Source organism: Ptiloglossa arizonensis, chromosome 7 (genome assembly GCF_051014685.1).
Source record: "Ptiloglossa arizonensis isolate GNS036 chromosome 7, iyPtiAriz1_principal, whole genome shotgun sequence".
NCBI lineage: Eukaryota > Metazoa > Arthropoda > Insecta > Hymenoptera > Colletidae > Ptiloglossa > Ptiloglossa arizonensis.
In genome coordinates, this window is record NC_135054.1 from 5,304,368 (window position 1) to 5,423,393 (window position 119,026).

At 32.8% G+C, this 119,026-nt stretch overlaps 4 protein-coding genes across 10 annotated transcripts; 2 read left to right on the plus strand and 2 right to left on the minus strand.

The window, feature by feature from the left end:
• Positions 1 to 5,449: 5,449 nt before the first annotated feature.
• LOC143149627 (putative aminopeptidase-2) lies at positions 5,450 to 27,315 on the plus strand. The gene is made up of 30 exons (XM_076317196.1): positions 5,450 to 5,625; positions 5,754 to 5,906; positions 6,396 to 6,867; positions 7,519 to 7,757; positions 8,487 to 8,854; positions 10,097 to 10,377; positions 10,594 to 10,781; positions 11,160 to 11,327; positions 11,646 to 11,798; positions 11,897 to 12,520; positions 12,992 to 13,150; positions 13,448 to 13,946; positions 14,413 to 14,642; positions 15,008 to 15,369; positions 15,450 to 15,727; positions 16,187 to 16,374; positions 17,161 to 17,328; positions 17,406 to 17,552; positions 17,624 to 17,702; positions 18,622 to 19,160; positions 19,249 to 19,407; positions 19,733 to 20,029; positions 21,260 to 21,443; positions 21,516 to 21,672; positions 22,547 to 22,809; positions 24,271 to 24,905; positions 25,687 to 25,854; positions 26,553 to 26,705; positions 26,828 to 26,906; positions 27,067 to 27,315. Exons 1-30 carry the CDS (start codon positions 5,465 to 5,467, stop codon positions 27,313 to 27,315), a joined length of 7,800 nt encoding a protein of 2,599 aa, XP_076173311.1. The 5' UTR covers positions 5,450 to 5,464.
• A 1,320-nt stretch (positions 27,316 to 28,635) lies between these two features.
• Positions 28,636 to 104,477, minus strand: Superdeath (Suppressor of ER stress-induced death). 3 transcript variants are annotated; one of them, XM_076315526.1, is made up of 16 exons: positions 53,380 to 53,397; positions 53,232 to 53,315; positions 46,790 to 47,156; positions 44,467 to 44,765; positions 41,541 to 41,699; positions 38,351 to 38,650; positions 37,468 to 37,651; positions 35,582 to 35,738; positions 35,389 to 35,470; positions 34,889 to 35,072; positions 34,605 to 34,812; positions 32,607 to 32,884; positions 32,029 to 32,228; positions 31,201 to 31,512; positions 30,782 to 30,863; positions 28,636 to 30,214 (listed from the first exon to the last, which is right to left on the minus strand). In XM_076315526.1, exons 3-16 carry the CDS (start codon positions 47,141 to 47,143, stop codon positions 30,065 to 30,067), a joined length of 2,949 nt encoding a protein of 982 aa, XP_076171641.1. In that variant the 5' UTR covers positions 47,144 to 47,156; positions 53,232 to 53,315; positions 53,380 to 53,397; the 3' UTR covers positions 28,636 to 30,064. The 3 variants fall into 3 exon arrangements, with proteins under 3 accessions (XP_076171641.1, XP_076171639.1, XP_076171640.1); XM_076315524.1 differs by lacking the exons at positions 53,232 to 53,315; positions 53,380 to 53,397 and adding an exon at positions 104,443 to 104,477; XM_076315525.1 differs by having other exon boundaries at positions 53,232 to 53,433.
• LOC143148823 (organic cation transporter protein) lies at positions 66,886 to 95,656 on the plus strand. 4 transcript variants are annotated; one of them, XM_076315527.1, is made up of 2 exons: positions 66,886 to 67,017; positions 88,257 to 95,656. In XM_076315527.1, the coding sequence occupies exon 2, from the start codon at positions 88,829 to 88,831 to the stop codon at positions 90,512 to 90,514; it is 1,686 nt and encodes a 561-aa protein (XP_076171642.1). In that variant the 5' UTR covers positions 66,886 to 67,017; positions 88,257 to 88,828; the 3' UTR covers positions 90,515 to 95,656. The 4 variants fall into 4 exon arrangements, with proteins under 4 accessions (XP_076171642.1, XP_076171643.1, XP_076171645.1 ...); XM_076315528.1 differs by lacking the exon at positions 66,886 to 67,017 and adding an exon at positions 80,348 to 80,736; XM_076315530.1 differs by lacking the exon at positions 66,886 to 67,017 and adding an exon at positions 86,279 to 86,426.
• A 7,121-nt stretch (positions 104,478 to 111,598) lies between the features above and the next one.
• Positions 111,599 to 117,839, minus strand: LOC143148975 (uncharacterized). 2 transcript variants are annotated; one of them, XR_012992654.1, is made up of 4 exons: positions 116,979 to 117,839; positions 116,412 to 116,820; positions 115,866 to 116,283; positions 111,599 to 115,483 (listed from the first exon to the last, which is right to left on the minus strand). XR_012992654.1 is itself a non-coding variant. In XM_076315849.1 (2 exons), exons 1-2 carry the CDS (start codon positions 117,471 to 117,473, stop codon positions 116,461 to 116,463), a joined length of 855 nt encoding a protein of 284 aa, XP_076171964.1. In that variant the 5' UTR covers positions 117,474 to 117,839; the 3' UTR covers positions 116,385 to 116,460. The 2 variants fall into 2 exon arrangements, 1 of the variants encoding a protein (XP_076171964.1); XM_076315849.1 differs by lacking the exons at positions 111,599 to 115,483; positions 115,866 to 116,283 and having other exon boundaries at positions 116,385 to 116,820.
• Between the last annotated feature and the right edge of the window lie 1,187 nt (positions 117,840 to 119,026).

Below are 119,026 nucleotides of genomic sequence, written 5' to 3' on the forward strand. Positions count from 1 at the left end.
CTCAAAAATTTGTAAACTCTTTTCATTACGTCTGACTATTGAGTAAGAATCAATTGTACTCAATGTGCCACCGAGTCAAAATAAGTTCATCTACAAACGTTTTCGAGTAGAACATAGTTTCGCTGAATGAGTGAAAATCAATTTTATTTAAAACGTGTAACATTCAAGCGCACGAATGATCAAACACCATTAGAATTACGGTTTAAAATAGTTTTATTTGAACGGGTAATTGTCCGAGGGAACACTCATCATAAAGTATAATTTGGGACCGTACAATACTTCACATGATAGACGATACTTCAGATTTAATTATCCACAAGGATGGATACGATTAGTAGAGTCGGTGTTCACTGTCTTAAGATTAGGATATTCTTATCTCTACTTAGGTAAAGACTGTATCATAATGTAAAAATACACTTAGAAAGAAAAGGAAAAGTCATTTTAGATAATGGTCGAATCTTGATAAGATAATCGTTGATACAAAACAAATATATATTCAATCTATAACAAAAGTGAACAACCCATCGACCGAATAAGTTCACAGAAGATAATGTTATAGCCGTCTTGATGATCAATGTATTGTCATTTATGTAGAAATCGTGCGACGATCAGCTTGAGTACTCGTGTCGAATAATTGTGTTGTATGGTGATCAGTGTTTCGTGTCCGTGAAATAATCGTGACACGCATTATTATACCGACACATAACTTTTACTTTTTAACGCAGCTACGTTTAGTAACAGTCGTCATTGATCGTCTACGAAGGAGAGTATGTGAAATTATGAAGATACACTGTTATAGATGATAAATTGAACTAAAACATACAAATTTCTTATAAACGTAAGTCTGTGTGTTATATTTAAAATTTCGCGAAAATTTCAATTTTCTCGCGAATTTCATAGTTCAAGTAACAGCAAACGTTCTATATTTACAAGTAACAATAAACGGTTAATAAATAACAACTAATTGTTAGTTGCATTCACTACTACTATGCAATATTCTTTGTAATAACAATGACCATAAAATACATGCCAGTTTGATGTATAACTGGTATCAATTGAATGTTTAGTAGAACTTGATATATTCAAAAATTATGTGCTAACATGTTGAATCGTTACCGTTTCGAAAAACTATTCATTTATTTAAATCTAAAATTCAATTATAATTCAATCTGAACATATCCATGCATTTGGACTCACTGCATTGTGTAGAATCATTTAAAAACCAATATCAATTTTTACATCGGAGAAGAAAATTTGATAATTGGAATGTGTTACTTGCGCTAATATCGTTTAGTGATTATTTTAATAATCTTTTTAATTCAACATAAAAATTTAATACTTTTTCTGGGACGATTGGAACTATTATGTCCTTGCGGAACAGCCACGAAAAATAGAAATAATCTTGTAACTGATAGCCAGAAGATGTTATCGTATACATCGATTCCAGCTATGGTTCCAATATCCATGTATTAGTATCCCATAGAAGTAAACGTGGCACAAATAATTTTTAAGGGATGGACTTTATTTTATAACGCATGGTAACTTGAAATACAGAAGTTGTAGGCGGAATACGGTATTTCCCAGATAACTGAAAAAATCTGAAAGTCCAATAACTATCCAAATAACTGAAAGTAGAGATTTCAGTTTCGTCCAAATGCAGTTTTCGTTTCAAAAGTCGACTTCTTTTTATCGAATTGTGATATAGTCACGCGTATACTATCCAAGAAGATGAATGAACGCAATACTCCGTTAGTGAACGAAATAGAGCATAACGAGCAAGTCTTGCATTACGTGCGCTCGATGACTGAAATTTGAAAGTGATTCCGGTGTGTCCATCGCTAAACCATTGGTGCGTCCACCATTACTATGAAATAAAATTTTATATAGCTTTCATTTCATCCTCGTTCGAATATTAGCAATGGGTTGATGATATTTTCCAGATGAAACAAAATTCAAATCCGATTTCATTGACACTATTTTTAATACATTTTACGAAAATAAAATTTATTTTCATAGCCAATGCATCGATATATCGTTATTTTAATAGCACAGAGTACAAGCATTTATTTAGAATGTGATGGAAAAAAGAGTTGTGTTTCGATTTTCATCGTTCTTCCATTGAGAAATGTGACATTGATTATTGTTCTTTTCCTAAACCAGAATTCTTTAGCCCTCAATTCGTTTGGAATTTCCTCGTTTCTTCCTCTTGTTAACTAGAGTTTTAGAGAAGATGGATTTTATTTTCTACTTACAACTACTCGAACCACAAAGGTCATGATAAAACGTATATGGTGAAATGCATATATAACAACATTCAATATGTAAATATTCATTATGTATCATCGATACGTGATAATCGAGTTGATTTAATTTGTTAATAATGAAACCGAATAACAAAGAATGCGTGCTGAACATAGAAACGTACTGATAACGATAGATTTAGATAAAAATAAACTTAAAGAGAGAGAGAATGTTCCCCACAATTGTTGTTACGTAATCTAGTTAAAAAAGCGACGACTACGAAAATTACTTTATTATGGGTAGAGTTCGGTTTGATAAGTTCACAAGATATTTTTCCAGTAGATTTAGCTGGATGACAAAAGTCATTTCTCTAAAAATCGTTTTGCTAAGAACAGTTACTCGTTTACTCAATTTTATAAAAGCATCAGGCAATACATACCCAAAGTATTAAAATATTAAAAATTCATCGCTAGAAATCCTAAAAAAAAAATTAGAGTTTTACGCAATCGTTAATGTACAAAATATAAACAATATTAGTCTCATTTTTCATAGTTTTTAGCGATACATATCGTTTTAGATACTCACTCCTCTTGTCATAAATTCCATTGGAAGTATTAAATAAGTATAAAGAAATGAGAAACATTATCATTTTTAAATAAACAAAATGTATTTGTACAGTTGACAACAAAAGAAAATTTTGCTATTATTCAATTGATCACCAATTGGTTATCAAAATGGACGGTCTTCACGTCTACTTCAGAAGCTTCTTTCGTCAAAGTGTTTTTCAAGTTATTTAAATTTCTATGAGAAATGTTGAAAGCTATTATATGTTCTCCACCTTAATTCCTGTTAGAATACACCTTCATTCTTGTTAGAAAAGTGCTAATACAAGTATGTACTTTCTATGAACCTGAGTCAAAGTCAATCAAACATATTTATTGAAATACGTAGTAAAATCTCTAACAATATGTCCTATGTTTCTCTTCCAAATTTAAAGGTAGGAGTTCCAATGAGACTTTGTCCAAACTGATAAAGCAAATATAGATCAAACGTGAAAAACAAATCATTTAAGTTGAAAATTAGCCCTCTGGTAATCCAGATGTGAATTTACTTAATTATAAAGTGCATTAATCATATTCAATAATATCATAATTTTTATTTTATTATTAACTGTGAAAATAAATTTTGATTAGTTGAAAATAATAATGCTTTTTATTTTTGTACAATAATACAATATACTTGTATTAGTAAAACTTATGACAGAACTAGATACATATATTGTTTATTTAGATTTTTTAATGATTCTGGTATAGCAGTTAAGGTAATAGATAAATGTTCAAACTTAAAACATACCGTTTATAAACATGAATCAGAATTCTATGAGGCAGGGATTAGAATAACACAGGGTTTGCATGATACAGTATTAAAAAGGTATAGGACTTGAATGATGTATACAAAAAATTGACTTGGAACGAAAATATTTATATAGAGTGTTGATACTATAAATACCATCTCCCATAACTTTCAACCAATACGGCCGTTCAATTTTTTCATGATTATTGTTTATAGTATAAAATACATAAATATCGAAAGTAGATGGATAACCGTTGAAAAAAAAATGTATTTAAATTAAATGAAAAAGTGTGTACATAATGCATCTTCATAGAAGAAACGTGTCACAACTCAAAAATATTCAATTATTGAATTATATCCATTATATAGACATTATATAGGATATTGTTAGATTATCAGCAGCCAAAGTGACACAAACATTATTAAAGAACTGCTTGCTAAATATAAAGTGCATAAATTACACGAAAAACTTGAATTAAAAATTTTACAGTACCTCGTTATCTCGAGGGTTATTAAGAAATTTTACATATATTGCCCTCTTGGGAAAACAACCAAGAGCGGAGAACAAATCGTTGTTAAGTAACCATTACGGATTTTAGAGTGAAAAAGAATAGACATAAGAGAAATAGGAGTAATCGAGTAAATTTTCTTCCTTTTATTTCAACGTTACGAATACAAAATTGTAATTAGGTATTTCGCATGATTTAGCAAACGGAGGGAATATTGATACACCATCATGAATACCTTCCGCATTGGTATTTCAATTACTGTTTTTATTCTACTCGTCGCTGGAAATCGAATTGCATATGGAAACGTCGATGATTCTGCAGGTAATTCAAACAAAAATACAAATATTAAAGTATAATAAACACATCTTCATTCGACTCCGATTCATTTCGACAAATTTCCAACAAGTGAATCGCGCTTCTCTCGCACCCTGTACTCTTGCACGCATTCATTCCCTTCCATTCTAATCTTTAACTTTTAGTCTAAGGTTTAAAGTCTTTTACACCTTATTTCGAACACCCTCGTCTACCCCAAACACTTCACATTTTCTCCCAACTATGCGCAAGACCATCTGTTCCCACGCATTACTACATAAACAATCAGAAATACTATGTTATTTGTCGTCTAACTGTGGCGATCGTTCCACAGATCGCCTGCAAAGGTAAATGTAGTAATTATGCACATATACCGTGGATCAACACTTGTGGTACAAATGGAGTCATGAAGATTCAGTGACTCAAAATAAAACGAAAGTATAAAATTCGTGCTGAGTCGAGCAATATACTCTACTTCACTGTAGGGATGTTGGCTTCTTTATTTACTTGATGGTTAGAGTGTATCGTTCTGCTTTCAGGATGGATCTTTTGTTCTGTCATCTTTCTATGATTCTGATGTCGAATTTATGTTTTAAAATATCCTTACAAGCTTCATTGTACAAAAAATGTAATGCGTTCATCCTCGGTATTATTATTTTACCCATTTTCTAGTCTTATTTTTTACATTTATAAAAGAAATGCATCCATCTCATTTCCATGTGCTACTATATTCTTCATCTACATAATTCTACCTTAAATATATTATAATTTATATATATTTATTTATATGTATCTATATTTTAATATTTGCACAAGATAACGAAAAGAGTCCTAGCATACTCGACTATCGACTGCCAACGACGATCATTCCCAACAGTTATAGCATAATACTTACACCAGTGTTGGAAAATGACTTCCAATTCGAAGGATATACATATATCAACGCTTTTGTACAAGAAGCAACCGATACTATAACGCTTCATCGTGGACGAATTAACATAACTGTAACGAGTGTCACAGCTGACGGAATTAAGAAACAAATTGTAGACATGAAATACAATAGTATTACGGAGAAAATTGAAATTAAACTGGAGAAGGTTCTAGAGAAAGGACTCAATATTTCCATCAATTTTGATTACGTGGCTTCACTCAGAGACGACATGATCGGATTTTATAAAAGTTCGTATATTGACTCTACGGGAAAAATTAGGTAAACGTTTTACATAGAATCATTTGTCTATTATTTTATTCCCTAACGCTCATCGTGGCATTAGTATTATATGTAAAATTTGTAAAAAATAAGTTGTACAAAAGCTTCACAATGAAGTATGGTTGCAGATGGCTTGCCTCCACGCAATTTCAAACAACGCACGCAAGGCATGCTTTTCCATGCTTTGACGAACCGAGCTTCAAGGCAATATTTAAAATCAGAATTTTTAGAGCAGAAGGATATACTTATCTTAGCAACATGCCACATAATAACATAAAAATGTAAGTATTTAATATCAATTGTTTATTATAAATTATTATATCAATAATTCGCAAGAATGTTAATCGACATATTATTATTAAAAAATTACACTTTGCGAATAGAATTATACAAAATAATAAGCTATTCTGGTACAATGAAAGAAGAGATAATTAGCAATCAAAATAAGTCAAATACGCAGATATCATTATTTCAATTGGATTAGATCTGGGTTATTTTGTAGCAAAATCTCTAGGAACGTTAAACTATTGAACGTTGAAATAATGATAAGCATTATTTGCTTACAAATTGATGATTGGAAAATTTTGAGTTATTACATATGAATACGTTCCTAACATTTTTTTTTTTCGAAATTCGAAAATATAATAAAGTTATAGAATATTTCCGAGTACATGTATCTCGAAATATGTAAATTCGATACTTGTAATAGAACAATAACCAAATAAAATGTATAATATATTTTTAGCTTAGTAATCTGCTTGTTGTTACAGCAACGTGGATGAGAACTGGGAGGAATTTAAAGAAAGTATTCCCATGTCGACTTATTTAGTTGCTTTTATAATTTCGGACTTTGCTTCTGTGGGAACGGACAGCTTCAAAGTTTGGGCCAGACCTAACGCCATCGATCAAGCTAAATATGCTTTGAGCATTGGTCTACAGGCTCTCGATCACCTATCTAAATTGTTCAAACAAGAGTATCAAATTTCCAAGATGGACATGGTGGCTGTACCTGATTTTTCAGCCGGTGCAATGGAGAATTGGGGCCTTATCACATATCGAGAAAGTAGATTGCTATACGATAAAACTGAATCGTCCGATGTTGCACAGCAAAGCATTGCATCGGTGATTGTTCACGAATTAACACACATGTGGTTTGGAAACCAAATTACACCTGAATGGTGGAGCTACTTATGGCTGAGCGAAGCATTCGCTAGATACTATCAATATTACGGCACTGCACAGGTAATAGTGATATTTATTTACTCCGTCGCGCTCATTCCCAAACAAATATAATATAAAACTAACTTCGTCATTTTTGGTAGCGTAAATTAAATTAGTACACGGATTAAATGAGGATTATTCATCGCTCGAATTATAATTTCAAATCATTTTTATTTTGAAAAATAAATTACATGAATATGTTCAGTTTCGAGGGATTGGTAATATTTTAAAAAGATAACATCCTGAAAATGAATTTTAAAGGTAGATTTCAAGGTTATTTTCACTTCAAATGGGACATAATATTTGTTTTCATACAATCTTGTAACTGCGTAAAAGAGGGATTTAATATGTATAATGATTCGATTTTAGAATGACATTAACTGTAAGTATTCATAACAACTGACAATCGCAAAAAGAATTGAATAAATACAGTAATAACCGTTTTCAAATAACAAACTCGGAACCGATGTTTCGTTTGAAAGCAAATTCCTTATCCCATAAACACGATAAATAATAGTAATGTCCAGTTGAAAGAATGAAATTAGACTGATTTACAAAATCGTGTTCACAATATAAAATTATTTTATCGAAACGGAATTTACAATTTTCTTTGATCTAAAAATCTTATGTACAAAATTGTACTCAGAACATTATGAGAAACTCATTTTCTAGATCGAAAAATCATGGAATATGGAGAAACAATTTCTCGTGGAACAATTTCAAACTGCTCTCGCTGTAGACGGTCTCGAATCTTCTCAGCCAATGACACGAAATGTTTCCAACTCGGCGCAAATAAGCGGAATAGGAGACACTATTACTTATAACAAAGGAGCAAGCATTGTACGAATGATGAACCTTGTTTTTGGGCAGGATGTTTTCGATACAGTATTACAAAATTACCTCAAAAACAAGTAATGACCAAATTCACTACAATACAGTTGTGCATTTTCTGTTTCCCAAAATGAAGTTGTTATTTAAATTTTAACATGGTTTTGAACATCATGGTAACCAAACTATCCAATTGCTTATTGATGAATTTTAACGTAATCGAGCAGTAACTATTTAATAACCACATACTTGTGATGTGGCAATAATTTTAAAAGAATATATTTTTGGAAGTAAATTTTTTGGCAGAATGTTTTTGCTAATAGTATTTGTACATAAAAAAATTGTTTACAAGTACATATGAATCCATTTCATTATAATTAACTTTCGAAACTAAGATTGCATACCGTATACGAGTGTATTATAGAAAGAAAGGAAGGTTACTCCTGGCAGGAATTGCGAATTGCATTGAGTCAGATGTTTTAGCCAGCCTTCGTAAGATCTACAATTAAACAAACGTGAATCGATGCTCTCCATATTATTCCCTTTACTTGGGATACTACGATACAAATCTTTCTTCTCAACCCAGGATCGATCTTACTTTCTCCCTGGAATACATCGTATCGATGCAATTCGACTTACGTAGAAAGTTTTCGAAACAATTAATTCCATAAATTGAGGACTTACTATACATTCTTCAAAAACTTACACGACAAACAAAATGGTGTCAATTTATAAACGGATAACTGCACAATATGAAAAAATAATTTAATGGATCTTTAGTACATAAACAATGTAATATGCGTCTACCGTAGCAAAGAAAATACCGTGGCGCGTCCAGAGAATTTGTGGGAGGAACTTCAAGCCGAAATCAATCGTCGAAACAAACAACTCATTTCATCTGTGGATAAAATTATGTCCACGTGGACGAAACAATCTGGATTTCCGGTTTTAGATGTTTCTATCCAGAAGGGTGTTGCTACCATACAACAGCAGCGTTTCCTTTTGAGAAACTTAAAATTCACACCAATAAATGGAACATGGTTGGTACCCATCACATGGGCCAGTAAAAGCAATCCAAACTTTGATACTGTAAATGTAAAGTATTGGCTGGACAAACAAAAATCCCAGTTTGAGTTGGGCACAGGTTCAGAATGGGTGATATTAAACGTCCAATCAGCTGGTGAGTAGGAGTACATAAATTACATATTGGCAACTAAATGATTTAAATGTTTACCAATTGGCAAAAATAGTCGGATTTCTAGGCATTCTAATTGTGTATAGGATTTCCATACTAGGATTTCTATTATAGGATTAGTATAGGAAGCCCGTTTAGAAAGATAATTAACTCAGAAAATTTACGAAATAAATGAAACTGAATCGATCGAGTTTTAATTTACTCTAGAAAGAAAAATATGGAACACAAAAGGCAGAAATTGATATAGCAACTGAGATCAATTTTTAAGTGATACCATCATTTAAATAAATTTAAATTTGATACAAATATATAATAGGAAAATATTAGAAAACTGTTGTAAACCATTTTTAGTATATCTCTTAATTTTAATCTTAGTAAAAAGTGTACCTTTCTACCTCATGTCACACTTGTAACAGTTTTCAAATTCTATTCTATTAAATTTAACGATTTACACTTCAACATGTAAACATTCTATTATAATTTAATGCCTGCGCAAAATGTAAGATATTTTCTTTATTTAAAATGATTGAATTAATTGATTTTCGCTCTACTAGTTTAGATTAATATACAATGGAGTAGAATGTGTACTACATTACACTAAAAAAGAATCATAAAATTTGGTGTAATGCAGATTATATGTGGCTGTCCATCCGTATAATATAGGTTCTCAAAACACATTCTAATGATTCGTGTTACTAAAAAAATAGTGATAAAAATGTGACATAATTACAAATATAAGATATAATTTATTAAAGTGTAATGCCTTGAGTGTTGCATTGTTTACATCAGCAAACAACATTTTATGGACCGTTCAGACCATCTTGATAAGATATGAAATATTTTAATATGTCGTATACTAAATAGCATGATAAAATATTTTTTATCTTTCGAGTGGTACCTAATTATCGTATATAGTGCGATTATTATAATTATATACCATAGGCCATCAATGAACTTTTTTCCAATAATAATGTTTGTAATCTTATGGATGTTTAAGTCGTATCTCATAAATGTATACAATGAATTGCAATAACGTGAACCATTCTTGACGGTCTGAATGGAAAGTCGTATGAAATTGTTCCGATACTCAACGTGTTAATGATAATTAGTACTATTGTAACGTAGCACTAATTAGTAATAAAAAGATTCTTTTACGAGATCAATATGCTATTAATAAAATTACAATTCTCAAATTATAGTTCTGTTAATCGCAATACTATTTTCTAGGTTTCTATCGAGTGAATTATGATAATGCTTCTTGGTATCATATTATCGACCTCTTACGTAGTAAAGATTATCAGGATATAAATGTACTTAATAGAGCTGCCTTGATCGATGATTTGTTGAATTTAGCAAGAGCAAGGTTGCTTCCTTATAAAATAGCATTGGATGGCTTGCAGTACATTAAACAGGAAACAAATTATTTGCCTTTTAAGTCCGCTTTTTCAGGACTCACACATCTTGATCAACGTTTGTCCGGACACGATGAATCTTACGAGCATTTGAAGGTATATTAAAATGATACGGATATAGCTATGCTTTTATATTATCGTTAAAAAAATAGGATATTATGCTGTATACATCGTGTCAAGTAAAAAAGTTTTTATTTTCTTTTTTATAAAGACATAAAGTAATTATCTTATTTGTGGAACCATATTGTATAAAATTGTAGAAAATAACTACAGAGTTTGATAACGTTAGTAATCAAGGGATAATTGTTACAGGAATATGTTCTAATACTTCTCAATGACAAGTACGAAGAAATCGGGTACCTGGACCGTCCGAATGACGACAGATTAACAGTATTATTGAGAAGTGAACTTAACAAATGGGCTTGCTATTACGGCCACAAAAGATGTATGGAGACTTTTACACAAATGTTCCAGCAATGGAGGGCAAACAAAACTTTAAGGTAAGAAAATGATAAAACTTACAGTGATATTCAATAAACGGCTATTAAAAAAAGAACCCACTCATATTCATTTTTTAAAAGAATTCGATTCACTTCAAATATTATTCTTGGCATAACAATCGTTTAAAACATTTTATAACTATATTATATGATCTTTAAAACTTAAAAATAATAATGCCAAGGAAAGTGATCTTTTAAAAATCATGTTCTTCCTTTGAATTTGAACAACAATCATTAACGTTATTTTTTTATATATTTTAAAGAAATAAATATTATTCACAGAGAACTTTATCGCCGAGAAAGTTTATTTTAACAGAGTATTACTACAACTGAACTTCCTTTATTTAACTATTAAACTATACGATGTTATTTTCGTAGAATTAAACCTAACCAACGAGCCGTAGCATACTGCACAGCTATTAAGCATGGAACAAAAGATGATTGGGAATTTTTATGGGACCAATACTTCAATTCTAACTATGCTACTGACCAATCAGTTATACTGCAAGCTCTTGGTTGCACTGAAGATAACAATATTCGGAAAAGGTAAGGATTCTCAATTTAAACTCAAAACGCGTAATGCGTTACAGTTATTCAATTTCATACCGTTATTCGAAGTAAATTATTTCAATAGCCTCTGAACGTTAATTATTATATCAATTTAACATTTATGGGTCTCTATGATATTCATATTATGTTGTGTTTCACAACATTCGTCTATCTTGTAGAATATTTCTGAAGCGGGCTCTCATAGAAACCGAAAACTATAAACTGAAATTATAATTCACACTCAGAAGCTGTTTAATTTGATTTCTGGATGAGCCATTTAAATTACGAATCACTATTACAATGTAATTGTTTCAGGTATCTGTCGTATGCACTGATGAGTTTCGAAGAAAGCAGAATTCGTAGCCAAGACAGTATTTCTGTATTTTCTGCGGTTTATGGTTCCAGTGTGTCTGGTGCAGAATTTGTGCTAGATTTCGTTGATCAATATCATACGAATATGACAAAATAGTACGTTTACGACATAAAAGAAAATACATTTTTTTTCCTCGCCGATCGAAAGTAAACATTTTCTATTCATTATTAATCCGTTTCTATGTATGTTTCAGTTACAAAGGAACGAATACAATTGTTAGTATCCTGTCATCAGCCTCGATACGTTTTTCAACGCAAAATTTGGTCGACAAATTTAAAAAATTAATCAAAACGCACGAAGTACCATTCGTGGATAGTTTAGATTCTCTGAAAAACTCGCTTGAAATAGCAGAATATGAATTGAAATGGTTCAAAGACTACAAGGATCCGATTATATCCGAGATAATCGATTTCAATAATAAACACAGTACACACGATGCTAAAAATTATCGCCTACCTACAAACATAATTCCAAACGCGTACGTAATCAATGTGACGCCGCATATTAATGAATCTGACAACTTTACATTTGATGGAGAAGTGAACATTTCTGCTGCAGTAGCAAACAAGACAAACAGTATTGTTCTACATTCGGCAGAGATAACAATTCATAATGTTGTCATTTCGGTAGGAAACGATACGTTCGAAATCGTGAAGAAAAATTTAACTGAAGAATATAATTTCTTCACAATCGAGCTTGCTCAAGAACTGCAAGTTGGAGCTACTGTAATTATTAAGATAAAATATACGGGTTATCTAAACGAAGAAATGCGTGGATTTTACAGGAGTTCATACGTGGACGTTAACGGTAAAACAAGGTGTGTTAAAAAGTAAATGTATTTATCTATTCGACAAAAAACACCTTTGTTAAGAATACTACCGATTACATATATAGTTGCACCGTTATCGTTTATACCGTACGATAAATGCGAGATTAGCTCACTTTTTCATTTTGACGCTGCACATATAAAAAGGAAAGAAAAGTGTTGGTAATTACAAAATAAATTAATAGAGAATTTATACACAGTGTTAGAGAGAATCCCGCCACCTTGCGATCATTTAGTTTCCGAAATTCATGCATTGAAAAATTAAAATGGTTCTGGGTACGTATATACCCTCTTTGTTTGATTCTCGCGTTCTGAATTTATTGTTCAAACGAATCCCATCGATAACGAGACAATCTGCATAAAGGTCATAAACGGGGTACTTTATGTTTTCAAAACAAGAAGAAGGACATTGCTTATGGAATACCACGGTGTTAATATCACGATTATTTTTCTGTTTGGCAGATGGTTAGCTTCCACTCATATGGAACCAGTGGCAGCTAGAAAAATGTTTCCTTGTTTCGACGAACCAGCACTGAAGGCAACGTTCAAAATGAGTGCCACAGTACCGAAAGGTTACAATGCCATTAGTAACATGCCAATTGAAAATTCAATTCCACACGAGTATGTAACTCTACTTTTTCGATATCTCTCCTTTTTAAACAGTATTTTCAACTGCATTGTTCGAACCGTGCATCGAATAACTTTTTGAAATTTTGGAATTCTATGCAAAACACGCTTTTCTCTATAGACAATAATAAACACTTCGGAATTGTCTAATAATAATTCATCGTCGATATTTACTGTATAAAACATCTTACTAGTAGTCAGCTTTTACATTAAATGATGTATAAACGACTTAATTGGTTATTCGTACGCAATTATTTATTAATTTCGTTCGATTTCAATATATAATTACAGTAGCGGAGAAACGACTATCACCTTTGAAAAAACACCTAAAATGTCCACATACCTAGTGGCTTTAGTGGTTTCCGATTTTACTCCCGTCATTGATGAAAAGTATAAAGTGTGGGCAAGACCGAATGCGATTTCTCAAGGGAAGTTTGCTTTATCTATTATGGGGAAATTAGTGAGCTATTACGAGGATACACTGAAGCTTCCGTATCAACTTCCGAAGCTCGACATGGTGGCGTTGCCTGATTTTGCATCGGGTGCAATGGAAAATTGGGGCCTGTTAACTTACAAAGAAAGAAACGTGTTATACGACGACTATGAATCGACCATTACAGTCAAACAGAGCATCGCTAATGTTATATCGCATGAAATCTCTCATCAGTGGTTCGGAAATCTTGTCAGTCCTCTGTGGTGGAAGTATATCTGGTTGAACGAAGGCTTCGCTAGGTATTATCAGTACTTTGGGACCGCTAATGTACGTATAGACAAACTTTTAACATATCAAGTAACCTATTTAAGTAATGAAAATCCCAAACAATTGAGCACTTCGAATAAGTTAAAAACTTATATGGAGATGTTACAAATACATGGTATTATCAAGAATAAATATACTCTGTTTATTCTTATACACAAAATGCTCACCTTTCCAACTTACGAAAAAGTGTCGATACAAGAACATTCTTGCAAAGATTATCGTTTTAAAAGTCATCGCTGTTTCTTTAAATAGAACTACATGTTTTCCTAATACGTACGTAAAAAAGAAATTAGAAACAAATTAAACAATATACATTTAAACGGGGCAGGAAATATTTAATATGATAAATGTAGTAAATCTAACGACACAACTTGAAAAAACGGATACAGTTTAACATATTGTGACCATGGAGTTCTTGATGTTTAACGAACATATAAGTAATTGCGGAACTAACGTTATAATTCAAGAATAAAATTTCAATCATCAGGTGATGAAGGATTGGTCTCTGGAGTCTCAATTTGTGGTGGATCAACTTCACTCGGCATTGGAGGCAGACAGTTTAGCATCCAGCCATGCTATGACCCATGATGTGTACAGTCCAACAGAAATTAGGGGAATGTTCGATACAATATCTTATGCTAAAGGCGCCAGTGTAATACGAATGTTGAGACAATTAATTGGTCCCGAAGTATTCCATAAGTCTCTTAAAAATTATCTAAACAGTCGGTAAGTCTTAAACAAAATTGACCTCATATTGTGTTTTAAACAAAATAGTTCTTAACTTTCGATATTGACATTAACTCACAGATTTATTGAGGTATCTCCCACTAGTAATTAATGGAAACAATTACTGGGTTTATTATTTTTAAATTTAAAGAGCAAAAATTAATACCACTATATTTCATTACTATACGAGGCAAATTATGTAAAGCGTTGTAAGATATATTCTTCGAATGTATTAAGATCTACTTTTAAAGAATTTCACTTTTCGGATATTGAATTCTTCGTCAATCGCATGAAACTAGAAATAGCATTTCACTGAATTTTTTAACTGTTCATTTCACACGAGTATGTGCGCTTTAATTTTGTAGACGATATGATGTAGCTCAACCTGAACACCTGTTCGATGCTTTCAAAGAAAACATCATTGATGAAGAAACTCGGAATTCGTTCCACGATATCATGAATACATGGACCACACAGCCTGGGTATCCTGTTGTTCACTTTAGCATTCGAAATCAGTTTTTGCATCTCAGACAAGAAAGATTTTTCATCGAACAAAAAACAGATACTTCCCCTGAACAGACTTGGTACGTTCCAATCACTTGGACATCTCTTGAGAATCCAAATTTCGGTAACACCACACAAAAGTATTGGTTCAAAAAGACGAACGATAGCATCGTTTTACCAGATAGCGAATCAAAGATTTTCATATTCAACGTGCAACAAACTGGTAAATAAAGAACTGAGGCTATGTTATTCGCGACGACGAGGTAAATATATCAAACCTGATACAATGAAAACTATTTCCAGGCTTCTATCGTACGAATTACGATGATAATTACTGGCGAGAGATTATACATTTCCTGAAGACAGAACGGTATAACAAAATTGGCGAGATCAACCGTGCTGCAATTATCGATGATTTGATGAATCTTGGTAGAGCGGGATACGTCAACTACGAAATCGTTTTATCTGCAACACAATATTTGACCAATGAAACTAGTTACCTCCCATGGCGTGCGTTCTTCAACGGTCTGACCTATCTGCGCAGACAGTTCCAAGGAAGGGAGGCATTTAACGCTTACAAAGTATTATATTATATATCACAGTAGTACCCAGATAACTGAAACAATTCCTCCCCAGATATTTGAAACGAAATCATTCCCACCACCGTTCAAAGCGATGCCACTCATATATGAATACTCTTACACTTATCAGTGTTTTCGCAAGAGTATTATTAATAGGTTGATAAAGTTTTCGCGATAAAAATAATTTTGAATACAATTTTATTGGGACTATTTGTAATTAAACATGGCTGACAGTTTTTCTGAAATTATTCGTACAAAAGTCCGAATATGATTGTTTGGTCTTATTTTAATCAATTGCTAATGCGAAGACACTATGACAAATTTAAATGTTCTTATTTTGTATTAGTGGTTTTGCATTTCGTTCCCGATATCCGGGAAGTACTCTATCGACTCGCTATAATGTACTTGACGTACATTGAATTCTAGAATCATAAAGGCTATTCTTGAATCACGTTACAGAGATATATAAACGCACTTGTGACACCAATATATAATTTGCTCAAATTTGAAGACCAAGAAAGGGATACACATGAAACAAAGTTATTGAGAACGTACGTTCGCAAATGGGCTTGCGAAATGGAAGTGTCTAATTGCGAGTCTGTTGCATCGTTATACTTTACAATGTCGCAAAACGGCAGTATATCAAAGTTAGTATTAAGCATTTTCCTTACAGAACAAAATTTCTGTAAATTGAAATACTCAAGCTTGAGAGAACGAGTACGCTGGTGTGTGCAAATAACAAAATTGTTGAAAAATGTTGATTCTAAAATTACGTTTTCTATACAGGGTGAGACGTAATTTATAGTATAAACAATTTAAAAAGACAAGATTCGTTTTTCTGTACGATGTTCATTTTTCGAGAAAATGGAAAATTTGTAGAATATGACTATAGTTGACGAAAATATTCGTTTGCAATTCGTTGTTTCTGTTTCTGTTTGTTCAAATTGACGATAACGAGATTGTAAGAATCTAAGAAACTAAATGTGCTTCTTAATAACATTTTCTTCTATACTACCAATGATCTGAAGTAACAGAGCTGGATATAAATTGTGTTCCAGTGGAAAAATAATACAATGTATTAAAGTGAAAGGAAATTTGTAACTTTGTATTACTTTACCAACATTCAAATTTTGCTAATTTTATTGTTCTTTTTTACCTTTTCTAATTTATGTGTTATTTTCATTGCAAAAACTTTCAAGTAAAGGCGTTACGTAAAGAACTTAAATGCTTATTACAGATTTAAGAATGGAACACAATTAAGTTACGTTAATTAAATTACGCAACACGTTGCAATTAAAATATCCACTTCTCAGTTTAAATTATACTTTACGACTAAAATACATTCAGGTTTATGAATGAAGAATTAATATCTCGAATATTTATGTGTATGCAAATAAAATTATAATACATGTCGGATTGAAATCTTTTCACAGACTTCCACCGAATTATCGCAGTGTATCTTATTGTACAGTTGCTAGAACGAATCCTCTTGAACACTGGAAAACTTTATGGAAACTTTATTTGCAAGCAAAAGTCACTACGGACAAATCAGTAATTCTTCAGTCCTTAGCTTGCACTACGGAAACATCTTATCTTAATATGTAAGTCTACTTCTATGAATTATCACAGATTCGTTTCTGTTCCTCACGAAATACATATTTATTTTACTTTATTAAAGACTGCTGGAAAAAGCTATTACGAAGGATTTCGACATACGATTCGAAGATAGCTCTAGTGTATTTTCCAACGTTATCGCAGCCAGCTTAGAGGGTGTTGATTACGTAATGGATTTCATTAAGAATAATTATGTCAAAATAATCAACTAGTAAGTAAAGTAAAGTTCTTTCTATTTTTGTAACGGTATTAAAGTATTATTTTATCGTGCAATTTCAACAGCTACAAAGATGTTTCGACAATCAAGACTATCCTAAACGCTCTTGGAAAAAGACTATCTACGGATGAACTTTACAAAAAGGTAATTAATAGTGTTTTATAGTATAATAATTTCGTATTCCATTTCACACTGGTACAATACTAACTTTAAAACGATTGCCCGAGTACAGTAAACCTTGTTAAGTTGAACTAATAAATAGGTATTGAGAAGGAGGGGGGAGGTACAATTGGAGAAGGGTGCTCAAATTTACACAAACAATAGTTAAGAAATTTGTATACTCTCGTAATCAGTTCATGATTTCTTAATAAGTAATATTTTTGATGCAAAGAAGAATATGAAAATATAAATTTGTTAATTTTTCTTACGACTGCCATTCTTTTGCAAGATACACTGTGCCTTTGTTTCAAACATTTTCTGATTTACAACAGAATGTCAATTATCGGAAGTAATAGTAATATGAGATTAATCTATAAGAAGATCAACACAGTTAAGTAAGAGTTAATCATTAACATTATATGTAACTGAATGTCATTTTAATGCAGTCTATAATGCATGTTCAGTGTCAAGGTTTTGTGGAATTCTAGGCTAAATATTTCGATATTACTATTACATATCTTTCTCGTTAAACAAAGTTTAAAAAGTACCCATTTTATTAACATACATAGCTTATTGGTACCGACATATACTTTCCCATTACGCCCAAAGACTTCTATTGTAAAATATTTTATAATCATAAATTTCTATGAACTGAAAATTGTGTTTAATTTATGCGAATTCACACAGAAGAACTAAAAATCTTTACATAAGTACACTGCATTCTTTGTTATTCTAAATACTTGCAAAATTGTACGTTATAGGCATTGTATAAGCTAAACAAATTCAAATACTACGTGAAGTGCCAAATAGTGAGACAGTAGAATGTAGCACGATAATCCCTGATTAAATTGGATATCATCACTGTGCTTTAAATATTTTTACTAGAAATTTCCTTTAATTGCAGTATATCGATTTGGTCACTTGGCTTGGCGAAAAAGACCTATCGTTTAAAAGCTCTTTAGAGAGTTACAAAAATCGTGCAGGTCACGAATTAAACTGGGCCGAAAGGTATATTCCGAAACTACACGAATGGATGGAAATTAATTATCCAGATCCGAATTATCGTTTACCACTACTGTATTCTCCGTGGAAATACAATATTTCGCTCGCTTCGTACTTCGAAGAGAAAAATTTCACTTTCAACGGTAATGTTCAAATAACGATGAATTGTCTAAGAAGCACATCCCGGATAGTCCTCAACAGTCACGAACTGAAAATTAATAAAGTGTCAGTCTACAAAAGCAATTCGAATTCGATTAAGGTTGAAGCATTAGGTATAAGCAACTTCGTGACAAACAAAGACACACAAACACTCATAATATTCATGGAAAAGATTGTAAAGAGTGGTGAGATAATTATCGACATTGAATTTACGGGATATCTGAACGACAGATTGCAAGGCTTTTATCGCAGTTATTATTTCAACAGCAATGGGAATATTCGGTTAGTAAAATATAAAGAATTATTTAAATATATATAATAACATCGAATAAATATGTATTTGTGATATTTGATGTTTGATGTTCTGCAGCTGGTTGGCCACGACTCAGTTTGAACCAATTTATGCTAGAAGTGCATTCCCGTGTTTCGATGAACCGTCTTTTAAAGCTACGTTTGAAATTAACATCGAGAGGCCTAAGGGATATATTGCACTTAGCAATATGCCCAGTGTCAAAGTATCACCATCGAAGTGAGTATGTTAAGCAATGCAATAAATTCCATTACCAGGTATTTTAGGTATTAGATAAGTATTGGCATTTGAAACACAGAGTATCATTAATTAAGCGGATAGTCTAGCCTCGGAGTTTCAAAAATCAATATTCCATGAACCTTAGATTGCTAGGAAATTCATAACTTGCATTATTTTAAAAAATATATTATTTATAAACTTTTAAAAATAGAATATTGAAATCCATAGTATTCAACATACATGTCCTTATGTTAATCTAACATCTGTATGTCCATCCTTTCGTATACTCTCTATAAACTTATAACCATTTTGATTATGACTTCAGTGATCCGTATCGTGAATGGACAACATTTAAGGAAACCGTAAAAATGTCATCATATTTAGTTGCGTTTGCTGTTTGTGACTTCCAAAGCGTTAGAAATTTAACGAATAATTCAGTAAATGTATGGGGAAGACCTGATATTGCGCCAAGAGGTGATTACGCACAAATTGCTGCCATGCGAATGCTCACTGAACTGTACTTAAGTACGGGCATTAAATACACTTTACCGAAACTGGACTTGATAGGAATCCCGGACTTTTCCATGGGTGCTATGGAAAACTGGGGTCTTGCCACATTTAGGTGAGTCACGTTGAATAACAAATTTAAACATGTTAATTACATTGACTTAAAATGTGAAAACTACTAAGCATTAAATTCAATGATTATTATAAATGAGAATGATACAGAATCGATGTCAGCCCCTAAATTATAATTTAATCTCAAACAGCATCGAATATATATATATATATATATATATACGTATGTTGATATCAAACAGAATCTGTACCCATTTCATACCATCACGAAATTATCGATACAGATTTGATACTTTTAAGAAACTATTAATGCCAACTTTACAATCCCTCGAAAGTACCATTTTGTATCCACCAAGTGATGTGTCTTCGAAAATGTTGTTTCGTACCGAGTAGATTTTATTTTTTAATTTTAATACATTTACAGTTTATCTATGCGTGTTTGTATATAACACTTTGGTACCAATTTTTAAAACAAACACTCCGTAATTTGACTATCAAAGAAAGTCAATTTAAAGTTAAATAAGAAAAAAAAATTAAACAAACAAAAATATGATACTATTACAAAGCACTTTAAGAAATATCCTAAATTTTAGCTCAGTTTGTTAAAGAAATATAAATTGAAATTAAAAACCGCTCCGTGTCGTTCAAAGGCGAATTTTTCTTAAAGAAGGAGACGATTCTAGTCATTTAGAAGTTGCAACGATTCTAGTCATTCAAAGGCTGTGCTGATTTCAATTAACGAATATTATTTCCTCGTTTTATCCTTCATTCTCTGTTCGAATAAGCTTAAGGGACAATCTGAGTAAGGTGGCTACAAGGCTACAATCTGTGGTGTACTTTGCACAGTAAGAAACCTTAATTTTGACGCTTTGCTATTAAGCGTTTCTTGTAAAGACTTTGTGCTAGAAAATCAGCCAATAAATTCTGATTTTTTTTAATATAAAATGTTGTATCTTTTCGTCCGAAAGGTTATCAATACCTGTGCTAGTAGAAAAACATTTTATAACTGTTGTGTCCCCTGACTATACGAAATGTTTACAATTACTGGGCGGAGTTGAGAAGTTAATCTCTGAAAGAAATTCCGAATCGTATTATGTCAGACGTTTTGTATCTTAAGTCTTGGGAATAAGTAAAAATTCAGCTCTCAATTATATTTGATATTCAATAACTTATTTTCAAATTATCGTACACTCTTCATATTTAAGGGCCTACGACTAAGATTTGTTACTATTTTTACCAATGTATTTAGTAAAATGTACAATTGTCTCCACAGAGAGTACGGGCTCTTTTACGACAAACTTCAATCAACGGCTAAAAGCGTCGATTATATAATCACTATAATAGCACACGAACTTGCTCACATGTGGTACGGAAATTTAGTTACTTGTAAATGGTGGGAATATATTTGGCTCAACGAAGGTTTCGCCGAATATATGCAATGGGAGATTTCTAATTCAGTAAGTTTCAATACAATATTCTTAATTTAAATGTTTTTAATATCCAATTGATTTTATACGAATCTGTTACAGTTCAACTATAGCCACGGTTTTAAAGATCTTTTCGTTGTTGACGAATTGCAAATTGCGATGCTGAACGATGACTACAATTCATCACATCCTATGAACTATCCGGTTAGCAAACCATCCGAAATAGTCAATGTGTTTGATAGTATTACGTATGGAAAATGTAAGTAGTTATTCAATTTGTGTGAGTATTTAAAGTTTGATATTATTGCATTCAAAGGAGTATGAGAACTGTATTCGATTACTCGGTACGTCAACATTACCAATCAAAAGTTAAAGTACGTCTAGTAAATGTCTAGATACATACAGTACGCGTCAGAGGAGATTACATTTGAAATTGTAGTAGGTCCTATTCATTTAAGGACCATCTCCTCAGACGAGTAAAAAATAAATATATACGTATGTGTGCATCTCGTTTCTATCTGAGAAAATTACCTTTGAACGAATGGGATCCCTTATATCGTCTTTGTACTTATTACTTTGTGAGCATATCGTGTATTATTTATATGTTACTGTCAAATCTTTTAAGCGTACCATCTGAATTAATTATATCCTTATTTTTGGACGTGTATGAAGAAGAAAAAAGAAAATATTCTAGAAACTTAGAAATGACATTGATTAAGAGACAGACTATATATACTATGTATATAGAATTAGGAAAATTACTCTATAGTATGGTTACCTACTACTACATCGTCGATGCAAACACATAGTTTTTAAAGGCTTTAATGACACGTATTTAATAGACAGCTGTCATGCTGGGGGACTTTTCTAAAGCCATGTATAGCGAAACGAAAAATCGTTGCTTAGAATTAAAACAATATAATATTATCAAACAATATATTATATATATATATATATATATCGCCTTTGTGTAGCTTTATCATATGCTAGTCATATTTATAAATTTGGTCTTCATGATCACAATTCCCTAAAGGTATAAGTGACAGCAAAAGTTTTATTATGTATACCTTATTTATTTACTTATATTCATCGACCTATTTTTTTTACATGTATGAAAATTAACCATTTCATAGCATCCAGTGTAATACGGATGATACATAATTCGTTGGAGGATGGGATTTTCACAATAGCGATGTACCAGTACCTGATTCAAAATCAATACAATAATACAACTCCAAAAGACCTTTGGGATGTTTTCGATCGCACGATCAAAGAAAAAAACGCTCTTGGAAACTGGAACATTTCTATGGAAACATTAATGAACAGTTGGACCAATGAAGCAGGATATCCGGTTGTATTTGCAACATTGAGCGACACTACAATAACACTATCTCAGGTATTATTTTGTCAAAATTACTTAAATGAAGTATTAGAACAATATACAAGGTGAACCGTATAAAATGGTCTAACATTTTTTCAAGAAATATTACGAAGAGAATTCTTCGTTGGCATTTTTTTATTCATTAGCGATAACCCGAGTAACAAAGGAGCATGCACATCAACTCTTTTAAATGGTATGGAATATCATATTTGTAATTTTAAAAAGTTCTTTTCAAAATGATAAGCATTTATTTAACATGTTTCTTCATATTTTATTTAATTTCTTCATGTTTATTCATATATTATTTGTCTTCATGTTAGTTACAAGATGCAAGGAGTAAAAATATCTATAGTTCATGTGCTAAACAATTGCACCTAGAGTTATAGCAGGTTTTATTCGAGCCATTTCTTTAGTCACGTACATGTATTAAAGAAACTATGATAACGTTAATAACTATTGAAAAACTAAGGAAAAACAATGTTTGTTACATTCGTTCTTTAAAATCGTCAAAGTCGTTTTCTATGCATTTCTTTTATTTTGAAATCCCAAGAAGATATCTAAACTTTCTATAATTACAACAAAATGTGTTTGCACCATTATGATAATGAATATTAAATTGCTTGAAAATGTTCTCATATGTATCGTCTATCCATGAGAAGGCACAGTTGTGTTTATATACCCCCTCTAGTTACAGTCCCATTAGTTATAATTCGCAGGAGTATTAGCGTAGCCCTCGAATGAAAATCGAAACAGAATGATTTCCTTCCTGTTTATATATTACCGTTGAGTCGGTGAAATTCTCTTAATGAAAAAAAAATTCAATTCAAAGTCTTTAATAATCATTAATGTTTTAAAACTCATTCATAGCTAAAAGAATTAATTTGTATTTATAAAAAAATAATATAAATCTATTTAAAAAGTCATTTCCATCTAAATAAACTCTGCATAACTTTCGTAATCGTAAACCATCATTCGAGCTTCACTTTCTTGATTAAAAACAAGTAATTACAACTCATGCTTGATTCTCTAATTAAATCCTACCTAATCTGTACGATTATTGCTTATTTGTTCTCAAGAATTATCAGTACGCATAATTAGGATTCACTTTAAAGCCGTCTATGTAGTTATATCTTATTGTAGTTAAATATTATCTTATTTAATATTTATTAAATCTAAATAAGGTCAAAAAGTAGAATATCGAATTCGTCATAAGAGTGATTGTACTACACAGCTACTATTGTAGAAATAGACACAGTAATGTAAACAACAGCAAAATTTATGGTATAATTTTCAGATATCATTTATATGTAATTATAAATTTATAATCATTTTCATTAAACGGATTGTAACAAGAACTTTTTATAGTGACTCATTAAACTTATATAAAGTTCTTCTGTATGTAGGGAGACCTATGTGAAGAATACTTATAACAATTGCATAAATTGCTTCTTTCAGAAACGTTTTTCACTATACCAGAAGAATGATCCCGCAAATGTTTACTTTTGGATACCAATTACAATAGCATCTGCCTCCAATTTGAATTTCATAACAACTAAGGCAAACATTTGGTTGGGACAAGAAAGTTTGAACATTTACCTTGACAAATCGAACGAATGGTTTCTCTTAAACGTTCAACAGAGTGGTTATTATCGTGTCAACTACGACACCATGTCATGGTTACGTCTGATTGAAGCATTACATCAGTCCAACTCTTACAGCTCCATCCATGTGACAAATCGTGCTCAAATCATTGATGATCTTTTGAATCTAGCTCGCGGAAAGTACGTGGATTATACCATTGCATTTAATGGTACGACGTACCTCTTCAATGAGATGTATTATCCGCCATGGAAAGCATTCTTCAATGGCATGAGTTTCATCTTACAGCGTTACGAAGGTCACGAAGATCGTGAACGACTTCGACAGTATATTTTATATATAACGTCTAAAATATATGGACAACTAGATTTTACGGATTTTCACTTCAATTCACAATGGACTCTATTAAGCAGAGAACTTATTTTGACTTGGACGTGCAAATTCGACGATACGAAATGTGTGGATACGTCTAAGAATTTGTTCACCACTTGGCGCCAAACTCTTAATAACAAGTAAAAATTTCCACCTTCTTATATTTTAGCACCATAATATCAAAGTAGTACCGCTATACTTTAATTTACGTTAGTTGGATGACATTCTGTGACATTATAACAAATGTTTGTATGGTAAACCAATATCAGCCAAATAGTATTTCATGATTTGTCCTTGTTAAAGAAATGTTAAGCTTCCACTTAAGAAAAGAAAGTATTGTCTTTTGGTAAATATTTTGAAACTTATTGCGATTAATACAGTAACATTAATACTTGGTTATATAATAATTTCATATTTGTTATTTCTTTAAATATTTTGCTTAAATTTTTTTTTTCTTACTATTTTCCTTTGAAAAAGTAATGAAAATACAACTGATTTATTTTATTAATCTACTGTAAAAAATTGACAAGAAAAGTTTTTCGAAGTTCATTAATATTCTTTTTTATTGAAATTGCATTTTCTTTTTGTATGATTAATACTTTATTCCTAAACAACATTAAATGCACTAATAAAACAAATATAAGCTACAAACCACTTTTTAATTTAAAAATGTAACTTTTTACATAATATTGAAGCTGGTAATTATGTGTTACGTGCACCATTTGAAACATGGTTTTGTTTCAAATACTTTTTAACGTATTCTAGCATTGATAAGGTTCTTAAATTTGATTTAAATATATTTAATGAGGTTCGTTAATGAAATTGCACCTCAGCGCAGTCCATTTAAAAACAATAGTACAAAACAGATACATATAGACGAAAGAAAGATAAAATCACTTTCGTGTATTGTTTAATCTTCAGAATTTCGCCAAACGCAAGACCAGCCGTTTACTGTACAGCCATGAGATATGGATCCAGTGAAGATTGGCGTTTCCTGTGGAATCAGTACCTGAAAACAGATTTTGCTTCAGAAAAAAAGATCATGTTAGATGCTCTTGGGTGTACAAAGGATAAGAATATGTTACAGACGTAAGTCTAAAAGATTATTCATACTATTTACGAACTGGAAAAATTATATTCCAAATCGAGACTTTCAAATATGGTATTATACAGAAAGACTCTTTGTGTAATTGTTAATTGTATAAATATCTAACCGTGACTTATTAAATAGCCATAAACTAATATCCTTGAAATCGTAAGATATGTAAGTTCTTCTAAGAAGATCTCTTTTTCTTCCTCTCTGAAATCGTCTCAAACGTATTGGACTACAGGGAATAGAGTGACTCACAAAAGTATTTGAACCCTTACCACAGAATACTTTCTTGAGTACAATATGTGCGATATATATGAAACTTTTTAAAATATTATTAACCTCGTAAGTAGATGCGACTACCAAGATTACACAAATGAAGCAAATCCGTAAATATATGTAAGAATTTTATACATGTATATAATACATGTGTATATATATTTATTATAAATATATATCATAAGTAGGAAAGAATATATATAATTTTATACATGTATTTATTAAATTTCAAAAAATTATATATCGAATAATAATAACAAAAAAAAACGTAAATCGTTGTAAATAAAAGACAAAAACTGTGTGTTCGATACTGTATAAACAACTTTCTTGATCTACTTCAATTAACAATTATAAAAACACTCTTCGTGAAAACTTGAAAACTTTGATTTCACTCTATTATTCTTTTGTTTCGTTGCAGGTACATTGAATATGCATTGAATCGTAATTACATTTCCAACATTCGAAAGCAGGATGTCAATGCGGCACTTTCTTCCATCTACAATGCTGGACAATTTGGACTAGAAGTGATGTTGGAGTTTTTATTAACAAATTATGAAAAAGTCTATGCATAGTAAGTGATCAAATAATAAAAGGAGAGTTGTTTTCAGTCAGAGAATGTGACGGAAGCATCATTACATATAGATACATATATATATATATATATATTTATTTATTTATTTATTTATCTTTCAGTTATGGTGAGTGGGAAAGTGTTGGAGCATTGTTCTCTAAGCTAGCATCTCGCATCTCCACTACAAAACAAATTAATCAGGTACTTTGACTGTATCATTATATTTTTTGAATCTTTAATATATCTATTCGCTGTCTTGATTCTTCAATGCATGAAGAGCTTCTTGTTTCAGAAATGTTAACGTGTTACTTTCAACTTTAATGCAGTGTTCACCGAGTAAAAAGTGTATTTTCTTTTGCAGCTCAAAGATTTTATAAAGACTAGAAAAGAAGACACCTCAAGTATTTCATCTGCGTTAACTTCCGCACTTGCAATCGCAGAAAAGAATTACGACTGGTACACGGACTCTCATAATCAAATTGATACTTGGTTGGATTGGCACTATAATAGATATATTAAGACCAGCGGAAGTGGTAGGCTCGTAGCAAATAACTTTAGTATAATTCTCATGATTATATTTTCACTAATCGTGTACACATTTAGTCGATAAACATTGCAAGTTGTAACTGCATAAAAAGGAGGAAACTGTATGTGACCAAAGCATACTTGTTGGAAATCAAACATTATATTATTGACACTGTCATAAAATAAAGCACATTTCTTCCTAGGCAAGCAAGATCTTTTCTACCCCTTCCCTTTCTCTTCCTCGTGTCTCCCCTTTTTCTCACTCTTTTGTATCTCCACCCCTAATTTCCAACTATCTTCAAATTCCCCATTAGTCTCGGTGTTCTTCTCCACGATTTCTCATTTCCTCTATATCCCTCATCCGTATACTTTACCGCCCCACAATATTTCCCAAGATTTTTCTTACTCTATCCCACCGATCCTCGTTCCAACTCTTTATAAAGTATATCTAACAAACACAAGTTCTCTCTCCTAGCCGTGTACTATATATTTTCTCTTCTTCTCATCCAATCAATGACAATATCATAGGTACCCTTGCGTTCTTAGATTCGTGTAGGCATATCACATTATATTTCTCTTTACTTACCCTAACCTACTCTTTTATTTTAACTCTATTCTTGTATCCACCTGTTCTCGTACTTATTTCTCCCTAGCATCTGCTTGTTACCTTACTTCCTCCCTCGTTCCTTCTCTCAACTTGCTCTCATTTCACCTATCATCGTGTACCTCGATGTACTCCCATCCAGACACAGTATCCAACTTAATCCATCTCTCTTCAACAAGTTCCATGTACTTCCTCTCCGTCCATTCTCAAACTTCCACCCCATATAACATTCTCCACCAAACTTTGAAACAATCTCATCTCTCTCATCCAATCATCACCAAACCCCCACTTACCTAGCACCTAGAATTCTCTCATAATCGCCGCTACTTTTGTCATTATCTCCGTCACAAGAGCCTCTTACTTGTCATTGTTCGTCAACTTATAATCCCAATTGTTAAGATAACCCAAAATCCGAATTTATAATATGGTCACCTAATATGTACTATTTCTTGAGCTGCCAGAAATATTGACGTCCAACTACTGTCATTTGCATAGAATTTTAACATTCTTTTCCAAAAATAAACTGTATATTTTTGTACGAATAAAAAATCATTTAATTAAAAATATGACAAAATAGAATTAAAGTGTGTATCATAAGTAATTTGTGAAACATTCTAAATTCAATTGTTAAAATTCAAACTTTCATAAATAAAGACCACTTGGATCTAAAATATCAGTCGTTTTCTAGCAATTGTTGTTAGTCTCTGAACTGTCACAAGTATAATATAGTTGAATCCGATTTTAACTAAGAATTTAAAAAGAAATAAACGCGTGGTACGTAATACAATAGAAACAGACATATAAAATTCGATACAACTTTATTATACGGAAACCGAAATACAATGTTATTATACAACTCCTTACAATCGTAGTTTCCTTTTAAAGGGAACGGTTTCACAATGTATGATTTCGTGTAGCAATAAACTTGTTCCCCAGACAAGAAAAATTGCCACAGAGCTGTTAGTTGACGCTTCTGCATTCTAACTTTTAGTAGTATATTAATTATGAAAAAATGGTTCATTATTTTCTTCTCCTATAGAAACTGGAAGATCGGAATTCCGAAGTTCTTAGAATATACGTTGTGCGTAATAAAAATCGAATATTAAATTAGGAGGTCTGCAATAAATACTGAATGAGCAACTTTTTTTTTCGCCCCCGTTATATATACCTTCTAATTGTGTAACAAACATTGAACAGACAATCGTTTGTGATCATTTCTAACCGACAATGCTATATTTGCGCTTTAAAATTTATTATCCGATGTATATTCCCTCAATACGCCTGTAAGAAGATTGCGTCTGGAATTATAGCGGGTCTTGTACGTTCAAGCGTGAAAAGTATATGTTTATATCTGTTCTGTATAGGTTTGAGATGGACCCTAAACCAATAGAACCCGCCATAACATCAGACTACTTTAGAATACAGAACACTACAGACCGAGATACAATTATCAAACGCCGGTGAACGTTTATTACCATTGAATCTTATAGAATTCTTTCAGACCCTCGTACAAAACAACAATTAAAAGCTATTTCATAGCACAAAATTAATTGAAAGAAATTAAACGATTATTTAGTACCGATCGCATTAAGAAGTAACTACACAAATACTTTTTCAATACATCGTTGAAGACATCCACACTACTGCAATAAGAGATCGATAAATTATAACAGAGAAACGTATTTTATTACACAAAATTGAACTAATTATAGAGAATAATAGATATTTCGAATTTTCTACATTATAAATATAAATTATACCGAGATTTTATCATTATACACGAAATGACCGCAGTTCGATGATCGACTGGGGACTCGCAGTAAAATCAACCCCCAATGATCCGCTACATCCGTATCAATCTTAAAATATTCGAATTGTAAGGTGCGTTTGGATATACATACATATATTGGCGGAAATCAATCAATCCTACCTATCTACTAAACATCTAAATATTTCATTGTACATATATTAATGTTCGACGTATATTTACAAAAAACTTACAAAAACACTTATACACTTTTGTAAACTTCGAGAATGTTCTCCTGCTTCCCGTAGTCTGCATTTTAAACCGAAATGAAAGTGCGAACTTGGCCGTACGAATTCAATATTCTCACAAAATCGAACAACACTCGTAAACGTTGCGACACAACGAGAACTCCAGTCTCGGAACAACTATAACCGCGCTTTCAAACGTTATAAATGTAAGCGTAAATCCATTTCCCTTTTATCATTACGCAGTGTTTCTTTTTAACCAATCGTGAATCGTAACGTGATTGCTGTTTACCCATCGTATGTTGGCTTCGGACTGTTCAATTGCTTGATGCACTGTTCTTGTCGCGCTGCTGAGTTCGTCTTTATGTTCGGTCGTAAAGTCCAGCAACTAAATCCGAAAAGAAATAGCATTAGTTTCGCACGGTCTAAACGTAATCCTTTCTTGTGAACATTTTTTCACTTTATTTGCAATAAATAGTATAAACTATATTTTATACAGGAAATTTTATATTTTATACAGAAATGTTTTATAAAAATGTACGCGAGTGAAGTCTAGACAGTGTATTGAACCCGGCTTTGCGGGCAATTGTGAAATATCGGAGTGTATTTAAATTTTTAATTGGCCATAGGAAAATTATTTCCGGCCACATGGACAGGAAATTGATCAAGGTCCCCGTATGTGAAGGATCGAGGTACACGAGATACCTCGAATTACAAACAATCTTTGACTTTAGCGTATTTGTCAGCAAATACTAAAGTCACATCTATTTCGTAATATGAACACTTTTCCGAAACTAATGAAAGTAATTGATGAGTACACAAATCATTAAAGAATATAAGCATTTGCTTCGATCCGAACCGAATATTCAAACTTAGAGTTTCCGTTTTACTTTGATTGTTTTAAAAATCTACAGTTAATTTCCGAACAGACTAGTATCTTTTGTTCCATACTTACATCTTTCAGCTCGTATTTAGTGTTTATACCCCTGGTGGCTGATTTTACTATGTTTTTGATAGTCAACAAGGACGATCCGAAACTGAAAAAGATAAACACCGTGAAAAGAAAAATTGATTATGACAGTAGGTTTTTTTTTTTATTAACCTATTCGTGCATAATTGCAGGAATATTATTGATTTAATTTATTTTTAATGACGGTTTGATTGTCATGTATGCTATGTAAATCAGAACTGTGTAACTTAGACTAGTCTCATTGTCAATAGCCAAAGCAACATTTCTACCATTGTGGAATAAACGCAACTGGCAAGCGTGGCCACTGGGCTGCCAATTATGCAGCTCTGATCTAAATGCTTAAAGTGTGTATTTGCATGCTCAAGGTAAATGAAAAATCGAATAAAGTTTATCGAAAGACTTACTATTCTTTGAGACGTGCCCATTTATTTCGGAAAAAGCTGAACGTCAACGAGTGACCGATATTGTTGCTGGAAACTGAGCTAAAGACTCGAGTAACATCCTGCTTCCTAATTCCAGAGTTCTCGGTGATTGTCCAATCTAAATAGCGACTTAAAAGCCACATATCTCTGGTGCAACCGAGCGCATTCAGAAGCAAATCCTTTTCGGAACCAACGTTCGTTTCCAGATATCTTTGCCAAGCAAAATCCCATTCGGTTTGTCCACCAACTCGAATGGCTGTACAATAAACGACTGTCTTCAAATTCGGTGAAATTCTACAAATAAAATAATACGTTTACAGCGTTGCACATTCCTTTCGATCTTGTATTGAAATATATTATTAGTGATCGTAGCATCGAAAGCATTATGATATTAATTTAAGAGATAAAATTGTATAGCAAGAAATCATACGACGTATGTCTATGATGTCAATGTTACAGACAGCAACTGGTCTGTATTAAAGAAAATATTTGGAATATTTACAGATGAAAAGTTCAAAGGATCGAGACAATCTACACTTGAAATGGAATTTCTAAGGTTAGAAAGAATCCTCTTTTCTAAAGAATAAGAACAGTTAAGGATTTTTCTATAATTTGGACGCTTAAGTGTTGTTGGTAACAGACTGTATCAACATGATGCCCCAACACAATCAACAGTATGGAAGCTTACAATCAGGGAATAAAAATATTTGGAAATCTTTTTAAGAAACGATATGTTTTCATTCTTCAACTATTAAAACACACTCTGAAAGTTTGGACAAGTGTCAGAAATGAACATAAGTCGAAACTCACGGGTTATTCTTGTTCGGATTTGGCGTGTTTCGCCAATTGTGAAATTGGTTCTTAGCATTTTGTACACAATCCTCGTGGCCAAACCTGCACGCCCAAGTTAGCACGTCGATGCGAGTAAAAACTGTTAATTGAGGATCTCCAGCGTTATCCTTGAAACCAACTTGCTTATACACGTTGTCAAGGAGTTTCAAAACGTATACCTAAAAAACTTTCCAGTTTGTAACCACAGATTGACTTGATCATTACTATATATATTTGCTAAAAAGACATTGCATCGATAAAAACAAATATTGGTCACTGTTTTTATCTTCTCTAAAGTTATAATATCACATAAAGAGAAAGACGATTTTCATATGTTAAATGAATTCTACCAACAATGAAGTCACGTCTCCTGTGTTATGTAGCCAATAAAACTGTTCAACATTTGTTTGATTTTGAGACCTTATTTGATATTACTAACAATGTCGTTGATACTTGTACGAATTAATTAAAAAGAACTAATTCCACCGAAGCTGAAAAGTACTTTATAAACGTTATTCTTTTTAACCAATGCAACTTGAAGAAATATATGTACTTACTCGGAACTTATCGTAACCTGGCATTTTGATCAACATATCATCCAGGTAATGCATGGCAGTGAAAGCAGCGTTCCAAGGTAAGTATTCAGTCTCGTGTGCTAAATATGATGTGACACCCAACGCAGTGGCGTAATTCAGTCTTCCAGCTCTCGCTAAATTCAACGCATCGTCGATCAACTGAGCCCGATTGATCGTTGAAATATCTCTGAAGGTTTCCTTGTTTAGTTGCTGGATTATCATTTGCCAGTTCTTTCTGTCATAGTTGACTCGATAAAATCCTAGAAAAACAGGACCAAGATGGACACGTAAATTTGGAAACGTCTAATATTCTCATATAAACGAAGTAGTTTAGAACTTTAACCGAGACAGTGCACAATGTGTTCGATAATAAAACGAAAATAACAAAATTACGTTCGAGACTTTATTTCCAAGTTGTTAGTGTCAGAAGTGAAGAACGTGTACTATTGTCAGCACTCGAACGTCAGGTAACTCACGAATAGGAACAGTGTCAGAGTCAAGAAGAATTTTGTACCTACTTACTCGTAGTCGACATAATAACTTACAATATTACGCGTTACTGTTATATTTATTTCCAAAATTACACAAGGAATCTAAGAACCATAAAACGTAAGATACCAGTATCATATTACTATCGTATTCTCCCACTTCAGCCAGAATATGACACTATACCTACATACGTGGTGCGTAGCATTTTGAAGCTTCCTCACGACGGAGACCAGAGGTGGACAAAATTTGTATCCACATAAAAATGTTGAGTAACGAATGAAAAATTAACAACTTTCCCCCGTTATTTGTTGAATGGAAATTAAAATTCAAATTATAGAATGAAATTTTTCGTAATGAACACATAAAAGTTTAGCTGCTGTCTTTGTCTGATAAAGTCGCTGTCCTGTGATGGCTGTCTCTTTAACTTTACGTGGTTTTCTGGTAACGTGGGCATTACGTGGAAGAGAAGGAACGGCTAGAAGAAGAATTAAACGCTCGAGGGACCCTAATTCAGAATCGTACTGTTCTAAAGTAAGTGCCAAGCGAACTGGCCCATTAAGGCCGTTTCTCTTCTAGTGAAAAATTCAGACTTTACCTTCTCTACTACAAAATCGCTACGAGCTTTAATTGCCTTTCGCCACATTGAGCGATGCGTTCAACATATAGGTAGAATCTCCATCGATTTCTAACCACCAATGAAACAATTTCGCCTGTCTCTTTTACTTTTACATTTACTTTCTCGTTACCACTTAACCCAGACAGCCTTCTACCTGCGTGCGTTTGGTGATCAATATCGATATTTGACAGTGTAGAAGTAAACACACCTTACGAATACATATATAAGTATATTTCACCGCACAGACTGAACATTGTTTCCATGCTGTTTTTAAAATTACAAATAGATCGACTTTCCTTCATATTTGAGATAAAGGCTACTTGTCTACCAGTTTGCGTTCCTTGTCTAAAGCAAGGAATTGGTATCGAAAAGCGGAAAGCTGCCATGGCTTTGGCAAGCCAATTAGATTGGCATTTACTATATATAGATGACTAGGCCCTGCCTTCGTCATGAACAAGCTGACGTTCACGCGCCAGCAATAGTATAGTCTTTCACTTTCCATTCCGATGCCTCTTACGCCTATCATTTATAATCTTTATGTTATATTGACTCGTAGTGTCACCTCTTTAAATTCTATTTACTTTACGCTCTTATTATCAAATTAAAAATTCATATTGTAAAATTATTAAACAGACTAGGGCAACAGAAAAACGAAAATCAGATCATTTGAAACACTTGTGTCTTTCAGTGCTAATGTTTAGTTCAGTTTGCTGACAATCCCAAACTGGTAAATACAATGGTTGAATACGTCTTACAATTTCAAAATAAGCGATTCTTAGACTCATCCTTTTTGTTTGTTTAATTAGTACTACACACCTTGTAAATCTGCTATAAACGTTCTTGCACGCATTGTGCACAAGTCAAGGAACTCTTACCGGTTTCTTGAACGTTGAAGATTACCCATTGCGTGGGACTTAGATTTAAATTTGACAGTGTAATCGATTTAGTGGCCTTCATCCATTCAGAAGGCTGAGTTTTATTGAAATCCAATTGACCTTCGGTTGTATACGTAATTGGTATCCACCACAGAGGCTCGGTCTCGGACGTGGTTTTTATAGTACCATTACGAAGTAGAAAACGATCCTGAAATGAAAGTATGACGGATCAACATAAAGGAAAGGTATTCTGACGCAACGCGAATTTCTCGCTTTCAACAAACCTGCATTAACGTTACTGAACCGTTTTCATAATTTCGAGTGACCGTCACAACTGGGAAACCAGTCTGTAGCGTCCAGGTATCCATAATTTCTTTTATCGTTACCGCTGAATCCAGTACGTTATCCTTATGCGCCTGCTTCGTCAGAGCATCCCATAAATCATTTTGCTCGGCACTCTGATACGCCCTGTTACAAAGTTACGAATCACAATAAGTAACAGGAAACAAACGCTGACATAAAGATCGAAGAAAACTCCCGAATTTAACTTTACATTTCCAACAAATATCGTTCTCAAACGTTAATAAATATAATTAAATAAATAGTATATAAATAAATAAATGTATATTTTAGACACTATAAATTGTAAAAGTTGACATTAACTAAAATTAATTGTTACCGTAATCACTTTGACGCTATGTATAACGCTATTATTATTCACGCTTACTTTATAAGATACTACTTTATGTATTACAAGTGAGTGTGTCGATCGTTGAGTACTCACTTTCCGTTCAAATAATTCGTCAAACCCTGTTTGAAGACATCGGTAGTGAGGAAATGGTCCATCATTCTTATTATCGAAGCACCTATTTACACAGAAATATAATTATGTTGCACATAATATTGTGATATATAATAATATACCAATCACAAAAATCGTACTTTTGTTAATACTTGATGATGATCGTGTACTATACCTTTTTCGTATGAGATTCTGTCGAAGATTTCGCTAATCTCATCAGGATGACCGACTTGAATCGAGATTGGATGCGAAGATTCCAACGCGTCCAATCCCAGAACGGACTGCAGATCATGAACAACAAATTGTTCCAAAACCTTCCAAGTTGGTTCTACCTAAAAAATTAAAACAGAAGATTACGAAGGAAAGGAATATGGCCATTTCTACTATTCATCCGAAAAGACTGTCTTTTAGATAACATACATACATCTGTACATACGAAGAAATCGAAAAATAATAGTTATCTGATCGAGATATAGGAAAATTGTAATAAACACGCGTAAATATCAAAATGTCATAGCAAGTTGAACTCACCTAGTTGACGTGTTCCATTCCCGATTTCTTTGGATGACAATTCGTTTACGAAATAATTGTTCAGAAAATCATTCAGTCAATTTACGGATGTTTAAGTATAATAAAATCAAGAAACATAAACGAATGTTGCAAGTCTAGAGGATTGCAAAAATCTTTTTTCATAGATACGAAACATAAACAAATGTTTAAAGAACGTTTACAATTAACGTTAAATATATTGACCTCTTGATGAGGAATCTCATCTTTTCTGTTTCGAAATGTCAGTGTTATCTTTCGCACTTTTTTGAAATTGTGCTTAATAAACTCGATTATTTCTGCAAAATTGTACACTTTTTTTACTTCGACTGCTTGTCGTTCCTAAAGATGCAACGATAACAATATTTATTTAGTTTCAAAAACTAAAATTCTAATTTTATTGAATCCTAACCATTAGAACCAGAGAAACCCAACCCACCGTGCAATTAAAAAATTCAGATACTGTGGTACGAGTACGGTCATATTTTCTATAGACGTTAAAATATTTATGTAAAAATTAGTGACAAATTATTCAACGTGCGTATGTTTAATATTTATTTTATTTACAATTTCACAAACGGCAATACTCGGAATACTATACGAAATTTAAAAAAATGGACGACACTTCGAAATAGGACTAATGTAAATAAGTCCGTTAATATTTCACATTTTTCTTAAAATTTTTTGATAAAGGATTTTTCAGACTATATTAGTATGACAGTTTTTTGACCGAAAGAACATGGGACATTTAATGATAATACGAAACATTCCGTATTATCAAGAAAAATTTTCAAATATCAACTTTTTGTTGTACATGTATCTTGAGTTAAATTATTGAGTACTTCAAAATATTTCACGCCAATATGGAGAGTTAGTCTCTTTAAGTCTTAGGTATGTTTCTGACTATCTAAAATAGTGTTTCGCTAGTACGTAAAGTTATTTAACAGTTGAGAATAAATCGTATAAACTCATGTCTAAATGTTCTTAATCCGTGTCAAATTGTGTTTAATTGCGAGACAAACTGTCTACGGAAATATAAAATCGTGTTAAGAAAGTGATGACACGATTAGTGAATTAGCGACAAAAATTTCCACCATTAAACATGGTGGAATTCCGCTCCACATTGCAGCGTCCGCATTCTTTAACGAAAGCAATGTATAGTTCTGCAATGCAGAATGTTACGAAAAAATAGAGACTAGAGGTCTGATTGGGGTCAGTGACTGCAAGTGTCGCGCCGTGAGTTTATGGATTCGCTCAGACTCAAGTTAAGCGTCGAGTCATGTTACCTAAAGCCATATTGGTACTTGCGTATGTTATTCTTTTAACTCGTTAAGGGATTTTGGGTTACGTTATAGAATGGTTAAATTTACTGAACTTTCACATTGCATCTATAAAATGCAATGTTTCTTGTACGTGTATGTTGTTTTAATTTTTTTTTTCTTTCGATACGGTGAATGAAACCGTTAATTAAAAAGCGAATAAATAAATAATATGAATGAATTTCTTTGAACTTACTTCATTCATACCGATGTATTCTACGTAACTAGCAAAGCCTTCGTTTAACCAAAGATCCGTCCACCAACTTGGAGTTACTAAATTCCCAAACCATTGATGAGCAAATTCGTGAGCCACCACAGTAGCTACTCGTTGTTGATTACTGCTGGTTGAAACACCTTCTTGGTATAACATGGCAGTCTCCCTGAGAATAGAGTAATTGGATAAATCTAATTGTCTTGAAACTCCGAGGAGAGAATATTGTAGCTTTATGACAAAAAATCGAGGAAGCCAATTATTATGAACGGAAGGTCGGTCGAGAATTTGTTCTTGGAACTGGAAGAACTCAAACGGGCCGCTTGAGGAGGATAGTGAATAATAAAATGCAACACCGAAAATGAATGAGATACGCTAACAGCGAACGAACCTGGTGTGTACATGCTTCGATAGCCGAAAAAAATTCAATTCTGTACGGATGAAACTTCAAAGCGGCATTGAACGCATATCGGTGTGTTAATATTAATGCAAATTAATATTTCTTACATTTTCTTTCTATCAATATGAAAATAATATTATCCAATTGGTGGATCTGTCGCGATTAAAATGAATCTAAAGAAAACCTCGTTCAGTTTATTTTTAATTATAATTTATTCGAATCATTTTTGAAAAATATTGAACTACGTATTATTAAAAATGGTTCAAATAAGGTGAAGTTTGGATTTACTTCGATCAGGAAAATTTCACCAACCTGTTAATAATGTTCTTATGAAGATGGAATGAAAAATTGAAAATTTTTGAATTTGCATACAAATTTCAAATGAAATAAATAGTAATATAATTTAATAGTAAATTAAGATGAATTTTCACAATCCGTGTATTGAAAAAAGGCATCGTTTAGAATTACCTGTAAGTAATTAAACCCCAGTTTTCCATGGCGCCCGCTGCAAAGTCTGGCAAAGCAACGTTATCTATTTTAGGCAAAGGGAACTTAATCTTGAAGTATTCCTCGTAGTACTTGAGAATCTTCGGGCCAATCTTCAAACAATAGCTCGCTTGGTCAATCGCCTCCTTACGTGCCCAGACTCTAAAGTTCCCAGATTCCGATTGCAACACATTGAAGTCCGAAACTATGAAGGCCACCAGGTAGGTAGACATCGGCACTGAGCGTTCATAATGGTCCCACACATACGAATGTAAGCCAGGTCTGATCAGGAATGAAACAACGTGATGAGCACATAATTTCATAGAAAGTTTCTCAACCGAAACTTAAATGATTGCTCGCTCGAATTAAGAAATTTTTGACAGCTTTCATAAAAAGAATAAAATTACGGGATACTCTCTTCTATTAAATACGTTAAAGTGTGCAACGAATTTTAATATTTTCTTATTTCATGATTTTACAAGTTATATAAAAGAAATAAAGCTTTAATTGTTAAGAGTAGTACATAATAGTTAATAACTCTAGGATACGATACGACAAAAATGTCAGAAATAATCTTCGTGAAATTGAAATTATCTTCTAAAAGATAAAGTCTGAAAGTATTATGGAGTTTAAATAATTGTCCATCCATCTATTTACGAGCATTCAAATAGTCTGAATCGTTAATATTTCTATGTGTTATCTTAATGAAATCTTCCAACATAATAAACTTTTTAACAATGCTATTATTTCGTTGTTCGTCTCTTCTCGTTGGTACAGGAATTGTTCGAGTTACATTACGGGATTTGACAAACAAGAAACTGTACAGAACAATTAACGAGGATGCTTCGTCTTATAGAAAAAAATTGGTTACACACTCAGTGAATGTGCAATATACTGATACGAGAGGTTAATTTTGTATTTAATTCGCGCGAATAGTACCAGTGTTACGTTCTTTTAATAATTATTAATTTATCAGTTATACATAAACCTTACGCATGCTGTAAAGTTTAATTACATCGGTTAAATATCATAACCCTTTTTTTCGAATAATATCTTGTTAAATACATGTATGTACATAAATGGAATAATATGACAAAAAATTGAAATTAGTAGCTAACCGTTTGGTACCATGGTAACTTTTTTCGTCAATTTTAAAAAATGCATGTTACAAATTTAGAAGAATGCTAAATATTTCATTAGAGTTTCGAGTATCAGCACCATTCTTAAAACTTGTAGCATGATACAAATATTTCTGATCAAAGGAATATTTGTACTAATGTAGATATAATAATAACTCTCAATGAAATTGAAAAGAATATGTGCATAGAACGTTACCAAAACAATAGAATAATTGCGTTAATATATCGAATAAACAAATTTTGATAACTCTGCAGTAATAGCTGCTTTATCACCGAAACTAGTGATGAACTCGAGAGATTTCAATTCACTTTGAATGTATAAAAGTTTGGAATTGTTCCTAATATTCTTTAAAATCAACAAATTTGACAATTTCTACTGCACTCGATAGATTTTGTATTCATAAATCGTAAGTGTACATTCTAAATTCTACGAACCTTTTTAAAATTATAAATTTTGTTAAGCAACAAGTATACCTAGTACATATTCTACAATGTGCCTTATTTGTATTGCCACGAAATTTCAAAGTATTCGTTTCAATTTTTTTTATTCCAATAATTTTCCCTCCACTTTTACGGAATTTTTATTTCCTTTAGCAGAAATGTGTAATTTGTTTGTCAAACACTATGCACCAAGTAGAAAGAAGAATATAAATGTACAAACAATAAACATAACGTGTATTGTGTAATATAATTATTCGCTTTAATTATTACCAACACTAAACAAAACAAAAAACAATTTTGTTTATAAAACCAAGTCATTTCTTTAATCTTGCGAAATACCAGTTTGATATAAAAAGCGCAATACAAAGATAAAACTTTGGAATGCAAATGTGAAACATAAAATGTATTAATTTTTGACATTCCGTAGCTCGAAGCGAACGCTCCAGGAAACAAAATGTTCTACATTTCTGACATGTTCCACATTCTGCTAGCTTTACATTCTTCCTTTGTCATTTGCCCTTATTGTCTTCGCATATATATTTTTTTACTTACACTTTGTGTGTATTCTCTGTACTCGTCAGGAAGAAAGGTAAGCAAGACTCGATGAAAACAATGATACAATGCTTTCGAATCACTACAAAAGATAATTGTAACAAAGATTTGATATTTCGATACTCCTTCAAAATATCGAATAATTGTCCAGTTCGAATGATGTGCAAAATGTTAGAAATATTCGTAAAATCAAATTACTCGAAAGTCTCCAACAAAGACAAATTGTACCCATCAATTACAAGCCACGTGTCTCCGTATCTCCGGTGGTGAACTCGTTTCGCAACACGTCGCCAACTTTCTCTATCCAAATTTTCCATCGGTACATTATGCATAGTAAGTATACGATCGAACAAAACTAAAAAGTTTTCTCGAAAAGAAGAAAGAATACTAAATAGTCCAAGTAACTCGTTCGTAGTTAATATCCAAAACAGGTTCGCCAATTTGCAACGAATGCAATAGCCAAATTACAGTAAAAACGATTACCCACAAATGCAAAAAATATTCTGAAGCTTAAAACAAACGTCATTTAGAACCAATTTTCAAAGAACCGACGATAGCCGTTGTTTTTAAAAACTATTGTTGTACATATTAGAATGTACGTTTCGTTTAGCAGTGGTATTTGATCAAAGTTACGTCTCTCCGCCGCAATAAATCGTACACTTAGTATTTCATTTAAGTTACGTCCCCCCGCCCAAAGCATTAATTCATCGTCGCTGCTGACCACCAAAGTGTAGTTGACGCGACGTCAAGAAAAAAAATAAAAGGGAACCAAAAAAAAAACGATGCAAGTTCAGCACCGTATGAGAAAAAAGAAGAGTACGCCGAGGCCAACCTAAAAGCTCGCCTGACTCTATGAAATTGTCACTTAGCCATGAAATTAGATTCGATTCGTTTCAATTACACATTTGACCTAACCGCGAGAACGCTCAGCTCCAAGTAAGTAGTTGAGGCAACGTCAATTTACAAAACGGCCCGAAGCGTGTCGCGTGTCGCGCGAAATTGTCGCTTCTGTTGGGCTACGTGTAGACATGGTTACTCACACTGGCATGGGCTCCCCCTTTCTGGGCATGTTCGAGATGGACGTCATGTTCCTGGGTCGTGCAATACTGATCTGGAACCTGGCTTTCAGGGCTGGCTCGTCGAAGCACGGGAAAGCACGCCGTGCGTCCGTCGCCTGGAATTGCGTAGCGGCGATCCATCTGTAACACAAAACCGAAAAGCGAATTTTGTAAACAGCCAATGGAAAAAGCGTGTTTACGCGTTCCAGGGCCGAGTGTTCCCTGCCCATCCCGCGACAGCACCCTCGCTCGCAGCGTTATCAGGGACAAGAATCACGAGACACGGCTCTCCTATTCAGCTTTCAACGGTTTACTCAACGACGCTCAGGGAGATGACGTCGAGCTGTGTAAATTCATGGATGGTTCGCACACTGGGGAGAAATATCGTCCTCGGGGCAAGAGCTTTCACCGACCGGATAAAGGGCTAGGAGTGGAATATCACATCTTTTGAGAACTTTCGAGATGAACGGAAAGTGTGGGGCGAACGGGACGTTTCAATGGACGTAATCGTGGAAAATATCGAACGGTACTTTTTCTACTTTCTCGTTCGTTTAAATACCGATACGAGAAAATCATAAATAGAAAAATCGTAGTTGGTTCTTTGCGTCGATAAACGATACCAATATCTCGAGTAACGACAATGCCTCGATAGTAACGAGACTTTCAGATACGATAACATTAATAGCAAAATTTATCGTATATGGAGTAACTGCGTCTAATTTCGCCTAGCACGCTCAAATTAGTTCTCAATTTAAGGGCGATTGATACTCTTTTATCTAATTAATCTCGGATTGAAGAGACACTGTTCGCGTTTCGTATACAGCAGTGTTGTTAAAATTTAAGGACCTTCGAAAAATGAAAGACGTACAAACATCGAGATCTCGAAAAGGTGCATATAATGTCCAACGCAATATTAATAAAATTCTTCTCAATATCATATAAAATTGACGCGTTTAAATCAATTTTGTTGACTAGCAAGATAGTAGTGAACTAAAATACTTTTTGCCGCTATCTATCCCTCACATGACGCTTAAATTATTAAGTAGCTTCACTACGAGTTCAGTTTATTGCCAAAAAAATGTTATTACTTTTTTCACGAAATATTGCAAGTGGAAATATTACATGCTGGACGATACTAAATGCGATACACATACATGTACATGTAGATCTTCGATAACGTTTCGACCACCATTACTTTATGATCCTCGTCAAAAATAAATCCGAACATCTTTCTTCGTAGATGTATGAAATAGACAGTAATCCACTTTGCAATAAATTAAAGTTGATTGACTTAATTCGAAGATACAATGATTTTGTACTTTCATCTTTTTGTGTGGTGCAACATGTTTCTTGATCCACGTTAATCTGTGGGACTTAATCCCGTTTTATGTGAGCACATGAAACATGTATTCTTTTCTTTTTAGATAATTATAGAAATATTCGGTCGTTATGGTTTCTGGCAATGAACTTCCATCGAATCATAGAGACGATCGAAGAAGAAAAACTTTTATTTAGAAATTAAGTTAATCGACTTTAATCCACATTATTTTCTTCTATTATGAATTCCTGTCTGCTTCGTAGATTTACGAAGAAAAATGCCTTCTTTCGGTCAATGAGAGCAAACACTGTTTCATTTTATCAAGGTATTATTTGACGTTTCCATCGTATGGATTCAGTCCCTTTCTGGAGAAACATATATTACGTTGAAGCTCCAAAGAGGATTTACATATAGACTCAAAGTCGATAGATAGCATTTAAATTAAAAGTGGATTTGAAGTTCGAGATGAAAACTGACGAATGAAATAGAAATACAATAATCGTATAACAATTTAATCGATCTTAACCACAATGTACTTTTTCTTTTCGACCTTGAACTTTTGGACCGTCTTCAAAAAATAAACGTGTTTATCCATTAACAATCTAAGGTTAAAATAATGAAAGTTATAAATTTAAAACAAAAATTAGAAATAGAAAACAATAATTTCGAACTAATCTTATAGTTTTATTCGGATATCTTTAAAATAGTAATAGTAGAATATGCACGATTGCACGCTGAAACGTGATCAAGATTGAAACGTAGTTGGGTTGTTCTGGAATTATTATAACTACAGTAATTATAGTTCAATATAGCAAGTATAGCAGTCATAGCAATTATTGTAGGTATAGTAAGTATAGTAAATATAACTATCGATTAAATCGAGTCAATTAAGAATGTTTAATACTTTAACTAAGCAATTATAAATAGAATTGTGAAAGAATATTGGAAATGAATCTACAAAAATTAATAGTTTTCAGATATACGTGTTTACTATATTATAAATAAGTTACCAATGAGTTCTACCAGGCCATAAAATACTCACATATAGTTTATTTAAACTCTGCATACTTTCACAATGGTCGTGCGAGTGCAGATACACTACAACGAAGCTTGTAAATAGAAAGGCAAAAATATGCATATAAAATCTTACAAAAACGTAGGTATTGCACATACTCTTAGATAATGTACCGAGTAGAGCAAAAATCATGGTATAAGTAAGAAGAAGATAACGTTACCTTTTCAAACAAATGAAATGACAAAATGATTCATTTATTATCGAGATTCGAACCCCATCTTTATTCCGCTATACATATTTAAAAATGTGTTACTTCGGGATTAATATAACTACTGAAGGTAAAGAAACCAGGAAGCGTATATAATCTGTCGGTCGTATGAACCCTTCGCGGAACGATACTGTGCGATTTCACTAGGATCTGATTGAGTATTTCGGCCGGTAGCATACATGTTAGGAACAAGCTAAGCGTGTTATAATCGTCTGATCAATTCCAATGCTCTCAATGGATCAGTCTACTCGTATCTACGCAAATAGCTACCACTTATAAGGTGGAATTAAATTTCCGGGGCATTTACCTTGTCTCATTGCCAACGGTATACGAGCTTCTATAGAAGCCTTGCAGGTAGTCGTTCAGATAGCCAACAAACTTGAGATGCACTACGTATTGTTTGCCCCCCTTCAACGTGTCCGACGTTTTAATCACGTGAAACTGCCGTTCAGTGTCGTTCTTCTGTTCTACGATTCCAATTGCTCTGGTCTTGTTGCTCGTCGTTGAATGCTCCTTGATGTTCGTGAAACTTTCGTCGATGTTCATGTTGACCGCGTGCAACGTCACGTTTCTCGCGTCCTCGGTAACGTTTACGAGAATCTTCACCTGAAAGCAGAAAAGACATCGTGAGCAAGCAAACAGACGCGGTGAAAACTCGTGTCTCCTCTTCTTTTAACGAACAATCTCTTTCTTCTTTTAAGAGTTGCGCGCGTTCATGCATACTCGAGCGCGGTTAAAAATATTATTCCAGATGCTGCGGATTAAAAACAACACCAATTATATAAATTTTTTCCTTTTCTCCGACAATTCCCTAACATTTTTTAATTCTTTATTTAATTTTTACATACACTTATTATTATTATTAATAAATTAATCATGAAATTATTTCAGCTCAGAGGAAGTTTCTCCTATCGAAATTATTCTTAATAATAATGTTGATCCATTTGTGTCTAAAGTAACACTTTTTATTTACATTCTTTTTAATTTAGCGATAACGTTGAATGAAACTAACATCTCCAGGACGCAAATAATACCGATTACTTTATTCTCCAAGAATACTTACATATGTGTACGAGTGCGGGTATTGAATCGTTTCTTATGAAAGTCAATGTTCTATTAATAAAAAGAATATTATTTAAGACTGGGTAGTATGTAGAACGGATGACATAAATGGGTTAATGAAGAAACGAGAACGATCGGTTGGGACAAAAATAATTTTTCATTTAAAAGTACGAAGGAGGGTTCGTCGCTTGGAATCGAAAGTAAAATTGCTGCTGCCCATAAAACTTTTACACGTGTTTTTAATTCGATCCATCTTTTGCGGTTTTCTTATCCGCCTGTTTCTTATCGATATTCCATAAAAACAACTATTCAGTGAGGAATGAAATGGCGTATCGAACTTTCTAGTTACAATCGCTCACTGAACAAGTCCGCGTACTTTCACCCTTTCGGGGAACTCGTAATCATCGTCCTCATTTTCGATATTTTTTTACGAATGTATAAAAGAAAGATGATGGGGACAGAGAGATATCCTCGGAGACGGATTGGCTATTCGCCTCTTGATCTACATCTTTTGTTCTGAAGTATTTTCCAATCATCAGAACCTATTATCGATTTCCCCTTTTATCCGTTAAAAGTAAGAAAGAAATAATGAAAACTTTGAAAGCGACACTCTCTGTTGTTCAAGTGTTTCCATAATTAATACCGAAACTTACAATATAAAAAAAATTACAATATAAAAGCGTAAACAAAGCTTATACTTTGCAAGCACATTAAACTTTTCGTTGGATACGATTGAAGCATAATGCATACTTCGCGATTCGTTAACAAACACTTGTTCTGTTCCAGAATTCTATCACGAAAGATGAGTAAACAAATAAGTACACGAAGAAAATGGAAAATCTTCGCTTAAACGGGGAGATAATTAACTCGGAAGGAAACTGCTGGTTTGAGGAATTAATCCAGATACGTAATACTTTTTTACAATAAAGTGACTTTCCACAGAAAAGAAGTGAACCTTAATTGAAACAGTAAGAGGGAAACAAAGACAGTGTTAACATGCTACTAGAAATGGAGAGCATTGTTATTCGGATAAAAGTTTTGGATAATGAATAAAAGATATACGAAGAAGAATAAGAATTAAAATTTGAATTATGGAATAATATATACTACAATGAATAAATACAAATTTAACTGTTCACTCGAATAAACGTTGCACACGAATGAAATTAAATTTTATCCATCTCTGAATGATGCTATAAATTGCATGAATTTTTTACAATAAAACTGAAAATATTCGAAACGAGAATTCTTTCTTATTTGGATAAAAGAAATCTTTAAATAAGCACCGATGTATAATTTTCTCGTAAAGTTCGGCTAAATTTTCCGAAAATAAACGCACATTTATCTAATAAGAGAATTTTCCTACAAGAATCTAGACGCTGCTTTTGGAAAATCAAAAGCGAAAAGAAATATCGTTTCAAATTTCAACGACACGTTATTGAATTACTGTATCGATTTTGATCGAGTAAACAGTTCTCGTACAGTCGATAAAATATGTTAATTAGCACGGTCTTCGTATTGATAGAAAGTTCTCGTTCAGAGATAAATCAGTAAGGTTCGTGTACTACCTCGCCATTGAAAGTGAAGTTTCCCTCCCATATAAAGGGTGTCAACCTCAGCTCGTAAGAGTCCGGTACGATGGATCTTGGTAATCTGACGTCCAGTTTCTTCTTAGTGAACATATCCGTGGAGAATCCACGAGATTCGGATACCGAACCTCTCAAATCGGTACACGATTTCACGAGTTTTTCTTCGAGACATGGTGCGAAATGATAGACCAGGAGTCCCATCACTACCAGGGAAATCAGAAAAGCTGCGCCCAAGAGGAAACCACCGCAAGGAGAAACCGTGCATCCCCTTTTGCGTCCGAAAGTTGTCGTGTGCGCATCCATCATTGCCAAAACCTCGCGGGACTGGGTCATATCATGTGTAAATCTGAAATTACGAAAAGAAAGTCACATTAGCCTTAACGGAGGCTCGATGAACGACTTTGTTCGATACAACAATACATATCATTTGGGATTTTCAATAGTAAAGAATCAAATTAAATACGTACTTCCTCGGTACATCGGTAGTAAGAGCTCGAAAAATAAGGATAAATTAAGCAAACTACGAATATGTGTATCTTAATTTTCTTAAACGTTCTTAGTTTTACATGTCGAACAAAGTTACGTTTTCTTATGGAATAACTTTTTATAAAAAAAAAAACAAAATCAAAGTCGCAATGTTTATACATATGTAGATATTATTATACGAATATTATTATTTTTAGTAAACGTTACATTATCGAATAAGTTTCTTCCAATCTGGACAAACAAAGTTCTACTTTTCCTACTGTGCAAGGATCTGAATCTTCTCTTAATATACTCCAATAGAAAGTCTATGCCTTATTCTATAAATTATTGATGATCGTCTTCACAGACCATTGAAGATGTCGGATGTAATAAATGGCATTCATTATTACAGCTGAGTCAGTGGTAGAAATGTAAGGATGGAGAAAAGTGGAGAAAGTAGAAAGAATACGTGAAACATAACACCAAATGGATACCAGGACTTAGATTTCAACGTGTCAGCATCCACATTACTAAAAGACGTAAAGAAAAAAAATGAAAAGAGCAGTAAAATATAATGGAAATGATAAAATAATAATGGAAAATTTGAAGGAAATGACAAAAAGGAACAAACAAAAGAAAACAAAGTTACCGAAGAGAACAACGCTACCGAAAGAAATTAATTGAATTTCGTGGAACTGAAAAATTAAAAGCAGAGGGAGAAAAGATAATGGTAAAACGAGCATTAATAGCAGAATGGAATTGAAGCAAGAATATTATGAAAAAATAATACAAGAAAGATATATCATTGGAATATGAACATAAATAAAAGATAACAAAACACCTAATTGGGTAACAGACTACTGTAAGGATACGGATCCTAATAGCACGATTCAGATTTGATAACGAAGAAACAAGCAACAAATCCTGGAGAATAGAAAAAGAAGATAGAAACATCGGATCGTTTATTAAAATATTGCAGAGGGACCAGAAGAAACATTAAAGCAACAATAGAAATATTAAAAGGTACAGGGAAAGGAAAAAACTGAATAAGAGAAATAATTATGTATTATCAGGAAATGAAGCGAATATTGGATAACTTAAATAATATAAAAAAAAAAAATTAAAAAGCAATATCGAAGATCAAAAGTCAAGTGAAATAAACGTATTAGTATTACTACTATTATATCTAATGTAAGTAACAGAAAGAATCAATTTGGAAAATTTCTCCCCCATTCTATTAGGTGAGAATTAAAAATATAAAATTAAACATATAGCAAGTAATATCGAAACCTATCAAACATTTGTTTAATTATTAGTTTATAGATATAAAAGGAATTGTAATCTTAACATTTTTGATACAGTAGAAGTATGATCATTTGAAATAAAAATTTTTAGGATTTCAAGTGACATGTGAATTTTTTCATAATATACACTTTAAATATGCAAACCTTTGCCAAAGATCAGACTTTTAAACACACATACATATATGCATAGCATACCAGTCAACATGTTGACTACATAAACATGTTGACTACATTACTTTTATGAATGTAATTACAAGAGACGAAAATCGTAAACTATTTTTAATATAATAGAACCTAGTCAAATGTAACGTCGTTCGTTGCAATACGCCGGCAAGTGGAAGATCATTAAACTACAAGTGAATTTGAAAGTGGAAGGGACGTGTAGTAGCTATAACTAGAAGCTCGTGTAATGACTCCTAGATTAAAAGAAATGTGTTACCGTGTAAGGGGAATGTGGGCAGTCTCGGGTAATTTTTGTTTAGTTACAGGTCTTATAAAGGCTGACTAAAATTTCTAACACGATTCGCAATTTCTTCCAGGGATTAACTTCTTAATTCCGCACACCATTGGCCGTAGATAGTGAAGATGTATTGAATGAGTGGGACTCATTCGAAATTTTCAGTCCCATTTTCCTGTAATTATCAAAGTTCTACCATTCTACGCTCCAAGTGACTACATAGGTCAAGAGAAGTGAGGTAAAGTGTGAGAGTGCTCTCGTTCGTGGAACTTTCCTTCTATACCTCCATCCATCAAGTTGATTTTTCTACAACTCAATTGTAAACACGGTATCGCTCATGCACGACAACGTTAGACTCATTGCGAAAAAAATATGCAGAAACTAAATTTGGAAAGCTAATATTTACTCTACGCGCCATATCCACCAGACTTATTTGCCTACAAAGTACCATTTACTCATACATAGTTGTAAATTATTTCTGACAGAGTAAACCCTCTGCAGTGGAAATGATGAGACAGATTCATGAACCTTGTTATTTCGGAGAAACTGATATTCGTACAGCATCGATCATTTCTATCGTATTTAGAAAAATATATTTAATGCACGTATTCTGATTCAAAATCTTTATTCTATTTCATTTACATTCATATAAAGTTGAAATCTAAAACTAGGAAGAACTTTCTCAACAACCCAATAGTACTGTTAATTCTATTCTACAGGCGCGTGTAAACATAGCATCATGAACGCTTACGGTGAAATACACGAAGGCTGTCATTGGATCGTTGTCCCGGAGAAACTTCCTGCCTGATGTAAACAGGGTGAAGGCAACCGAACATTAAAAGTAATTTCACGTTCAGATTGAGCATGTCAAGGATACGCAAAAATCGCGTTTTAAATGGCCAGAAAAGATCCTTGCAAACACTCATCACCTGTTTCAAGGAGAGTGCGTCAAGACTTTTGGATCACGGATTTAATTAAAAATGTTGTACCACGGAGACAGATAGTTGATAATTTTTTTTTTTGTTGGATATTTATCATTAAAATTAAAAGTGTCATCATTATGTCGAGATGTAATTGAAGTTAAGGTGACCAGCAAGTATTATTGCGGTGTGATCGTAACGTATTAAAATTCTAGGCCATGAACTGGGTTAGTTTCTTTTTCGATTGTTTTATTTGAATTAATTAGATTTCATACACGAAAAAGTATATTGAACTTTAAGTAAAGTTTAAATGAAACATTTTCATTTCCTTACTGCAAAGTTTTAAATTTATTTGTCGCATAAAAGACACAAAATAGAACTTACAATTATACACAAGAAATATAAAACTGATCACTACACATAAGGATGGCATTTATCACAATCTGGGCCTTTTACTTTACAATCTTAAAAACTTTATCAAACTTCTCAATTTACTGTTTAAGTTAACTACTTATGGTAGAATTGATAAGTCACTCTGCGTACATCGAAATACCGTTTAGTAAATGAAGAAATTTTATTTAAAATTTATTTAAAATTCAATATGCATTTTCAAATATAGTACCTAATTAACTTGAATAAATAAATTGAAAGAACTTATCTCTCAATATGAAATTGAATCCTGATCTCTACGGTGCAGTATTTTAATATGTTGTCGTCATGCCACAATAATACTTGCTCGTTACTTCGACTAAAATTATATTGTAACGAAATGATAAAAATTTGATCATAAGTATCTAAAAAACTATTGAGTATCTTCCTCTATGATGTTACATTTGTATAAACAAAATGTCAGACTCTACCAGTATGCAAAGTTTCAAGTAAATCTGTGATTCGAAAGTCTTGCAATCTCCTTGCTAGGACCGCTTATACTCATTGTCAGTAGCTGGCGACTAATTGTTTGGGATATAATCGCACGTTTTCATATTTGTTATGGCAAACTAACAACAAACGATAGAGGAATACGTGACTACGTCTTGGCCATTAATTTGAAGGCGTTAAATAATAATGTATTGTGGAAGAGAGTCCTTATTGGCAACGACTTAATTAAATGGTATCGCGACCTCGATGCTAATCAATTTACGATAGCAGTAATTGTTTCAATCATCGAAAGTGACTGTCTCTTTCTTTAGCTAATATTACTTTCAATGTAAGAAAACAAAGACGAAGCGAAACTGTCATTTAAATCAAGCTCACTTTTTACAATACACCCTACCGCCCAAAAGTTTTAAACATCTTTTGATCTTTATGCAAATACAGTATTTTTATATACATATTTGTATTTTTCATATTAAAAAGACATTTTTCATATTACAGCTATCATTAGTTAATCTGTAAGTTTGTTGAAATTTACTAAATCTGCTAAAACAATTTATTTATTATTCTCTCCACTAGAGGTAATTTTAACGATTTAGTGCCAGTTAAACATCAATTCGAAATATCGTAGTATAAGTATTTATCCGATACATTTGGTCGTTACGGTGTATCAACAAATTTGTATTTTTGTTTAAGAAATTCACGGAAAAGTTCACTAAATGCAAATACGATTATAATTTTCATCTCAAATTATACTTAAGTAATGATCAATTAATATACGACGATAATATTTTTTGTAGGATATGTACTATACAAAAATGAAATTACTTCAGAATATATTTTATAATATTTATATCATTAATTGTTTATATGACGGAATATAATACTAAGAAGAAAAAACAGCAAAGAAAGTGCTTACATGTTATGTTTTGATTTTGATGTGTTTTGTACGAAATGTTATTGAAACTGCTGTATTTACCCAATATACCGAAACGTTTAAGACATGTTTCAAGATAAAATTGGAATGTTTTATAATCACATATACTTTGTACATAGTTTCACAAATTATCTTCATTTTAATACTGCCTTCCTTTCAATTTTTAACAGTTACTCATTGTTTATTATAATATTCTTGAAATTATATTAACTTTTCTCTAAACTGATAAATCCAAATACATATTTCTAAAGTATAAATATTTTCGTTACAAACGCTTCTATTAAGATACATATTGCATACATCCGACTTATGTTACATTGTATTTAAATATAGTCGATAAATTTGAAATATTTTATAAAATACGAATCAAGTCCTATTTAATTTCAATTAGAAATATTTTTAAAGATTAACACAAAATGCATTGTGATAAAATATACATAAATATGTCACAGATGTACACTACATTTAACAAAATTGTTTCTATTTTATTAATGTTTCATTGGTTTTCTGTTCTAGATATAAACAGCCCCTCGACATTATTAGTGTACCTTTTGTATTTCACACAATTTTTAAGTCAGAGTATGCAAACTAATATGACTAACTGTATTATTATCGCACACTAATGTAATATTATTATAATTATTTTAGTTTCGAAGGTGTTTGAAGGTCATATTACGATAAATTAACTCACAAAGGAATGGCATGAAATATAAAAATATCCGTTTAAGATGTACTTTGTACATCACTGAAGAATTACCCGTTTAAGAATAATAGATAAATAAATAGAAGTATAAATAGAATCACATCGCTTTAATAATTTTTCGATATATTAATACAAATTGAACAAATTATTATTTTTACAATAGTACGACGTACGAAATCGAACTATTTTCATTCTATGTCATAGATTATGGTAAAAACAACGCATTTATTATTCCGAGAACAATATGTAATATTTACGTTCGAGGAAGTTGTATACTTTTTCGGTGCTCTCGATGATACATTTGCATATATCATATGTAACATTATTAATATTTCGCTTCGAAATAAATCTCCATGCTCGCAGTAATAAGAATAAGAATGATGTCAGAATTCTGCAAAAACGATTACATGATTTGCGAAGAACTAAGATGAATCAATGTCAGCAGGTATTGCTTGTTTTCACACGAGGACGTACCGGCAAATGTCTACGGCACATCAATCGGTATGAAAACTTTTCAAGCATTCGCCGACGCGCCAAGTATGGCAAAATATCGATCGATCACACCTGTAATACAAAACCTCCTACTTCGTATATCACCAATTTGAAACGTCTGCTTTTGAAATATTGTCTCTCGTTTTGAAACTGTTGAATGTAATTCAAGCTGGAGGATATTGAATATTCGACAGTTCCTTGGAATGCCACAGATTGGACGTTTGGCAAAGTACCTCGCGATTCTAATAACACAACCAGTTCTCTACCTACCATGAACAGTCGCAGAAGGGATGCTTCGTTTAACGCGACACCAAAGTATCTTCAAATCACTCGTGGGATTGTTATAGTCTGTAGCTGTAACAAGCAACGGTCACTTATCGCCTTGAAAGCCGTTACCGAATGTTACTTTTCGAATTACCGTGCCGCTGAGAAAGGAGGGAGATCAGCACGAACCGGCGCGAGAACCTCCCGTTCGGGACGACGGTTTGCGCGCGACTGCCAAGGACCGACGTACATTCCGGCTTCGTAACTTCCTCTATCCTCTCCTTGCCAACCAAGCTTCCTGCCCGCCCCATCACCCACTCGTCGATCGTCGTATCACCTTCCGTAACCTTACATCCTTTCACCTGCATACCGTCTTCCGGATCACGCGAAACCGTACGATCGTTTTCCGTCCTCGCCGCCAACAGGATGTCGCAGGATCAATGAATTCTCCCGCGCGACCATTCGTTATTCGAATGAGCAAGTTCACTTGGATTCACCAGCAGAGAATCAGCCCGTATCGCGTTTACACGCGTGCACACACGATGCGTAATCAACGGTGTCTGCACGGCTCTGATTCATCGAGAAGTCGATGGTCTATCGAGTAAGGATCCGATTTTTCAAACGTTGTATCATGCGAGTAAACCTTCGTGTAAGGTCCACCCTGAAAGTATTTCACGATTCGAAACCTCTACAGACGAGAGTGTGTGTTTATGGACGGAGAATGAAATGGAATCGATAATTTTACCCCAAAAATATATAATTTATACAACGATAAAGTACAGTAAATGTTAGTAATAAATTGGAAATATAAAAATTCGATTGATATTTCACATATACGAATTAGTTGCTATTAAAGGTAACGATAAATTCAATAGAAGATAAATTGGTTTAACGATACCCTGAATATTATATCAATTGCTGTTTATTTCTAAATAGGACCAATATCGAAACTACAGTGTCGAAAGTATTGTTTCAATAATTTATCTTCGGCTATACTTGTTACTGTTTTTTATATCAAATTGTGCGAACGAAGAAAGAAAGAATTACGTATATAGACCACATGTAGGAAGCAACTATTCCTTCCTTGTCGCTGTGTAAGAGCAAATAAACATTTTAGAGATACGTAATATTATTTATTTGGTCGATATTTCGGTTTTCTTATTTGAAATGTTCTTCGAGTATAAACAAATTTGTCAGAGCGTGTAAATATAATGACATAGAACCGCATTGGGCCTAATACAAGTAAGTTTGAAGATTATGCACATATGTACACAACAAAAGAGGGCAACCGATTTTATTTGACTTTACCTCGTATTAATAAGTATTACTTTTCGAAACCTTGTCATTAAAGTTATACGTATTGTTTGCACAGACGCCAACTATTGTTCAAATATTAATGCTCTATATTTTGGCGTACAATTTTTAATTTCAAATTTATAGTTTTCTGCGTGAACAAGGACATCCGCATTTACCGATCGAGGATTACACATTTCCGATTGCTAGACCCAGGTAAAAGAAATCCGTCGACAGCTTGGATAACTCAATTGATCGAAGCAGTCGCCTAGAAAACGAAAGAACCGAGTTTGACTCACAGTCTAGCAATCTGGTCGACCAATTCTTTTTCTTCCTACAGTTGAACTATGTTGCCGATCTAGAAAATGAAACACGGTGTACTTTCATGCGCGAATGTGTGTAATTTAATGTAAATTAATCTGTAGCGGGGCAGGTTTACCGTTTAAGTTGTTTTAATATAGTAGAAATGAAAATATTTCATTTTTATTTTTCAATTGAGTTTATTGATGCTGTTACGCTACAATTCGGTACGTGAGTTCCGACCAGAGTATTGTACGTAGAAACCGAGAGAAACTGAATGATACAGGTATGATTTAAATTTTGGTAAAGCGAGATAACGCAATGATATTTTTTCAATGTTTTGCAAACGTGACTAACTCGTGGCGTACGTGACTATTTAATTGCACAGTCCCATTGGAAAGGACTGGCAAGATAAATATAAAAGAGCCCGCGCAGTACTCTCTAGTCAGTTGCTAAGCTCTGAAACCGTTGAGCTGAAATTTCACTCGGTAACATGACATTTTGGATAAATATATGTATATTGAAGACACAAATCTTTGTCTGTGCGTTTTGGGATCACCAATTATTCATACTCTGATCGTGTTCATCCTCAATTCCTGATCGAGATCGAGTTTGCGACATAACAGTACTATTAACGCGTCAAATAGATGTATTTAGAAATCATAATTTGTCATTTCGTTAAAATTTATTATATAAATGTACAATTTATATATATGCTTCATGTATAAATACACACAAACATACGAAATATTATATATTATTTTATTGGAAGACAACGAGCGAAGCGTCTTACGTTCTTCATAGATCAATTGTTAGGATAAACAGAATTATTGAGTTATTCACATTTCCAGAACCGAAGAACTTTTCTCATTAGCGATTGATTCAGCAGTTCAAGTGCTTGAACAATACATTGTCCATGTGCATCATCATAAAAACTCTTGTTTCGAAGACTGCGTAGCGCAATAATTAAAATGACCTTGAATATTCTGCGAATGTGTCACTGTTTGCAAAGACACGATCAATTTTACTCGAACACAAATGACGAAGACTACAAATTTAACTAACTCCAATATTCAATACTTCGATGATATTTTAGTCGTTCCATTATTCCTGACGTAGTCTATGTTAATAACAAAAAACGAGACACGTTTGCTGATCATGGACCATAATTTATAAGCTAACGCCAGAGAGATTGAAGCCCAACAACGTATTTATTTTATTTCGCGCCGTAAAAATTTTTCGCTCTATTTACTCAACGGTAACGAATCCTATATGTTTTCCTGGATATTATTGAAAGCGTAAACAAATAAGAATAACGTGCGCGTTTACGATAAATAATAGCTAACGTGTTCGAAACAGAATTGCCTCGATCGATCGAAGCGCGTTAACAATATCGCACATTCTACCGAATATTCGAAATTCCTATAGCGTCACCGTGCACATTAACATTGCAAGTAATTGTTTCATAGCAATCGCGCTACATCTAACGCCTTTGGTACCTTTCGTTTGCCACGAAATCTACAATATACGTTTATAGTCTGCTACATAAGTCTGATGCTGCATGTTCACTGAAGAGTTCAATATTTTCGAAACTCCAACATGGTACACAAATGGTTCTATTAGCCGAGCTGGAGCTCTCCTCGAAATGAAAATAATAATAGGAATACGTTTCTATTGTACCAAGATCATTTATATACAACGAGTGTCTCTTAAAATCGAATACCAATAATTCCATCAAAATGATCGTATACAGAATGTCCAACTAGAAAGAGGTCATCTCGATATCTTTGCTGTTTTAAGTAATAAAAGGAAAAGCGTTACAAATAACAATTATATGGTTTTGATGGAGATATAATGCGATGGTAATACTTCTGTGATTGAAGGTATAGAAGAAATTTAAACGTTATTGGTTTGCTCTTTTTAATTGAAAGACCAAATTTTTCTCGTAGAATTTCATTGAGTAATGAATTTCGAGGATAAAAGTCTTAATTAATATATTAATTTATCCTAGAATTTATACTACCCCGAAGATTATTCCGCTTCTGAGCAAAACAATGTTTGATATTTGTTTACAATCAATATGAAGAGACATATCGTGAGGAAAAGGATACATTAATTTTAGAGTAAATTGTGAATTGTATATTCTCAATTTATTACGGCAAATTTTTTAATTTTACGGTAAACACAATAATCCAAAATGAAAAATATAGCTGTGGAAATGATGAAAAAAATGAATTCACTTGGGGAAGGTTACGTGATAAGGTTACGTTAACAACATGAGAAATGTTCGATATTGAAATTGAATATTTGAACTGACTAATGTTCTCTACTTTTCCAGTAGTTTCCTTGTGACACATTTTTCAATAAACCTCGCACGACGAATTCATACTCTTTCTCGCTATGAGTACCAGTCATTTTCTATGATTTATCATTCATTGCTATATGATTCACTTCCAACTGCGATTCTAGGATCTCTTAAACCGTCATTAGTATTTCTTCCAGTGAAATTATGGTAATGGTGTTGAATTTTTTTGCAAATAATAAATTACTTTAATTATGCTATACAACGGAATTAAATAAAATTTGAAATCAAAATATTTTGTAAATCAAGATTTTAGTAAATTTATTTCGGATTCTACACTGAATTGTAACATATTTGAAATATTTTTTTCATTGTGTTCGTTTCGATGTCAATTGCTTAAAATTTTATATTTTTACTTATGATCAAATCCAGATGCATTTCTTTCAATTAAATTGTTTCAAATAAATATTTGTAGTATCGCTAGAATGAAAATAAAATAGTATGTATTTTCAGATACTAGTTCTGAAAATAAATAAATATATAGTTAGTAGTTTCAAATATTGTTTCACAAATTTAATCCAAATAAAGTAAAATTTAAATAATACCTATATTAAAATGGTTAAACGTTGTAATGCAAAGTAATCTATTTACTATTTATTGTTATACTTCGATGACATATTTTACCCAAGCATAACTGATTATTATGGAGAATTAAGTAACAGTGCGTAAAAACAACTAAATGATCCATCATTGGTCGAGGAACGAGATTGTAGTTTAGTTAGTAAGTACCCAATAATCCTCTAAATCACCAGGAGGTGGGTAATTGATTCAGGCGCGTGTCCCTAATTGATTGAAATCATCTTTGCTACCCGCGGCGGTTTATGATGAATCGTCACATGAAGCCCCCGTATTCAATTTCAGACCGACGATTATTCATAACTGATATCATTGAGCTTGTATTTTCATAAATAATAATAAATATATATATATAATAAATTATAACATAAATGTAGTATTAATGTTTTTTAAAACGTACAAAAATAATGATTGCGAATTACATATATATAATACAAATTATGTTACACAATGTTTGATTCTGAAAAATTTTATACAATTGAAAATAATGTAATACTTACTAATAACAGAAAAACAATTTTGTATACAGGAATTCTTAATGTATTTTGTTAATTGTCTATATCTTTAGTGAAAATCTTAAAAACGCCAGTAGAATCAACGATGTCCATCTTGAAAACAAGAATCTTCGAAACAGACAAAGTCATTTTATTCATAAGTACAAAAATGTTTTCTTCTTGTAGTATTCTTCCTATATTATTATCGAAGTATATAAGACGTAATATAATACGTTACATCAAAAACTTCATGAAATAGTCTTAATAAAATTTGAACATACCAAATGGCGCGAAATAAAGAGGCAAAGGGGCAGTCATAAAAGAAAAGTTATTCGTAATATATTTTATTTAATTTTAGAGTTAGTTATAAAATAGCATACATTGAACATCTCAAGAATTACAATTGTACATTATACAATTTTAATTTAATCGATCCTTCCAATGACCTATCTACGAGTATATATCTATATCAGCTAAGATCATTTTACCGTAAAATCGTCATTTTAGAACGAATCTATCGGTTTCTACAATATTAGGTCAGTCGATAAGTTTGTGCGAATTTCATTTCAATTTCAATTTCCCGCATAATAATTGTCTAACAAATATGTCTCATGCGTCATTCGATAGCTTTCGAATGGTGACTTTTTATTTACCTGTCGGTTCTGTATCAGTAATAAAGCGATTAATTTTTCAAGAACTATGAAATGTCAAGTTAATAACAATGAATGTCTCCAACACGGTTCGCTTTACAAATTTAATCGTGGTTTTAAAGCTGTGGTTGCGATCTGCAATATTTATGCACTGTACAAAGAAGATTATACTCTTGATTGAACAGCACAAAAATGGTTTAATCAATTCAAGGCGGGCAATTTTTCATTGTATGATGATAAACTATGTTTTGGTCGACCATCAATTTCGACGAGAAAAATCTAGTAGCTTTCTTATGTAACGATCTATGACAATCATCACGAGAATTAGTTGATAAATGCATTCCTCGAATGAAATAGTGCTTCGACATTTGAAAAAAAAATAGAAAAAGTGCAGAAACTTGATTCGTGGGTTCCACATCTTCTGGGCCAGGAGAACAGAAGCTGACGGATTACTGTCTATGTTTCCTTGTTGTCTAGATATTGCACTACATTGAATAACATCGTCCATTCTCGAGTTTCATTGTCACAGATAACGAAAAACGGTGTCTTTACATTAACGTAATGTAAAGCAAAAAATAACGAACGAAACCGGATCTCCATCCACGGAAATCAATGTTGTGTATGTGATGGAATGTACAGGGGAGTATTCATTTTGAATTCCTTCGAACGAATCAAACTGCAACGACTAGATACACCAATCCGCTAAAAACGTCCGAATCGACGACAAATCCTAGTACAGCACAACACAAGACTTCATGATGCAAATTTAACGAAAGCAACTCTTCAAAACCTCGGATGAGAAGTTGTTCAATATTAACCCTACTGAGAGCCTGGCTTTCACGTATTTCTACCTTTTTCGCTCCTTCCAAAATAGTTTAATTGAAGTTTCATTTCATAACCATATGAAACTGCAAAAATGATTAGATGATCAGTTTACACCAAAACCAGGTGAAATTCTTTAAGCAAGGAATCCAGAAACTATTAAACCGGTAGGAAGAAGTTGATAATGGTGGGGAATACATTATAAATTAATTTATAACAAACATTTGAAAAACACAACTTAAATGTTTCACTTTCGATAAAACCGCACGAAGTGATGGACCGATCCAATAATATCGAATATGTAATATTATTAACAAAATATTTTGTAATATTATTAATCATTTTTACGATATTTGAATGGATCGGATAAAATGTAACACTTTCAAAAGATAATTAAACACTTCGGAATTAACTCATTATTCAGATGAATCTTTACTTATATCTTTATATGAATAAAATTTTATTCGTGAATCGCAATATCGTTTCTCATCAATGTCTAAACGTATAAGTAGCTGTAACATGTCTTATATTATTTGAGTAATAGTTATATTTATTTCAGCACTCTGCTTGTAGTATATCTATATAAGCACTCTGCTTGTGAGAAGGTAAAATCGATAATTCACAATGATAGTCCGAAAAATATACTCAAGTATACATGTATGTTTTCGAACTTGAATTTAGATCTTCATCGGGAATGAATTTTCCCTTTGTAACCTATACGAAAAGGTATACGCAACTGATTTACATTTCAAATTGAAGAAATATAAGCAGAAACACGTCCGTCAAAGCCTGCTATCGCGTCGCACCGTTCGATTTCATTATCAGTGGACTGCTGTCGCTTTAATGTATTTGGGTAATCGAATTCCTAAGAGACGGGGACATCAAATTTCTTCTCGAGAAGCTCTCGAGCCCTGGATAGGGGTGATTCGAAAATCCTAAGCGTATGTACACGTAATTCGACCCCTGTGCAGAACGTGTACCGTGTATATAGGGACCAGGTTGGGTTACAGTTCATTGTGGTGTACTCTTACGGAACAGAACACCGTCATCCACCATTGTAACCAACCGTGATGGTGAGTACTCGAAGCGAACAAACGAAGGAGATTCGTCCTACAGCCACAGCCTCGAAATTCGGTAGGCTTCTTCTCTCCGGAAGTAAGCTTCTTGGTAAGAGAATCGAAGCCTCTCGTCGTGCAGATTCTTTTTATCGGATTAATTTTCCTTTCACTTCTCATCGTATTTACCAGTAACCGAAAAGATTAAAAGTCGGAATAATTTTCATTCGCCCATTGAAACGTTTATGATTTCACCAAACTTATTGCTAGAACTTCTATATATTAAACATTACCGTCGTAATTAGAAAGCTCAACACTGAGTCTTCAATTAGCACTGTCTCACGTTAGTATTTAATTTGAACATTTCCGACTATTTCATTTATCAAGTGATTAAGATTTCATTTTACGATCGGGTATGATTTGTTATTGTAATCATTTGGCATTGATCAGATTATTGTTTTGTTAAACAAATTTAATAAGGAATTACGAAAATAATGCTTCAAAATGGAAGTAAGAGTTTTTCAAATGTATAAGAGTGGGGAAGACACATATACATGTGTATACATGTAACTTAAATGTCACGAATATGGATTTCTGGAATTGGAACATGATTAAATAATTGACAAATTTACAATAATAGAGTATCTTTATCTTTTACGTCATACCTTTTGAATATATCTTTAGAAAGATTTCGATTGAAACGTAATTACATTTAAAGAAATTCTGATCATTTTGGTTAATCCGAAATGAGTAACAAAGAGTTCCTTTAAGTACATTAAAATAGTAAAATGAATTAAATAATTTACGATATTCAATACCATTTAAAAAGAACATAATCTATACCTCGACAAAGAAGATTTGTACTCAAGAACATCAATTTCAATATTTACTGTGAAATATGGTGTAATCGATTAATTTAATAATAATGTATGTACGTATTATAGATTATTAAGTTTGTTGTACAAGAAAAATCGGATTCTACGTAGAAAAGACGATTTCGTTTGAAAAAGTATGGATGCCGCAAGGAAAAATGATTTTCTTCCTTTTCACTCAAATTGTCCATTTTTTTTCTTAAACATTTTTTTGCACAAACCACGATGTATTTTATAAGTCCAATACCGATAGTAAAATTTACTTGAATAGCTTGAGATTTTTATAAATATAAATACCAATTTTTCAAAGAAACAATTTGGTACTTTATGTGTTAATTTGAAACAGATACAAGTCGATGTAACACACGATCAAATCCTTCTTTTTCTTATACTCAACGTGTTAATTTTTTACGCTTTAAAGAATCCGACACAAAATGCACTAACATGAATTTCACGAATGTCAGTGAAAAGGGAAGAATCGACGATACTCGTAACTGAAGTTCGTTAAATTGATGTTTCAAAACTGTTTAATTGTTTGCAGAGTAACGATAGCAAAACGGACTTAAAGAAGTTAATCTTAACGTTACGAAACTCGTACTATTGCGTAATCGCATCGTTTAAAATGAGGCTGCGTTAAATGGTTAATAATTGATTCTGTTGCCCAAGTGAGCAACTTATGAAAATAAACGTTAGTAACCAAACGTATTATTTCATAGTCATTCCATTTTCCATCGTGCTTCGTTCTACGCTTTTCGCAAAGCAATCATTAATTCGAAAAAGAATGCAGTAATAAGAAACGAAGCAGATGCACCGTTAATACCGCGTATCTCGTGACTGATGAAACAAGTAATAAAAGACACTGTTAATATCGCCGTAATCTGCTCTAGTTGCTTGTTTTACATTCTTCGTGTAGAAGTTTACAAAACCAGCAACGTCCATTCCGTAATTAAAAACCACATTTACCGTACGCGATATCGAATCGAGAAGTGCGTAAAAATTTCTAACATCCTGTCGCCAAGGTATTGATTATGATAATGCATCGAAAGTTCTATCAAGTCCTTGCCTATACGAGAAGCAAGTTGGGAAGGTCAGTTATCTGTCACGATGACACTCGGTACACTAAATAACTGATAAACCGACCATATCCACCACTGTCATTATCCACTTGCGTTTCTGTCACGTCCCTCTCCCACCTTACGCTACTTCCACGTAGTACATATGCTCGTAAAACTAAATCGTATAATCGGATAACAAGAGTTACTTCCTTGGAGCTTGAATGAATAACGCGCGATAACTCGATTCTCAAACTAAGCCTCTTCGACTTCCTCTATTTCTTCTTCTTAAACCCCCGGTGAAGTTCCCGAAGTCGATTACGCGTTAAACAAAAATACCGATAACACTGTTCGTGAAAAATAACAACGAACAATCGACAATAATACATTATTACAAGGTGAAGTAATTCCAAGGATGTCTTTCGATGTTTCGAACATTTTATATATTTTAGTTCTCTTCAAAAATAATATATATATTATCCATAATATTATATATATACATATACATATATTATTTCTGAAGAGAACTAAAATATGTAAAATGGCCGAAACATCGAAAGACATCCATGGAATGATTTCACCTTGTAATAATGTATTATTGTCAATTGTTCGTTGTTATTTTTCATGAATAGTGTTATCAGTATTTTATATATATTTTATATATATATATATATATATATATATATATAATATCAATTTTCATATATATATTTAGAGTAAAATAAATGTCAACAAAATTAAAAATTATACATTGTTTTTGAGGAGATCCAAAATAAAATGGTTACGTTTGGTTTTCGATAAATTGATAAATTGATGTCATTAATGGAACGAATCATTGATTTTGTAAGTAAAATAAGGCTTTAGTTCATATGGTCCTTTTCAGGAAAAGTTCAAGGCATCCTGTTTCTCAGTTTATTGCATGCTAATAACTCGTAAGACGACTACAAATACCTATACACGAGGTCAGTCAAAGCCACGCAAAAGAGATTATGCATAATAAATTAACTTATTTCTTTTAAATGACGTTTCAAAATATCGTCCATTGACATCAATACAATGCTATACACGTGTCGCTAATGATTCAATTGCACTTTGAATTGTCTCGGATCATAGTGAGGTATATGCTGCAATAATTTGTTGCTTCGTATCTTCAAACGTTGTCGATGATCCCTTATGCACCATATTCTTCGATGTTCCATCGTAAGTACTATGCGCTCCATTATAATACTAAGCAAGTAAATATTTACTTGCCACATTGAAGGATACATGTTCCTACGAGGAGTTACAAACAACACCGAAAGACATAAAACAACGAACTAAAGCAAAAATATTTGTTATGCATAATCATTCGTGCACAACCTTGACCGACCTCGTGATATAGGGATTTGTATTCATCTTACAAGTTGCTATCGAATGATAAACCTAAAAACATAGGTTGCAGTTAAAAAAATGCAGAAATGACCTTTGTATCTATTAAGTGATTTCATTTACAAAAAAATCAATATGACCTTACGAAATACATTTTTAATACAAGGACGATAGCAGGTGCAAACTCGAAAGAAAATTAAGAAAAAATCAGCTGCAAGAGGTTTGTTGTATCGGAAGAAAGATTCGATTGAATTAGTAAATTATCTCTTTGTAGAACAAAAAAACAACTCACATCGATGAAAATAAACAGATTGCAAAGGCAAAAATAAAATTTGTTGTAAGGAATGTAAAATGCATTTATGCTCGCACAGAAAGAAAATTATTTTCTCCTGTACCGTGAGCCATTGATTTTTCGATTCAGTAATTGATTTTTACATTGTTTTTAATTAATTTCTAATGAATCACATCGGTGCTTCTCATTTCTATGAAAAAATTAATATATCGCAACGGATTCTATACAGGATGAATTGCGAGAAACAGAATCCCAAAATATCTCCGTTATTTATTGTTGTATCGGACAGCTTCTCAAGGTAAGGTTTCGCTATTTGAAAAGACGCATACAGTAATAGAAAAAACATTTTTTTAAGGTTGTTTTTAGACTATTTTAAGGTTTTTTCTTATGAAATCTTGTATTTTTTATTAGAATATATTGTAGTCGACGTCAATCCAAATTCACTGACCTAGCACAATATAATCTTAAAGTGACCTTGAACTGAGGTATTTAGATCCAATAAACGGAAGTATTAAAGTAAAAAAATGAAAGTACCTTATACGAATCAAATTCGAAGATAAAAATTGTTACCTTCGGTATTAATACATGCGTGTAACCGTTCTGTAAAGCTACCAACGGCTCTATCAATCATTTCTGATATTTGTTGACAACCGAATTTCTAAATAAAACAATTAGTATTGAGATGTATAAAGTGATCTTCGAACTCTTCAATTTTTCATAAAAATTTCGGGGTTTCGTTGATTATAAATTTGTAAAAGAAGAATGACACAGAAGAATGTCCAGATGTTGCAAAGCTACAAAATAAAATAGTATACAGTCACAATCGCATCGTAAACCTACACCCTGAGGTTATGGTCAACATTTCTGTTCCTTCTTTACTTCGAGATCCTTCTTTCCGTTACGTGTAATAGTCATAGACGTTCTTTGAACCGAGTATTAGCAAGTTCATCGTGAAATACGGGTCAGTATAGAGAATTACTCACTCGACTTCTTATCTGTTTTTCACGCTTGGCTGGGTCATCGACACAACCCGCTACCGTTATCGCATACTAAATGTTCAAGTTAATTACGTTCATCTGGACAGGATAAGTTACTTTCATAACCGAGGGATTTTCAGCGAACACGTTTTTCTTGGGGAAAAAAGAGGAAGAATTAATCGGTGTGCATAATCACTTCACTAAGCATTTACATAACTTTGAAGACTACGAGAACATCATAAATTTAATCGATCGTCCTGAAAATCTTTTTCATAAAAAAACAATTATACAACCGCGGTACATAATACCTGCTTTAAGAATTAAGTTATATTATGATCGATAGTCTTCTTGTAGCTACCGTGGTGTTTAAAAAACTTTCTAAGGTTAAGTAATGGCTTGTAAAGAAATCTTGGTGTTAATTTACATATAATCTATACGATTATCAATATCGGACAATGATTAAATGAACAAAATTAAGATTTTGCAAGCCATTATTTAACCTTTGAAAGGTACATTATGAGTTTCAAAATATTTTGATTATATCAAAACTGTATATTCAGAATAAACTTGATAAGTCATCAAAAATTAGATTACTAATGGCTCGAAAATTCTGTATTGAATAATGCACCATCAGAGGCCATTGTTGCTAACGAGTAACACCATACGTACATATGTATATGAACATTACAAAAGTCATTAGTTTACAAAGCAATATCGAAGTCAGAACACTTAGTTAAAAAAAAAAAACAGAATTCAATATTTCGTATTTTCTCGAGGCAGTACAGTTCATAAATTTTGTACACCAAGTAATCTTCTTAATGAATTTACACTCACTTTATGATGTGAAAACGATGTTTGAAAAGCAAAATTATTTAATTCTATAATCCATTAGAAATTTCCAAAGAAATTTTTAATTTAGCTACATTATACATAGCAATTTACATATGAACGTATCGATGACCATTTTCTTCGGCAATAAGCAAACGGCTGTACGATAATTCGAAATAAATGTTTTGTAAACGTTATTAATTGAAATACTTGACAATACCGTTGATTATGATAAGCAATCGTGTAGAAGCCACGCATGCAACAAATGCGGATTAACGTATAACAAAAACACAGGAACCTATAACTTTCGACCTGGCCAGCCCTCGCACACTATACCCACAGGTGGCATTACTGTCATCGCTTGCATTATTAACTATACCATATATGTAGGTATTATTCGCGAGATTAATCCAGTTTGACAGCTTCTCTTGCATAAGCTTGCCATCTTGCGTATGTGGGTAAAACGATTATGCTTGCAGCTATTTACGAACGTATGCATCGGTTCCTTGAACGTTTTGAACGATAACGAGTGCATACGAATAAATAATGATATCGTTCGGTTGCGTGGCAGCTACACAGGAACGTTAACCAACAGCGTGCTGATCGGTCATAAATTTGCTTAAAAATACCTCGAGCTGCTAAAGCTCCATCCGTCAGAGAATTTTTATTTGGTAGCGCCATGTCTTCATTATCTCCTACCAATAAGAAGTACACGACTTGTTCGCCAGAGCGCTTCGAAGAGTTAGAAACGTTCACAGACGGTTGCCGTACTTTCGGGTGTCAATCATCCGCCGCTTCGACCACCATTATTACTCAACCCGAATTTTCCCGATACAATAACCACACGCGCAGTAAGTACACACGCATTCGCACTGTAATTTCCACATCAGGAATACAAGTACACATGCTTGCATTAACATCGTGAGGCGAAAAATCGCGAATCAAAACAAACCCACGACCACCACATCTTATCCGAGAAACCGCGAACCGATTCGTTAACGAACAACAAAATCGATGACAAGGATTAATAAACATTTGGATAACGTCACCGTAAAATATTTCGTAAAATGGACGAACAATCGATAAGACAGTTGAAATAGACTCGAGTTCAATTCGAATACGATTTAACGGTAGAGGTATATTCGTTCTTTTAATTGTTCTTTTTCCTTGTTTTCTTTTAATATTCACCGCCTCGGTTCTGCAACACTGAATAGACATCGACACGATGGAATGGCACACGATATTTCATGCTCTCGTGGTGCAAGAGGAGTCTTGAAATCCATTTAAGTATATTGGATCACCTCGATTCGAATCACCGTCCGCGGGAGGTCTAGGTTAGGTCTCGCTTAAAAATCCAATATTCCCCCAATCGGTTTTCGTTAAGGCACCGATCCCGTTAATGCTAGGTCCATTGGCTTTTCGTATTCTTGATGAGAAAAAAGTACGGCTCCACCTGCAATAATGCGTTCGGGCTCGTTATAGACCCCTGTGTCATCAAACACAGTCTGCTCGTTGGCACATTGGGATTTTATGATCAATCGAACTTTCCGCTCGTTCGTTAGGGGATGAGTTACGAGTTTGCAGCATCGATTGCGAAAGCATACACATAGTCCTCGTGTTTGAATATTATCACCTATCTATATACAGCGGCATGTGAATGTTTTCGGCCAGACACACGTTTATCTCTATTTTGAAAGAATATATATATATGTATTCTTTTTTTAATATTAATTGAACATGAAAAAGATTTTACAGAACGTTTACAAAGATAATTAAGTAAAAATCCTTCCCTGCAAAATAAAAATGTGATGTCTCCCTTATTTGAAGTTTCTGGTTATTCCATTGAATAAACATACGAGTACGTAATACTAAATTATAGAACGACGGGAATGAAAATATTTAAATATCTATGTACTATTAACAGCAAATTCCAAACGTAAATCAAAAAATACATTGCCTCGCTTAAAGAAAATTACAGTAACTCCTCTTAGTATTCAAAGTAATAAAGAATTTATATTTTGTTTTAATCGGTTAATGTAATTTTCGGGTAATTGAACAGTTGATTCTCTGACGTGGTTTATTCTATACGATTTTCCTGGAGTAGTAATTATAGAATTTCTTATTAGTATAATAAATAAATAACGATCCAATGTCGATTTTAGACAAGTTATTTAGTTATAGACATTTCGACTCATCAATTTCGAGTAATTTTTAGTTTAAACGCAAAAATAGTAAAACTTCCATCCATTTTTTACCTTAATTATAATGTAAGTAATATTTCCAATTCTTACGGTGTTCTTTCCAAAGTATTATATGTATATGTGCAAACTTTTCTCTTTAATTGCTATTTATCTAATTCAAATCCTATTAATCCCATATGCGTAAAAGGTAATTCTTATTGCAAGCTAGTTAGTTCTTATTTTTTCCTTTATTTTACCATTTAGAAATTTAATTATTATGCTGATATAAAAAATCTTTGCAACACGTCCGCGTTTCCTTTCTTTTCCTCCTTTTATTTTTCTTTTAACGTTTAATATACGCTTCATACATCTGTACGTTAATGGAATTTCATCTCGTTTAAATAAATAAATAAATATCGTACTTATCCAACTAAACAGATAAGCGTCTCTTTTACAGAAGTTAAACTCCGTCTTATCGATGATTGCGAATTTCTATCCGTATCAATGTATTATCTTCTTTTCACAACACCACTGTGTCGTTATCAATTTCACTTCACCAATCACAATGTGCTCAAGAAACGAACCATATGTATACCGCGATAAGAGAAAAGTGCAACTGTTTATTCATTGCTGACGATTGGTTACCGATAGATCATGAGGCACTCACATATACGCCTTCCTTGATACCTTTCTTAACTTATCTAGAAGATATACAATTTCATAAAGAAAGATACCATTTTGCAATTTAATTAACAAGTAATTCAAACTATCTTTTTATTTGGATATCTCGGAAAATATTGAGCGGTTTTAGTAATATTGCGATGATGTTTCTCGCAGACGAGTACATGTAGGTACACTCCTCTACCTGAGATTTAAACAGCGCATAATAATAAAGAACTATTTAATTTCCCTTGGTCTAAAGAATTTCCATTTTTCAATTTATCCCAAAACATTAGGACACTCTGTATATAAAGTGATGTGTATACAAGGTCCAGAAACTGCTTTCAAGTCAAATATTTGTTTCGGTTGTAGACAGATAAAACTGGTGCTCGAACAATGTACCTTTTGTTTAAATGAAATCGTACATTTGTGTGAAATGAAATATTTTGCGAAATATTCGAAAATAACACACGTTTAAAATGACGTTTTCAAAATGGAAGTCATAAATCTATCGAGAATTAACCGGATGTAACACATGTTTAACGATCGAAATCCAGCAACGAGTGACAGTAATAATTTCGACAGTGAGTAAATAATGTCTCAAGGGATTGCGTTCAATCTGTTTCAATATGTAAAATGAAATCTGACTTTCTTTTTATTTAATATTACAAGCAATTAAAAGGATTATAAGCTAGATAATTATCTTGCGAGTTCCATATCCTAACCTTAACATTTTTATCTCGAAATTGTTTTCTATAAAATTGTCTGTATTTGAAATTGTACATTTCTGAAAAAGACAGACTAAAGAAAAATATATAAAATATATTAAAACACGTAAGTCGGTAGGTTAGTTTAAAGTTCACTTTTCATTTAGAACGGGCTGATTATATTTTTAATAATTCATAAGGGGAATAGAACATTTTTAAAAATCACCCGACGCGAGATATTATAAACGATACTTCTACTGAAGGAGGATGTTTAAAAATGCCCATTTTTACCATCGCCTGGAAATGAAAAATTCATGTAGAACCTTTTAGAGTGTCTCCCAAGGAACAAAAAATGTCTTTATCACTTTCCCGAGAGCCAATGAGAAAGTTCTCAAAAATGCGTTCAAAGTATGAATATAATAATAATCGAACTTACGTATATTTTATATTTCGTCGTCTTCTTCTTCGGATACCAAACTGTCCTCGAAATATTTAACGACTTTTTGTACGTTGTTTGATTACTTCGACAATATATTGATATTTTGTAATGAATTTCGATTAATTAACTTGTTCAACTGTTAATGCTTTCCGAGTTTCCACCACAGAGTATCGAAAGCCATGATCCGCAAGGAAAATATCATCCGGTCAAACTATCTTAATCGTCAGTATCGAAGCGTCTTAGAAATATTTAATAAGAATCATTAATCGAGACTAATTAACCTTACTGACTAATAAATCAACGGACAAATGAATCGAAGATAGTAATCGAACAAAGTGAAAGTACATAATCATTGCTGCATAGGAATAAATGGAAACTGTGAAGAATCAAAGAAAAGAAATATTGTAACTAAAATAATCAGATCTGTTTAGTTTTTTGGCTCTGTAAGATCTAACTTTTGTTTATAATCTCTCACCTTTCACCTCTCAACCTCTCACCATCGCGACGTATCGGGAATATGTTTATTGTGAGGATCGTATGCTGCAGTTTATACAGATGCACCTTGGAAACCATTAACAGTTGAACAAGCTAATCAATCGCGACTCATTACGAAAAATCGTTACACTGTAAAAATAATTAATGGATGTATAAAAAGCCATTTTAAGTATTTTGAAGAAAGCATCCAAAATACTACGTTACCTACTTTATTCCACGACTTCAAAATAGCTTGTGCTATGTTGCATTCGAAATGCAACATTTACGGGGGTAATCCCAGAAGTACCTGACCTAAGAAAAAAAACACAACAAATTTGGGAAAAAATATCTGTATTTCTCTACATAGTCTCCTTTTAGATCGATACACTTTTCCGTTGGGAAATATCGTTGGATGTTCAATAGCTTCGATACCCTGTTTATAGTGAGAACCGTTGAGCTCTGCAAAATAGCCATCAACCGTAGACTCCACCTCTTCATTGTTGGCAAATCTTTTACCACCGAGTTTAGAAACTTTTTTAAGTTTAGAAACAGAAAATAATCCGAGGGGGTTAAATCTGGCGAATAGAGTACGTGAGGAAGTAATTCGAACTTTAACTCATTGATTTTGGCCATCGCGATAACGCATGTGTGAACTGGTGCATTGTCTTGATGAAAGCAAAACCTTCTTTTTCGCCAAATGCTGTCATTTTTTCTTGATTTCATCACTCGAACGCTGCAATAAGTTCACATAATACTCTCCGTTGATTGTTTCTCCTTTCTGAAGATAATCAATGAAAATTATCCCACGCGTATCCTAAACAACTGACGCCATGACCTTGCCTGCAGATGGAACTGTCTTCGCCTTCTTCGGAACCACTTCTCCCCTTTTAGTCCATTGTTTTGACTGTTCCTTCATCTCAGGTGTGAAGTGATGGACCATGTTTCATCCATGGTTATGAATCGACGCAAAAACTCGGCTTTATTGCTGTGAAACCTCGCCAAACACTCGATCGAAACATCCTCACGACGCTGTTTTTGCTCCATTGTGAGTAATCGAAGCATCCATCTTACGCACAGCTTCCTCGTGTTCAAATTTTCAGTCAATATGCGTTGTACAGCACTTTTTGATATGCCTACCATGTCTTCTAGCTTGCGCACTTTTAGTCGACGATCATCCAATACCAATTTGTGGATTTTTGTCACCATTTCAAACGTAGTCACCTCATTTGGTCGACCACTGCGATGTTCGTCTTGACAGCTCGTACGACCTCGTTTAAACTCTGTCATCCAATATTTTATCGTTGTAAACGAAAGAGCAGACTCCCCCAGAGTAGAATCTGGCTCCACTTTGATATCGGTTGAAGTGTGGCCTTTCAAATCAAAGTATTGTATCACATAACGATAACCAATTTTTTCCATGTTTACAAATTTTCTGAGAGCGTTCACTATTGATGGTTGCCAAACAAATACTAAACAACGTAGCGTCGGCAATCTTTAAACTTAAGCTTTGTAAGATCGGTACTTTCTCCCTTAGTCGTTCTTTTCCGACAATACCGCCATCTATACGTCAGGTCGGGTACTTCTGGGACTACACTCGCGCATCACCATCCACATTCGAACAGAATAAATCGTGTCACAACTGATTCAAGCCGAAAACACGAATACAAAGCGAGCACAATTCCAACGTATAGAAATTACAGAATTAGTTTTTGTGTGTGTATTAATTGACAAAAATAAAACTGCATTGGAAGTCAAAGGTACTTGCACACATATATGGATGCAGTCGAAGAACGCATTATTGGATGCTGTTCCCATGTAGAAATGAGAATTATGTAGCGATATAGCCCTTTAGATTTGCTCGATTTCAAGTTTCAATTCACCTGCCTTCTGAGTCTCTTGCTAATTATTTTGAAGACTGTTCGATACCCGAAGAAGAAAACGACGACGAAATCTAAAATATACGTAAGTTCGATTATCATCGTATTCATAGTTTGAACGCATTTTGGACAACTTTTCCATCGTTTCTCGGGAAAGTGTTAACAACATTTTTTGTTCCTTGGGAGACACCCTAAAAGATCCTACGTGAATTTTTCATTTCCAGGCAAACCCAGTAACGGGGACTTTTTAACATTCTCTCTTAAAATTAATCGTTTATGCCATTTTTCAATTATTATGTATGTCGTTTTGAGAAATATACAATTTCTCGAGAAAAACTCAATTAATCTATTCAGAGATCAATTATTTTATTTGAAATACATAAATATTCAAATGATTATGACGTCAGTATTGACACATTTTCTCAAATTGTTAGCAACAATATTACCGTTTCGACGTTCGTCGAATTCACCGTCTCAGTCGCGCAACCCGTGCCTTGAAAAGCTGAGAAAATACGGGTGAAACGTTTTATTCGACTATAAATCATGTGGAAAAACGCGCATACGTGAAAGTTACCGGAGATTAATACATAAGTTTGCGAAACATCGGCAATCATACCATGACAAAAATGTCGACTGGAAAAGACACGGCAAACCAGTAATAAAAAAAACCTTTCTAATACGAACGTTGGCACGTACTGCATCCACACGTTTAGATCTTGTGTACCGGTGTACAGAATTTTACCTTCGTCGAGCAATTCGGCATCATGGTGCAATCCTGTACAGCATCGTATTGCAAATATTTCCTGCATGGCAACTATCCTGGAATGTCGATACATGAATCGTCTTACGGTTCTTAGAAAATTACCTGCCACGCCAGCGTAATAATCGTTTCGTTTCCTGGATACACGAGACGAGAATTGTCATATAGCCACCATGATCGCAAACAACTCACCTCGACATCTGTAAATCGAAACCTTTCGACACATGGTGCGATCAACAAAAAATGTTTTCGGTAATGCAGTAATTACATTTATATACGACCTTTTGCAAATTCTAATTCTTGTGCGTCACGACGCTTGAAAAAGAAAAATTGAGAATGTAATCGGTGAAGATTTTCTAAAAAAGATCCTGTTTGTGTCTAATTATTCTGCTGGGGAAATGTATAATAGAAACTTGCGGAAAGAAAGTAAATTTAAATTGTGCATTTCCAGTAAGAATGAAAGAGTCGGAAATAAAGAAAATGAACAAAAATGATTACGTGGGTATACTTTCCGACACATCGCTTTTATATACTATATTAAATGAAGAAAATAATTCTTTAAACGAAACAATACTTTCGTAGATGTATTAAACAAAACATTTATGCCGTAAACACTTTTGAGTATGTAAAATATTTACCATACAATTTTCTTCGTTTTTTATTATATACATATATTATATGCTTTGGGACTGCCAATCGGGTAAATGATTTGTATTGAGTTGTTCGGAACAGATTTGAATATATAAGAATCATTGAAAACAATTGACATGTGTACATATTCTAAAAGGTGATATTTCAGGCATCTTGAGGAAAAAAGTTTGGTTAATATACATTGATTTTTGTAAGTTTTACACGTTTTTGAATATGGAAGAGAACAAAGTGTACAATAGGCACTTGATGCTTTCCTTTTACCGGAAAAGTAAAAATACTACACAAGCAGCAACACGGATATGTACTGTTTATGGTGAAGGTACTAGAGCTGAAATAACTGTGAGGAGATTGTTTCCTAGGTTTAAAGCTGGTGATTTCAACCTCGATGATCAATAACGTCCGGATAGACCCTCCACCACTGATGAAGATCAGATCAAATCAACGATTGAGAATAACCCATGTTATACGACACATGAATTAGCAGAAATGTTAAAAATATCAAAACCACCGTCCACGAACATTTGATGAAGCTTGGATACGTAAACCGTTTCAGTGTATGGGTTTCCCCACAATTTAATGGAAAAAATCTAATGGACTGCATTTCCATTTGCGACTCGCTCGATAAACGCAACGAGCATACACAAATTTTTAAGCAAGTAGCGTCGCAAGTATTTATTTATAATAATGTTGAACGAAAAAGATCCTGGAGAAAGTGAAATGAACTACCTTTAGCGACCCCAAAACCCGGTCTTAACCAAAGTCAGTGCTTTGTAATTGGTTGGATTGATAAGGAATCTTATATCATGAGCTTCTATCGAATAACCAGACGATAAATTCTGAATAGTATGGCGCGCAAGTGGACGAATTAAAAACAGCGTTTGAACAAAAACGTCCAGAACTAGCGAACAGAAACGGCGTCGTGTTTCATCAGGACAATACGTGGCCTCCTGTGTTTTTGACTACACGACTGTACTTGTCACAGCTTGGTTGGGACATCTTACCCACCCGTCCTATTCACCAGACATTGCACCCTCGAATCTTCACCGATTTAGGTCGTTACAACTCTTCCCTTAATGACAAAAACTTTAATTCTTTGATCGATATAAAAAATCACATTGAAAAGTGTTTCACCGAAACACCTGAGAACTTCTGGAAGGATAGAATCTTCAAGTTGCGTGACAGATGGAGAAAGATTGCGGGATCAAATGGCAACTATGTAATTCAATAAATGTATGCCGTATATTTAAATACTTTGCCTTTGAATTTTTCTTAAAAATCGGCACGAACTTCCCGGACAATACAATATTATAGTCGAACTAGCGATGTAACCGAGTCTGGCATGGTCAGTGCCGAATCCAATGAATCGAACGGGCAATGATTCACTGCGTCTTTGGCATCGTCGTCCAGGACATTTAAATATTAAAGATCTCCTCGTGGCCGTGCGAAATGGCGCACACTCGAAATTGAACATCGGGAAACTGTTACGATGTTCAATACGTCTGTCTCTGTGGAAAAATGACTCGGAATCCATTCCCGCGGCGATCGAACCGACACATGGAAACGCTCCAGATCGTGTATACTGACGTATGCGGACCAATGTGAACTGAGTCCTGCACGAAGGCCAAGTACTTCGCGACCTTCGTCGTTGATGAGTCAAGGCAACAATGCAAGATCAACACGGTTTCATAATTAAATTTCTACCATCGAACAATGCCACCTGAACAACCTACAGTGGATCGAAACAGTATTCGTACACTACATTATGGGGAAATTCCCCTAACCTACAAGTCTGCTTTTAATGAAAGTTTGTGTGCACGTTAAGCATACAGGATCTCATATGACATAATTTTTTTTTGTCGAAAAAAAATGTTCTCGAGAGGATTAAATGAAAACCCGAAAATTCAACGTTTCTTCGTTTCTTTCGATACATTTATTTTTGGGGATTATCTTCGCAGTTCAACGATAGAGTATCAAAAACTGAACATTTTCTAAAAGAAAATTTTTGTTGTATCTCGCACGATTAAGAAATTATAAAGAAAATGAAAGTTGTTGCAAGCTCTCCAATCGTCTGACGTTCCTTTACAATGCTACTTTCTCTTCTCTTCGATTTTTCAAATACAACTTCGTAATAATACGAAATGGATCAAAACTTTCTATGTAAAGAATGTTCAGCTTCTAGTGATATATCATTCTATTTCAAAAAAGTCCTAAAAAAAGTTTCATTTAAAAATAAAGAAAAATGCATTAAAATAAGAAATGTAAAAGTTATTCATTTGTATCAACAGCTGTCACTCTGTTACATGTGCGGTATCATTTTGAGACTCGATTACCGAGCAACATGTTCGCTATCGCGTTCACTCACTTTAGATGTACAATATCTCTCGTTCACTATCCTCGTTGGATGATTCACGCTTGACTAAATCTGAGCTCGAGATAAAAAGAAGGTTAATTCTTGAAATGAATTCGCGACCAACACCGACCAATGCGAATCTTGGATTCCAATTTTCACTACTACACTTTCAAGTTTCGAGTACCTAATGATATTCGATATGCTCAAACTAAATACAACAAACAATTTAAATGAACTACCATGTCAGGCTCTTTATTCTTCTCCATTAACTTTATCATACCCTCTTTTCCTAATTTTAGTTTTCTAACTACTTAATTTTGTAATTTTGTTGCTATCTTATATTTTATACATTTCTCATACATTACTCTGTTTACATTCTAGATATTATTCCTACTGTTATATTGCATTAATTTGTTCTATGTATGTATGTATGTATGTATGTATGTATGTATGTATGTATGTATGTATGTATGTATGTATGTATGTATGTATGTATGTTTGTATGTATGTACGTATGAATGTTTTTGAGGCATGTTAATAATAGCGCTTTAGGTGTACCTTGCCTCACCTTTGCATAATTTTCAGCATATTTTAGTTATCTCGTATGCACATTTTACATACATAACGTGCGTAATAAATCTGCAAAACATTTGAAGAATTTCTAGCTTACAAAACTTCTGATTTTTATCGAACTGGAATATTATAATAAGCCGATGAAAATATGAGAAGTCATAAAAAAATTAACTACTTTAATTAACTCGTGGAGTTTTTAAAATCTTACCTACTGTTAAAATTTTACAAAAGATCGTAGACTTTCACGTGCGTCGGTTTCATAATATTTGGTAACAGTTTCTGAAACAATTATCAATTTTCAAAGTTAATTTTTGTAACCTATTTCATTCGATGTTTCAAAGAATTGTATGAATACTTTTAGAAAGTCTTTCGTACATTAAATATAGTCCATGAAATTTACCATAAAGTTACGTCACATAGTTGGACAAACAAAACTTGGTTCGAACGCAGGTTGCGGTTTAACAATGCAAATAAGCATTGGCTTTGATGAAGCCCACAGTTGCATAAATTAACATAACATTATGTTGCCGCATAAACAACGAATAAGCAAACACGGGACAATAACTTTCTCTTCTAGGAGTCATTGCCACACACATACCAGTACGTTGCAGACACGTATCGTAATTGTTCCTTTCTAATAGATTATTCATAAGAGATCCACTGTTTGAAGAAAAACATGGACGAACCCATCGATTACATACAAATGAATGAGTTTCTGCAACAAAAAATATTTTACATTTTTATTATCGTTAAGCATGATTAAGAAAAATTTGAACAAAATGCAAAAAAAAAACACGTTTTAATACCTTCTGATTATGTTTTAACGATTAAAACAATACGTTTTTATTTGTACGTGCATTTGTACGTCTCCATGTTTTCTCAATTCGATTGCGTCTAAACGTCTGAAAGAATTTAAATAAGTGTTTATATTTAAGCTCTACATTCCCATCTCAAGATTTGATTAGATTTTAACTAAAATCTGACCATAAATAATGATGATTACTTTTTGTAGTTTTATTGTTTTTTTCTGACATATATTCGTCCTTTGTAAAAATGTATACAAAAATGTTTTGAATAAATCTTAAAGAGAATTAAATTTTCCATAAAAAGGTTAAATAAACTTTTTGTCTAGCTTCTTTGATAAAGAAAGCATTCAACGAAATCTTATTTATTGCATTCTCAAACCACATTTTCTACAATTAAAATAGCACTGAACTCGTGTACGAGAAAGTATTCGTAAATTTTTCTTTAAATCGTAATATGTTTATTGAGGTGATGAACAAAAATTGTAATTTCTTCTTTTCAATGATTCTGGAACATGTGTATATAATAGGTTGTTCAATAAGTTTTATCGAACGACAAAACTAATTGAACAATCTAGTATATATATTATGTTCGAGTCTATTTTATTCTTACATTGTCTCAAATACATAATTATTTCTTGAAATGAAATTGAATACTTGAAGAATGAAGTAACCGAAATGAAATAACTTGTGAAATAAAATACACGTCGTTTGAAATAATAGTTAAAGCAATATTTCTAAAAACTATACTTCAAAAGTGTCCAGATTTGGCAGTAACAATGTGATTGCAGTAATGTGAGAATTCACTATTGTTCGAATAATTATAAGTACTGCTGTACATTCGGTAAAACATTTGAACGGGTTAAAATAACAGTATCGCTAAAGTATTCGTAATTTTGTTTCGTTTTTCTTCTACTTTACTTGAATCATTGAGTCGAAGAATATGTTTGTCCACTCGATAAAAATTCTTTATAAAAAAGATTATACTATACAAATGCCCATTCGTATATCTAAATTACTCGAAAGGCGTGGCAAACAGCCCAATTATACGTGGTCGAACGTAGGTACACCTCTCTCAACGGTTTGCTCCAGTTTATCTCGTATACAACATGTCAGTCATGAAACGCGTCTCGATGAACAATCAAGTAATAAGCGTTGCGAGATGCTGTTATACCTTCGTATTTTCGTCAATTAATCCCAAGGATAAAATTAGAGCCGATTTATAATTGATCAAGGGAACTTGACAACGAGCTTAAAAAAGTGATGGCACTGCGTATCGTTTAATTGACCATCGTTTATTATTTCTGTTAATAAGTGACAAGTAGAAATAGGAATCGTCTAAGCCCTCTCGAAAACCGTAAGTTTTTACAAAATTTAGATCATGTTTAACGTACGAATCGATATAACCGTTTTGCTTACTTCGAACGAATTAACATTGGTGTAGAGGAAAAAATAACCGAGCGTTTAAAAGTAAATAAAACGCACAAATGAAACAAAGAATGAATGTAAATAATACAAATCGATTTAAAAATATAAAAGTTCCAATTAAAAATTATTCGTCCCGAAAGTGATTGAAATATTCTTCTCTTTTGATCTCGTTTTTTCTTCGCTAATTCATTCATTCGTAAATTACGGTAACAGTAATCTTAATGTACGTTACGCGTGAAAACAATGATTAAAATCTTCTTTCCTGTTTATCGCGTACATTCACCCACATCGAAATCGTCCACTAATTCCGTTCATTGGTAATCCTAGACTGCCGATTATATATCCAAAAAACAAATTTATAATCGATGTAGAAGCATACGATTTTCTTTACTAGATAGTGTATCATAATTGTGAACTAATAAGCGTAACGTTTGTAAACATGCTTGTACAAAAATAACAACACTTCGCCTCTAACGTAGTTATGTATTTTATGTATATATTATTTTTGTATATACTTCGCGTGAGCGTAATAAAACTGTTTAGTAATAATACGTAGTGATAACAGATATGCGATTATTGCAACATTTGAAATCTACAAATCATCCATTATTCACAAAAATATTATCGGATTTCCTTTATTGCTGCTGTATGTCACGTGATTTTAGTTCGCTTAAAGCACTATTTTTATTCTTGCATTCTTTAAAAAAATACTCTAGAGTACTGTGACTTCTTTTGACCGTGATAAAATGTCAATAGTTTCCATTGTTCTAGAGTATTTTGCATTTTCCATGTAACGAAAACGAGGTGACTTGAACTGACATTGATTACACAGTTTTTCGTTCAGAGAACCCCAAACTATAAATGCTTATAGTTCTCATGGAGAAATGCTCCATGTCGGTGCACACGTTAATTCTTCGTTAATATTGTAGAAAATGTTGCGTTAGATTCTAGAATCAAGCAAAGGTAAATGAAATATACTTAAGTTAATTGCAAACGTATCATGATGACGTATCACATTTCACGAGCATAAATAGAACATCATGGTGAATAGTTTTGATCATAATCCGCCACTGTGCCACCACCCGCCAAATGAATTTGTCATTGGAGAACGATAATTTATATCAGGCCAACGATTATGCGTGACTTTGACTCATTTCGTTTCCACTTCTACTCATACGGGTTCATCGGCATTGATCGTTGGTTTCGCTATAGCCTCATAAGGAATATAACGAAGCGTTGGATACCGATTCCTCTGTGCAACACCGTGTCGAAAGGAATATCGTGTGAAAGTTGCCGACCCAACACGCTTGATTTATATTCGCAGCCGCGTTCGCAGATGTGTAAAACACCAGCCAAACGTGTGTCCAACTGGAGGAACGAACAGGACCAGTTGACGAAAATTTCGTCGCGCGAAGTATTTAAAAATAACTGTTGAAAATTCTGACGGATCGGAACCGGTTATCCAGAAGTGACTAAATTGAGAGAACGCACGGTACTTCCGAGATAGGGGTATATTTTACGCGCGATTTAAACGTGTGATGAAATTCGTGGAACATTTTTAGACAAATAATCAACATTTTTCGTGCAGAGCTCCTAACTCAAATTTTTTCTTACACGTTGGGGATTATTTTGACATACATATACCCGGATACTCGGCATTAACAGAAGGTACAGTGGTTACATAAAGTTCTTTGTGCAAAGTGTACGATACCCAGGAATCACGAGATAAGGGAATTCTTTCGTAATAACAGAAATAAATACTTAACATTCGATAACTAATTTCACATTTCGACCGTATTTTCTGACCTTGTTCGAGAAAGTAAAACTTAATATTGATTAAATTGGTAATTATACAAAAAACGTAATATAAGATAACGATTGAGAGAGAACAAATGAGAGAAATAAAGTATTGAAGGTTATAGTATAAAATTACGTAATAAAATTGTGTGCGGAAAGAAACGTGAATAAAATCGGCAAATGTGATCAAAACGTCAAATTAATTAATAATAGTTGTTACAGTACTATAGGTTATAATCTCAAAATTGAATTTCTTCGGCCAGTCGCGTAATCTGAAATACAACAATAAAAAAGACAAAAATATGTACGTTAAATACTTATGCTATTGAATTGAAATTAAATTTAACGACATTTCGGCCGTTAGAAATACAAAATTATACTTAAACTATTGTTTATTGCTCTTATCACCGAAGAATCCTTTTACTCTGCGATTTATATTTATTGCAAAAAGAAGCAAATACAATTCATGCAGTTAATAGTTAAATCGTATTCTTCGGCCTGCATACATCTAGATGTAATAATTTACGAATAAAATTGATAGGAACTTTGATAATGTTCCAGCGATATGTCGTTCAACTCAAATGTTATGCATTAAATAGAATGACACAAACGACATTTCAGTACAACAAATTAATTAAACGGCTAATTTAAAAAGTAAGGTAACTACTTTGAATATACATAGTAGTATTTTCATAATCGCTAATATTGGAAAATTCTATGATTGAATGAACAAAGTTGTCTGAACACTTGTAGCTGACATAAATGCATTAATTACATGATATCGGTTTATTAAATTTTATAGACGAGAAAATACACTTGTATAATAGCACATAACATCAGTATTTGAAATAGATAATTGTACTTTGTACCTTGACAGAAACACAAAAACTGTTTCCAGAAAATTATTCATTAAACGTTGATCATCACTTTTTACATTACAAATTTTAATCGCGATCTTATTTGCAAGAATACATAAATATGTGATACAAATTTAATGACGTATTATTACTCTTAAAAAGTTTCACTTACGAAATAAAACAGTTGTTATAATAAATTAACGAGTAACAAATATCTACTTAACATCGAATTGTTTAATCCTTCAAAATAATAATATTTGAGCCCATAAAGACAAAAGTAGTGTAAGTAAACAGAATTGGAGAATGTAATTATACCTACATCGAGTTGTATTGTATTTACAATTGCCGTAAATATAAATTTTTATAGGGAAAAGTAGACCGCCACTTGTGTTTTTAACAGAATTTTGTTAAAAAACGTCAAGAGTCTTTAACTTTGTTAAAGAATTGTCAAAAAACGTTTATTATATTTTAATCATCTTGATTTTTTCTCTTTTGTTTGTCGTACATATTTGAATCATTGCACATATTGTGAGAAAAAGTTTACCGTATTAATGTTTATTAATATATAAGAGAGATTAAAACTGAAAGTGCAAAATATAAAATGTTAATTGAAAAAAGATAAAGAATAAATACGAGCCACAATTTAGTCTTTCCTATGAAAGTTTTCATGAAATTACCTCCATGTTTCTTCTCATTATCTTCAAATCTATTTAAAATGAAAATGAATTATTCATAGGATACTATTAAGATACAGATGCTCATTTAACGATTCTCCTAGTGCTTTGTAAGAAATCGTTATCTAACAAAAACATTCTTTCGTCACAAGCCAATTTTACTATTTATGATCGAAAACATACTTTGTGCAGATATTTAGAAATTGTTTTCTTGCCAAAATTAGAATAACGAATTTTTCACAGGATTTAAATTGAATGCATCTACTGCATTATGACCAATTAACACGTTGGCCGCCATGCTCGTTTTCAATGTCGAAAAATATCCAATATTTGTTCAAATTTTAGCATGGAAAATGCAAACATTTTATGTTCAATACTGTACAGTAGAAACTTCGTTATGTGAACTTCTCTTACACGAATACTCTTCCATCGAAATTCTCTACTATTCGAAAGGTTTAATGTTCTATTATTTGAATATAACATATTATTGTATAAGATCCTCCCTGCTATTGAAGTCTTCTTCTATAACAGTTAAAACTAATTCTTGTCAAAATTATTAATTTATATTATGTATAATATATGTTAGCATCGGATAAACTGCACCTGACGATTCTGTTTACTTACACCACTTTTGTCTTTATGGGCTCAGATATTATTATTTTGAAGGATTAAACAATTCGATGTTAAGTAGATATTTGTTACTCGTTAATTTATTGCACCGACTGTTTAATTTCGTGAGTGAAATTTTTAAGAATAATGATACGATATTAAATCTATATCGTATACTTATATATTCTTGCAAATAAGATCGCGATTAAAATTTGTAATGTAAAAAGTGATGAGCAGCGTTCAATGAAGTAACCCTGCATTATTGAATGTTAATCACCTTTAAGCACAGGGTGGGGAGGAATGTAATACGAATTCAATACTATTGAGAAATATTGTTCCTTTACTCGAATAATTTTGAGACTGTCATTGAAATTTTCATTCGTGGTTGGTTTCAATTCGTGACATAGAAAAGCTAAGAAAATCCTTCCTGTGTATTATTGTATAACTTCTGTTATTAATATTTATGTTGTTTTTATCGTTGCCGTAACGTTATACTCGCCGTAATCGAAGCAATGTAATGTACGAACAAAATTTAAAATCATTATTTGTATTAACGATTTCTAAATAAAATTCTTTACATACATTGTATTTTAAAAACATTTGTCCTCATAACGAAATAGGAACAGTACTACATCATCTGATAAACCTACGAAAGTTCGAAACATTTAATTTTTCAGTCCATGAATCGCCAATACAAATAAAGTCATTGAACTTCGTTTATATGTTACATTGTTTTAGATTATTTTACCGGAAATACGTGATAAAATAATTATTTCAGAAAAATGTGTTGCGTTATTAAAAAATTCCTGTATTCGTACAATCTTTTCCTGGGAGATATTAATAGGAATTAATACGGGTAATGAAGATTTCACTCTGTATTCCAAAGAAGGAAGATACGTTTTTGCTTATCATCGATAAATATAATGCGAGTTTCACGGCAGCGACAAAAGGTCGCAGTCGCTGTAGAAAGCAAGGCCGTGGACATTATAAAATCTCAATGGCTAGTCCGCAATATCGTTACGCTTGAACTCTTATAACTAGGCTGCGGATGTTTATGCGAATGCATATCCTAATAGGTAATAGATCAAGTTATGGGATCCGTACAGAACAAATTTTTTTGCCATTAGAAGATTCTAAAAATGTAATTTTTATTTTGCATATTTTTATATTCCATAGGTTTTACATAAGTGTATATATATATATATATATATATATATATATATATATCCTGCACAACTGTATAGATTTTTCATATTTGTGCATATTCGACTGAAAATTTATCATTGATTTTACTGAATTGTCAAGCAAATATAAACAAGATAGACGTACGTGTTAGATCGAACAACGATGATCGTCAACAACATGAATTCATTTTGAATTCAATCCTCTATTTCCATACAACGAGAGATAAAACGAAGATAATAACGTTATAGATAGACGGTTAAATTTCAGTGGTTTCATTAGATCGGCAGTATTGTCACGACTTCGTATGAATCACTTCGATCGACGTTAAATATACAGTATCCATTGCTTACAAAAAGTGAAATACTAGCGACAGAAATTAAAAATGCCTAAATGAAAAAACAGCACACGTGTAGCGATAACGAAGTGACTTGCATCTACGAACGATAACTAAACTGTTGCAGAGGAAGAAATGGTAAGTATTCTGTAAAGCGTGCAATAATGGGATTAAACGCGACAGAAAACCATAACTCAGACAACATATACATACAGCTGCGTACAAAAGTAATGTAAAAGGGTGTAAGAAGATTACTTTTGCAACTACAAGCTATGATAGACCACAGAGTAATACCAGTTCATCGAGAAAAAATCATTCTTATATCGATATGTGACAAGCTACAGTGGCTATAAATATGCCCTTGCAATGTTTCGATAATAAGGAAGATTTCTTAAACATTATACGAATCAAAATATTCCGGACGAATCTAGATTACGTAAAAATTATTTGAAAAATTGTTACCATTTGGCTATTCGAAAAATTCGAGAATATATCGAAGACAATTACGTTTACTGCTGGTCGCTACATTGCAAATTTAATTATTGGAAAGTTCTGTGAAACTGAAAAAATTATATCTTATTTGTTCGAAGTAATTATCGGAAACAAACCATGTAACTGTTGCTAGATTTATCGATTCAGCAGTGAGATTATTATAGCGAAATGGAGGCAAAGATAAAATCTTATTGTTTATCTCAGATGCAACAGCGTATCTGTTGAAAGCTGGGAAGCACTTGAAAATGTTTTATCCAAATATGCTGCATATTACTTGCATCGTACATGGATTGAACAGAATACCTGAGAAAGTTCAGCTACAATTCCCTGCCATTAATAAATTGATATCCAGTGTGAAAAAGGTGTTCTTAAAAGCTCCACTACGCGTGGAAACCTATAAAAATAAATTAAAAGATATTCCTTTGTCGCAAAAACCCGTAATAACAAGATGGAGAATCTGACTGGTACTAGCCCTTTTTATGCAACTTGAATCAACGAAAGGAGTATTGCGGTGTACGTATTTGCAACAATATTTAACATTTATTAAATATTAAGTCACTTTCAAATGCCATTAGAAGTTATAAAAAGATTGAAATCTGTGAGCTTACCTCTAACAGCATTTACTAATTCGGTAAGTCTAATAGTGAAAAATTTGACATATACACGTGGTAATTGTGAGAAAAAAATTGCACACAAGATTGAAGCTGTATTGAACAGAAACGTAAATTTGAAGACAATATTAAAAATTGGTAAGATTTTTTCGACAAAAAGCTCCAAATGTAAATTTAAATACGCTTCGATAACATCGTATGACGTTGAACGGTGTTTTTCAGCATACAAATTAATTTTAAGAAAACAAGAGGCATCGATTTACAGCAGACAATACAAAAGAATAACAGTTACAGAATATTGTAATATAAATTACAATAAATGAAACAATGGTACGATTAATAGTTTCTAAATACGTAAAATTATTTTCTACGTATTCCTTATATTTATTTTGCATATATTTTGCATACATCTTACATATATTTTGCATATGTTTTGCAAACATTTTGCATACTTTGACACGTACTTGCATAAAGATCCGCAGTCTACTTACGACATTTACTGTCGTTCACGCCCATCAATCAGAAAATGCTAGCGGTTGTTAGAACTCTCGAAATTTGGATAATGAGCCTCATGCCTCTAGGCATCGGAAATCTATCTTATCCAAACGTGGCGATAAGACATCGCGTATACTTCGTTGAGATTACGACACGATGCCATTTTCGGTCGAATACCTCACGTGCCACAAGAACTTCCGGAATGTGTTCTACTGTGCAGTGCACAAGCGAGAAGAAAAAATAGTGAGAATTTAATTGGGACAATGCCAAGATACCAACATTAAGGAGACTGTCCAATTTGAAGGTAAAAAAATCGATCTGTTTTTTTACATTTTTCCGAAAGATCAAATCTTACAAACATTCTGAAACAACTATGGTGAAATACGAAAAATTGGAAATATACGATTTTGAAACTAAATTATCTTGTGTACACTCTAATACGTTCGAATCGAAATCAACCCAATATGTGTAACAATTTTTTTTATCGCTCGATGCCGATACAAAATTTAGCGAAGTGATCGAATTTTTTCTTTTAAATGGTGTAATTTTATCAATTTTCGACATCTTTTATTTCTTTTAGCTTAGGCGATAGTCTAAAAATAAAACAATTATTTATACATAGCTTAAATCTCATATCTTAAAACAAACAACTATTTACATCTTAAAAAATTGTTATACTATTTACATCTAAAAAGAATGGTAAATACTACAATTTTTTAATGTACCTCTTAAAATATATTTTTAGAGTTTTCGTTTTGTGCGACAAAATTGCAAAAAACAAAATATTCTTTTTTATCGCCTTTTTATATTTTACATAGTATTATTCAAAAATCTGAGTTTATCTGTTTTTTGCTATCGATCTTTTTCATCAATAATGTAAAGCCAAGATATTCAAGTCGCAGATATTTTCTAATATTTGTACAGAACTAGGACTGAATAGTATTTAAGTATTAAATGTCGGCTACAAGTTGTAAGAGATAAGAAAAAATGCATACCTTTGCACGAAAAAATATTGATGATTTTAAAGAGTTTAGAAAAATGACTTTAGAAAATGTTTATTATCGTGTCCACATTTTAGAACCATTCAAATTGTATCTCAAAGTATCGTGAAAGATAAGGAAGCAAATTAGATACACTACTTGTGGTGAACAGTTTGTATGTGTGGGTATGTGTGTGTTGTGTATTTATATTCTTTGAGGCGACTGATTGCCTACTATTAATGTTCCACAGAGGTTGGAGGTACATTTCTCAATCATATCTTACTGTTCACGTTCGCGTTTCCATCGCTAAAACCTGCCTTGACAAATTTAATTTCATTTCATCTTCGTAATTCAATATTTCCACATGAATAAGTGTCTGCATTCGGTACGTATAGTTTAAATATATCGATTAGAATAAATATATCAAGTATAATTTAAGATATTTAGATTAGAAGAATTCTATAGATATGATTCGATGTATTTTTTGCAAATTTATTATTGAATGAAGATTTAGAAAAAATCTTCCTTTTTCAATTTTAAATTAAATATGTACATTGACGCGAACAAAATGAAAATTATAGTACATTCTCTCTGTATTTAATTTAATAGAGTAGCCCACGAATATTAGATAATATCCGTTGTGATAATTATATCTCACAACTGTAATCGTCCACGATAACATTTCGTGATTCTCTCGATTTATTATAAGTTATACCGTTGTGTTCAAAATTATTAATATCTTAAACACAATAATTATATTTGGTAATACCATAGGGAAGTATAGTCTTGATTTTGTACATAATTTTTCACAAGATTGCAATTTAACTACATTTTCTTTATCCAATTATTCTTTATCACATAAGTCACTCGTAAAATTAAATTGTAACGTGTAGGTTGTTATTTTTTTACACCGTTATGTAGCGACACACTTAATACAAACACGAATCGTAAAATTCTGTGGCACTCCTTCTTTCCACGTAATCAATTACTTTTAAATATATTCTACTTTCGTAGCATTTTAGTAGTTATTTCTCTATTAAAATAAGTTATCGAAGATATCACTGAGTCGAAAACATTACAGTAAAACAAACATACTTGAACAAACGTGCTCTCGAAAGGTTTATTATATTTGATTGTGACATCTTTCGTTTCAGATCACTTATTCGCGGAACACCAAATATCCAGAATAAAAAATCGATGTCGTAAACCGTTTAAAAAGAAATTCACACGTGGAGCGTACAAGGACAACTGTGAATTTTATAAAAAGTAAATCCAACGCATTCTCCGTGCACGAGGAATCTGTCCAGTCGCTGTTCCTGTTAACAGTTCCAGTTAGTAATCCAGTTCTCCGTGGGCACTAGAACTGACCAGTCCATACGTCCACGCCATCACATTACTTTCAACCTTCCTGTGAATTCGTCTCGTCTCATCGACCGTCCTAATAAGCGGCCACTTGACGGTAATTAGTGAAACTCTGAGGCTACTTTCAGACCAACGAAAGAAACAAGGAAGATTTCGATCTAAAGTTAAGTCCAAATGAAGAAACACTTTCACTGATTTGATCTCACCGCAATGAATAGACGAAAATGATTTCGAAGCTTTAGAGAGGAAAATATATTCGAGAAAAGAAACAAACGAGTCGAGTAATTTCGATACAAATTGTACAAAATCGTATCGAGTGATTCGACGAATAAAGTTTCAAAGATCGTACACGAACCGAGTAAATATGGCGAGCGTCGACAGAAATCTCGAAGAACTGATGGCTCACCTGGGTGAGTTCGGTAAATATCAGTGTTGGCAATTCTCACTGCACATTATTGGTGCGTTGACAGCAGGTCTGCACATGTTGACGCTGTTAACGGTCGCCGCTGTGCCGCCACACAAGTGCAATATACCTGAATCCATGATAGATTCGTTCAACGTGACGTCTTTAACCTGGAATTCGTCCGCGATATTGGAAAGTCTACCTCGAACCATCGATTCTTGCCATTACTTGGACGTAAATAATACGATTAAAGAATGCGAATCGTGGACCTACGATACACAATACTTTCAATCGTCACGTGGAATGGAATGGAACTTCGTTTGTTCGCAACGATGGATGGGCTCGGTGGCCCAATCCACCTACATGTTCGGTGTGTTCATCGGAGCGGTAACATTGGGCAGCTTGGCGGACAAGTACGGACGAAAGATAATATTCTACGTGTCATCCGTGGCACAGCTGATCCTTGGTGTGTCGGTGGCCTTCGTTAACAAGTACTACTTCTTCCTATTTGTGAGATTCCTGTACGGTATCTTCGGTTCGGCAGGTGCCTACATAACAGGATTCGTGTTAACAATGGAGCTGGTTGGCCCGTCGAAGAGGACCGTTTGCGGGGTAATGTTCCAGCTGGCTTTCGCTGTTGGTTTCATGTTGGTAGCCGTCTGGGGAGCTGTGATCAAAGATCGTATGTGGCTCCAAATTGTGTACGGTCTGCACAGCGCGTTCCTTGTTGGCCATTGGTGGCTTATGGACGAATCGCCAAGGTGGCTGTGGGCGCAAGGTCGTGTCAGCGAAGCCTTAGTAATCGTACGTAAAGGTCTAAACATGAATGGTAACACCGTGGATATAGACGCGGCAAAATTGATCAGCGAGGCGAAGGTACAGCGCGTAGATCAGGAAGATCGATCGTACGGGGCCCTGGACCTTTTCAAGACACCTAATCTCAGAAAGAAAACGTTGAACGTGTGTCTCAACTGGTTCGCCAACTCTCTGGTCTACTATGGTCTGTCGTTGAACGCGGGTAACTTGGTTGGCAACCCATTCCTGATGCTGTTTCTAAGCGGTCTGGTCGAACTGCCCTCATATATTCTAATGTGCTTCTTGATGGACCGTACTGGAAGAAGGTGTATGGTCAGTACTTTTATGCTGATCGGTGGTGTCTGCTGTGTAATTGCATCCAGTATTCCGACTGGTACCGACGTAGCTGCCTCCATGATTGTGATCATTGTTTTATTCGGGAAGGCTTGTATAGCCGGCTCTTTCGCGGTCATTTACAATTACACGGCTGAACTATTTCCAACGGTGGTTAGGAACACTGCCCTAGGAATCGGCTCGATGTGCGCCCGTCTCAGTGGAGCTCTAACGCCCATGATTATGTTATTGGATTCGTTGAATCCCAAAGTACCCGCGATCCTGTTCGGTTTCGTAGCTCTGGTTTCTGGTTTTCTATCGTTGTACTTGCCCGAGACCGTGAATCAGCCCATGCCCGAAACCATCGAAGACGGTGAGAATTTTGGGAAACACGACACATGCTTCACGACGTGTTTGGGATCGGGAAGGAAGGCTACCACCACCTACGAAGTCACGATGAGTCAACTGGGCGATAAAGACGAAAAGGAGAAATTGAACCAAGGGGAGGGCCCGAAATAAACTTCAAATTCGAGTTCGGCGAATCGCGGCTCGGTTCGTCGCGTGAAACTCTGTGCGCAAGTACTGAAACGGCAAGCTACATTTGTTGCAAGATTATTTTGTAATTCGGTACAACGGCGGCGTACGATTACAAACGCTTGTGTCCATTATGAATTCTCGAGTACACGATCACGATTGTAATAGGACTACCGGTGCAAACACAGTGGCACTGTTTGTTTGCGTATACGTTGAACATAAATGTAATCGTGTTTACCGGCTATAATTTGAAAAGCCTTGAAGACCGTCTCGTTGCCGCGCGTGCGCTACGAAACGCTCTTAGATTCGAAACTGTTTATCGCTTTGGGAAATATTCTAGTTAGAAGCGATCTAAATAAAAAATGTTGGAAACGGAATTGTACACTTTGAACACTGCGATAACGAAGAAGTTGAAGACATTTTTCAATTTTCATGTTGTATTATCGTATCCCTAAGTTAATGAAACTGTATTAAACTGAGAAAATACCATTTTGTACATTTCTGTACACGACGAACAATGTGCAATGAAATATTGTATTTTCAAGTATCAAAACAATTTGTCGCCGTATGGAAATATCTTTAACTCGTTAAGTCCATAACTGATCCTATTATTGTAGATCGTGATGATTTTATCAATTTTATTCGACGCATAATCCAATTCAGATAAGAAACTACAATCTTCGGCTTTGTTAAGAGAATTAAGTAGTTTTCTTCGAGATAATATAATAATAATAATAATAATAATAATAATAATAATGGTAATAATAATATAAATAATAATATAAATAATAGATATTATCTATTTTTATACTACACATGTTCACTATATATTTAATTATATAACTATTATTCAAACCTAGTAATTTATACGGGGAAAGAAAACAAATCATGTATTGCGAACTACGATTTAATTTTAATAATGTCTGTAATAAACCCTAATAGGTCATGTTTCGAAAGAACCGCGGTATTTGAATACCGCTTTACAAAATATTTCCTTTGTCGAAACGTCTAAGATTTGGATGGTGAACTTCGGTGTAAATCGACTTTGCTAGCATTAAAAGTACCAGAAACAAAACCCTCACTCTCTGTCCAATTTCTATCGTCTTGGTAGCTTGTAGCGAACTATACGAACCATTTCTCCATTTCGTAGTTGACGAACAACATTCTCGATTACACCGTCATTATTGCAAACAATGAATAATATTAACAAATACAACAAATAATGAGTACCTGAAACGAAGAAAACCGAATAAAATACAGTAATGCTTTGTACAGAAGTTTGGAATTTTCGAAATAAAGTAAAGAAACATTTCTACGATAATTCGATCTTTATTGGTTCGGGTTCTTATCGGATACATAAAAAAAAAAAGAAATATTTAGAAAAAAAAACAAGATGAATACATTTTTTTCTATACGTTTTGAAACTTTTATATACAAAGTTATTTTATATACCTGGTGTGGGGGGGGGGGGCTAAACTAATAAACATTGTAGAAATGCGCTTTTATTGTGTTCTGGAAATTTCAAACTTCTGTTTAAAACACGGTATTCATGACAGAATAACAGAATAGAACAACAAACATTCTCCCAAGTGTTATTATTTAATATATATAATATTTTATTTTAATAATTATTTATGGAAAAATTAAAGTTCAACATGTATTAACATAATTAATGAATTCAACATTTAAGCTACATAGACTCGATTCGACCACTACTTCTATTGAATGCTGTCGAACTTTGGTATTTGAATCATCAACCGAGACAGTAAGAGATGAAAGAGTTTTCTTTTTCAATAGAGCAACTGAGGCCCCCAAATTGATTCTTTTATTGATCATAAAAGACTTGTTTATACCACTTATCGAACGAAAAGAAAAATTGTTCAAACCAACGAAAAACGTACCGTACTGTACGTTATGATGTATTCAATAAGAAACGAAATTCCTTTTCACTGTCCGCATGTCTATTGTTTCGCACGAAAAACAATTTCCTCGAATTAAAATTAATACAAATTTTTACGACTCGATCATGAACTAAACAATATCGATAAGTTTGGCTTTTCTTTACCAAGGCATTTCTTGATTTAGTACGAATTAAGCAATTGAACTGTTGGGTGTGTTCATCCGATATGAATGAGTCCATAGAGGATATTTAAAAAAAGTATTTGAAATATTAGATGTATGGTACTCAAAAATGCTGAATCAACATGAACTTGGTAATTAATCCTTTTGGTATACAATGCGATTTTCTATTTCTGTATGAAATTGAGAAATACAATAGTTTTCGCTTTAAAGTGACAAAATCAAGTGACGAGAACAAGGTCTCAGTTAAGTGTGTAGGTAGCAATTTTTACATTCGCGTCTAGATTAAACTTGTACCTATAGAGTACCTATCGTTCGAAGGAATAAATAAGGTACATCGAAAAAGAGCGAGATACAGCAACGGTGAATAAGTTTTGCATTGTATGCACTTGATGATTGAAACTTCAAGGCGAAATCGTATGAAACTTCTGATGCAAAATCAAATTTGGTGTGTTTCACATTATATGCATAATATCGACAGAATATTTCCCAATGAAAATAAATCTAGACATGAATTCGTTTGAACTATTTCGAATTATACGTTAGTGAATTATAAATAGTGTTATATTACGAAAGAAAATTTGTAAAAAGTGCCTTTTTTGCTACACTGACGTAATGAATTCATACAGTGCTCAAGTGGCTGAAAAGAAATTGAAATAATAAACAGTGAACGTCTACAATATTATAAATCATAGTGACTTGTTATTTTTAATATGACCCATAAAGAACGTAACAAACACTAATATATTGTAATATATATATATTGTAATATACATTACAATGCAAAGGACAAAATTAAATTCGTCTTTGTTTACATAGAAATAGGATTAGACTTAATCTGAATGAGGTTTTGTTTGGACCCATTTTGTCATTTCATTGATAATTGTCAAGAAAATGTAATTCAAAGTATAAATATTTTCATTTTCATTGATATTACGCTCACTATATAAAGAAAAATAGCAGAAGGGATGGTTTACGTACTGATTTAGAAGTAGAAATTCTCCCATGAAGAAAATTGCTACCTACCCTGCATTTAAATGACGAAACCACCAATTCGTTTGAAAGTGAAGTGAGTATCTAGCGACATTGGTCACGTTGATCTCGAACGGAGGTCCGATCATTATGTAAACTCTCCGATGAGGAAAGTGAATAGGAGATACTATATCGAGAGTAAGCAAGATAGAGTAATAGCGAGTGGGTCTCAGAACAGACACACATTGGCCTTATCTCTCTCACCTGGGACAGGTCGTTCGAATTAAGTAAACATAAACAGTGACGAATCAAACCTATGAACTATCGTTTAAAAGTGAAAATTCTTTTTTTTATATGGAAATGTTAAATGTAAATAATGAAATCATTATTAAACTCTAACAGTTTAAGAAACGTGAAAAAAAATTGTATAAGAAGAGAAGATTAAAATATAAGATTGTAACATTAAATAATCTTCGATACTCGTTCGTTTCAAGAAGCAAATAATTTAGTTAGCACTTTGCTAATCACGTTATTGTGATCTCATTACAACTTATTATATCTATACTTGTCAATATTAATATTTATACTGTACGTTGCGTACGTCCTTTTTACACAAGAAAATTTAAGCTATTTAAGAAACTCATTCTACATCGAGTGCATTGATCTTTAAACCTACAAATACAGGGTGTTCCCGAATAAAATGTAAAAGCAGGCTAGAGGTGATTCTTTATAAATAAAAGAAGCTCGGATCGTATCAACGTATTCCCGATTCGTATAAGTCATCGTGGTAAATTATCGAAAATTGAGTGTCCACGAAGTACTGACGATTCCAGAAGCATATCAACGGTCGTGAAACATTGTTTATAAACACGATAGACACTATACATCGGCGTGCGAATCGTATCTTAGTTGTAAGTGCGAATAACACGAAGTGAATTTTCAAACTTGATTATCTCGAAAACGAAATCGAAATCGAACAAATTTTATTCTTTTTATTTTTCTTATTTTTTCATAAAGAATCACCTCCAATCCGCTTTTACCTCTTATTCGGGAAAATCCTCTATACGTTTGTAATTATTCTTCACTCCTCTTTTATTTCTTAGGTACATATGTATTATGTATATATGTAGATATACAAATATTGGAATTAATACTTATTATTGGATTATGGAATGAATACTTACTATTGTTGTAGAATTAAAGTGTTATTTTCTTGATACAGTCTATTGTGATATCGTTTACAAACAATCAGATATTTCACAAAAGTGTCTATTATTGGAAACAAAAAAATATTCACGGGGAAAACTGACTAATCACTTAGCTATAAATGGTAATTGCACCATTTCAACTAACTAATGGGAACAGTTGAGCAACCATACAATTGCTACATAGTATTTGCAATACCACTTTAGCCCGCATGCTACGAGCTAAATAGTTACGCGATTCTAACATTAACCTCGTATTTGTGATATAGGAAAAACTGTTTAGTCATGTTTAGATAATTATTTACATGCTATTGCGTACACCCTCATAAAAGCGTTTCCCATTCAAGGTTGCCCTTCTGTTGTAGAACGAAAAATGATCAGTGCGTACAATGTACACATCTGATTTCACTCTTCGGTACGTTCAAAATGTCTACTCTATTTAATTTAAATGTCATTTTTCTAAATATTAAATAATGTTGATCAATCAACGGTTAACGACTTTCAATAGTAACTATACAATTGAAACTTTCTAGATAACAACGTTGAGGGAAATATTGTAAAATATCTTGTACACAAAATTTTGTGTTGTTTCTTCAATTTGCCACATTTCGACGTCAGTTTGTAAATATGTATTTTATAGAAGGAATTATAGAGACTAGAATACACAATAACACCACTTAGAAAAGTCTATTTTTCTCTCATCATTTCTTTTCCATAACTGAAAGAATGTATTTGCAATTTCGGTTAAATAATACTGTATAATTTTCTTACGTAATTCGACATTTATCATCATTTGATGGCTAAAAATGTCAAGGTATGAAGATATAAACAAGGTTATATCGAAAAGTGAATACTTTATGACATATTTCAATTTAAAATAAGACACGATCGTACGCATCACAAATTTCATTGCCTTCAACACCATAAATGTTCATAAACTTAATATTGTATCAGATATTTTATAATGATCTGAAATCATTGATACAACATTTATTCTTAAGGTCGTGTTCAATCACCTTTTATATGTACGTAGATACATACATATAAAAACGTTACAGTAAATCGTAAATACGTCATAAATCCGTTAATGTTACTTTATTCTTGAGTGTTTAAATATTTAGTAAAATGGAGTAAATTTAAAAAAAAAAGTCATGTTCTACTAAAAAAAAAAAAAAAAATTCTAATTACAATTTGCAAGTAGACTAGTAGATTATGTGTGCAGAAGAAATAGAACCAGATTCGCGTTTCCGTTATGTTCATACTGTCAAACAGTATAAATTTACGTAATAATATTACCATAGTGTACATCTTCGATATGTTTCCCAGTGGATACATTTTTTCTAATAATTTTAGATTTCTTGAGAAAAGCTATTAATCAATGGCGTTAGACAGTTTCTTAGCAAAAGCAAAACTAAATACATCTCTTGTACTTCCATAAAATATTTGCAAATTTTTATCTGATCGAATAAAAGTAAGAGACAATACTTATTCTCCGAGTACTTTATGATTAGTGAAATAAAAATTTCCAATGTATCATAAACATTATTCTGCTCGTTATACGTAAACCATTAAGAAAACTTTTATGTAATAAAACTGTATAAATAAAGGCTGCAAATGCACAATTAAATGTCTCTTATTATAAAAACATTTTCTTGAACAGAAATTCTTTGTACTATCATTATTAACCTATAAAAATATATTATTACAATAATTTATAATAAGTAAAGCCTATTAATTGTATGTGCTGAATTGTCTTCTTTTAAAAGTGGACTCTTTCATTTTATACAGGATGATGCATTTAAGATAGATCATTTAAGTAACTTTTGTTTACATTTCATCCATCTTAAATTCTCTACTCTGTACCATATTAATGCGTTCTATTATTATTTATTACCTTAAAAGTAACGGAGGTGGGGACGTCATCCTCGCAACTTTTGTTTGTTTAGCGACAACGACTCTTTCATTTGTGCAGTCGATCCCACATAGGATCATTTCATTTACTAATAAAAATTCAAATTTTTATATTTGTCATTGTATCTTCATTAGAATATTAGCAATGGATTGATAGGTTTTCCCGATGAAAAAAGATCCAAACAAGACCTTATTCGAACTATTTTTAAATAAATGCCAATTGGAAATTTTTCAAAAATGATTCGAATAACGTTAAATGATTAAAAAGTCATTTTTGTACAAAGCTTTGTTATTAGAAGAATAAAATTACAAAAATTTAAGGGCTTGCGTTTACTCGATTATGTCTTGACTATTACATTTCCCTAGAATTCAATATTTCTATTTGTGGTTATAAAAATTGACGATGGTGTAATTCAAACAGGTTTTCATATTTTATTTATTCATTCAATAGCATTCATTAATCATTTTTGCATAAACTAGAAAAGGAAGCTTGGCTTTGTATAAAAGCAAAGATTAGGGAAGATAGAACATTTAAACGAGGCAAAAAGGACTCTATAGGTAAATACATGTATGTATGACCTTAATCGTATGAACGCAATTTCAGCAGGATCCCCTTATGTGCGATCTTGAAACCGGGCTAAGAACGAGCATCCTACCCTTCTCGAGAATAACAGAAAAAATTGGCCGTTACGTTGTAGCGACGGGACGTTTTTGCAATCATAAAGTTTAAAGAATAGCTTTTTACCAGATATTGATCCTATATTTTCGTAAATTTTTTCTCCAGAAACTTACCGAATAAAATACGAGACAGAAAAAAGTTATTTTTACCGGGAATTTATTTTTATTCTTTTGAGATAAATAGTATGTACAATTTTACATACATCGTAGTATGTACTAAAGGTACGTACCAAGGACAGTATTATATACAGAAGTTAGACACGTTTTGGATATTAAAATAAAATATTTACTTGACATTACTCTTAACTACTTTTCCATTCCAGAATTTGTTTTATTATAAATTTAATATTAGCCTCTATTATAACTACAATTTTTCAATGTTTTAAGTTATTAAATATTAATTTCACGATTCTAAAGTTCAAATGTTAATATCAAATTTGATATTAACTTCTATCCCTTAATACTATTTCCGAATGTGTTAAGTTTACAAATATTACATTCATATTGGTCTTAAATGCTTCTTGATCCTCTCGTTGTAATCTAACAGTTGTTGCAGTTACTTCTTCGTTTCTAAATTTTAGAACACTAAAATAATATTTAATTCCAGTTCCCAAATATTTAACTGATTAAAAGTTTAAACACATTTTTTATTCACATTCTTACACGTTTCTTCAGAGTTCTTAATTTACCAAAGTTTCGAGAGTCCAGTCATTTGGACGCACATAAGTGTCGCTGAAATTATGTCATTTAATCCCTTACAAAAGAGTCTAACGATTAAAGTAACAAAAGAATAACACTCTATGTAAGTGCAGGTCAGTACGTTTTTAATTTTACTTAGTATTCGTCGTCTCCGTGACATATCTGTGGTAAACTACAATGTCTCGCTTCGTGTTAAATTACTATCCCGTAATGCCAGAATATACATATATACCACGCGCCCAAAAAGAATGCCTCTGTGACATCGCCCGGAGCCATTAGTTCTTTCCGTTTGAACAAAAACTCATCAGCTCCGACACGAAGAAAGCCCTTCTCCTTTAGGCAGGTGTCTTGATTGGTGCTGGAGCTGGTGACTTTTTGCCCAAACGGAAAGAATTAATGGATCCCAATAGTGACACAGAGATATCCTTCTTGAGCGCCCATATTACGCCCATAGACTGCCGAACTGAACTGCCATAAAAGATCGAGTCATAAAAGAATGTATAGTATTCCTGTTTAATTAATACGGTTCTCTATATTATGTGTAACGTCGATAAAGAATAAACCTAAATGTCAAAATATTACGTATGACAAAACTTACTGCCCGAACATGTTATATTTACTTATGTACTATTTTTAAGATTTAACTTTGAAAGAAATCAACTGGCTCCAAACCTTCTCGAGTAACTAACTGAGGGGTCACAACTGGAGAAGTATTGTTTATTATAACAAAATCCAACTACCTATGTAAAACAAACAGTAAAGTATTGTAACTATTTACAATTGTTTTGTCCATATATGTAAAGTGTACACCTATTTACACGGGTTTGAGCCAACTTAGAAGCAACTTAAGTGGCCTAGTTCACGCTACTCCTCATTCTAGGCACACGTCTCAACTTGGGCGACATATGCATTTAAGTAGATGTGCAGAATCGTAATGTCGTCAAGCACATGACGAAACAACTTCTAAAACATCTAACTTAGGTGTTTAGACTGGTTCACTGATTATACATTATTAGATAAATCGCACGAATTGCTACGAAATAACAAATAGTGTTCTATAAATGATCACGACATGTCGTATTTAAAATACGTTATCGATTCAAGAATTAAACTTTCGTTTACTAAATATATTTCATTGCGTTTTGGGGATTAGTTTTGACAAATATAATCGATACTTGGTAAATTCTATTTAAATTGCTTGTACACAAACATATTACACATATTTTATACGTAAGAATGTGCGCCATATATTAGGATACGCAGAATAAATTGTACGGAATTCATTAAAATGTTCAAAATATTTGACATACGTTCGAATATATCGAAATAAACATAGTACGTGGTATATACAAAATTGTACATTTTAATGTATTGCAACGTACGCATTCTTTTTCTAAATATGCCAAAATATCATAATATGATAGAGAATATATTCGTAAATGTGCCATTTAAATAAAACATGTCAAATATTAGTTACATGTACCGATTAGATGATTTGAAAATTTTCATTTTAACAATTCTATACGGTACGTCATACCATTGTAATATTGCCACCTAGCGTTTCAACCGGGCAACAATTCGAAGCGTACTGTAAAAGAGAAGGAGAAACATGAATTGAGCCCTTTGGCCCTCAAGCGACACGAATCGTTGTCACCGCGTGTACATGATAGCTCGAGATACAACAGTTTTCTCTCCACTTACATTATTGACATCAGAATAAATACGCGCTGTTGACAATTTAAATCATAGCAGTGTTCGAAAAAGACGAACCTCAACTTGAAAAATGTTTAAACGAAAAATTCCACAATTCTTAAATCAGTGCTACGAGATTCGAAAATCAAAGTCTAATATTTCTTGCACATATTGTGAATGCAGTTCAATGTACAAACAGGAAACTGCAAAGTTTGAAAATAATTTTGGAATCCCGAAAGCGAATAAGAGATCACATATACAGAGTTCGCTTAAATTGAACATCCAAGTTATTTCTGTTGTTATGAAAGGTAGAAAAGAAACAAGAAAGTATTATTTAAATGGTTTCAAAGTGTGCATCCGTTGGTAACGAAGAATCGCTCTACCAAGGTCATTTTAATAATTTTGTCAAGGTCATCGACATTTTTTGTATATTAACATTCATTTTCTATAGTGTTTTATAATATTTATTTTTTACTAGAGTTCTAGTTCGATTCAAGTCAATCAGCATAGTATTGCAGCTCGTTCTAAACACTGTATGAAATGTATCGGTACAGCATCCTTCGCGAGTTCAATTTCAAAGAATTGTAAATTTATTTCCTTACGAAGAAAGTGTTTCTCCACGCAAAAAAAAAGTAGATACAAAATTGCTCCAACCGAAGAAATTGAAACTACGATCTTGGAATCTATAAAAAATAATCGACAAATTAGCACTCGTTGCATTGCATGTTTCACACGTGCTATCGAAATATCATAAAAAATGCAGTTCAAGCATTTTCTTATCGTGCATAAAAATGCATCGATGCACGCGGTTGGCACTTTGAACACTTGTAATAAAATAAGGTAAGTTACACCGTTCCTGTAATCTTTAAATTTCAACTCATTTTTTAATCGTTAAGGTCATTTCAAGATCATAATATTATACTTCATTGAACTCGTCTCAATGCAAACAACAACATCGCACTATAAAAAATAAACGTTTACGTATCAAAAAATATCGATGCCTTGAAAATATCATTAAAATGACTTTGGTAGAACGATTCTTTGTTACCATCAAATGCACACTTCGAAACTATTTAAATAACACCTTCTCGTTTTTCCTTACCTTCCATAATAACAGAAATAACTTGGATGTTCAATTTAAACGAATCACCCTGTAGATTGGAAAAAAGAAAACAAAGTACAACATCTAATATGATGTTTGTTCTCGATATATTTGTAATATACGTAGAAAACTTGAAAAAAGTACTGTACATTGTGTATAACTAGAATAAATACTGTTCGATTGTACTTCGTAAATACATTTTTTTCCTTCGATGAACATAACGTTACAAAATTTTAACAAATAATTACTTTAGGAAATGTAGTTTAAAAGTTTAACGATCTAATTATATTGTAAAAATTCAATCAGGAACTTCCCTCTGGAACGCGCACAAAAGTAATTTTATTATCAATCGGATTGATTTTCCAGCGACTAAACGACTGTTTTGTCGAGTCGAGAAACAATCGACAAGTATCCGCACTTCAATGTAGGCCCATGCCCTTTACCACGTCGATTAAACTGTCGTACGACAGAAAGTCGATAACATGCGCCTAGCTTAACAGCAACTAACGTATCGTAACTCCAAAACTGAACAAACACACATGCATCTGATAAATGTTGGTGCGATAGCGATCGATTTTCCGCGTCCGCGGCTATAGAAAATTAAAAATCTTTTATACGAATAACGAAGTCTAACCGTAAATTAATTGAATCTTTGGAGAAACGGTCTACCTAAATTCTAGACCCTGATAGAAGACGTTCCTGTTCTTTGTGTTCGAACGACACTGTATAGGTATTGTGCACTCGATAAGTACCGTTAAAAAGAATTCAAGAAAGTGGACGTTATCGTTTAACGAACAATAGTTTTCTCGTGACTCAATGAGGACAAAGCGACATTATGACGGAGAACATAAACTTCCCCGAAAGGCATTTTTATCGCGGGAAAAACAGTAAACTGCGTCCGAACGGCGAACGAATTATACTCGAAACTATAAATCGAATTTATTCCCCTTCAATTTGGCAAATGTCCCTCGTGTTACGAAGAATAAAATATATATAATACTGTAGCAAAGAAATGTAAAAAAATTGGAGAGGGAGATCTGTCGAGTTTTATAGCAAAAGGAAAATTATATTTTTTGTCGTACATTCTTAAATTTTTAAATCTTGGAAAAATAATTGTAACACAATTCGAGAAATTGTTAAACTTAACAGATTTTTATTCGATCTCTGTATACACGGTGTGCCGTAATTCGTCGTACAATTGAAAACAGGGACATGCTTCGTCCAAAATCAAATCGAAAATGTAGTGGAAAATTGTTTACCGGATGCCTCCTTTTCGAAATAACTGATTTTAGAAATACGTGGGACGCGCGTCAGTTTAAATAATATTCGGTTGGACGGACCGTAATGTTCATACACGATGTAAAGCTACGTTGAACTACGAAATGAAAACGTGTTCTCAAAACTGTAAATAACGAAAACATCTTTTTAATTAAAAACAAGAGTGTTCGAACGTGAACAAGTGTGTCAATCAAGCGGGCAGTGTCACGCATATTTAGAAAATTGATTATCTCGAGAACGAGACCATGGAGAAAAAAATTTATTCCATACATTCGACTTAATTTTACGCGAGAACTGACCTACGTATTCGACTGTACGATTTACGAAACACTAAGAACATACGCCAAAGCCATTTTTCGCAAAAGATTTTTCACGTAATATTTTGAGAAGAAATGCACCGATTGACTTGAAATTGTACAAATATAGATGATGGATTGGAAATCGTAGTACACCTGGACAAGGTGTGATTTTACGTGAAAAAATTTTAAAACTTGTTATAGTTCATCATTCTCAAGAAAATCAATTTTAAAGTTCGTTCAACTATGCAAAAGATTAAATAAGATTTGATTCTCGTATATTCTACCACCGATTGTGTATACATAATTCTTATCATTTAATAAAACTCATATAAACGAAGATAAGAAAATTGTGATTAATCTGTCCAAGTTTTCCCTGCAACAAATTCCAAAAATCCTCAAATTTTTAATTGCGAATTTATTGTAACTATGAACTTAAATAAAGATCACAAAAGTACTCGAATAGTAAATTATTACACATTAACATTCATAATTACTTTCCATAGAATTGTTTACGTTCATCGTAGCTCGTGTCTACGATAATTGGTTCATAATTGCTATATACATTATTAGATTTTTCAATTTCTACTAACACAATTTTAACACCTGTTAATAACTTTAAAATACATAGAATGCTGTAAATATTGAATCGTTTGCATGTTTTCAACAATACAGACTTCGAAGATAATTATGCTACATTTGTACAAGTTAGAACAGTTCTATGCGAGTATGATGATCCTAAAAAATTCAGAGGGCGAATGAAATTTTACGTCCAACGATCTCCTTAAAGGTGAACGACCCAAGTTCACGTTTTTAAACGTCAGTAACTTTCTCGGTATTACGCGAATCTCGGGTGTAACACTGAAAATATGCTAAGTATAATTAACGAAGTATACCGCACCGTCAGTTTTATCTATTTATATAAATAAATTGCACAGCAATGATGTGACGAAAAAAATCTCAAAGTATGCAATTTTCATCCAAAAGAATGTAACAAAAAATACTTTTAAACTGAACAGACGAATAAAGGACATTATGCGTTAAAGATACATTTCAGAAGCTCCTTGAGTGCATCTATTTACTATGTCAGTGTATCCATTCGATGAAACATTATTTGGACATTTCAGACTTCCTGATCGCTTATTTTCAACTCACTTAATTTCGAAACGATTTCGAATATCTTCCTCGATTTCGGTATCAATTTTCTTTAAAAAAATGCCCAAATACCGACACTAATTACGTAACCGACGATCATAAATCAAAATTAAATCGACCATTGAAGCATTCGACGAAGTACAGTTGCATCGTGTAATAATAACGAATGAACACTCGCAAGTGCCGGGAAGAAAAGCAGAAGCTTCGTTTCCATTGCGCCTTTGATTCCGTGTAACTCGGTGTTAAATCGTTGCTACCGATAGAATCGACGAATTACACGAAACGAACAAAGTATTCGATTTACCCGCGAAAAGCTACGTGCGAGGGTATATCGTAAACGTAATAAACGCGTGCCGGTATGTTTTCCAACAGTTAGGTACGCGTCCGTGCGACACGTGCTCGGTCGAAGGAAAAAGAAAAATCGGACGATGCACGAGGAAAATTGAAATACCGATCGAAGTATCGATTTCTCGATTCGCGTGTCTCGTCGCTGGTATTTATTTTTAACGTAGCAAAGTCGGCGAAGCCGATCGACGTTTCCCTTCCGAGCATCAATTTTCCATTAACGCGGATTCGCGCGCGACAAGACGTTCCAATGAGATGAATCGAAATTTTTCGACCAGGGCTGTCCGCGGAACTGCTCGTCGTTCTCTGCTTCGATCGAACGAGATTCGAATCGAGGAGGAAAACCTCCAACGCGCGCTTAAACGCGAGGGGCGACGTAATGAAAGTTACTCGGTAATTTAACGAAGTTGAGTTTCCAGTTTCAACCGGCCACTGAAATTCCGTGTTCGCGTCGAGCTTCCCGGAATTCCTACGTGCACATGCGTGATAGTGTGTACTCACCTGTGGAGGTGAATACGCATCGGAGCACGGTTACGCAGACGAGAAACGCGTACGAGGGCGCGTACCGTTCACGAACGCGCCTCGCTGACTGAACTCGCGCCGCACGCACGCCAATTGAAGCGCAGAAAATCGTTGCACAAGCGCGCGCAACTATACGTATGTGTACGTACATACGTATATCGAGTCTTTCCCCATCGCGAGCAAGATTTTTCTCTTCTCCGTTGAAAACACTCTTGGAAAATTACGCGGCAATTACAAGAGCACTGTGGTGGATTTCAAACACCGAGAAGCCGTATTACCGGTAACGGTTAAAACGGGTACCACGTAAGTTTAACAATGCAGATTATCACTTCGTGTACGAGAAGAATATCGTCGTTTTTCTTTCCGAGCATCTTGTTCAGTTTTAAAGGGAACCTTTCGACCGTTGGACTTATGTTGATATTCCTCGGTGGTGGACGCAAAATAATTTGTTTTCTTTGAAAAAAGATAAAAGAGAAGAACATACTTCTCTTATGTATATACAATGTATAGATACAAAAACCGTTATCTATACATTTCTCCCTGGAGGAAACGTTTCTTTTGTATTTTACTTTAACCTTTTAAACGCTGCATCCGAGTGCAGTGAGCTCGGTTGACAATATTATTGCCAAATGCTCCAAATTCAAGAAAGCACCAGACGTATCAACTTTCTAGTTCTTTGTGGCCACTTTTCTAACATTTCTTATTTCTTTGATTAATTTTTCTACGTATTGATAGATATCGTTTTTATTAAACAAATTTTGAAATAAATTCAAACGTCGAAGCTTTTCCTAGCATTCATTTGTTTAGCAGAGGAAGGATTAAAAAAAAAAATTTATTTTGTTCACTACTCAATTTTATTGGTGAAAATGGTTACCGGTAATCAATTGATCGTTTACGTTTCCGAAATGCAAACATTATTCTTTATTTATTTATTATCGATATTTTGTATTTATGTTTAGAGCATTCGTTTATATCTTTTTAAGTTCAACCACGTATGAATAACAGTTTTGTTATTGATATTGACTATTCTTTTTTTTTTTGAATATCATGTAAATATTTGTACCAGTAGACATCCACAGTAATATAATTTTTATTACATCGTATAGTTATAACCTGTAAGTATGTAAATATCGAATTCATTTATATTTTCTATTCAATTCTGCCGGAAAGTATTAATTATTCCTACATTTAGCATCCGAGGCATCGTCCAATTCTAAATAGAGTAGAACCCCGATAAATGCAACCCGAATAATTGTACGAGAGTCTTATCCGTTGCATTGTGTTGACAATTGAAAGGAATAGTCACTTAACAACGAATGAAGTCGAAAAAGGATGTAACAAATGGTTGACTAATGATAGGTAGCGAAGATATACTGTATGTGTGAGGCTTTTCCTTATCGAATTGCGTACCCCGATTACTATACTAATCTCCACATTTTTCTACAACAAAAATGTTCTCTCCACCTCCCTTGGGAACGTAAAGTAATCCCCTAAAAGTTTTGCCTCCTAATTTGGAAAACACAGATCTGTCTATTTGATAAGTAAATAATGTATAAAATACGTTAACAATAATAGAAAGTGGTAGAGATAATAGTGACAATAATGATACTAAACATTAACGAGTTGCATAACATCGATAACAATGTTATTTCGTAACGATGAAATCGTAAAATGTTTCGAATAAAACGACCAATATGGTAGGAATTATTTAAGTAGAAAGCGAGGTCTGAACCCTTAGAACTTCTTCTCCTGATCGAGTCGATTCTTTCGTTTGTCCAATTTTGGTCAGCTGTCCTAATAGACTACAGTGTGGTATATACCGAAATGAGTTCTTTATAATTAACAAGATGGAATTAGAAAAGAACGATATTGCCCTCTTTATAGACTTTTGAGAATTACGAGTACATGGCTGGCACATTCCACTAATGGTCCCCTTCGTTGTTCAATTCTCTACGTTTACGTCGAAGTAACAACCGCTTACACGCTCCTTTCTGACATTATTGCAGAAGTTGTTGCAGATCGATATCACCGTATTCCATATTTTCATATTCACTCTCGTAAAATTCTACAACAGTTTCTCCAATTATCAATTTAGAAAAACAGAAACCGACTCGTTTACACCGACAAATATATAGGAAAACACAGATCCGTCTATTCGATAAGTAGATAATGTATAAAATACGTTAACAATATTAGAAAGTGGTAGAGATAATATTTCGTAATGATGAAATCGTAAAATGTTTCGAATAGTTCGCTCGTTCCTTTGACTACTCAACCACCGAATATGAAATGCTTACATGTAGATAGACTCTTCATTCTTCGTTCACTATTATCTCTTACGTAGAAGTCCGAATCCGAGAATAAAATATCTACCTTTCCTCGTTAAATGATTATGAGCGGACTGGATTTGGTAATCATATAACCAGGATGTGCGTACTATTTACAAGTTCTTTGAAGAGGTAAGTTTTGCACTTGGGGCGACCTATAACCAATATTTTGTCAAAAGTATAAACCGATGCATAGTATACACATATAAATATATATACATATACGTATTTATATTAACAAGAACAGTATAATTTACCCTTGCAAACAGATTAACCAATATAATAAGAGTTACAATTCTGAAATATGTTTCATGGGATTGCAATTATATATGTACACAGTGTGAGAGGTAATCAGGTACAATCAATAACATGCTTATTTTTATAAAAAGGAAAAAACTAATGTACTACTCTTTTTTTGTCGAAGCAGCTTTTTCTTGCAGTGACAAAAGTGATACGAGTATTCGAATATTTGATGTTGGAAAGGATATACATATAGTACACCTGGAAACTGAAAATATAATTCTTGGATTAAGGAGAATGTGATACCATAAGTAGAGTGTACACTGTAACGAGTAATTCTCGCTTACAATTAGTCGTAGGCCTTACGAAGGCTAACTAAAACGTTTTACCCAATACGACTCGCAATTCCTTCCAGGCCTGATCTTTCTTCCCCCCTCCTCTCTCACGGTACAAGTTTTACTATAACCAGCTCAATCAGCCAACTTAAATCCTATCGAACATATACGAAGGTGAACTAAGAAATTGTGTTAGAAACGAAATGTTTCGAAAGTGTGCAGCAGTAATTACTGAAAGAACAGCAGGACAAAATATTGTGCGAAGTATAATCTCAATTATAGTATAGGATTTATGAAAGTAGTTTAAAACTTTCCCATTATATAATTATGCTTCTTTTATTTTCTGTAATATTCGTACAGATACATGTTGCGTGTAGCAATTTTACCGTCCCAACGAGATTGAAAATTGATCATTTTCAACGATATTTATTTTATATATATATATATATATATATATATATCATTTGTCTTATTTTTATATTTTTATATAAATATTAGTTTCATCGTTTCATTTGATTAAAAAATAGAGTTTTGCATTTGTTAAAAATATGAAAGAAATTGAAACCCGCTCTCGGTCACTGGTTGATAATTACGCTACTATTACTTTCAAGATTACGGTACAGTGATAAAAATTGATTGGAAATTTCCGATAATTAGTTTATCGAAAGTTTCCAATACCATAAAACTTTTCCTCATATATCACGATAATGAGAAAACTTTATACTTCAATCTTGAACCATATACATAATCCATTCAATGCTTATAAAATATTCCATTTGATCGAGTGTTCCAATCTGCTTCCATGCGCACGAACGTACAAACTTCACTTGGAAGAAATAGTGAAAGCAATTATTCTGCGCACATTTCGCGCATTTTTTTAACCACATTTACAAACCTGAATCTACCTTTGCTTTCAAATGGCCATCGATCTATGACATTTACTTTTATAAGAATGAATGTACAAACGTATCTCTTGAACCCTAAACGTTTTATTAGCTCAATTAATCCTACGTAAGCGTATTAATTACAACAGAAAATAATAGAAAAGTCAATATCTACTTAATCGTTTGAATACTTACAAAAATGTAATGCAGAAAACCAAATATAATTACATATTTACAAATAAAACTAGATATTTATATTTAAATATATAATCAAACTCATTTATTTTAAAACATTTATAAAAGCATTTACTTATTAGAAAATTGATTAAACGTTTCATAATTTCACTGCTCCAATGTAATTTACGTCAACTAAAAGCAACAGTCAATCGATGACTAGTAAACCATTTAAACATTAAGAAAGATGTTAATATAGCTATTATATTAGTATTCATTGTTAAAAGTAAAAACTGTTTTTCTATCAAGATTTTACTAATTTATTTAATCGAATCACTATTACAATCCAATTTACATCAATTCTAATTAATAATAAGTTAACATTTTTCGTAAAGCTATATTCTGACCTAAAAATAAACTTTTATCGCTAACAACTACTCCTGTAATTCATGGAAAAAGGAAAATACATACGAGGAAGTAAATTTTCGGATGTACCTTTTATGCGGACCTTTTATACGGCACACTTGAAGCTGCATTTTAGTACTTCACATAATCTCTAACTTAGCGAGGAAAGTGGACCTTCGTTACAGTAAAATTTAGTCTCCTACATAAACGAAATTTTAAGTAGAGCAAGAGACTACATCGCTTTACTACGTTTTTCATATCCGTCTTGAAATTCATAGAACTTGGTACTTACGCGAGTAGCTTACCTTTGTATCCCGATATTCTCTGAAATGCACTATGTAGACACGAAGCACTTATACTTTATTGCTGCTCCTCGGTACTGAAAATTTATAAGACAAAGGTAAATAATAAGGATTTTCTATAATAATGATAACGTTCAATATAAAAATAAGTGTTTACTTATAATATGCATTCTATTTAATGACCTCAATTTTAAAACAGAAATAATTTGTTGTCTTTTATTTGCAATTCGCTTCTAAAGAAAGTGGCAACCATATTTTCGAAATGTGTGTAATAAAAGCTTGAAACATATTTACAACAGAAATCTATTATTTGGAAGCAAGTCAAATAATTTTGAAAATAATAATAATATATAAATATATAACTTAAAAAAAAATTGATATGTAACAGTATGCGGAAATATTTTACAAGATATTTTCAAATTTTCACTTCACTAAAATGTATCGCAATTAAGCTAAAACTCACGTAACGAACATCACTTGCAAAACTTACTAGATGAAAAAATAATAATACAAAAGAGAATAATTACAACAAAAGTTCGAAAAAAAATGTCGATTAGACAATTCGATGTTACAAACGTGTTTGTAGAATTGTAAAATCCACTAAATGATTCAAAAGCAGTGGATATTTTCTACAGAAAATCGAATAATTTTTAAATCGATGAAACAGGTTTTTCGGGAAATATTCACTGGAAAATTGAATATTGGAAAAAAGCTAATTTTATTCAATAAATAATATATTGTGTTTCCGCGCCAAATTTAACTAACAATTCCAAAAATTCGGTCTTCTTTAAACTGATGCACTAATTCATGTACCAGTATTGTCTTACCAATTCCATCGTTTACGATTTTCTTTAAATATACAAATTCAGGCAATATTCGATAATTTTCTAGCGATACTACATGCGACAAAATTTCATTTTGAAGTTTCAATGAAAAATTTCATTACTTTCAGATTACCAATTCTTCAATTGATACATCTTTGTCAACAAACAACTTATTTAATTCTTTAATTTTAATCCTTTTATTGAAAATTGATAACAGTAAGAACTACGTAAGAATCGATTCACATTTCACATGTTCCGCGTCAAGTTAACAAGATCTTGAAATGAAATTAATTGATGAATAAAGGGGAAGTAACGCGTATGAATGCCGATGCAGAAATCTGAAAAGTGCATCGAACCTGAAAGATACTTTTGTCTATCCATTGCTTTAAACGCGTCGAAAGAGAAGCTTCGTGTGTCACGCTTCCGTTGTTTCATTAGCAACCCTTCAAGTATACAGGGAGAATGCACATCAAAGAATTTTCGCATAGGGTGATCGGTAAGTACAGTCAACGAAGCCCAAACAACGATGGACGTTTCTGAAAACTGCACTCGCTCAACAGAATTGAAATCTTTTTCGAAATTCTTCCACTCAAATCGCTACCATTTATCATTAACCGTTTATCTTGATATTCATACATTTTAATAAACACATTAATTTCTTTCTTCTTTAGATTCAAGAGAATCGTAAGAACAATAATTTATTATTACAAGACAATAAATAATAGCAGTAATTTATGCTTCACTTACCAATGTTTCCATTTTATTTCTAACAAAAAGATAATTAACACTGCTTACCGAATTTAAACAAAGGTAGTTTAATAATAAGCTACTTGTATTTTTCATGTGGAAATTTAAAAATTTAATTTTGCTATTTAAGTAAAAAGCATTTTCAACGTTAAGCACGACGATATAAATAATTCTCCTTGCGCGTGACAATGAGCTGCATTCGTTAGTTTTCCAAAGTAAATGAAACATTTTAAACTATACGTGTATAGTTGTGTCTTCAAGTATTTTATTCATTTGGGAATGCTAGACATTTAATAACGTGGATGGTATGATGCGAAATTAAAAGTTTTCGAAATGAGACAGACAGATATTTTTATAATGTTATCCTTTAAAAACAATTAATCCTATGTTATTACGTAACATAGAATTTACTCATATGTTAGCCTGTTTATCGTTAACGTAATTCACGTTTACCATTACAGTAACAGTCCAACTAAACTGATTAATAATATTAGCCACGTTCTCATTTCATGTCATAATTCCTATCTCTATACTGCTACCACGTAGTACTGAAACATATAGTGACAATTATGCGGAATTAATATATTTTAACAAATTTATAATATATACAAATGGCAATAGTTCCTTGCTTGTCTAATTCTTCAAAATAAAATTATAGTCTAACCAGTAAATTGATGTACTCAATATATTAATAACGTCAAATTTTATTTCAATATTTAATCTTTAACATTTCCACTGTTTATATAACAAAATGTGAACAGGTTTACAAAATAGATTTAAAGAATTATACAAGGTGAAAAGAAAAGAAGGTTCATAATTTTTAGGATTGATAATATTCGCTAAATGAAGCAGAAAAATCCCAATAAACCTGAGTCAAAAAACTAGTATTTACAAAATTATGAACAGGTTTTTTTGTTTCCACAGTAGATTAATTCCGTAAGTGTTTACTGATCGCCAAGATCATCGTAACTACCATTTCATTGAGTTATAATACACGTTATTCTTAGAACTCTGTACGAGTTCCGTATGCTGGCACGAAATTATTTATTGACGGTTCAAAAACTTAACATTTTTAAACCTCATTCTCAATACTGACCAACACGTAATGGATCAGTGATTAGTGGACCGGTTTTTCCTTAATTGGAATCCCTTAGTACGATCCTGCATTAGCATACTTGACCGATCAAGGTGCAGTAGGTGCTGACGAGGAATACGCAACGTGCTGTTGTAGTCGCAAAATTTTCACCTGGGAATTTGGGTCTTGAAGATTACGTGTCGAACGTTCATCTAAAGTTTCTAAAGATAAATTACGAAAAATATTCGAAGAAGATCAGAATTTATTACTTAATTTTTAAAAAGTAGAAAAAGTAATTATTCTTTAATTATTTATACATGCATAAATTAATGAATACTGAAACTGACCAATAAGTGATTGAACTTGCAAAGTTATTAAATGTTCCCATGGAAGAACACCATACGTACTTACATATATTATGTTTTGTGTAATTTCCTCGACAAATTTTACAGGGATTTTTGTATTAGGTTCCCGATCGGTCACCATTATGCATTGGAAGGTTAAGAAGTTACTTTGATCTAGAAATCCCAAAAATCAAATTTGGATTTACTGCATTTTCTTAAAGTTTAAGATCTTGAAAATGTTCCTAAAGTAGTAAGGCAAAGTACTAAAGTAAAATTTGTCAAATTGCCAGAGTTACTTAATTTTAAAGGTTTATACAGCTATTAAAATTTATTAAGATTAATTTCCAACTTCTTGTCTGTTTCTTCAGTTGTCAGTGCACTCCTTATTTGCAAACATTAAATAAACATTCATTTCGACGAAGAGAATCATTACACGATTGTGACTGGAGAAAAAGAACTTTAATTCGCAGGCAATTAACTTGGTACTACCAGCGACAAAAAATTATTGTTCGTTGAGAATAAAACCGATTACCATTTACCCGAAAGGAGATAAATGGAATCGAAGTTCCATTGATCTCCCTCTACGTACGAAACGAACGAAATTACTAAACAGAGGAGAATTACTAAAAGTATCTTCGATCTCCGCGTTCAGTTCTGCCAAGCAATTACATGGTTGAACAAAATTAGGCAAAATTGGGAAAGACGCGACGCGAACCGTGGAGTTGGTCCTACTAGGTCGGTCCTGTTTCCCCTTAGTGGGCCCGATTGAAGAGGAAATGCGCGACGCTTTCACTCCACTAGAGGAGTGGCCCGTTTCTTCACAACTGAGCGTCAGGCGCCACGCATGCGTGGACCTGACTCACGAAGGATGCCATAGAGAGGGTCTTATTCTGGAATAAGTGGTTTCCATAGAGACAGACAAAAATGCCTCCCCCTGTATTCGCAACATGTTCTCTCTAGGAGCGGACGCACCAGCAGAGACAGTAACCGATCGTTCGGACCAGTTACACAGCCGGTCACTTGTTTGTACAAGAAGCAGTTGTGATCAGATAGAGAAACAAGGAAACGAGCAAACATGCGCTACTTATTACACAATTGCTTGGCAGATTACAGAGATTCGTACACGGTTGCCATAAAACTAACTTACAATTAGCCTTAACTTAAAACTGAATTAATGATCCAGCGAAGGATGCGATGAGAGGAGAGTCTTCTTTATCCAGGGAAATACTTAGTCAAGAAATAAAAATTGAAAAACAACAAATATGAAACAAGTCAAAGCGCGATATAAAAATTGATCTAAAATGATACAAATCACGATTAAACCCGAAGAAATAATCAAAATGCCTTGCTATAAATTACCTAAATTCGATATTACACATAAGTAGATAAAGAATGAAACAAATTAAAGAAATAATAAGATATTAGAAACACTGAATAAATTAAACAAAATTGTTCATAACTGATCATATTCAAGCTAATGTGTTAGCTTGTTGTAAATATTCTTCGTTCGGTGTAACACCTAGCTAAGGAGTAAGAGAAATATTAATAATAAGAAATGAAATTGGTTAATAGTTAAATATAGTTATGCAAGAACAAAGAAAATAAACGAAGTAATCACAAAAAAATATAAACAGAGAAAAACAAGTATAAATTGAAATTTAAGAGTGCGCTCACCAATAATGATCAATGACTATCGGTAGTCGGTACCATCGTGGTCCTCATAAAGTCCAAGTCGCCAAAATGGAGACGTCCGTCCACCTCGGAGGCTCCCAAGAGACTGAAATTTTTGGCAACCAGAAGATCTACGTATATGTATCCCCAAGAATATGACCTACAGTTACTTCGATTGCCTTTGTTCGATCTAACCAAATATTTCAACAAATTGATATTTTAAACCATTTTTTATACTAGGATATTCTTAATAATTATTGAAATTGCGGTCCTATGACGGTTGTTAATAATCATGGTAAATATACATCGAGATATTGCGAAATCTGTGAAGGCGAACGGTTTTAGTGAATGTTTATTCCTGTATGCGATTGTTATTAACATTTACGCACATTCCGAACATTAATGTTACAATATGCATTTTATTTATGCATTATAAACGATTAATTTTTTTGTAGAAATTAATTTAGTAAAAAGATTTAGGATATACGTGTATTAAACAATAGAAATAGAATAACAGCAACAAACGCAAATTATAACTACGCTGACTACGCGGTACTTCACTTGGCACTGGCTACACAAACTCTCGCTAGACTCGACTCGACCCGCTTCGACTAAACTTCGACTTATAGTAAACCCAACCGCACTTCTCTCGTATCCTAAATTCTCACACGCATTCATTCCCTTTCATTCTAATTCTTAACCTTTCTTATTCGATGCAATTGATCACGTTCACCCAAAATTCCTCAGTCTGACGCTATCTCAATTACTCATCTTTAATGCCTTAGTCCAGACATCCTGTCGTTCCGTTCAAACACTCTTCTTTCATATCACGGAAACACTTCACTCGTTCATCTATCCCAAACATTTCACGTTTTCTCAGAATCACACGCATTTCGTTACGTTCCCACGCATTACTACACATATAATATTCCAAACTACGATTTAAGTAAGTTTGTAAGAGTTAAGCTATTAGAAAATGCAGTAAGAGTTATATGTTACATATAAATATACACAGCGTTTTTATTCATTTAATTCAAAATGTATTAAATTATATTCTATCATACGAAAACACCGCTATTTTTTATATAAAAATATAAATAAGCCGACTTTATTGTTTTCTTTTCGGATTTCAACAATTTCCTTACAATACATTTACATATCTACAAGTGAAAAAGAAATTATCTAAATTTCGGGAGATTCTTCTCTACTGTAATAATGATACGTTCATTTTATTTACCTTTCAGTCTTTGTAAGAGGATTTACATTTTATATAAATATTGTTATTATTGCTTTTTACACTAATTAAGCTAACTAACAGTCTTTCTGTTTCGTGATGTTAATTATTTTTATCATCAAGTCTCTTTCTTCTCATATTCCTTTCTATATTTGTATCGATATAAAACTTTCTCTTCTTAATTCCCTTCAATTCCTTCAATAAGTATTCCAATATCTGTCTTTTCTTCAGAGTCAGTATTTCTTCTCTTCTTCATTTTTCGACCACTACTTGTGTTGCCTTTTACTTGTCACATTTCACTCAGGCTATAGTGTAATTCCCACTTTCAAGTAACAAAACGAAGCCAGTTTATTTGAAAGTAGAGTAGGCAGAGGTAGTAGTGCAAATCCAATGAAAAAAGTGAATAGAATTACACTGAGTGCGAGCGAGATGGAATAACAGCGAGCGAGACTCGATGACTAAAACATTAAAACCAACAATTTATATAAAATAAATTTTTATATTCTTTGCATTATATTTTTATGGAAATATTGTCAATGGATTAATGAGGTTTCTTTAATGAAAATAAGTCTAAACACGATCTTATTGGAAAACGCATCAATTTGCGGAATACTGGATGTATTTATTTTACACATAATTAAAAGTAATCCAAACAAGCAATGGTTTGAATCAATTTCCATTGGAAAAACTTCACTAAGCAGAAATACTATTATAAAAATATAATAAAAAATATAAAACTTTTAAACAATTTTAGAATCAGAAACACACTGACAAAGAGGGAGAAGTTATCTCCATTACTTAAATCTGGTGTAAAATTTATTATTTGAAAGCGAGAATTACCGTCGTTCTTTGTTAGATAAATAGGCATCTTGTTTTCTCTTATTTCTGTGTATATTTAGTGTTTCTTTCTTAGATATTTTTTCATATATTTCTTGCCTCTGTTTTATGCTGTCTATTTCTCTGCCGTGATAATTCTCCTGATACTTTAGTTCCACCTTCTCTTATAAAGAGAGGATTATCTGAACTGTCCCACTCTTGATTTCAATAGAATTTTGTTGTAGGATGGTAAGTTTCTATCCATACAAACTTAAAGGAAAATTTTATGTTGTAGATAATTAACAGGTTTCGAATAAATAGGAACATGCGGGAAATACCGCTTGACCGATATATGTACTAGTGACCATAGTACTTCATCAAGAATAGTCATATAGCAACAGTGTACCTGTATAATAACTTTTTGATCTGGGTTCAAATCCTGCTGGAATAAATTTTTCTTATTTTATTAACTGTTAGTAAGTTATGTATTTCTTATTAATAAAATAGTTTAATTATAAAGATAAACATAAAAACATATTTACATCCAAGTAATATAATTTTATTGTATACCTTGGCATACAATTGAGTGAAATTAATTATGTGCATAATTCATACATTTTCACACATGATTTTTCAATTTAGGTAGACAAACCCCATAATTTATTTTGAACTTTTTTGCCCAAGAATTTGATGCTTTAAACAGTAACTTTTCTGTTTCCGGAAGCTGCTTTGCTGCTTCGATTGCCCACTGCTGAAGCATTTTTGTTGTGACTAACTGCTTTCTTGTTTGACACTCACAAAATTGATCATAAACCTTGGAATTGATTAATTTATATTTATCATTTGTTGTTCCTCCTTTCAATATTTGTTTCTTCCATCTACGCAATTGGTGTTTGCTTTTCAACAATCGTGATCCTCTAGATCTTAACGATTTTAAGCTCCACCTTGGATGTAACTCTGCAAGTTTGACAAGTTTTTCCTGATAACAAAAATCAACAAATATTTGCATATTTTGTAGAAAAGACTTTTAATAAACATAATGTAATTAGAAAGAACATTTTTCCAATATTTACCTTTCTTTCATTGTGTCTTAGTAACATTTTTTAATTAAGAATTATATGTATTGTTTACACACACCTTAATATGGATAGGTACATCTTGAATTCTTTCTTCTTCAACAATATTTAAATAGTCTACAGATGATGTGGTACTACAAGAGTCTTTGATTTCCATTTCCTCTTCGGAATACTCCACATCAGAATAATTCATGGATAAGTTTTCATCCTCTACTTCAATTTTTTGTACTAATTTTTCCTCCCCAATAAATTTATAATTATTTATTGCATCGAGCAGTATTTTTACTATGTGATCACCCATAAGTTTTGTACGATGAGAAAATGCAGATCCATTGCTGTGTCCAAGTATATTTAATTTTCTTAGCATTCTCACTGCATAGTCCACTGCATCAGTAATTTCTCTCTTTGTTTCTTCGCATTCTATTGGTTGCACATTCTCAAATCCTTCATTATTTTCATATACACCATATTTCCATAACTGGGAAGAACAACCTTCAGAGCGACTGTAGGAAGTGGATGGTACACACGAAGTAGCCATTTTTATAAATATTTGCATAAAAATGGTAAAACTCACTAATCAGGCATAAAAAGATACATGTTTGTCCTACACAATTTCCGTAAAAATTGATTTGTTTATATGGTTATACTGTTCAACTCAAGGAAAATGATAAACAAAACCACGTGACTGTGACAAGGCCAAACAGCAGAGAGCTATGCCCTGAATATTACCATACAATAGAATATATACAAGTGACTACTTATAGAAAGAGTAGAATTCTTTTTCATGACATAATATTTACAATTATTTTTTAATGGAAACTGTGCCATTAGCTGTGTCATCACTGATCAACACTTCTTGTGTTTTGATCTATTATGCATAGAACGTATGAATCGTATAAAAAGCTTACACAAAACACAGGAACGCAACAAGCCAATGAGAATCTCTCTCCAGTCACGTGGTTTTATTTATAGTAGTCCTTCTTTGAGTTATACGTTAAACGCATATAATACTTAACCATAATTCATTCCAGGTACAAGAATAATTATGACACTATTCTAAGAAGCAAAATTTCAAACTCTTTAAAAAATAACTATTTCAAACACTCACATATATAAAGCATCTTAAAGAAACAATTATGGAGAACCACATTTGAAATAACTGTTAAGGAGAACAAAAAAAAATGTAAAGATATTTATTTTGATTACTGTTATAATATATGTAGGTGTATATTGTCACAATGTATGTAGGTTTCTGTATTAATTCTATATCGGTTTTATAACGGTTCTGTAACAGTTTTATTTAGCACCGATTTCTTAGAGCAACGATAAGCAACCTGTAATCTTCCAATGATGTATGTACTTACTTACAATGTATCTACGACTCGTTGAAACGTTACATTTCATTGTGTTAAAGTATATAAATTTTAACAGAGTATAATATAAATAATTGTATATAGATAGTTATATTATTCCCGAATAAACTTCTTGGTATGTGTCTCTTCAAAACATAAACAAATTACAGTAATATAATACTTGTACGATTACCATTCAGGACCCGGAACAGCTTTACAACGCGTACAGTGTGTGCACAATTGATCACCTTTGTGTTTTACCGACAGCGGCAGTCGAAGAAAAGAATAGCGTGTTGGTTTAAAACCAAATTATAGTTTTGAACCAAAAGATAATTTGTATATCTTGGTGTATTAGAAACTAAATTAATTTTGAAAATTATCCTAAATTACCCAAATATTATTGAAAAGAAATTAGTCAGAAAATAAATGAAACTATTTATTGTGAAACTAAAATGTAATATCTTAAAAGAGGTAAACATATTTACATTGAATTATACTTTAAATGACTAATCTCAAACTATACAGATTTAAAAACAGGTGTAGTTATTGAGTCAACAAGTTAAATAGGATCCCTGGACTCGAGTTTATAGTATTGTCTCATTGTAGGTCGTCCACTTGCGGGACAGGCATGACTTACAACGAATCAGTCCCCTATTTTTCAATTCTTGTGTTTCTTGTCGTGGCAAGTGCGATAGACTGCTAGTGAGCGAGATGGCACATGACAGCGGCAAACCATAAAGGGCCGCCGCTCAAGTTT

What these genes read in the sequence shown, in the direction of transcription:
- LOC143149627 (XM_076317196.1), top strand. Translation starts at nt 5,465, where the DNA reads ATGAAATACAATAGTATTACGGAGAAAATTGAAATTAAACTGGAGAAG. An exon ending in AATGGGAGATTTCTAATTCA is followed by an intron (nt 21,444 to 21,515) that starts GTAAGTTTCAAT and finishes AATCTGTTACAG; the next exon opens with TTCAACTATAGCCACGGTTT. An exon ending in TATGAAAAAGTCTATGCATA is followed by an intron (nt 26,706 to 26,827) that starts GTAAGTGATCAA and finishes TTTATCTTTCAG; the next exon opens with TTATGGTGAGTGGGAAAGTG.
- LOC143148823 (XM_076315527.1), top strand. Translation starts at nt 88,829, where the DNA reads ATGGCGAGCGTCGACAGAAATCTCGAAGAACTGATGGCTCACCTGGGT.
- Superdeath (XM_076315524.1), bottom strand. Translation starts at nt 104,462, where the DNA reads ATGCGTATTCACCTCCACAG. An exon ending in CAGAATCTCATACGAAAAAG is followed by an intron (nt 35,471 to 35,581) that starts GTATAGTACACG and finishes CTGTGTAAATAG; the next exon opens with GTGCTTCGATAATAAGAATG. An exon ending in ACGAATTATTTGAACGGAAA is followed by an intron (nt 35,073 to 35,388) that starts GTGAGTACTCAA and finishes ACTTTGTAACAG; the next exon opens with GGCGTATCAGAGTGCCGAGC.
- LOC143148975 (XM_076315849.1), bottom strand. Translation starts at nt 117,473, where the DNA reads ATGCAAATATTTATAAAAATGGCTACTTCGTGTGTACCATCCACTTCC. An exon ending in ATGTACCTATCCATATTAAG is followed by an intron (nt 116,821 to 116,978) that starts GTGTGTGTAAAC and finishes TTTTGTTATCAG; the next exon opens with GAAAAACTTGTCAAACTTGC.